This window comes from Phacochoerus africanus, chromosome 15 (genome assembly GCF_016906955.1).
Source record: "Phacochoerus africanus isolate WHEZ1 chromosome 15, ROS_Pafr_v1, whole genome shotgun sequence".
NCBI classification, from domain to species: domain Eukaryota; kingdom Metazoa; phylum Chordata; class Mammalia; order Artiodactyla; family Suidae; genus Phacochoerus; species Phacochoerus africanus.
Genome location: NC_062558.1, coordinates 103,068,236 through 103,189,632, shown reverse-complemented (window position 1 = coordinate 103,189,632; position 121,397 = coordinate 103,068,236). Strand labels below are relative to the sequence as shown.

The 121,397-nt window shown below is 39.4% G+C and overlaps 1 protein-coding gene across 1 annotated transcript; it reads left to right on the top strand.

Moving 5' to 3' along the window:
• The first annotated feature begins 11,731 nt into the window (after positions 1-11,731).
• Positions 11,732-109,696, top strand: HTR7 (5-hydroxytryptamine receptor 7). The gene is made up of 3 exons (XM_047760171.1): positions 11,732-12,568; positions 99,766-100,524; positions 107,968-109,696. Exons 1-3 carry the CDS (start codon positions 12,021-12,023, stop codon positions 108,008-108,010), a joined length of 1,350 nt encoding a protein of 449 aa, XP_047616127.1. The 5' UTR covers positions 11,732-12,020; the 3' UTR covers positions 108,011-109,696.
• Positions 109,697-121,397: the final 11,701 nt, after the last annotated feature.

Genomic DNA, 121,397 nt, shown 5'->3' with positions numbered 1-121,397 from the left:
GATTGTTTTTTTAAAGCATGTAAAATAATGATTGTATTAGAGTTAGTGTCCTCTGGAGAAACAGAACCAAGAGTATGCACACCCATCCACGCCCATACCCCCCCCCCCACCCCCCGCCACACTTAGAGTGAGACAGAGATAGAGAGAGACAGGATTTTTAAAAAGAAGTTGGTTCAGGAGTTCCTGTCGGGGCTCAGTGATTAATGAACCCGACCAGTATCCATGAGGACATGGGTTTGATCACTGGCCTTGCTCAGTGGGTTAAGGATCCAGCGTTGCCGTGTGAGCTGTGATATAGGTCGCAGACACAGCTTGGATCCCGAGTTGCTGTGGCTGTGGCTGTGACTGTGGCTGGTGGCTACAGCTCCGATTCAACCCCTAGCCTGGGACCTTCCATATGCAGAATGTGTGGGCCTAAAAAGACAAAAAAAAAAAAAAAGATGTTGGTTCATGTGATTTTGGAGGTGGACAAGTCCCCAGATCTGTACCTGGCGAGCTGTTCACCCAGGAGAGTTGATGGTGTAATTCTGGTGGGAAGACAAGCAGGCTCAAGATTCAGGAAGAGCTGATAATCCAGTTTGGATCCAATGACAGGGAAACACCTATGTGCCAGCAGGAAGGCAGAAGGGTCAGTACTTTAGTTCTATTCAGGTCTTCACCTGATGGGATGAAGCTCATCTACATTAGGGAGGTAAGTCTGCTTTACTCAATCTACTGATTCAAATGCTAATCTCATGCAGAAAAACCTTAATCAGCCAGAAGAATGTTTGACACTTATCTAGGCATCCCATGGCCTAGTCAAGTTGATGGAACTCTTGAACTATTGATGCTGCCTTGAAATTGTTGCCTATTGAGTGACAAAAAAAAAAAAAAAAAACTGCTCAGGCAAGTAAACTTTTTTTTTTTTTAACTGAAGACTAGTTTTCAAAGAATATTTACTGAAGACAAAAGAAAGAGCAGATCCTAAATAGAAACCAGCATTTGCAAATAACCATAAACTCTATTCTCAGAACATTGGAAAGTTAGCTCAGAACTTGCAGGGTAAATTGCATGAAAAAATTAGGTTATTCCTGGCATTTTCTGTTACCGCTGGTAAGCAAGTAGCTATACAAAAGTTCTTTGTATTGTTGAGAATATTGATATGACTAAATATCTTTTGGAAATACTGCCCAAATGGGGCACATCATTAGGAAGTGGCTTGTTTTTGTGTATGGAGAAGAATTTTGAGAATTTTAAAGTGGACTTGTCAGAATTGGTAACCATGACTACAGATGGAATTCTTGCAGGGTCAGTGTTAACATTACACTCATGAAGTATAAGCACAATGTGACAAGGTTTTGTTAAGACACAGAATTTTAGGCAATTTATTGTACATCGACTGGAACCACTTTGAGCTTTAAACTTAAAAACTAGAAATAACAGCCATGGTAATTAACCATGGCCCCAGCACAGTTCATGCTCCCAAAAGCTTTAATGGATGTAGTGGGATCCTGAGAAAATTTTGAACTGCTGAAAAAAAAAATGTACTTACTAATGTTGTCAAGGAAAAAATCTCCGCCTCGGCTCAGACAGCAAAGACTGGACCAGATTTGGTTCTTTTGGTTATATGACCCCTTTAAATACTCTGAATCTCTCGCCACCTTTTGAAAAAGCATATACTGATTTGTTCATATATAGCGTAATTGTGTCTTTGGGACACTCATCTGGTTGGGAATTATCTAGCTCATTTTGGGTGGCATAGAAACTTGTTTCTAGATATAATTATGGTCCAACCTTGTCACGAGACATGTTTCTACAATATTTTCTTAGCTTCTTTGCTTCTATTTTCTATGCTGAAAACTCCATCTTGTCCTGCTTTACTTTACCCCATCTTCCTGCTTGAAAAACAGTCACAATGCTGGTAAATGACTTAAGCTTAAGAACAAAGACCTAAAGGCATAAATTGGTCATAGGGACAGATGAATGAGGACATAATGCATTGGTCTAGGCATGCAGGACCTGTGCAGATAGGCACACCTTTGCACAGCATGATATGTCCTCTAAAGAATAAGAGGAAGAGGAGCCTCATGGCCTCAAGGGGTTTATGAGGAGTTGTTAGCAGGATATGCATTAGCAAGGAGAACAGAGGTGCAAACCTAGGCATGCCTGGTTGCTGCAGATAGGCATGCCCTCTGCAGAAGCACAATGGTGATTCTCTAGAATGCTATGCATAGATAGCTGATGCCAAGCTTCCTCAATGCTAATGATTGTTAAATGCCTAAAGGTCAGAATAAAATCTTAATCAGCAACCGGCTATGTGACTTTTAAAATAACTTAAAAAAACCTATATCCAGCATCTATAAACCCCCTCCTCACTTGATATAATCTTCAAGAACACAATAAAAGCAGTGTGGTTTCTTGAGGCGGCGCTCTTGGTCCCTGAGACCTTGAATCCCCCGGTTCCCACCTTTACTTAAGTTAAATGTCTCTGTGTCTTGTTTTATGTTCACTTTTGTCTTTAAGTTTCGCAGCACCCATTCTTCAGCCCTCACCCACTGAGCTGGTCTTGGTACAACCCCATATCAAGGACCAAATTGTGGAGTTGAAAACTATGATCCAAAAAAGTTCCTCTGATTTAAACCTTTAAACTTCACGATAATACTGCTTAATTTTCCCCTTTCAATTAATATCACTAATGTGAGTAAAAATTATAAGAGGAAGTTTCACTATGTAAACATCTACATAGTAGCCTCAATTTTGTGTCTTGGGCCACAAAACCTAAAATATTTAGTATCTGGTATAAGTTACAAAAAATGTTTGCTGAACCCTTATTTAAATCAATGTTCCACATCAGTGTTCAGACCTTCTATTATACCTCCCAGTTAACCCTGGGGGTGCGGGGGAGGGGGGATCAATATTTGAAAATTTGTGTGGGTATTTTTTTTTTGGCTTGTCGTAGTAATTTGTTGTTTTAAACTTATCATTGTAAGTATAATTGAGAAATGGTATGGTTGATACTAGCCTTTAGTAAGAAAATGCCAGGGATGTTAACTATGCTGGAAAATTCTATGCATATAAAAATTGTGAAAAAATATTATGCTTTTATATGTAAAACCTTCCTAGGTATTAGGCTCAGATAACAATAAACAACTTTACCCCATGTGAATATTTGGCAAGATATTCAAAAGTCATGCAAGATGAGCGACTATATATAAGAGAACTGTAAGAGTTGTCCCCCATTTCCAAAAATTATGTCATCACAGCAAAGCTACTTCCATTATTTAAGTTGACAATGCAGCACATCTATATCACTCTGCATTTATGTAGTCACATTCATGGTGATTCGTATGTACATATTACCAGACATACCCATATGGACAAACATACAGTTTTTTTTTACTGTGTTAAATAAGTAAATATATATATTTAGCCATTCAAAATATTGTATGCAAATTAGAATTACAGTATTTAGTTATCATAAATCTAAATTTAAACATTTTAAAATATGAACTAGGAGTTCCTGTTGTGGCTCAGTGGGTTAAGAACCCATCATAGTGTCTGTGAGGGTTAAGGATCTGGTGTTGCTGCAAGGTATCGTGTATGTAGCAGATGTAGCTTGGATCCATTGTTGCCATGGCTATGGCCTAGGCCTTAGCTGTAGCTTCAATTCAACCCTTAACCTGGGAACTTCCATATGGTGTAGGTGAGGGCATAAAAAGAAAAAAGTAAAAAATTAAATAAAATATAAACCATATTAAGATATAAACATATTTATAGGTATCTACTATATTTTTGATGCAGTGGTACCCAAGCATTCATATACTTAAATGCATATTTATTTATTCTCTCCTCTATCACTACAAAATAGTTTATTTAAAAAAACTATGGCTTGGAGTTCCTATCGTGACACAGTTGTTGGTGAATCTGACTAGGATCCATGGGGTTGTGGGTTTGATCCCTGGCCTTACTCAGTGGGTTGGGGATCTGGTGTTGCCGTGAGCTGTGGTGTAGGTGGCAAACGTGGCTCAGATCCCGTGTTGCCGTGGCTCTGGCTCCGGCATAGGCCAGCAGCTACAGTTCCTATTAGACCCATAACCTGGGAACCTCCATGTGCCACTGGAGTGGCCCTAGAAAAGGCAAAAAGAAAAAAATAATAAAATAAATAAGATAAAATAAAATAAAAAACTATGGCTTGAATGTTTTTGTACCCCCAAATTAATATGTCAAAATCCCAACCCCTAAATGTGAGAGTACTTAGATATGGGGTCTTTGAGAAATAGATCAAGAGGGTGGAGCCCTCATGATGAGATTAGTGCCCTTATAAGAAGAGACATGAGAAAGCTTGCTGCTTCTCTCCCTGATCTCTGCCATATGAGCACATAGCAAGATGACCATCTGCAAACTAGAGAGGATCCTCACAAGAGTCTGGTTTACTAGCCCCCAGAACTGTGAGAAATAAATCTCTATTGTTTAATGGAGTTCTCATTGTGGCTCAGCAGGTTACAAACCTGACTGGTGTCCATAATGATGTGGGTTTGATCCCTGACTTTGCTCAGTGGGTTAAGGATCCTATGTTGCTGTGGCTATGATGTAGGCTGGCAGCTGCAGCTCTGATTCCACCCCTAGCCTCAAGTGTAGCCCTAAAGAGAAAAAAAATTCTGTTTTTTAAGACACTCAGTCTTTGGTCATGTGCTATAGCAGTCTGAATTGATGAAAATAGAGAATTTTTTTTAATTTAAATTTTAATTTTTTAACTCAATGAATTTTATTACATTTATAATTGTACAACAATCATCACAACCAAATTTAGAAAATGGAGAATTTTGAATCTCATAAATTGAGTATTGCCTTGAATATAAAATCCATTATGCAAAGAATTTATCCATGTTCAGATGTGTTTTTATTTATGCACAATAGTCTTTTGTTATAAAAATGAATAAAACTAAATATTGCTTCCAGTTGGAGGAATTAAAGTTGGATTCTGTACTTCAGACAACAGTGCAAAATAATAATAATAATACCTAAAGTTGATTCTGTACTTTATCTTGGTTAAGAACAAAAAATTTCGTCAATTTTCCAGTCCGAATAAAAGGAATACTGATTTCTTTACAATTGTTGAATATTTTTATTTCTCAAGTTGTGCATTTTCAATTTAAAATGTGGTCTGTAACATAGCTTTTAACCTTATCACTGTTGACATTTGGGGCCAGATAATCCTCTACTGTTCGAGGTGGTCCTGTGCCTCCACCCACTGATGCCAGTAGCATCCCTCCAGTTGTAACAACCTAAAATGTCTTCAAACATTGCCAGATGTCCCCTGGAGCGCAAAATCCCAGGCTGGTAACATTTAAGTGTTCATGCCAGGTAACTGTAGGGGCATTGTATGATGTTTTTGAGGGGGGCAGTTAGTAAGCCAGAGCCAAAATGAAAGGAATATTTTTCCTGACTATATGGAAGATGTGGTTTGGTTTTCTTAATGTAGTAGGGACCCTCAGGGAAGTAGGCAAACCTATTGCCTACTCCATGCACCTAGAGAGAGAGGTGGAGCCTTAGACTCTTGGTGTGCAGCCTCAGCCACGGTTCCCATGCTCCTGAAGGACACAGGAGCTGCAGTGTTGCTTCGTGGGATTATATGAACTTGGACAACAGGGAGAAACAGAACAGCCTTCCGAATGTTCTGCTTTGGGTGCGAGACTCCCGGTCCATCATGAAACTTGGGGCCAGGGCAGGGGAAGAGAGAGCCACAATAATGACAAAAAAGTTGGATTTCCCATCAGATAAATAGGGTAGGGACTCAAAGTCATATGTAATTTTTGAAAAATCAGAAAGTTCATACCTACCTTACATGGTACACACAATTCTTTATGATCAGCCCCAACAAGTCTACCCTTAGCATTTCCAGTGCATTGTATGTGACACAGTTATGACAGGGATTCCACATATTTAGGGAACCCTGTTGGCATTGCACTCCCCTATTGATGAAACTTCTGCTTGAGTTGGAATGTTAGCTGTATGAATTCTTTGGTGTCCCCAGGAAGAGCCAGTGGTCCTTTCTTCTGGGCTTCCATGTCTTTATTTCATACATATATTACAAGGCTTTTCAAGTTGCACTGTGTCCAGTCTGTCTTTCACCAGGTGATGAACATCTGCAGAATAATGTTCTGCAGATAATGTGGAGAATTTGCCTATGTATTCATCCTTAGCACTTTGCACAGTGCCTATTAATATGTAGCTGGTACACGTTTATTGGATGACTGAAAGAATGGATTTGGGGTAGTTTTGCCTGGAAATGGGGAGATGAACAGGATGGCAATTTTCATTTCATATGTTATTTTGAAGACTATAGAAGGATTCATGCAATTCTATAGGAGATTAGAAAATGTAGTACAAGACGCATCCTATCAATTCTTCAATGAAAGACCTTCTTCTTTAAATACCACACGCCCCTCCAGTTTCTGCCAAATACCCTGCTATTCTTTGTATAAAAGGCTCTAAAAATTGCCCTCCCGGTGGCCATTTTCTTTCTCCTCACGATCTCTTGAACCCTCTCTAGTCATGTTATTCTTACCGCTCCACTGCAATAGTTCTTTCCTTATTTGGCATTTGACTCAGTTCATCTATTTCTTCTCCTTAAAACATCTTCTTCCCTTGACTTTGAGCTTCTAGTCTCTCTTTGTTCTCCTAACTCAATGGCCTCTCCTTGTCCATCTTCGTTGGTCTCTCTTCCTCTCCCTGACATTAGGATATTGGAGCATCTTAGGGTGAATTCTTCTCTATTTGCTCTTTTTGAGAGATTGTCTCCTGAACTTGTATCTGACTATCTGATATCTCCACTTGAATATCCAATAGGATCTCCAACTTAACGTGTTCTTTTTTTAAATTTTTTGTAGTCCAGAGGCACATGGAATTCACAGGCCAGGCATCAGATCCAAGACACATTTGCAACCTATGCTGCAGCTATGGCAATGGTGGATCCTTTAACCCATTGAGGATCTAACCTGAGTTCTGGTGCTGCAGAGATGCCACCAATACCATTGTGCCACAGCGGAAACTCCATAACATGTTCTTTAAAAAAAAAAAAAACTCCTAAAACAATACCTGGTATATATTAAACTCTCCATAAATGCTGACCCAGTCAATGAATGAATGCTGATATTATATTTTCTTTCGGTTGAAGAACTTAAATTTTTCTTTTAATTAGTCCTTCAAGTTTGGGCCGTGGAAGCTGACGTTGTCCAATTTGTCCCTTGAAAAAAGCTTTCAATGGATGTTCTCTCTTTGTGGAATTTGTATTGAGAAACAGATTCACCACTAGAGGGTGTACAGGTACCACTTATATTTCCAGATAATCCTGGTAGGAAACAAATTGAGTAATTAAATAAACTGTTCCTGGATCTCACCGCTTTTTGATTTTCTGCTCATCTTTTTTTGTCATTTTGAGGAGAAAATGTTAAAGGTTACATTTATTTTGTAAAGAGAATGAAAGTCTTCTAAATGAAAGGAACCAAGGGGGGGGGGGAGTACATTTTTGTAGTCAGCATTAAGGCAAAATGCAAATGAAAGTATCATAACTAAAGGACACATATATCTGAACTAAAACAAAACTCACAACTCTTTTTTTTTTTTTTTTTAGGGCCTCACCTTTGGCACATGGGAGTTCCCAAGGGCTTGGGGTCGAATCAGACTTACAGCTGCTGGCCTATGCCACAGCTACAGCAACCTGGGATCCAAGCCATGTCTTCGACCTACACCACGCTGGATCCCCAACCCACTGGACGAGGCCAGGGATTGAACCCACATCCTCATGGATCTTAGATTCTTTTCTGCCTTGCCACAATGGGAACTCCACAACTCACTTTTAAGCTGAGGAATTATTTTAAATCTTAAACTATTCTTGGTTATGGGCATTTTTCTACACTCAATTTATTTGACAAACATTTATTGAGCACCCAGTTGGTGGCAGGAATAAGAAAATATCCTTGCCTTTGGGGAGTTCACACTCTGAAGGAAAAGATAATCATGTAAACTCAAAGCATAATGCAACAGTAAGTGCTGTGATAAAGATAGAAAAAAAAATGCTTTAAAAGCCTTCAGAATCTAGAAAGGATTGAGGCTAGACATGGTGAGGGAGACTGCCCCAAAGAAGTGCTTTGATCCCAATGGGGCCTCCCACTGTCTGTATGGACAGTTGCTAGGATGCGTGTTTGGTCTCCGTGCTTCTGCTCTACAGCCCGAATGGTCCACAGGGTAAGATTTGGATATTCTATACACTAACCTTAGCACTATACCTGTCTAAGCATTGTTTTCCTGATCTCTTCTCATCCAATTCTGGGCTTGACACCCAGGCAATTAGTTTAATTGAGTAAACCAATGGGGTGTATACATAACAGCTGAAAAACTTTGCAGAAGTGCAAGAGTAGCCCTGTAAGAAGTCAGAAGCATTGGGCAATAGCAATTATTGGAACCCCAGTCAGCATGATGTTAGTATGGTTAACTGACCAGTGTGTTGCCTGTGAGTGCTATGGCATAGAAAGTTTTAGTTTATGTATGTTTCTTAAAGTAAATCTAGACCGTCAGAGTGTGCCAGTGTTTGGGAAAATCAACTCTTCTAAGCCTCTGTCCGATGGATGGATATTTGTGGGTCTGCAGAGATATGATTAGGCATATGCATTTAGATGAGCTAGATGAGTACCTACAGGGCAGAAGAGCTTATAAAAAGATGCTAATGCCTATTGTAGGATGTGGCGGCTCTTCTGTACTCCCCCAGAGCAGTTTTGAGAGCTCAAGATTGCCAGTTGGAAACCTCAGATAGCTCTCGTTTTCAGGTGCCCTAAATGACAATTTTAGGAGAATGCTATTATAGGAAATGAGAGGGTAGACAAGCTTTGGTACTTTTTAAAGAAGCAGAGCTATATTTTAAATGAAAGAAATAAAAGGGGAGTTCCCACTATGGTGCAGTGGATTAATGATCTGGCTTGTTTCTGTGGAGGCATGGGTTCAATCCCTGGTATGGCACAGTCGTTAAGGATATGGCATTTCTGCAGCTGTAGCTCAGATTTGATCCCTGGCCCAAGACTTTCCATATGCTGCAGGTGTGGCCAGGAAAAAGAAAGAAAGAAAGAAAGAAAAGGTGTAAAAACTAAAGACATGATTGATTTGGATGCCAACCCTTCTCTTATTATCTCCAGTATAACAGCCAGAGCAGGTTGGCAGGGGGAGGGTGAAGGCAGCAACACTTTGATATAAATATTAAAACCCCGGGAAACCAAGGGCAAAACACCAAATTCAGGAGACTGTCTTAGGTACTTTATGAATATTTTGTAAAGCTGTATCTTTAGCTTGTCTTGTGAGGAAATTATGGAAAAGCATAAATGAGATTTTGCCATTTTTATGAAGAGATGATTATTTTTTAGTCAAAGTTAGAGGGAAACTGAAAGAATTCCAAATTGTTCTGTCTGGATTCTGGAATGATACAATAATAGATGAAATTTAAACTCAGCATAAGAAAGGTAAGGCTGCAGAAGCTGAGATTTTCAGTAACTGTGTTTATGCATTGTGACAGCTTATAAATTAAAAACCTAGCAATTCTTAGGAAATATACCCAGTCATCACCAGGAACAATATAATAGAGGTGACTTCTCTATAAAAAGGGGAGTTTGGACCTGACACTATTGAAAATAGAAGAGGAAGTAAATTTGAAAGTAGTATTTTTCTGATTATTTGCTACGTTTATAATTAAAAAACAAAAGCAAAAACATCAGAAGCTGCTATGAAACTTAAGTGGGCTGGGTAAGGGCTGGCCGGAGTGTAGGTGGTAAATTATATGGACTGTAGATTCAAATAAAAAATATTGCTTTTCAAATTCTTTGTATAATTAACTAATGTGGAATATTATTTAAAAGAGCCAAGATAGAAGAAAGTAAGCTGACGCAGATTAGGTTATTCAAGGGGGAAAAATATGAGGAAAGTCAAAATGAGTTAAATTAAAAAGTTAAAACAAGAAAAGTCCAAAGTAACTTATGAAATTTCTTACCTTAACGAATTTTTAGGAGGCCTTGAGACAATTCTAAACCTTGAAACCAAAACCCTGAGACATTTCAGTGTAGCCTGGATGATTTTGGACAAGTCATTAAACTCGTTTGAGCCTCTATTTCCCTCTTTATATTGAAGGGTGAACAAATGGTTTATTTGATATCTTCCAGCCTCAAACTAGTTTTCTTTTGTCTAAAATGATGTTTAATACTAACTAAGGCTGAAGAATTTCCTCACTCATCCTCTCAACTATTAACAAGTATTGCTATTGGGTCTATGTGTTAAATTTCTCCTCCTTGGAGTCAGTATATTGATCTGCTTACCCCTGGCAGAGGAGAGCCCCTAACATGTTCATAGCAGTGAAAGCTGTGGACATTGGCCCATGATTTAGACATTTATTTTTTCTACTAAAAAAAATTTTTTTTTTAATGTGTAGAGGGAAAACTAAGGACATAGTGCCAGATAAACCTAGGGTTAAAACCTAACTATCAGTTCCCAGGTGATTGTAATAACAACTGTTTTCTTAACTGGAAAAATAGGGCTAATACCCATCTTGAAGAATGAGTGTTACTGAGCGAGCACTCGCATCAATACATTTTAAGGTTTCTGTTCCTTTTTCTTCTTATTTATGATCCACTAGGGCCTAACTAGAAAAGAAAACCGATTTGATTATTTTTAGAGTCTTTAAAGAAATCACTGCTGGCTTCCAATAAAAATCTTTTAACAAAACGGAGTGAAAGAAGTCTCACAAATAATAAACATCAGCCACTCTGATAGGGTTTGAATACTAAGGGGATTTTAGGCAATAGACATTAAATCAACATACACCTCCAGGATACTTCTGCAGAACATTATAACCGGTCATTTCTTCTCTTTTGTACAAGATTTCCAGAATGCCAAGGGAAAATTAACTCTCATTTCAATGTATTAGGTTTTGAAGACTGAATATAAAAGCAGCCAAGATCTTTCTCAGATCTGAGAGGCCTGTATCTAGATGCCTGGAGGGTCTGTCCTAAAGGTTTAAGCCCTCCAGAGGTCCCTTTTCCTGGAGCTCCCAGCTTCTCCCAGATGTGGGGACCTCTCTCCCCCTTTTTTACTTCTTCTGAGAGCCCACCCTCACCCCATTCAGCTGCTTCTCTTTTTACATCTTCGATTTCTCCCATCAGTGGTCAAAATAGGAAACGGAAGTATCTGCTGCTTGGTGTAGTGTTAAAGGTTTTTTTTTTTTTTTAAATTAAGATTAAAAATGCACATATATATAGACACATATATATATTCCTCCTGGGGTTCTTTATTTTGCAATGAGTCCCAACGTCCGCTCCCTAGTCTTTCCCTACCAAACTGTTATTCACTTGGGGGGGAGAGGGTTCGGGTCTGTAGGAGGGGGTCTGAGTCTCCTGCGGAAAGAAAGATCCCGGGGCGAAGCGGCTTGGGATCCCAGGAGGCGCGTGGAGTGCCGCCTTCCGCCCAGTGGGGAGACGCGGGAGAGGCGGCGGCCCCTGCCCAGCCCGGGAAGCCCGTCCGGTAGCCCGGCGGGCGCGGGCAGCGGCCGGAGGCGGCGGCGGCGGCGGCGGCGGCGGGGACGCGGCGCGGCTGCCGCAGGGGAGCGGCGGCGGCGGCCGGCGCGAGGGGCGGGGCGCACTCCGCAACTTCTGCTGCTGCCTCTGGGGCGCTTTCGGCCGAGCCGCGCGGCTGCTGCGGGCTGCGAGCTGCGGGCTGCGGGCTGCGGTGCGGCCAGCCGAGCTCGGCCCGCGCGTCCTGGGTGTCCGTCGAGTGCCGCAGGCGCCTTCCGCAGGGAGTCCCCGGGCGGCCGCGCTCCCGCCTTGTCCGCTGCGGCTGGGGGACCGGGACGTGCGGGGCCGCGAGGCCGGGCCGGGGCGCCCCCCAGTGGCCGGCGCGGGCCCCATGGCTAGGCCGAGTGGAGCGGAACCGGCGAGGTGAAGCCCCCGGGCCGGCAGCCGGAGCGCTTGGCGGGGGCGCCGGCTCCATGGGCAGCTGCGCACAGCGGCATGATGATGGACGTTAACAGCAGCGGCCGCCCGGACCTCTACGGGCATCTCCGTTCTATCCTCCTGCCGGAGGTGGGGCGCGGGCTTCCCGACTTGAGCTCCGACGGCGCCGGCCCTGTCGCGGGCTCCTGGGCGCCGCACCTGCTGCACGGGGTCCCTGAGGTGACGGCCAGCCCCGTGCCCACCTGGGACGCGCCCCGGGACAATGCCTCGGGCTGCGGGGAGCAGATCAACTACGGCAGAGCCGAGAAAGTTGTGATCGGCTCCATCCTGACGCTCATCACGCTGCTGACGATCGCCGGCAACTGCCTGGTGGTGATTTCGGTCTGCTTCGTCAAGAAGCTCCGTCAGCCCTCCAACTACCTGATTGTGTCCCTGGCGCTGGCCGACCTCTCGGTGGCCGTGGCGGTCATGCCCTTCGTCAGCGTCACTGACCTTATTGGGGGCAAGTGGATCTTTGGCCACTTCTTCTGCAACGTCTTTATCGCCATGGACGTCATGTGCTGCACGGCCTCGATCATGACCCTGTGCGTGATCAGTATCGACAGGTAAGAGCCGGGCCGCCCCGTCCCGGGGTCCGGTTGGGGATGTGCCGGCAGTTTAGCATCGCGCACTCGCCTTTCCTAGTCGGATAAACTAGACTTCACGGCTGGATGTAGGGCTGCGCTTAGTACATTAACCCCCACACATCAACCCTACACCAACCAAACAACTTCAGTTACAGCATAGCCTATATACACTTTTAAAAGAAGAGCTTGAAATGTTCTGGTTTACTGTAGTGAGAATTTTAAGACCAAAGTTAAGAGTATTTTAAGCATTAGCAGTTCCACCAGGGGGTCCCTTGGCTTGGTTTTCAGAAGGAAGGGATTTGATTCTCTCTGCACTTGACAAGCCCTTGCTGTGAGCCTGAAAGAATCAATTCTTACTTTAAGCAGTCAGCGGGAGAAAAGCCACCTTGCTTCCCAGATTGTAAGAGCTACTCCCCAAGCCAATAAAAAGACCTAGAATGGCCCCCAAATCTGGGGTCTACATGTCTGAACGTTGTGCCTTTGTGATTACTGATTTTGAATTACATTCTTTTGGAAGTCTGGTTTTAGTGTCTGGCAATGCTGTCTGTATCCTACAGGCTTACTGGAGCCCTACTTTCTGTCTGAATGGTTGGTCTAGCATTTCATCATATCTCTCAGGGATCTTCTCTTGAGAACTCCCCCACTGGAGTAATTGAAACAGAGGCTGACCATCTGTCAGGGATTCTGTGGAAAAAATTCCTGTCTTGGGTGTCAGATTGGAATAAGGAATTTACAGGGTTTCTTCAGACTCTAGGATTACAAGATGCTGCAATAGGTCTAATGTTTGGTCCTAGAAGCATCGTGTAGTTGACAATGTGAAATATAGTCCTGATGTTATGTAGCAACAAAACAACTCTGCTTCTCTTGAAGCTGAAGTATTGAGCCTTAATATTCACAGTCGGAATTCTGGTAGTGTTTTAACACCAGCACCGGACTGGTATCCTGTTGTGTTTAATGATACGGAGAAACAGTTGTTTATTTTCTTAGGGGACCTACAGAACCTTTGAATGTGTAGGCCTCATAGCATAGGAGAAGTAATTGATGCTTCCACACTTAAAATGACAGTGTCTCAAAGGATGGTCTAGCACAAAACTGAGATTTCCCTCTTTTTCCTCCTTGTAAACACTGCTATTTTGTGTGTGTATGTGTATTTTTTAAAAAAAATATTTAACATGTTATGCTCTTTTACTGCTTGGCTAGAATTTATAGTAACTGAAGGAGGGGGATATTTTCAGGAAAAAATACATTGTATTCACATTTAAAGGTCTAGATTATTTCAACAGTTGATCCTGTCATTTTGTGTATTATGTTAGGAGCTTCTGACAGCAAACAAGGAATTGACTTTTAAGAGTAAAGCATGAAGTACATATATGAGAATATTAGCTCCAAACTTGACAGCTGAAGTTCTGAATTACTGTAGTTAAGAATGACCAAAAATATGCATTTACAGTCTGGCTGCGGAAACAGGAACCAGGAGAGTGCACTCAAAATACGTAGTTAAGTATATACTTGAATTATAAGCGTAAAAATCCAACTGTTCATCCAACCAAAACGGTGCTTCTTGCATGAATGGAGTCCTTTTAAATGGAAGTTAGTGTAATAAAACAAAGAACAATTTATGCTGCAAGGAATGCATTTATAATTTTTTTCACTTCACAATTGATAAATAATAAATAGAAAGCACAAGGTGCTTATTTGTGCCAGTTTGTCTCCTAAGACAACCAGGGTTGGCTGGGACCATCCTGAGATTCCTGTACACGAGCTAAAGGCTTTCTTTACTCATTATGCACGTGCAACTTATCATTCACAGGAGCATCTCAAATACAGAAAAGAGGTTATTCCTTCTTGGCAAGAGCTTCTAATTTCATCATCAACTATATTCTTATGATTGTCACACACTTGTTAATATAAAGATAGAGATTCTATCTCTTAGGTTTTGTTGTTGTTGTTTTTTTTTAATGGGAACTGCCCCATTGGTGAATTTTGGTTAACAGTTATTTTAGAAGATGAACATGTCATTTCTTCAGATAAAATGAAGGATTTCTAGCATTGGAAGACACAGCTTGATTTTCTTCCAAGAACACAGAGAGCTAAAAATGAGAAAAAGGAAAATGCATTTGATATCAATTGATTGATAAGGTGCATGATTTCTGAAAAAAAAACAAAACTGCTTTTTCTTCAGCTCCAATGTAGAATATGGCCAATGTTATAAAAATAGGCTAAGAAAATGTGAAAAACTGTCATCTTCATTCATTCATTTATCCAGTCTCTCTTGAGTATCTAATATGCATTATGCTCTGCTTTGTGCCATAGACAAAGAGAAATAATAATACTCCAGCTTTTGAGCTCATGCCATATTGGAAGAATTTGGTTATCTGCTAGGCACTTAACCTGTCCAAAATGGAACCTTTGCTTTTTCTTAACCTCTTCTCACCATGCTGGGATGCTTTCCCAGACTTTTCCAACGTAACTTCATACCTTTCCTCTTCAAGGACTTCCACACAATCTCCACCCTTTATAGATAATGTCTCAGGATCACTGAAAAGTAGCAGCCATTGGATGGAAATCTCTTTTGTCTTTTCACCACCAAATCAACCCCCCCCTCCATGGGTTCCCTTTTTATTTCCTTCCAGTTAAGAACCAAGAAGGCATCATGTCCCAGCAAAGACCAAACCACCTGTCCTTCACATCCTTTCCCCACTCACCTTCTGAAGGACTTGGTTTCTCCCTTGGTCTCACATCTCTTCCTTGTCTTCCGTGTTTCCTCTCAACAGGGTCACGTTCAAACTTCCATTTTTAAGAATTCCTTCTTTAAAAAAAAAAATTCCTTCTTTGGCCTCATTCCTCTGCCCAGGGACTGCTCCACTTCACAGTTAAGCTGCTCAAAGAACTGTGACCACAACCTGTTATGTTTCCTTACTCCTCAGAGAGATGAGTTTGGCCCTCACCAGGTCTGCTGTGATAATTTACCTGGCCTTCTTGGTCTCACTTTTGTCTACTCCTGTGGAGAGGCTAGAATGATCTATTTTTTAAAAAATTGTTTTCAGTGAAATACCATTTATCAGTGAATGCACAGATATTAAACAAACATTTTGATATGTTTTGATAAGTGTATATACCCAGGTAACCAACATTCCAAATAAGATATAAAATATTTTCATGATCCTGGAAGGTTCCCTGGTACCCCTTTTAAAATGATCTTTTAAAAATAGAAATTAAATAATCTCTTATATACAGTTTAAAATATACAAAACAGTTCTATTTCTTGCTTAGGTGAATTGATACAAGGAGTAAAAGTATAAAATAGTGCAGAGAAATGCAGAGCACCAAATTCATGAGAGTAGTTATCTCTGGTGAGGAAGGTAGAGGTGTAATCAGCGAGTAACACATGACATATGTATTAATGGTATTGGTCATGCTTTGTTTCTTAATCTTGGTTCTTGAGAAGACTTACCCGTTTGCATAAATTTCTGTGTATCTGAAATATCTATCTATCTATCTATATTTTTTAGGGTTGCACCCACCACATATGGATGTTTCCCAGGCTAGGGATCTAATCAGAGCTGCAGCTGCCAGCCTATGCCACAGTCACAGCAACACAGCACCTGAGCTGCATCTGTGACCTACACCACAGCTCCTGGTAATGTCGGATCCTTAACCCACTGAGCAAGGCCGGGGATTGAACCCACATCATGAATACTGCTCGGGTTCGTTACCCCTGAGGCATGACAGGAACTCCTGAAATAGATCTTTAAAACTTTTTTGGGGGAACTATGTGCAGAAAAGTGAATAATCCTAAATGTAGAGCTTGATGCATTCCCACAAGCTGAACCTATGGATGTGATCTTCAGCTACCTCAAGAAATTGAACATTACCAGTCTCCCAGAGGTCCCTTCTTGCTCCTTCCCAGTTTCTTTTACTCCCGAAGATCGACATTGTACTGTTAGCATCATATATTCGTTTTTCTTGGTCAGAGCCTCATAAAATGGAATAATATGTACTCTTAAATCTGCTCTGTATAGTGTCTGTGTAACTCATCCATAGTTTTTAGCCTGTCAATATTTATTTATTTATTTTTGGCTGAGTAGTATTCTATTTAGTTTGGTTATCAAGTCACCTTATTTGGGCACTGGAATCGTTTCCAAGTTTCTGTATATCACTAGCAGTGCTTCTGTAAATATTTATTTATGTATAAGTCATTTTGTGTACATATTTTCATTTTTGGGGGTAAATATAATACTGGATAGTAGGGTACTATATTGCATTTTCATTCTTTATACCTCCCCATCTTTTGTGATACTGTCATGCATTGTAATCTACATATTTTAAAAAACCTATTTGATATTTTTATTGTTATTGTAAACAATCAGTATTCATTCTTATGTACCCACATGTTTACCTTTTCCATTGATCTTTATTTTTTCCTACATTACCATGCTCTCATCTGAGATTATTTTCTTGTGTCTACTAGACTTTCATTAGCATTTTTTAAAGTGAGACAGTTCTCTCAGTGTTTACTTATCTGAAATGTCTTAATTTTACTGTCATTTTGAATCATACGTTTCTCTAAGTATGGAATTCTATGTTTGAGGTTTTTTTCAGCACCGTAAAACTTTATTCCATTGTCTTCAGGCTTACATCATTTCTGTTGAAAAATCTGTCATTATCCAACATTATTATTACTTCTTCGAAGATAATCTATCTTTTTTCCTCAGGTTGCTTTCTGAATTTTTCTCTTTGTCATTTTTTTTTTTTGTCTTTTTGCTATTTCTTTGGGCCACTCCCTCGGCATATGGAGGTTCCCAGGCTAGGGGTTGAATCGGGGCTGTAGCTGCCAGCCTACGCCAGAGCCACAGCAATGCCAGATCCGAGCCACGTCTGCAACCCACATCACAGCTCATGGCAATGCCGGATCGTTAACTCACTGAGTAAGGGCAGGGACCGAACCCGCAACCTCATGGTTCCTAGTCGGATTCGTTCACCACTGCGCCACAACGGGAACTCCTGTCATTGGTTTTTATCCATTTTTCTATGATGTCCGTAGGTCTGGCATTTTAACTTGATTTTTGTTGTTTATTTATTGTCAATGCTGCTGAAGTTCTTAGTAACTTTTGCATTTGTACGTCGATGTCTTTAATCAGTTTGCTGTTACTTCTTTAAATATTTTTACTATCCCATTCTTTTTCTCTTCTTCCACATCTTCAAAGTTAACATAATTTAGACCTTTTTACTTTATCGCATTGGAAAGCTTAAAAGTGTTTAACCCTCTGAAATGGCAACAATTAAAATGTCTGAAAAATACCCAATATTGGCAAGGATGTAGAGCAGAGGGAACTTTCACACATTCCTAGTAGGACTATGAATTGGTGAACCGCTTTGAAAATATTTGGCATTATCAGTTCGTGCTGATGATGCAATATACCCTGTGGTTCTGGGATTCTGTTATTTTACCACCAGATGTATATCAGAAAGACTGGTAACATCAAAAGTCTCGTGCAAGAATGTTGATAATATTCACAAATTTGAAATCCCCAAACTTGAAATAATACATAAGTGTATCAATAGTAGGATGAATACATCATTTGTGGTCCATTCACATAATAGAATACAATTCAGTAGTGGTTATAAAACATGAGCATGCATCAGAATTATTTGGAGGGCTTATTAAAACGCAGATTACAGGGTCCCACTCCAAGAGTTTTTCATTCAGTAAGTCTTGGGTGGAGCCCAATGATTTGCATTTCCAACAAATTCTCAAATGATTCTGATACTCCAGGTTTTGGGACTTTACTTAGAAAATTATTACTATTCAGAAATGAAAATTGCTATAGTAAAATGAATCTCAGAAAATGATTTAAACAGTTTTTATTAGAAAAATTTTGAAATGTATTTAAGAGCTAAGAGTTTAGTATAAAGAGCCTTAATCTGTCCATCGTCTGGCTTCAATCCACTAGGACTGATTTATGGCCAAGATATTTAACGTATACTTTGCAACTCCTCCTTCCTCACAGTGTTTTAATTAAAATTTCAGCCATTGTGTCATTTCATCCATACATAATTTGTGACCACAAACGTAACGCTGAGCAGAAGAAGCAGTGTTGAAAAGAACACATGTAATATGATTCCATTCATGTAAAAATTGAAACAAGTAATGTTCTTCAGAGACATACATAAGTGGAAATATACAGAAAAGGAGGGAACATATATATATTCTCATATATATATCATGAGAACATATAGCATGAGAACAAGGATAGTGATTACTTTTATCCACATAAAAGGAGGGGAACTGTGATCAGAGACTTATGCTTCTGAGGTGGTGTAATGTTTTATCTCTTGCCTGTAGTAGTAGTTGTTACATGAGAGTTCACTTTAAAATTTACTATTAAAATATCCTTGTGTATTTTAGGTATTTTCCTATATATGTACTTTGTTTTATTTTAAAGTGGCAAAAGTATTTATTTGATGACATTTTGTGAAGTATAAATGGGTTTAAATCGGATGTGTGATTAATCTGAGCAGATGCAGTTATTGTGTTAATGCCAGCAGCAACCATTAGTTTTTAGCTTCCTGTGTGAGGGCAGGGGTCATCTTTGGTTTGTCTGTGGTTATAGGAACTCATCTGGCTTATTTGCAAGAGCTGTAATCTTTAGTTCCACTAGCATCTGGCTGAAGCTTTGCTTCCTCTCCAGGTACTATGACTCATTCTCTTCGATGATCTGAGTTTTGCTCTTGGCTTTAATTCTGCTGTGATCAGCAGTGCGGGGTGTATTCTGGCTTCTCTGGATCCCCCCCCCCCTTTTTTTTTGAAGGAAGTCATCCTTGCTTATTTCTAAAATTAATTTTCAGTTTGTGTGTACACTTTAAGAGTTGATAGTATCCTCTTCATTTTTGCCTTTTTCTCCATCTTGTCGCCTGGACTGTGAGTATAGTGGCTAGAGTCTGGCCTTTGTCTGGGTCAAGGCAGACATCCAGGGCCACACTTGGGAAGGAGGAGCAGTGCTGGGAGGGGAGCCTGCATCCTGGAAGTCTGTGGAGTCCACAGGATTGAGCAACCCTGACTTCTTACTAATGGGTGAATGAACAGATATCTTTGTGCTGTGCCAGTTTCCCATCCCACTTAATCCACATTCCCACTGATGCCTACATGCACTTCCTAAAACATGACTATGTCATTCTCCTTTAGGAATAACAACCACCAATTTTGAGGGCCTTTTGTGCTACATAAATTCCTAGAGACTTTATGCATAATGTCTCATTTAATCTTCATAACACCCTTGTAAAGGTATGTATGTATGTATGTGTGTATTTATGTATGTATGTACTTATTTATTTATTGGCCATGTTTATGGCATGTGGAATTTCCCAGGCCAGGGATTGAACCTGCACCACAGCAGCAACTCGAGCTGCTGCAGTGACAACAGCAGGTACTCCTATAAGGGTATTTATTGGGACCTGTGTTGTTATTTAGGTCTCTTGGCCAAGGGTATACAAGACAGAGTATGAACTTTTTTTTTTTTTTTTTGCTTTTTTAGGGCTGCACCTACAGTATATGAAATTCCCAGGCTCGGGGTCAAATCGAAGCTACAACTACCAGCCTATGCCACAGCCACAGCCATGCCAGATCCAAGCTGCATCTGAAACCTACACCACAGCTCACAGCAACTCCAGATCCTCAACCCAATGAGCGAGGCCAGGGATCGAACCCACATCCTCATGGATTCTAATCAGGTTTGTTACCACTGAGCCATGACGGGAACTTCTCCACTTTAGATTCTTTGATGGGTTAATGAGTTCCCCTCCTTTTGGGGTAAGATCCTAAATTTTTAATAGCATTTAAAAGCTTTTGTAATCTGACTTCTGCCTATTCCACTAGATCAGGGGTTGGCAAATGTGTTCTGTAAAGGGCTAGATAGTAAATATTTTAGGCTTGTGTGCCATATGGTCTCTGATACAACTACTCCGACATTGTAGTGTGAAGGCAGCTGTAGACAATATGTAAATGTATGGGCCTGGCTGTGTTCCAATAAAACTTTATTTATGGATGCTGCAGTTTGAATTTCATGTAATTTTCACATTCATTAAATATTATTCTTTTTGATTTTTTTCAACTTTTTTAAAATGTGAAAACAATTCCTAGCTTGCCTGGTGGGGATGGGACAATACAAAAACAGGCAGGAACCAGATTTAACCCTGCTGGAGTTTGCTACCGCTGCCCAAGTTTTGGTTTAATTCAATTAAATCCTCTATCTTGTAGATCATCCTGCTTCCTCCTGCTGCCCCACCCCCCATATTCTGGCAACTCCGAACTTCTTTCAGTTCCTTGACACTTGACATTTTGATATTCAGAGACTTCATGAGTCTTTTTATTGCCCCCCTCTGCCCCCCTGCCCCCCAATACACACACATACTCTTTTCTGCCTGTTGGACTGGTTAATTTGTCACTCTTCGGACCGGTCCTTGACTAGATGTTATTGTCTCATGGAAGCATTTCGAGAATCCTTAACCTTAGTCTTACAACTCCCTGAGTTTTTTCCTTCCCTGTGCTCACCTCAATTTGTAATTAACAGGTTGTGAAATTAACTATAATGTATTCATGGTTTGTGGGATCATCCGTACCATTTGCATGGTGAGACCAGGGTCTGACTTGTTGGAGCTTGCATCCCTGGCCAACCACCACCCCCAGTACTCAGCACATAATAAGTGTTCAGTTAATCTGTGTAGGTTGACCAAGGGAAGAAGGAAGGGAGAGAGGGAAGATGGGTGCCTCTGATTCCCAAAATGTCTGGCTTTGCCTTCTTATTATCCAGCTTCTTTTGAAATATTCCTCTTGGTGACTGCACAGAAGTGCCTTTGGGAAACCAAATTAGGGCCAGGAGACTGAGGAAACAGAATCAGCCTGGAGGCAGTGGGACAGGCCCAAGGGATTGCCCCATCAAGGCATAGGAGACTGTGAGTCACTTACTGCTCTCCACGTATATGCAGAACACTGACGTAAACAAACCCTAATGATGCCAAATATTTAGCAACTTAGAGGCAGGAATCAGCTCTTTAGTATCATCATTTCTGTGTCATGAAGCAGGGTGATAAGGCAGGCAAAATTAAATGACAATCCCAGAGATTTCTTTCAATGAATAAAACATATTTTGACCAAGCTTGTACATCCCAGAAGGAAAGCCATGAAGGTGATGCCCAAGAAAGGGAGCATGGGTAGCTCACAGTTGAAATACTGTTTATTGAGAGCATACTCTGTGCTGGGCCCCGTGCCAAAGGCCAAGCCCAAGAGCAAAAAGAAGAGAGCAGTGAATCCCATTTGGCTGGGGAAGGTCCGACTCCAGCTTTTTTGAGACTCAGAGGGGTCTTGGCTTTGTGAATACCAACCATGTAAAGTGATAGTGTTTTCTCCCACCTTTCAGAGAGGCCAATGATGATGATGATAGCATAATAATAACTTACTGTTATATTAGTGAAGTCCGTGGTCTCTTATCTGATATCCTTGGGGCCAGATGTATCTTAGGGCAGTTTTCTCTTGTGTTGATCCAAGGCATCCCCACTCTAGTCCATGCGTTAGCTTTTGGGTTGTGGTTAAGATGAGGTCACTGTGGAATATTAAGATCCTCTTCTTCATGGCTTTAAGTAGGAATCCGAGCAGAAGGCCTTATCAGAGAGGCCGGGGGTTATGTGTGTGTGTGGGTGCGCGCGCGCGCGTGTATGTGTGTATGCACACGTTTGTGTGTGTGTGTGTGAGAGAGAGAGAGAGAGGGGAGAGAGGGTTAGGAGGGGGGTATGGATGGAGAGAGAGGGGAGATGAGAAGGAGGGAGAGGATGCAGGGTGAGCAGGCTAGAGGAGATGGTGTGGGTGAGAGTTATTTACTAAGCAAACCCTTGTTGTTTGCCTCCTAGGTATTTAAGTCCTGTGAGGATACAAAGGTGAATAAAGACACAGCCTCATCCCTAAGAGGTTATCTAGTTGAGCATAAATTAAGACTACTTTATTCATGTCCCAAAAAATCCAGACCTTTAAGAAGTCAGGTTGTCCATATTGCTTTGCAGTCAATCCCTGTGTGATATGACCTTTATTGAAGGAGTTTATAAGTCACTTAGCTTCTGGTTGCAAACAATTGAGTTGTTTGAGTGCTTCCATCAATAACCACCACCTCACTCCCCTGCCTCCTGTACTCTGAAGTCTGTTTTTGAGCAGTCTTTCTGTGCCCAAAGGATTCCTGTTAAGCGCTGTTGCAAAATGAGGGCTGCTAGGTCAGACCCAAGTGCTCAGCTTCTGTTGTTGCACGTTGAAGCGCAGGACTCCAGCCTCTGGCGGCAGAGCAGCTGTGGGCCTTTGGGGGAGCAGCTCCACTGCATCTATTTGGGGAGCTTTATTTTTGCCCATTTAGCTGGTTTGTATTCTCACTTTCATCCTGGCCTCTGTTCTGATTCAAATTCTATATTTCTGGGCATTCTGCTACTATTTCCCACTCTTTCAAAGAGAGGCAGCTGGATAACTTTCTTCCTTCCAAACGGTTCTTTCATCTGGAACATCAGGCAGAACCATCCACCTAACGGGGGCTATCAATATTTATAGTCAAACACAGGGAGACTTAAGTGGCAGGCTTCAATCCATCTATAATCAATCTGGCCCAGCTGCCCGAGTATTTCAGAATTTTATTTTGGGGAATTGTATATGTTTGGTTTGAAAAAGTCTGATATTCTCAAGAGAAGTCCTTGCAAATTCTTCCATTTTGATAAATAGATTGCCTCATGGTTTCACTTGACAGTTTTCTGAATACTGCAGGCTCCTACCACTCTGCCTTCCTCTCTGAGTCACAAAGGTGATAGTCCTTTACTAGCAGTTTAACATCTAAAAATTGCCTTTTCATATAATGGGAGTCATCTTTTCATTTCCATACCTCTTGATTATTTAATCTTCATTGGTTATTATTTTATATCCTAAACAAAGCAAATGAGGCCTTTGCTCTCTTGATTCTTATGTTCTAGTAAGAATAAACAGGCAAGAAAGAGATAAATTAAAAAAAACCCACAGGGACACTGATTCATTAGTATTAAGTGCCACATGAGAATTAAAAGAGCGTGAAGTATTAGAATGGGTGGTAATGGAGGGCCTTCCTGAGGAGGTCACGGAAGTGATGTAAACCACGTGATGGAGCTGGCTATGTAGGAGGAACATTCAAGACAAAGGCAGCAGCAGGTACAAAGGCCCTGGGCCACTGTGATTGGAGTAGAGAGATCAAAGTGAAGCCTGGAAAGAGAGAAGAGTAGAGCAGTGGCCCCAAATCATGATGGGATTTGGGACAGATGCAGACTTTGGATTTTATTCTAAATGCAGTGGAGCATTGGAGAGTTTGGAGTCTCAGGTGTCACAATCTGATTTATAATTTTAATAGTTCCCTCTGGTTACTTTGTGGAGGATGAAATGGAGAGGAGTGAGAGTGAAAGCTTGGAGACCAGTGGAAGGCTTCTGCAGTCACTGAAGTAGAAGATGAGAGACTAGAAGATAGAGAAAATTGAAGAGAGTCAAGATAGGTCCGGGAGGCACCTTGGCGGGACTAACGGATGGGTTGGATGTGGGGAGTGAGGGATGTGGGGAGAGAAGAAGAGAGGATGACCTTGTGCTTTTGGCTCAAGCCAATCAATCAAGATGGTGATGCTGCTGACCACATAAGAGTGTAGCAGAACCAGTGGTAAAAATCAAGAGTTCTGTTTTGGATTGTAAGTTTGATAGCAATAGACATTCGGATATAAGAGACTAGGATTCCAAAGAGAAGTCAGGACCAGAGTACAAATTTAGTGTCATTGGAAATTACATAGATATATAAAATTTTATTTATTTTATGAATTTATTTATTTTAGGACTACACCTGCAGCACACGGAAGTTCCTGGGCCAGGAGTCTAATCGGAGCTGCAGAAAGGGCCAGAGTCACAGCTACAACAATGTGGAATCTGAGCTGCATCTGAGACCTATGCTACAGCTTGTGGCAATGCTGGATTCTTAACCCACTGAGCAGGGCCAGGGATTGAACACACATCCTCATAGAGACAACATTGTGTCCTTAGCCTGCTGAGCCACAATAGGAACTCCAGAATGATATTTAAAGTCATAGGATAGGAGAGAAGGGGTCTGGTTACCAATCCTTAGGGAGATTAAAAATATTCAGAGGCCAAGAGAAGAGGAGGAACCAGCAAAGTTTAGAAAGGGATGGTCAGTGAAATACTAGGAACTCCTAGAGACTGCTGTCACAGAAATTAAGGGAAACATGTTTTGAAAAAGATAGACTATCAGCTGTGTCTAATGCTGTTGTAAGATAAGACCAGTAAAATGGCCATTCAACTGGGTGACTTTGAAGTCACTGGTGATCTTAAGAAGAACAGTTTCAGTGAAAACAGTGGAGTGGAGCCTACGTGGTATAAGGTGGAGGCAGATTGAGAAGATAGAAACAGAGACAATGACTAGAAATGGCTCTTTCAAGAAGTTTAGCTACTTACCAGGGAATCAGGAAATCTACATTCCAGCCCTGTATCTACTGCATTTTACCCTAATGATAATTATTTATGTATGTGTCTTAAATTCCATTAGAATCGGCAAGAACTTTGATTTTGTTTTTCCTAGCACTTGATAAGGTTCTTGGCACACAGTAGGTGCTTAATCTTATTACTTAAATGAATAGATCAGTGGATTAATGGCTATCCTGCTAGAGCAGAAACATTTGAGGCTCAACACCATGTCTAATTCATTTTCTAAAGGCTCATGTACACTAATGGGAATGAATAAATGAGTCTACGAAGCTTGGGGGGTGAATACAGGAGGAGAACTTGGGTTAGGAAAGGTTAGAGGTGGAGGCTATTTAGGCCAAGATTCTCATAGGACTGGGGAAGGGCACAGAGAGCTCTGTTGAGACAGAAGCCCGGGAATAGGATACAGACTGTGATTGTGTTTCTGTGACTCTTAACGATGACCTTATGTAAGTCACTATATCTTACTTTACTCTTTTCTTCCCTTCCTTCCTTTCTTTTTATGTCCATATGTGCGACATATGGAGGTTCCCAGGGTAGGGGTCGAATCAAAGCTGTAGCTGCTATCCTATGCCCCAGACACAGCAATGCAGGACCTACACCACAGCTTATGGCAATGCTGGATCCTTAACCCACTGAGTGAGGTCAGGGATTGAACCTACATCCTCACAGATACTAGTCTGGTTTGTTACCACTGAGCCACAACAGGAACCCCATCTTTTTTTTTTTTTTAATTATACCTTATTTCTAAACCTCATTCTTCATATGTGGTAGAAATATCTCCATGAAGTTAATATGAGGAAGAAATGAGGTTATATAGATAAGGAGTTTAGCCAAGGGTCTGACTCATGTAAAACACCCACAGATTGAGAATATTATTATTATAATTATTAATCGCTGTGCCAGGGACTTGAGTTCTTTCAGCCAGTCATGGCAGCTCTCTGGGAAAGTTGTTGGAATAGGAAGGCTCACTGATGCTCTTTCTGACTCTCTTTTTCTTCTTTCATCTTAAAAGGAAAAAGCAAATCAAGTTTGCTTTTAGGGAATGTCTATATGGGGTCTTGATGAGGCTTCAGGGAAGGCCAGCCTGCTCCCCAACCACTCTACCTGTCCACTGATGCCAGAAAGTTTATTCCATGATTTAGTTCAGATGCTGCTTGAGGCGAGTCTGGAACAATCATTCATGCTGAGGCGTGCCCAGTGGGTCCGTCAGGATAGATAATCAGTAACTTATATCATGTTTTAGGTAATGGGGAGGGGAGGGTTTATGGTGCATCATCACCCCCCAGACACCATCCTAGCTGTCTCCTATTCTTGCCCTTTTCTAGGTACTTCCTGTGACACACAGGAGGTAAAGGGGCTGCTTCTGTTTCCCCGAATACACCATGTCCTCCTTTGCTTCTGTGTCCCTGTATGTTCTGTTTCTGCTGCCTGGAATGCACTCCTCTCCTGTCTAGTTCCCAGGCATTCTTCACGACACAGCTAACGTGTCATGGTCTCTAGAACGCTGTCCCTGACACCTTGGTCTGGGTAAGGTGTCAACACCAGCTCTCCCTTACAACTCCGAGCTTCTTTCTCTATTATCATCATGCCGAAATGTAATTGTTTATATTTCTCTGTCCCCTACACACCAAATGCTGAGGTTCATGGCGACAGAGACATCTTACTCATCTCTGTTTGCTCCCAGCTTCTGTTGGTATGTGGAAGGTCTCCATAAATATTTGCTGGATAAGTGAATGAATGAATGAACAAATGAATGAAGGAAGACAGTAGCATTAAACTTTTTTTGGGGGGAGGACTTTTTTAGGGCCACACCTGTGGCAGATAGAAGTTCTCAGGCTAGGTGTTGAATCAGAGCTGTAGCTGCTAGCCTATACCACAGCCTCAGCAACGTGGGATCCGGGCTGCATCTGTGACCTACACAGCAGCTCATGGCAACAACAGAGCCTTAACCCACTTAGCAAGGCCAGGGATCGAACCCATGTCCTCATGGATTCTAGTTGGTTTTGTTACCACTGAGCCACAGTGGGAACTTCCACCATTTGACTATTTAATTGTCTCGAGCATGAAACAAATAGGGAACATGAAAGAGGGACATAGAAACCACATCATTTATGACCCAGTTCTGCTTTGATGGGTCTTGTCTCTTTATTCTCTTGAGTAGGGAACCTCATCATAGCTGCCAGGAACATTTTTTCTATGTTTTTGAAGGCATAGTTATGCTTCTCATGATTTATGAAAATGCTGTGAATTTTTTTTTTTTGTCTTTTTTCCTTTTTTAGGGCCTCACCCACAGCATATGGAGTTTCCCAGGCTAGGGGTCTAATTGGAGCTGTTGCTGCCAGCCTACTCCAGAAGCACAGCAATGCCAGATCTGAGCCCCATCTGCAACCTACACCACACCTCATGGCAACCCCGGATCCTTAACCCACTGAGCAAGGCCAGGGATCGAACCTGCAACCTCATGGTTCCTGGTCAGATTCATTTCTGCTGCACCATGACAGGAACTCCAAAAATGCTGTGAATTTTGTTTCCAGGATGTTCTGTCATTAGGGGCTCTCTGTAAAGGGTGGTCAGTGTAATGGGGTTTTTACTTATGAAACATGTTATGTGAACCTCTTCAGCAGCTTTATTGTGTTAGCCTCCAAGTCTCAGGGGCAAGACTAGACAATGGAAACAGTATGATGAACTCCATTACAGCCACAAGTATTACAAATATAGTTGCACAAAATGGGAAGTCTTGTGATGAAATCTAACGTTGCCCCCAGAACCTCTCGTTTCTCCATCTTTGCTGAGTCAGAGGCATTTTCCCACTTCCACAATGGTTCTTGTTTTGATTGTTTTCCCAGGGTATAACTCTTACCCTGGTAAATTCCTTGGAGACTGTTATATTCCCCTCAAGTATCACTCGTGTGTCACCTTGTAATAAATTATAAAAATTCTTCCCATTCCTATATGCCTTTCAAGTATGACTTTACAGCTCTTTCCACATTGACACTCAGCTTGGCCTTATAACCCACTTTGGCTGCTGGGACTTTGGCAAACATGATGCAGGCAGAGACCTGGAATTTACCTTTTTTTGCTGCTTCAGGGAACCCTGTGATTGCTCCAATGGGAAGAAGCCCAGACTAAGACATATTGCTTAGTCCTCCAGTTTTCCTGGCTGCCAGTTACCAATAAGGTGAAAGAGGCCAAAACAAACGCCTCAGGCACCAGCAGATCTATTCCCTGACCCCCAACATGAGAAAACCCACTTGAGGTGAACTGAACTTGCCTAACCCAGGACACTGCCCTGCTGACCCACCAAATAGCAGGCTGAATAAATGGCTGTGTTTAAACAGCAAGGTTTTAGATTAGTTTGTTATACAGCAAAAGCTAACCAATGGCAAGCCTTTACTGCTTTGACTCTCCTCTCCCCTGAATTTACATTCCCATATTGATTTGTGTTGCAGCACAATGTCCATCATGTTCTCTGGATGGCCGTTTATGAACTTCCTCCCCAGTAGACTTGAATACTCCAAAAGCAGAAGCAGTCTCAGTAGGACTAACAGGATTTGCTTGCCTAAGCCATATCCCAATGCCAGGGACAAAGAACACACTCTGGAAGCTTGGATGGATCAGATAGGTGTGTGTGGCTCAATGGCAGTGCCTTTGAATCTTGGCTTCTGTGTCACCAATCACCTCTCTACTTATGTCTTCCCCACTCCCCAGCTGAGTATTCAAAACCTGATGTTTGCTATACTCTTAAAATTATGTATTTTCACACTCTCTCTTACAGTATGGGGATCTTTTGCCCATTCTTATATCTTTGTGTCTGTAGATAATAGCAAAGTCCCCCCCCCCAAGTTTTTTGAAAATAGGAGTGCATAGTCATGAAAGACATTGGCCAAAATAAAGCCTTTTGATGAAATCCAAGTTTCCTTTTTCTAAGTTATATTTTTCAAATAGATTTATGTGATGATTGATTTATATTTTCTTTGGATTTGGTTTTATTTTCAATGTGTAAGGTTTATATTTTCAAAGTCAACATTTTTTCCACTGAAAGCTATTAATTTCATTTTGCCTAAGGTGCTATCTCTTCAAACAAATTCATTTAACATGTAACTTCAATAAAAATCTGATTGTAATTGCCAATCTGTAATTGGCATTTTGGGAACCCTAGAAAGTTGTGTGAGGGAATCCTTCAGAGTAAGAATGAAGAAAAAGGAAGGTGACTCAGTTAACCATCATAAACAACTCCCCAATAATTTTTTTGTTTGATAAGTGCACAGTGAAGGATTAAATCTGATCTTGTATCAGTTAGACCTGCTGATCTTTTTATTGGATCTTCCCAACAGCCCCATGCGGTAGGTTCTTTTATTTCCCATTTTACATTTGAGGAGAAACTTAGAGAGTTTAATCAGGCTATCCAGAGTCAGAACCTGGAATCAGACTTGAGTGTATCTGATTTCAGAGCCAGTGTCTTAACTCTCATGCTTCACAGAGAAGTGAATGGAAAATATGGTCCATTCCTTGTAGATCATGTGTCTTCTTTTAAAGATGAAAATCAAATAACATATCTAGACCTGGAAGGCTCTACCTATGAGCTTGATCTCAGCACCTTGAAATACTCTGCACAGTGATAGGATAGGGGCTGACCTTGGTGTGCAAGTTGGTCCACATCCATTCCTAATTGCCAAGAAGTTCCATGTTTGGTGTGTCAGGGGTCACCTAAGGTCAAGTGGTTCCCCCCCAAGTACCAGACAAACAGAATCGGTGAGCATTAAAACTGGGAGGGGTTGTACTTGTTCCCATTTCCAGGTCTACTCTCTACCCTTCTCCAGTCTGTTCTCTTCCCTGGACACTGGTTGGGTTCAGACAATGGCAAGTCCAGGGAAAGACATCAAGGTGGGGAGATCCATCCTTTCCTGTTTTGTCACCTTGCGCTGACTGTGCCCCAAGACTGGAAGTCGCTGCTCCTCTCACAGTGACCCTTGCTATGTGACTCCTTCCTTCTGGGTCCTATAACTGCCTACTTCCCTCCTCCCTCAGGGCCTGGGGTGGTGATTATTCTCCTGTGGCTGCACCATCCTTTGTAGTTTCCCTACCTCCTGTCCCTACCTCTGCAAATAGTCTCCTTGAATTAACCTCAGTTGGGTGTGCCGTCTACTTCTTGCTGAGACCCTGATTGATACAGAATTCTAGAGAATTTGTCATTCCACCTTTACATTCTGTAAAGAGAAAGCTGAAGCAGAGCTAATGAACGTTACGTGCATAAACCTGAAACAAAACAACTAAAAGTGGCAGAACCAGGACTTGAAAGGCACATTGGATTGACTTCTTATTCAGAGATTCCACTGACAAAGACAGTGATTGACAAAATATTCGTTGAGGAAGTTGTTCATTTATTTCCTGTTTTTGTAGAGCAGATTTGCTGGGTCACATCTTCTGATGATGACTTTAGCCCAGATCATCACTCAGCTGTACCTCAGCTATTGACTTTTGCCTTATCTTGGGTCCTCTAGAGTAAAGCATTTCATGAATGGGCTTCAGTGCTTGTCTAGTTACAAATTTAAAAGCAGTGTGGGCAGATGGTTTGTGTGCAAGTATAATTAATGTCTTTCAGGATAAATACTTTTTGTTCTTTAGGAAAGGCAGGGTTTTCATCAGCTTAATTACCCCCTGAAATGGAAGTGAGTCAGGTTCTTACCATGAAGGGAAGATTATCGTTATACTGTTTAGTGATAACAATTATTGAATGGTATTCGAATTATTATCACTGAAACTTGGCTTTTGCCGATGCACTGGCATAAGATAAACAGTCAATAAATACTTGTTGAATTATTGAATGAGTGAATATTCATATTGTCGATTGGGAAAGGTTTCAAGTTGGCAGTAGCCCCTGATCTGCGTAGAGTGGTGCTTCATTCTTTGACTTCTGAGACATTCTTGTTGGCTATTGAAATCTGAGAAAGTTAATTAGAATTTTATTGAGATCTCTTTTTCTACCTTTATTTTCCATACCTGTGATGATATAGAAAGAGCACTGCTTTTGGAGCAGAAAGGCCCTGCTTTTAGTTCCCATTCTGTGACTTCCTTATTAACTGTAAGACATCATCATTTCACTCTCTTTGAGCCTCAGTTTCCCCATGGTAAAGTTGGATTGGTAATATGTTTTTCATAGGCTATTTTGGTGGTGAACATAAGCAAATATATGCAAGGATTCTTTTTTTGGACGTTCTGGAGACTGTCACTCTTACTGAGTGGTAGGGTGTTACAACTGTCCTTTGAAACGACAGACTTGCCAGGACCAGGGGTGGGGGGTGGTCTGGGCTGATATTTTGATCCTGTGTACTAGATTGGGTGAAAACTCCATTTTTAGTTCTTATGATTCTAAAGAAATAACTCAGGAAAATGATCAGAAACCATATTTCCTGTGACGAATAGCTCCCTTTTGTGGGCTGGGTTGTTCACAGAGCCTCCTGGTCCTTGCTCCAAGCAGTGGTCTGAATTCATGTTCAATTCCTCTTCTCACCAGCTCTTCCCCCCAGTGTCTCTTTCAGTGTGTTGAGATTCCCCCTGTCCCTCTTTGCCCACATCTGCCAACAACAAAAACAAAAATCTAAAGGCTATCACTCTCTTCAGCTGCCTGGGAACGACTTGAAAGATCTGTGTTATTTTATTATGTAGAATAATTTATTTCCCTTCATTCTCTCTCTCCCTCTCATCAGCGGAGCCTAGAACCTTTCTTTCCACAACCTAAAGGCAGCATCATCTTCAGCAAAAGAATGATGTTTCCCCCCAGAAGTGAATTCTTCACTTTCTCAGAGTGCAGAAGCAGTGGAGTGTTTCCCCCTTTTTAAAAATAGCAGATTTTTCCTTCCTCATAAATGTAGATGTAGTTATGATTAATCAAATGCAAATTTACTTAAGAGCATTTAAGCTATCAACTTTTTGTCATTCTGTATTTTTTTCAGTCAACTGATACTAAAAGTACAATTACTGCTAAGTGTATGTTTGAAAAATGTTTTGACATTTGAGAGGGGTCCTCATTTTTGATGCTGGATGGGACTCCCTAAGACATACCTTTTGGCTTGTAAGATACTACTTGAATTCTACTCCTCCCCAGAACTAGTGGAGTATGAGTCTAAATGAGATTCTTGGCTCAGGGGCTGGGGTGGGATTTAGGTGTTTTGTTTCAGGTTTATGTACTGAGGAATAAGCCTGAACCAAAGCCAGTGTCCAGGACAAAAGTGAGCTTCGGCACCAAGAAAACAGTTGGGAGTGGGTAGACCCCCTAAGTGAAACCAGATATTGGCTTAAGCTTCATGGGGCAGTTTTGGGTGGTGACTTTCAGTTATCCACAAATCGGAGTTTCCTGGTGGCACAGCAGGTGAAGGACCCGGCTTTGTCACTGCTGTTGCTCACATTCAATCCCTGGCCTGGGAACGGCGCAGCCAAATAAATTAATAATCCACAAATCAATGGCTATTTGGGAGCAGTTATGGCGGAATGAGATATGCTGTTCAAACACAAGATTCCAAACCCAACCAAGGGCACCCCATGCTGAACTCTAAAGTACATGACTTCATTTAATCCATCCATTATTGTCCCAGATAGACTTTGTTCCCTTTTGTGAGCAAACCGAGGCTCAGAATGATTACATGTGTGATTACTCATGATTACAGAGTTCCTAATGGGAAGGATTCCACCTTCTCAGAGGATGGTCATTCTTTGTATGACGTTTCTAGAAGCCTTTCATTTCATATTGCAAACATGTTCCCAACACCTGAAGGAGGGAAAAGGGGCCTCCACATCCCCAAAACATATGGCCCAAGAGGACAACACTAACAGGCGTACTTTGCATCTTGAGAATATTTTCTTCCATTTAGACTATGGTTATTTTTGGCACAGTTCTAACAAGGTGGCTTATCTGTTTTCCTAGTTGTCAGATTAGAGGCGGAAAATCAGAAAAGGGAGAGGAGTTGATCATGGCAGGAGCATTAAAATGGCACAAAATTGGAGGCAGAAACTTCAGAGTGAGGGGAGAAATAGTTTGCTCCTCTGTGAGATGAGTGGGTTGAACTGGTTAATCTCTGAGTTCCCTTCCAGCTCTAAAATTCAATGTGTTTAAGAGAAAAGCTATAAAAAGCTGCCAAAAACACATATAAGAATGAAAGAAAAAAAAAAAAAAGAAAACCCTCTAGAAGTCTGGACTTAGTATGGAGGAAATAATCCTAGAGAACCAGGTAGCTCCTGGGGGCATAATGGTGTCATAGGTGGCATAGTACTGGTTCTTTCGGTGATGACATTGAATCATTGGGAAAACATTAGATTTTGTTCTGCAGAGGCTGTTTCAGGATGCAAAAAAGCACACACATTATTTTTGAAAGATTTCATTCAAAAATGCTTATCAAAATGTTTGCTACCTAAACAGGCACTGTTTGGACAATTTGCTTAGTGGGACATCTTCCTTAATGCATTCTTCATGGTTTTATGGGGGTTTTGTTCCTCAGTAGAATGATTCAAAGAATTAGGACAGTAGCTTGCCTCTGTTGGCCATCCTGGAATCTATTTGGTACTTTGACAAACTTTCTAGTTCTTCCAGTGTGTCTTGAGGATACAACCATCTTCCAGTGCTTCTCACATGGCTTTAGAGTTAAGGGATCTTGAATCTGTTAGACAGACTACTTGAGGGCAAGGACTGGGTTGTTTTTCCTTTTTTTTTTTTTGCTTTTTAGGGCTGCACCTGTGGCATATGGAAGTTCCCATGTTAGGTGTTGAATCAGAGCTGTGTCTGAGACCTACACCAAAGCTTACAGCAACGCTGGATCCTTAACTCATTGAGCAAGGCCAGGAGTTGAACCAGCATCCTCATGGGTACTAGTCTGAGTTTGTTACCACTGAGCCACAATGGGAGCTTCCCCTTTCAATTTTCTTTGAGTCTAGATAAATGGGTGTTAGATCAGTGGATCAGCAAATTAATGGACTACAAAAGGATAAAGTTCCTTAGCGGCCATACTCCTAGATCCTATAGATTTATCTTTCACAAGGCAATGCCTCTTGTTTGCCTCTCTTTCATTCCCATCACTCCTCCCCATTTTTTTTTTTTAACTGCATTGCAGGACAACCACTGGAAAATATATTTCCACATGCTGGTTGTAGACAGTTTAGAAAATACGTAAATGAATACACATGAAAAGGAAAAAAATAATTCACCGGGAGTCCCACTATCCAGAAATAACCATCATTGACAGGGGATATCCTTCCAGTCTTTTTTCTTAGACATTTCTTATGTACCTAAAAGTCAGCTCTTCTCTGAGCTTCCCCATAAGAATCCACTTGCACAAAAGTATTTATAAACCATTTATAACATACTGTAAATTCGCTTTGGCAATGGAGCTTTGGGTTTTCTTTTAATCTTCCTCTCCCTTTTGTGTTCCTATCTTGCTAGTTCCTGTTTCTTCCTCCTACCTCTTTCCTAGACTTCTGTTACCTTATGGGAAATATTTTATTTATTATTCAGAGAAACGTTTAAGCTTTTGTGCTCATACCATCAGTTTCTTTAGAAAATAGTGGGAATGGAGGTGGTCGAGGGAGGTGATATGTTTTTTTCCTCTTTCATATAAAGTCTTTTAAAAGTAGGTGTGTGCTTAGTTTCCCCCCATTTAAAAAATGTGGAAAGATACATGTAATATACAATTTACAATCTTAACCTTTATTAACTGTAGAGTTCTCTTCATCTTGCAAAACTGAAATTGTGTATCCACTAAACAACTCCTCATTCTTCTCTCTCCTCCTCAACCCCTGGCAACCACCATCCTATTTTCTGTCTCTATGCATTTGACTACTCTTGGTATCACATATTAGTGGAAATCAGACAACATTTCTCTTTTTGTGACTGTCTTATCTCACTCAGCCTTATGTCCTCAAAGTTCATGCATGTTGTAGCATGTGTCAGAATAGCCTTCCTCTTCAAGGTTGAGTGGAATTTAATTGTATGGATCTTGCTTATCCAGTCCTCTGTCAATGGACACTTAAAAAGTGGGTTGCTTTCATCTTTTGGCTCTTGTGAATAACGCTGCTATGAACATGAGTGTACACATTTCTTCAAGACCCTGCTTTCTATTCTTTTGAGTGTATATCCAGATGTGGAATTGCTGGGCTATATGCTAATTCTATTTTTAACTTTTTTCCACAGGAGCCATACCATTTTACATTGTCACTGTAGATAGAATTTTATGTCTTGCTGTTTTCATTTAAAATTAATTTGGGTACATTTACCCCACATTTAAGTAATTTTTCAAAATTATGTCTTTTGGAGACCACATAATTGTATACCGTAATTTACTTAGTTATTTCCCTATATATTGATATTTAGGTTATTTCTAGCTTTTGACTGTTATTATTAAGAATATGATGAACATACTTGTTTGCTGCTCTGATTATTTTCTCAGGATAATTTACTATAAGTAGAAATTATAAGAGTTTGTATATTTTTAATATTTATGGCATGTATTGCCATGTCTTCAGAAAGATTATACCAGTTTAGTTTCTGCCACCAAGAGTATGTGAGAGCATCTGTCTCATTGTTTTCTTGCCAACACTGGGTAGTATCATTTAAAAAAAATTTTTTTTAAACTTTGGCAGTTTAAGAAACAAACATGGCATCCCATTTTGTTTTTTAGTTTTGATTAGAGAGGTCCAAATTTTATCATATATTAACTGGCCTTCTGTTTCTTCTTTTGTGAATTGTCTTTGCCTGTGTGTTACCGATTTTACTGATTTAGAAATGACTTTTATTTCTGATTATAAAAATACTATATTCATTGTAGAAAATTTCCGGTATACAGAAATATAAAGGAAATAAAATTCTTATTTTTATGACTTGTACCATTGAAATGGCGAATATTCACAGTCTTGTCTTTTTTTGTATCTCAGTGTCTATACTAATTAAAAATTGACTCATAGGTGCTCTATTTTAAAGATAATCCCTTTTTTGTTGTGTTATGTTGCAGATATATTTTTCTGATTTATCATTAGCTTTTTAATTTTGTGTAGTATTTTTAATACAGTCAAATCTTCCTCCTTTTATTTCTTAGATTGCATTTTTGCTTAAGATGTCTCTGTCCTTTGATAATTTAAATATTTGTAATTTATTTTAGATATTTCATGGAATTTTTAAAATACGCAGTTCTTTTATTATTTCCATTTTTGTAATAATGTTTATTACATATCAAAGTCTGTTTCTGGGCTGTTATTCTGTCTGATTAATTATCAATTCTTATACCAATATCTTGCTGTTGTAATTTTTTTATTATCTGATAAGACTATTCATTTCCTTTCCACAATTTTTTGGCTAATATCATCTAAATATTCTTCTAGATGAGCTTTAGAATTTTCTTGACTCTTTGAGAAAACAACTATCCTATATCTAAGATATAATTTGTATATAAGTTTTTACTTTTTAATGACAATATCTTGTCTGATCATTTGGGAGTATTAATTATAATTTAAAAAATTATACTTATTTTAAAGTCTCTCCCTGTTTATCCTCATAATCCTTCTTCCTCTGGTGTTAGACCTGGTTGTTGAGTTTGGTGCTCCACTTTGGTGGTTTTGGTTGTCCATGGATATTTTGTGGGTATTGATTATGGGCTTGGTTGAGGTTCTTGGTTGCCTGTCTGCTAATGGTCTCTTTCTCTCTGCATCAGCCCAGTAATAGTGGGGAGAGGATGCATTTCCAGGTGGAGTGTTCCACTTAGTGTTTGGGCCATAGGGATGAGTGGAGAGTAACAGATTTGTCTCTCTGTTCTTACTGTTATAACCATCCCTGATCAGATTACACTGTTAGTTGCCCTGGATCCCCCTCCTATATGCATCCCACTTCCTAGCTTAGAGCCTCCTCAGAAACTCTCCTACATTTTTTGGCAGTCATTTTCTCTGAGAATTTTGGACTATGATTCCTCTTTTAATCTGATCATGTCTACTTTATATCTTTAAAGGATTCCTCATGATTTTTAGTTCACTTCCTTTCCAACACTGTTATGGGTTTTTTTTTTTTAAAGAAATACAATTTGTTGTTGTTGTTGTTGTTGTGCCCATGACATGCAGAAGTTCCCTGGGCTGGGGATCAAACCCGAGCCACAGCAGTGACAATGCTGAATCCTTAACCGCTAGGCTACCAGGGAAGTCCAAAAAACGCTTTTTGTACATCAAGAAATTGGTGTATAAAGGTTGAGGCTACAGTGTGCTCTGGCCTGTAATTCTGAGCTGATTTTATTTTTTGTTTTTTAAGAGTTTAACAAAATTGATTTAGATATACTTATGTTTCTTTTCACTAGCTCTATATTAGCTCATATATGTATATACACATATCTAATATATTATATAAACAAATTTCTTAACATTAAACTATACTTGCATTCCTGGGATTAACCTCCTTTGTGGTTATTATGAATGATTCTTTTAGTTTAGTTAAAATGTTGCTATTTGGTTGTAATTTCACATACCACATATCTGCCCCATCACACTAATAATAACTTGTTTAATTGCTAGACTGTAAGTACCAGGAAGATAGAGACCATGTTTTTTTGTGTGTGTTTTACCATAGTGCCTGGTAGATAACAGACCTTATATAATACCTATTGTAATTAAAGACATGGAACTGGTCTATAGTTAATTTCAGCAATTTGTTCTTAATTGGAGATAGATTTTTTCAGATATTAGGATTGTATTAGATTTATAAGATAAATTGGATGGATTTACATCTTTTTGCCCATATTAGAACTTCTGGTTCTGGTTCCTTCATTACTAATTAGTCTATTTATATTGTCTACTTCTTTGGGGGTCAATCTGTAAAATTTATATTTTCCTATAAATATTTCAGAGCAACTGAGTTATATACCCCACTTCACTTGAAATTAATATGGCCATCTGCTTTTTAAAAATTAATATTTGCCCGGTGAATCTGTATATCCTTTAACTCTCCGAGGTTAATAGATGCATTTATTTTAAACTGTATCTTGTTGAATATTTTTAGAGGTGATCTGAAGGTCCTCGTTAATAGATTCTTCATTTAAGTGATTTTGTAAGTCTTATGTCTTTGTTTTTCCTGAGGGGGTGGGTCTTTTTGTGGGAAGTAGAGAGCAGCTGCTCCTGGAATGTTGCCAGGTGTCATTTTCCTTGACACTTACACAACCCTGAACTGAACTTTCTGACTTTGGTTTCCTTCCCTTCAGGCTCTTTTGCGTACATCCATCCTGTTGCTTTTCCCCAAACACTGCTTTGATCATTCATTTCCCCTTTGAAAGTCTCCCTGTTGTTTTCAGAATAAACTTAAGACTTCTTAGTGGCATTTAGAGCTCTCTGACCATAAGTGTATCCTCTATTGTTTCTCATTAAGCCCTTTCATAAATTACTATTCCAGCAGAATCAGTCTTTTCATCCCTCCTACTCGCTCCACAAACCTGCCTTGTAGTTTTGGGTGTTTGAACTTTGTACAAGATTTTATCCACATTTGGACGTCTTTCTCCGTCTATCTAAGTGCTACAGATCACCCTTGGCTCAAGTCTGATGCATTCCACTGTCTTTCCTTATTAACAGCAGGAAGGGGGCTTCCCCTCCTGTGTGAGCGAAGGCAGAGAAAGGGACAGGAAGGTGGCCATGCGTAGTTACGGTCATCTGCATCCTGGTTCTTAGGATGGATGGTATATCCATGATGTTTGTGTTTTTTAAAGATAAATACAATAAGTGAAAAAGAGGGTTATACACGGAGCAATGTTGATAATGTGTTGTAAACCAAGAATTATGATGATTTCCATCTGGTATGGCTGTAACCCAAGGAACTCTTCTAATTAGAGACGTTGTCTGTTATCTCCCCAATTAGACATCGAAGTCTTGGAACCAGGGACTTGGCATTGTCTTATTTTTAATCCCTTACTGTCCCCTGCATGAAGATAAGCTTGGATTGGAAGTCAAGAAACTTAAAACTTGGAATCATGCTATCGTGCTATTCCTAGCACTGAGCACTTGTGTGATGAACTTGTGTGACACTTAAAAAAAGTTTGGGTTTTTTTTTTTTTAGTGGTTTTTGAGTTAAAAAATAGTTTCACATTCTGTTTCATTTCATCCTTTCAACAGTCATCTAACCTTTATGGGTCACACATGTCTGAAAATGAGGAATTTAAGTTACACGATTTTATTGTTCCTTCTCTCTTCAGAATTCTTTAATTTCATGATGTATTTTTTGTAGACTATACCGAAAACAGACTTAGAGATTTCCCAGGTAAATACCAAAGAATTACAGGGAGCAGCTGTGACCAGATATTTCTAATTTTAAGAATTAAAACTTTTGTCAAATACTGGAATAATTTTCACATTTGTGAGAAATTGTTACGAAAGATCAAGAAACAGGAGGTTTGTCAAACTTGAACTCACTGGCAATTATGATATATCTTGACCAAACGAAAACACTAGAAGGGAATGTCAACAGAGTTCACTCTAAAGAATTTCTCTTTGGGCTCAGCAGATATAGGCTAATTTCTCATGTACATTTTGGACTTCCTGTGTGGCTTGCAACATAACTACTCAGCATTGCCTCCACAGGGCCCAAATGTACATTTTTATTCTAGGTACAGTTTTAGGGGCTATGATATATTTTAATTTGAACTAGCTTTGTCTCAGATTGTTCTCTCTCCTCCCCTCCCCCATCAGTGCACGTGAAGAAAAATGTATCCACACTTACTGGACCGCTCATCTTTCTTGAGCATTTCCTGAATCTTCTACTTTTGAATATTTCCATTTAATCTGCTTATTGAATTCTATTTTGTATTCAGTATGCAACTTAAATACTAATTATTTATATCACCTTTCTTTAACTTCTCAGTTGAAATTTTTCATCCCTCATCTACCTTCTTGCTCCTTTAGGTATTATATATAATCACACACACACACACTTTGATGGCACTTCCCACACACTGCCTTATTGTAAATGTGCACTTATTTATCTTTTCTAGACTTAAACCTTGTGGATAGGTACATGGTACTATTTATCTTTGTGTCCCACCCAGGGGCTATAATGGTTACTGCCATAGAGTAACTGCTCACTAAAGAGAATAGCTTGGGACAAAGTTTTCTAAACCTCCCTTTTAAATGAAATCTCATGTAGGATTCAAATATGGAGCATGATAATGTGAGAAAAAAGAACATATACATGTATGTGTGACTGGGTCACTTTGATGTGCAGTAGCAAATTGACAGAACACTGTAAATCAGTTATAATGGAAAAAATAAAAATCGTTATTAAAAAAACCCCAAATACGTACAAGAGATTAAGGGGATATTTTATTGGTATAAGTTGCAATTTTAAATTGGTGATATTTGAGGGTTATAAAATCATCCAAAAGATCAAGGAGGCTGATTTAATAAACTTCCAGTGAAATTTGTGTTTATGGAGAATAGTTCTAATTACATCAATGTAAGCATCCAATTTAATTTTTTTTTCTTTTCATTCTATATCTCTCTGTGTGTCTTTCTCTTTCTCATATACACACACTCTTTCTCTTTGCTTGGTATCAAGAAAATCTGGGCCCACACAGACAAGTAGCTGCAAATGGTATTTTTTTCAATAGCTTGCTGTTCAATTTAACTGTTACAGTAGCTCAAAAGAGTAGAAAATGATCATTTCAAATTAACATCACAGCAAGGAACAAGTGCGTGTAATTATTAATTGTTCAGTGTTCAGTTTAAAGAGTCAATTAGTGGGTTCCTTGGCCATTTTAACTTGTCACCATTTGGCAGAAAAATGCCACATGAATGCCTCTTGTCATTTAATTGCGTAGAGCACACATATGTTGTGCTGGATTGCTTGTATGGTTTTATGTGAGTAGACATGTGCAGGTCTGAATTTTAACAAAATAAAACAAAACAGGACCTGCAATCTTCTTAATCAGTGTCACATTCCCAAGAAGTACAAATATATCCACAAATTTCTTATCATGAAGGGTCCAGAAAAAAGCTGAGTTAACCAAGCAGCACAAATTAAGTCATTGGGGTCTGCTTTGTGTTAAAATTTGGTAGCAAACACAAGTGAGTGTGGGTGATGTTTTATATCACAGTTCCAAATAATGACTCTTATGTTTTAACAGTGAAATTTGAATGACATCTTTGTAGAATACAGGTGACCACGTTTGACTAATCACAAGCCTGGGATAAAAGAGGTTGACATGGGAAAGTTTCATTGTGTCTAACCCTTTCATCTTTCCAGACAGGAATTGCAGTCATGTGTGAAAGTCTCCAGCACAATATTTAGTGTCTGCACTAAATGTTTATTTTCTTGAACTAATGAACAAATAAATATGAGAAAGAATGATAACAATATTTATTGGATGTTTACCATATGCCAGACACTGCTAAGTGCTTACAACAGACCCGGGATTGTACTATTATTATTCCCATTATACAGATAAGAAAACTGAGGCTTAAAGAGATGAAGATCAATGTTCAGTGTTGCCCAGCTTATATATGCCAGAGTGTGGCTTTAAATTCTGATCTCCCTAAATCCAAGCATTTAACCATTGCACTGTACCAGCAAGATGCAAACAATGCTTTTCCAAGTGGCTTTTTTTTTGTTTAATTATAGCAGATTTTTATGCAGCCATGCAAGACTGATCTTTCTGTTTTATTTATCATTTTCATGGAACTACAGTAATTCTTAATTGTTAACCTTCAGCCATACATTTGCCAAGAGCATTTAAAGAAACAGATCATGTCTGGGCACTTGGCTTTATGAAGTGGCTTCGATGTTCCCCATGAGCCTTTCCACATTCTTTTCAGTGTTCGCAGATGTGCTCATGTGTGTGGGGTGTCCTTCCTGACACAGTTTTATCGTGGGCAGAAGAGACAAAAATAACACTGAAAACTGAAGTCCTTGGTTATTTCTTCTACTTTAGATTTCAGTGATTGTTGATTTTGTAGCTCAGCAGGACCAGTTTTGAAGACCATACAGGAAAAAAAAAATCACAAAAGGAGAGTCAAAGTAAAGGCCTTGAGAATTGCTGGGTCTTTATGCCATGTTTAAAAGCTTTTTGTTGTGTAATAATACAAAGTGTAGCTTAGGAAGAAGGAAATAATATTTATTTCATATGATCATTATTTACTTCTGGATGCAGTTGTTTTTTTTAGCTGGCGAATGTGCTGAGAAACTTCATTAAGGAAGGCTTCAGAGTCTCTGTGGGAGAAGGATGTCAGTGCAAAGTTACGATATGATACTTCATGATAATGTTACTTATCAGGTGCTGTAGGATCTCAGTAATGAGAGTGAGTGGTTGGAAGTGGGGCACAGATGGGAAGAACTTTACAGTGGAGGCGACACTTGAGCAAGGTCTTGAAGGATAAAGAGGAGCTTGCTAGGTTGGGAAGTGGGGATTAGGAGTGTACAGACTCTTCCTAACTTTTCCATTTTGACCTATTACTGAGTTCCCCTGCGTTTTTCATCAACTTATTCTTTCTCTTCCCTTTATGTCAAAGGGGGAAAGCCGCTGAAAATGACTCAGTGAAATACTCTTATTGTTCATGTTATTTTTGATAAGAGGTCTTAAAAGAGAAGTAAATTCAATTTGTTTGGTTTAGATAGAGCCTTTATTCTTAATCTCATTTCAATACATGGATAGCACTAATAGCAAATATTTAGTAAAAGAATGTGCAATGAGAGTTGAGTTCCTGCAGAAGTAGAGCTCAGGAACAGTCATTTTCCTTTGGGCTCGATATCTGAACCCAATTGAACTCTTGGCCTCTAAATAGTTGGTTTGATCTGCTTTTCCCAAAATTAGTATAATTTTTTTGAAGATACATATAGGTAGGTCTTTCCCGCAAGAATTTGAGATCTTCTCTATTATGTTGTATCTACAAATATGGATTTTTCAGAAGAGCTCTGTTTAAAATGTTCTACTTTGTTGATCCCTTAAGAATACCACAGCTTGGAGTCCTCTGGTGGCTCAACAGGTTAAGGATCCAGCATTGCCATTGCTGTGGCTCAGGTCACTGCTGTGGCATGGGTTCGATCCCTGGCCCTGGAACTTTTGCATGTCATGGGCGCAGCCAAAAAAAAAAAAAGACCACAGCTTGCTCTGTTTTGGGTTTGGGATGTTAATATACTAGGCAACTAGCATTTGTTATCAAATCAAATGTCAGAGGTGTCTATAGGATGATGGCAAGGCACCTCCACAATGATGACGTTTTCCAGTGTTATCTAGATATAGGTTTGCTATAAACTTTGGCTGCCAAACCACTTGGTAAGGGTAGTCTTTCCTGAGCCAGGCCTCTCTCCACTAGATGGTGCCCATATTTGCTGTTGTAGCTACAGCCCAGGGTCATTTAGTAGTAATAGAAGGGGAATGATTTATTCAATAAATATTTGTTGAGTACCCCTCTGTGGGGGTTGTGAGTGGTGGGTTCCCAAGATAACTAGGGTGTGGACTCCACCCTTGGGAGGATGTGCTCATTGTTATAACCAGATAGCAAGGTAGCAAGGGGAGGAAGCCATAGAGAGAGGCAATCTAATGGAATGGTTAAGCATAGCAATTCTGGGGCGAGGGTGCATTGGTTCATGTCCCAGCTCATCTGCTTACTAATTTGCTAGCTCTGTGCCTCAGTTTCCTCATCTGCAAAATGTGAATAATAACAGTACCTCCCTCATAGGGCTTCTGTGGGGATTAGGTGAGCTTATATGGAAAACACTTAGCTCTGCAGCTGCCAGAAGAGTTGACCCTTCATTCCCCCATCACCAGCTGCTTGCCAAGGGCAGTGAGCTTTGTCTGTATTTACTGATGGATCCTAAACAGGCCAGGCACATAGTAGGCACACTTTCTGTGTAAATATGTTGAATAATAAGAGAGAGTTTGAGGATGAGCTTTGTGAGTCTAGCTGAGTAAAGAGAGTGTGGAATTATGGAGTTGTAAGCTTTCTAGTTTACTCAGTTTCTAGACTTCTGTTCATTCTAAAGAGGGATCTTTATCACTAAAGAATGCCATTTTTATGAGAATGTCTTCCTGCAAAAATGAACCTATGCAGAAATGGTTTTTCCTGTGTATTCTGCTGGAGTGGGAGTGGGGCTTCTGAGAGTGACCTTTCACCCCCTGAGGGCATCTCATGGAGGGCTGGCCTCCTGGGCGTTGTTGTGGCCACTCCTCTGGTCTGCTTCTCCCTTGTTTCTCTCTACATTGAATAAACATCTCGAAGGCAAATGTCAAGACTAGGAATAAGAGCTTAATTTGTCACATCGCGTACAGCTGTGTGTGGAACTGCAATTTGCATTTTAATGTCCTGCTTATTCCAGAAAAGTGGCATTTTACAGATTTTCTGTATTATTCATGAATATCAGGCTTTGTGGTTTAAAAATGAAAGTTCAGGTAATAACCAAGAACAAGGGAAGTTAGGCTCTCTCAGGGTTTCTCACTCTTTCCTCATCTCATCACTTTTGCATCTTTTTAAGAATTTCGGGGAGCTCCCTTCATGGCTTAGTGGCTAATGAACCCAACTAGGAACCATGAGGATAAGGGTTCGATCCCTGGCCTCGCTCAGTAGGTTAAGGATCCACTGTTGCCATGAGCTGTGGTATAGGTCACAGACATGGCTCGGATCCCGTGTTGCTGTGGCTGTGGTGTAGGCCAGCAGCTGTGGCTCCGATTTGACCCCTAGCTTGGGAACTTCCCATGGGTGTGCCCCCCCGCCCCCCCCAAAAGAATTTCTTAGCTCATTCCTATGTCTGGTACCCCAATATTGGGAACGGACACACATGGGACTGTTAACCCAGGCACCACAGCTGGCCTCCTCGTTAGCTTCAAAGTTCCCAAGAGAACATGTGTACGAAGAAAAACATCGCTGACCTGCACAGAGAAGTAAGAACAGGTGTGTAGCAGCAGGCAGGTATCACTTACATTTTCTGTGGCTGAATGGGATGAACCTTCCTTAGCTGAGGCCTGTCCCTGCCCACTTGGCATTCACAGAATGTTACGGCCTCCCTGGTGGTTATCCTGCTTGTTGGATATGTGGTCAAATGCTGAGCAAAGATCAGGTAGTCACACAGCTGCTCTTCTAAATTATAGGTTTGTAATGAAAACGCAGGCTGCTTCAGGTCTGAGATAAACCTGGGCAGCATGACCCGGAATAAGCAGTATTTTAACTGGAAGCCAGGTGGTATTAAAAATCCTTACCGAGATCATGTGAATGCAAGTGGGGAAGCACAGGGGCAGATAATGTTCTAAAGTTAAGTTGCTTAGCAGGCCGCAGAGTGTTTCATAGCTCTCTCGAGAAGCAGTGCCGAGGGCTGGAGGACTTTGTGGATCTCTGCGTGCTGGTCTCAGTCCTTGTCATCAGGTGTTACTGTACAGTTTGAGGAGGTTGGGGAAAAAACCAACAGTTTTAAGACTAAGTAAAGAATAAGAATCAACTATAAAAAAGTCACGAACAATAAATGTTGAAGAGGATGTGGGAAAAAGGGAACCCTCCTTCACTGTTGGTGGGAATGTAAATTGGCCACTATGGAGAATGGCATGGGAGGTCCTTAAAAAACGAAAAATAGAGCTACTGTATGATCCAGCAATCCCATTTCTGGGTATATATCTGAAGAAAACAAGAAACTAATTTGAAAATATACATGCACCTCAGTGTTTATAGCAGTACTATTTGCAATAGGCAAGACCTGGAAATACTCTGTCCATAGGTAGATGAATGGATTAAACATGTGGTACACACACACACACACCCACCCGCCACCCATGAAATATTAGCCATAAAAACAATGAAATACCATTTTCAGCAACATAGATGGACCTAGCAATTGTCATCTAACTGAAGTCAAAGACAAATGTCATGTGATATCACTTATATATGGAATCTAAAATATTATACACATGAACTTATTTACAAAACAGAAACAGAGTCATAGACATAGAAAATAAACTTATGGTTATCAAAGGGGAAAGGGGTAGAGGGATAAATTAGGAGTTTGGATTAGCAGATACAAGCTGCTATATGTAAAATAAAGAATAAGTTCTGGAGTTCCCGTCGTGGCGCAGTGGTTAACAAATCCGACTAGGAACCATGAGGTTGCGGGTTCGGTCCCTGGCCTTGCTCAGTGGGTTAACGATCTGGCGTTGCCGTGAGCTGTGGTGTAGGTTGCAGACGCGGTTCGGATCTTGCATTGCTGTGGCTCTGGCGTAGGCTGGTGGCTACAGCTCTGATTCGACCCCTAGCCTGGGAACCTCCATATGCCGCGGGAGCGGCCCAAGAAATAGCAAAAAGACAAAAAAAAAAAAAAGAATAAGTTCTTACTGTATAGCAAATAGAACTATATCCATATCCTGTAATAAGCCATAATGGAGAAGAATAGATATATATTACTTCACTGCATACTAGAAACTAACACACCATTGTATGTAGATCAACTATACTTCAATAAAAGAATAAATTAAATCCCCCCCAAACCAAAATTAATGAAAGGAAAGACCACCTGGCCATATACTAGTAAAATATTAGTGATTACCTAATATAACATATATTATTTTTATTTATTTATTTATTTGTCTTTTTGCCTTTTCTTGAGCTGCTCCCGCAGCATATGGAGGTTCCCAGGCTACGGGTCTAATTGGAGCTGTAGCCAATATTATTTTTAAATGTTCTTGAATGATATTAATAAAATACAGTATATGTTCATTGAAAAAAAAATTGACTATAGTGTTATTTAAAATGCATAACAAAAATGGAGGCTGGAGGTGGATTGCTGGAAATTCAGTGCTGGTCCTTGGCAGAAGTGGCTGTTAACCACAGGCAAAGCGTTAGGACTGATGAGGGGAAATAAAGACGTGCTCTTCAGTTATTCAGATAATATTTATTTAGTGGCTGTGTACCAGGAACTGAGTCATGTAGTCATGTACCGTATGAAGATATATGTCTGTGTGTGTGTGTGTGTGTGTGAGAGAGAGAGAGACACTGAAAGGAACAGACAGATGGAGGACATTACATAGGTGAAAAGGAATTTGCATCTAGGATTTAAAAATCCCCTACACTCCACTTGGCTTTCACCAAGAAGACAGTATTCAAAGTGTATGTCTCTGCCACTTCTTCAGTTTGATTACCTCACTTAGATAATCGGGTCTGTCTGAGTGATCAAACACCTTTGATATTTATAATACCTCTGAGTGATGTCAATGGGACAAGTCTTTTGCTGCAGTTGTCTGTATCTTTAATTCATTCGTTCATCCATCCAATCAATTTTTACTTAATGTCTGTCAGCCATTGTACTAGGGTTTGGATTTGGCTCTGATCAAGGGAAAACATGGTCCCTGCCCTAATGCATCTTAAGTTACTGAGGGTCCAAACAGATAAGTGTGTGGTCATAGCGCAGGGTGGTCGACACTATGACAAGGAGATACTGTAGTAACTCAGAGCAGGATACTCAGTAACACTGGGCAATCTTTCTGGAGGAAGTGGCATCCAAGCTGGTATCTAAAGAATGATTAGGACTTAAGCCAAGGAAGACTGTCAGTGTTCCAGGCAGAGGAGTACCTTGCTCAATGGTTGGGCCACTCTGGAGTTTTCCCCAGTGTGGTCCAGGGCACTAATGGCTGATGCATGAACTAGGCAGTAGTATAAAACTACTGTACCTGTGCTAATGAGGCTGAATCACAAACCCCTCATTACAGGTTCTGAATCAAGGCAAGAGCTATTGATTTTATCCTGACTGACCATCTTGGAGAGTGGGTTGGCTCCACAGAGGGCCAAGTAGAAGAGGTGGTCAGGTCAGCACATCTGAATCCCCATTCCTTAAATAAACTTGACTTCCTTATACTTTACTGATATTGACCCAGTTGTATTCACTATTCCATTTATGAGAATGGTGGGTTTTTTTGTTCCTTTGTGTTTTGCTTGTTTGTTTGTTTGGTTGGTTTTTAATGGCCAGACCTGTGGCATATGGAAGTTCCTGAACCAGGGATTGAATCTGAGCCAGAGTTGTGACCTACACTACAGATGCAGATCTTAAACCCACTGTGTTGGGCCAGGGATTGAACCCGTGACTCTGCAGTGACCCGAGCCACTGCAGTTGGATTCTTAACCCACTGCACCATGGTGGGAAGATCCCTGGGTATTTTTTAAAAAATAGATATTAATATAATTTGTTCTTATAGCTGCCATTTACTGAAGACAAGCTAGGTGCCAGGAATGGTCCCAAGGATTTTACAAATGTTCTTATTTAAATGCTGACATGGTCCTGTAAGGAAAGAGCTATTATTTCCATTGTGCAGATTGGACCGAAGGCTCCAAGAGATGAAATGACCTGCTCTTGGCCTCTCACCTAGTAAGGATTAGAGCAGGGGTTCAAACCCAGGCTGTGTATCTCAGAGGCCGGGCATGGAATCCCCAAGCTTGAGTTTCAGAAAAAGAACAACATGGAGGTATTTAGTACGTTTCACAGGGGCTATTACTGGATAGCCTTTGTGGTTAATTTTAAGATAATGAAAGCATTATGGGATGTAGATGATTATATCTCCTGAAGTAGCTGGTAACATGAATTGTTTTATATGCAGTATATTTTATGACAGATAATGTATAAAATGCTTTACTGTTCCACATCATATCTTTAATAAGACTTGTCTTAGTGAGAATGTAATTAATCCCCATCTTCCTGTGTGTAATTTTATTGTACCTGTCAAGAATTAAATTTTCTGGAAATCTTGCCTGAAGTCACAGAATAAAAATAATAATTATACAGTATCCTTTCTCCTGTGGGCAGAAAAATTCATGGTGAAGAGTCACAGCTTAATGGAAAATGAGAGAAGAAAATAAGAGACAACTCAAGCAGAGGTGTGATCATGGGGGCTCTAAAGTATAGCAGGAACATCATAATTATTGAAGCAGATGACAAGGAGATGCAAACCATTCAAATGATGGGGTAAGAAAATACTGAGTAAATTTTAACATCAGATTAAAATCTGGGCTATTTCTGGTAGTATTATGGATGGACTGGTTATTCTGCAAAACTTGTGTAATGCAAACCCCTGGAAATTCTGGGTAAAAAAAATGTCATTTAAATTGCATGGCTGATCTGGCAGGAAAGTGAGAGGAAACCTTATAGGCCTGAAATGGAGAGAAAGCAAGCAGTCAGGAAAACCATCATGGAAGCTGGTGGCCTCCCTTGGGGTAGCTGCTGATTTCTGTTAACCTAAAATCTTGAATGTAAAGACTGTCATTCTGGAAGCAAGAAATAAGCCCAGTGGTTTTACGAAATGGGGAGTGATACTGAAGCTGACACCCGAATTCCGGGTCCTTGAAAGGATGACCCATGGGGGTGGAGACTTGCAAGGGAGTTATCAGGGAAATGTGCCTTTATTAACTATGGCACTGTGCAGTGCAAAATCTCTATTATGAATTTGTAGCCATAAATAGGCACTCATGGGGTTTAGGTTCAAGTTCATACCACTCCTGAGGCATAAGGAAAATAAACAAAAATTTCCAAACTAGAATTTGGTGTAAAAGGATCCTGGACTGACAATACTGACCAGCCTAGCAGAAATGGATGAAAATGATCTCTGGAGATACACACCTTCATTACAAGTCTCAGAGACTCCCCACAGTTAAAGTCCCAGAAAGCCCAGTCTCCCAGTCACAACATCATAAAACTCAGGAAACCAGGCCCCATTAGCAGAAACTACACATAGCCCAATTGGGTCTGAAGATTTTAGATGTATTTATCAAATGCTAATCCTCAGATACCCATTATGACTGTGTTTAAAAAGTAAAAGATGGAATCAAAAGTATGATCAAGGAACAAAAATATTAAAAAATGACCAGGTATATATTAAAACCAAAATACAAAGACACTACCAAAAGGGAAAATTACAGGCCAATATCTTTGATGAACATAGATGCAAAAATTCTCAATAAAATGTTAGCAAACTGAATCCAACAACACATACAAAAGATCTTAAACCAAAACCAAGCTGAATTCATCCCAGGGTCACAGGGATAGTTCCACATATGCAAATCAGTCAATGAGATACACTACATCAACAAAAGACAAAAATCACATGATCTTTTCAGTAGATACAGAAGAAGCATTTGATAAAATTCAGTATCCACTCATGATAAAAACTCTTATTAAAGTAAATACTCTAGGGTTCATATCTCAACATAATAAAAGCTATTTATGACAAACCAATGGCCATATGTAATAGTCAGCAGTGAAAAGCTAAAAGCTTTCCTGCTAAAGTCTAGAACAAGATAGGATGCCACTTTTATTCAACATAACCACTTTTATTCAACATAGTATTGGAAGTCCTGGCAACAACAATCAGACAAGAAAAAGAAAAGGTATCCAGATTGGAAGGGAAGAGGTAAAATTGTTATTCTATGAAAATTACATGACACTCTATAGAAAACACTAAAGATGCCACACAAAAACTACTAGAACTGATAAATGAATTCAGCAGGGTAGCAGGATACAAGATTAACATACAGAAATTGATTGTATGACACTAACAATGAAATATAAGAAAAGGAATTTTTTAAAAAAAGTCCCTTCACAATCACCTAAAAAAGTACTTAGGAATAAACCTGACCAAAGAGGTAAAGGACTTATATGCTGAGAACTATAAAATGTGACTAAAGGAAATTGATTCAAAGAAATGGAAAGATATCCCATGCTCTTGAATTGAAAGAATTAATATTGTTCAAATGGCCACACTACCCAAAGCAATCTACAGATTTAATGTGATCCCTATCAAATTACCTATGACAGCTTTCACAGAACCATAATAAATAATCCTAAAATTTATATGGAATTGTAAAAGACCCATAATTGCCAAAGCAGTCCTGAAGAAAAAGAACAAAGCAGGAAGCAAACCTGTTTCAGACTTCAGACAATAATGCAAAGCTAAAGTAATCAAAACAGTGTGGTACTGGCACAAAAGTATATGGATCAATGTAACAGAACAGAAAGCCCAGAAATAAACTCACATACTTATGGTCAATTCATCTTTCAAAAAGGAGCCAAGAATATACCATGGAGAAAAGGCAGTCTCTTTAGCAAGTGGTGTCAGGAAAGTTGGACAGCCACATGTAAATCAATTAAATTAAAACACTCCCTTACACCATACTCAAAAATTAACTCAAAATGGCTTAAAGAATTAAACACAAGACATGATATTATAGAACTCTTAGAATATAAGCAAAACATTCTCTGACATAAATCATACCAATGTTTTCTTAGGTCAGTCTCACAAGGCAATAAGAAATAAAAGCAAAAACAAACAAATGGGATCTAATAAAACTCACAAGCTTTTTCCAGCAAAGGAAACCGTAAACAAAATGAAAAGGCAGCCTACAGACTGACAATAAATATTTGCAAATGATGATGAGCGCTTAATTTCCAAAATATACAGATAGTTCATACAATTCAATAACAAAAAACCTAACTGAAAAATGGATAGAAGATAAAAATAGACATTTCTCCAAAGAAGACATACGGATGGCCAAAAAGTACATGAAAAGGTATTCAACATCACTAATTATTAGAGAAATGCAAATCTAAACTACAATGAGGTACCACCCCACACTGGTCAGAATGACCATCTTTAATTTTTCTTTTGGTCTTTTTGGGGCTACACCTGGATCATATGGAAATTCCCAGGCTAGGGGTAGAATTGGCGCTACAGCTGCTGGCCTATGCCATAGCCACAGCAATGTGGGATCTGAGCCATGTCTGTGACCTACACCACAGCTTATGGCGATGCCAGATCCTAACCCACTGAATGAAGCCAGAGAGCAAACCCATGTCCTCATGGATAACAGTTGGGTTCGTTAACTGCTGAGCCATGACAGGAATGCTCAGAATGACCACCTTAATAAATGTGGAGAAAAAGAAACCCCTTTACTCTTAATGGGAATGTAAATTGGTGCAGCCACTATGGAAAACAGTATGGAGGTTTCTCAAAAAACTAAAAACAGATTTGCCATATAATTCTGCAATCCCATTCCTGGACATATACCCAGAGAAATCTCTTTTTTGAAAAGATACATGAATCGCAGTGTTCATTGAGACGTTGTTCACAATAGTCAAGACTTTTAAACAATCTAAATGTCAATAGACAGATTAATGGGCAAAGAAAGTGGTCCATATATACAGCAGAATACTATTCAGCCATAAAAATAATGAAATAATGACATTTGCAGCAATATGAATGGACCTAGAAATCATCATACTAAGTAAAGTAAGTCATAAAGAGAAAGACAAAGACCATATGATATTACCTATAAGTGGAATATAAAATATGACATAAATGAGCTTATTTATGAAAAAGAAACAGATTCGTAGATGTAGAAGACAGACTTGTGGTTGCTCAGGGAGTGTGAGGGGAAGAAGGGATGGATTGGGAGCTTTGTGTTAGCAGATGCAAACTATTATATATACAATGTATAAACAACAAGGTGCTACTATATATATAGCACAGGGAACTATATTCAATTATCTATGATAAACCACAATGGAAAAGAATATGAAAAAGAATGTATACATGTGGATAACTGAGTCATTTTCCTATACAGTAGAAATTAACACAGCATTATACATCAGCTATATTTCAATAAAATAATTTTTTAAAAAAATGACCAGGCAGATTTGTGGGAAGAAGGATTAAAACCTTCCAGGATGGGTGTTAGAAAATTGTATGAGCCACAGATGAACACTAGGAGCCTCAATAACATGGAAAGGGCAAGGGTTTGCCTTGTTTTAGAGGATCCTGGTTGAGTCTAATTGCCCATTTCAGGGCACTGTCATAGCTTTGTCAGAGTGCCTTTCCTCTGGAAGAATCCACACATCTCATTCCTTGATATCTAGGAAAGGTAATGGGACATAATTCTAGGGAGTTAATTACTTAAGGAAGTCTGCAATTGCAAAGCCTTTTGGAGAAGTCTAGCATCATCATCATCACCATAATCCCTGCCACCATCATCTCCAGTAACACTGATTAAGCACGTACCAAAGCTTCACGCATTGTGCTGAGTGTAGTAATACTATTATTACTTCACTGAACTTGAACTGAGCACAATAAATAATACGGATTATCTAATCTTATTAAATAAGATGTTACTTTACTTAACCATATTATGTAAGTGCTGTCATTAACCCAATGTTATAAATGAGGTAACGAAGTCTTAGGTTAAATGGCTCACTTAAGCTTACAAATTAATTGAGTGTGACCCCAGTCAGCCTGTCTTCTGAGCTCACTGATTTTTCTGTCTCTGGAAGCTGCTCAGTGTTCTTGGAAAAGTAGAGCAGCCAGTGTCATATCCTGAGGAGGCTGGGGCATTAGGTACACTGTCTCTTTCCCATAGCTAGGAATCGGAGATTCCACGGACCAGCAAACATCCAGGAGCCTCTCCAGGATGTGTGATGAAACACTCCTTGCTGCATTTATAGAATGTCCTGTGAATGACAGGAATCAGCCTTCCAAAGGGGAGCTCAAGCAGAACCAGAGGTCCGTGCTTGATCCTGGAGTGGCTGATCCAACTCAGGAAGAGGAGTGAGTGAGCCAAGGTCTGGAGCCAAAGGAGAGAGTGCCCAGTGCAAGGACCTGGGCTCAGGGAGCAATTCTTGAGTAAGATGCATATTCCAGCTTGACTGCTGCCTGCACTCACTGTGGCTCTAGGCAGGGTTGTTCTAGGAACTTTACAGTGGCCAAAGAACAGCACAGTGGGATTTTTCCCAGTGAAATGCTGATTTTGATGCAGACAATTTGACTCATGAATACTGATTTTAAGTTGCTGGGGAGGGACTTTGATTCTCTGCTTAAGAGAAATAAGATGCTCTTTTATATAACAAGACAGGATGTTTGAAATAAGGACATTTGAAATCAGAGTCTTTTTTTTTCTGGTGGAATCACAAACACTTTCTAGGGAAAGTAAAATACTTTCTCATATTCTTATTTTCAGTTAAAGTGTGACTAGGTGCATTGTATTGACCAAATATTACCCTTCTGATGTCTTCTGGATTTCCTCTGGAACATGAGCTCAGTTTTCTCACTGTTTTCATAGGAGAATGTCCTAAAGTCTTTTTCTCTTTGAAAGAAATATTTAAAAGAAAAAATCCAAAAAGTCATGGCTCATTTGTTAGTTTAGCTTCAATTCCTTATCTTCACTATTTAGCTTTTAAATGAAGGAGATGTGCTTGTATGTATTGATGCATATGTCTGATAAATATGGTGAAGAGGAAAAAGCAGGTTGTAAAATATGTAGAGTATTACCTGATTTATATGAAAAGATCACATATTGACATGTATAAGTACAATATGTGTAAAGAATTTCTTGAAGAATACTCTAAACGGTGATTATGTCTGAGAGTGGTATTGGAAATCTAAGATAGAAATGGGGAAAGGGACTTTCACTTTTAAATTCATACCATTTGATACTATTCAACATTTTTTTCTATGAGTCTCATATTACCATCTAATATAAACAATGAAAAAAGTTTATTAAAACTACAGTGAGATAGCACCTCACACTGGTCAGAATGTCCATCATCAAAAACTCTACAAATATAAAGGCTGGAGAGGGTATGGAGAAAGGGGAACCCTCCTACACTGTTGGTAGAATGTAAATTGGTGTAGATACTATAGAAAACAGTACAGAGGTTCCTAAAAAAACCAAAAATATATCTACCATATGATCCAGCAATCCCATTTCTGGGCATAAATCTGGAGGAAACCATAATTCAAAAAAATACAAGCACCCCAACTTTCATTGCAGCAGTATTTACAATAGCCAAAACATGGAAGCAACCCAAATGTCGATCAACAGATGAATAACTAAAGAAGGTGTGGTATATTTTTATGATGGAATATTAGCCATAAAAAAGAATGAAATAATGCCATTTGCAGCAACATGGATGGACCTAGAGATTATCATAAAGTGAAGTAAGCCAAAGAAAGACAAATGTCATATGATATTGCTTATATTGTATCACCTAAAAAAAAAGACACAAATTAATTTATTTACAAAACAGAAATAGACCCATAGATGTAGAAAACAAACTTGTAGTTACCAAAGGGGAAAGTGAAGGCAGTTTGGGATAAATTAGGAGTTTGGGATTAACATAAAACACTGCCATATATAAAATAGATAACCAGTAAGGATCTACTGTATAGCACAGGAAACTATACTCAATATTTTGTAATAATCTATAAGAGAAAATGTGAATTCTTTTTCAGAATATATATATAACTGAATTGGTGTGCTATACACCAGGAATCAATACAAGTCAACTATACATCAATAAAAATAGAAAATTTTCCAAAATTTTGAATTTCAAGACACATATATCATAAATGTAAGTATTTATTCCTTGCAAAGGAGTTTTGATTGTCTGTGCTTCTTCAAGCCATTGGTACTCTTAGGAGAGAAGAAACTAAGACTTTTGGAATCCTACAGTGTTCTAGGCACTGGGCTATGTCTGTCTCTTCCTGGGATGAATACCACCACCACCTAAAAACCAAAAAAACAAACATCACTTCCTATAATCCCATTAGATTTTACTTCCTAGCAGATTTATAAAAGAGCTTGATTTGTCATTCTTGATGATGACGGACTGTCATACTGAATGTAGGTCTGTTCCGTTTCCCTGAGGGATTGTGCCTCCCAATATTCCTTGGCACTCTTGCCCTGCTATGTATTTATTCATTTAATCACTTATGAATTATGAATGCCTTTCCACATGGCACTTCTGTACTGAACTCCATACTTTTTTTTTAATTCAAAGAATTTCATTTATAGTTGTATAACCATCATCACGACATGATTTTAGAACTATTCCATCCCAAACCTACAATCCATTCCTCCCCCCCAAACCTGTCCCCTTTGGTATCCATAAGTTTTTCAAAGTCTGTGTGTCTGTTTCTGTTCTGCAAATAAATTCACTGTATCCTTTTTTAAGGTTACACATATAAGCAATAGCCTATGATGTTTGTATCTCACTGTCTAACCACTTAGCATGATAATTTCTAGGTCCATCCATGTTACTGCAAATGCCATTATTTCATTCTTTTTATGACTGAGTAATATTCCATTGTATATATGTACCATTTCTTCTTTATTCACTTCTATGTTGATGGACATTTAAGTTGCTTCCATATCTTGGCCATTGTATATAGTGCTACAATGAACACTGGGGTACATGTATCTTTTTGAGCCATGATTTTCTTCAAATAGATGCCCAGGAGTGGGATTGCTGGGTCATATGGTAATTCCATTTTTAATTTTTTGAGGAACCTCCATACTGTTTTTCCATAGTGATTGCACCAGTTTACATTCCCACCAGTAGTATAAGAGGGTTCCCGTTTCTCCACATCCTTGCCAGCATTTACTGTTTGTAGACTTTTTGATGATGGCCATTCTGGCTGGTGTGCAATGGTACTTAATAGTGGTTTTCATTTGCATTTCTCTAATAATTAGTGATGTTGAACATCTTGTCATGTGTTTTTTGGCCATCTGTATATCTTCTTTGGAGAATGGTCTGTTTAGATATTCTGCCAATTTTTGATAGGGCTGTTTGTTTGTTTGTTTTGATATTGAGCTGCAGGAGGTGTTTATGTATTTTGGAGATTAATCCCTTGTCAGTCCTTTCATTTGCAAATATATTCTTCCATTCTATGGGTTGTCTTTTCAGTTCATTTAGGACTTCCTTTGCTGTGCAGAAACTTTTAAGCTTAATTAGGTCCCATTTGTTTATTTTAATTTTTTTTGTCATTACTCTAGGAGGTGGTTCTGAGGGGATTGGTGAGGTTTATGTTGGAGAGTGTTCAGCCTATGTTTTCCTCTAAGAGTTTTATGGTATCTGGTCTTATATCTAGGTCTTTAATCCATTTTGAGTTTATTTTTGTGTATGGTATTAGAGAGTGTTCTAATTTCATTCTTTTGCATGTAGCTGTCCAGTTTTCCCAGCATCACTTATTGAAGGGGCTGTCTTTTCTCCACTGTATATTCTTGCCTCCTTTGTCATAGATTAGTTGACTATAGTGCATGGATTTAATTCTGGGCTTTCTATCCTATTCCATTGATCTATATTTCTATTTTTGTGCCAGTACCATACTGTTTTGATGATTGTTGCTTTGTAGTATAGTCTGAAGTCAGGGAGCCTGATTCCTCAAGCTTCATTTTTCTTTCTCAGAGTGGCTTTGGCTATTCTGTTTTTTTTTTTTTTTGTGCTTCCAAACAAACTTTAAAACATTTTGTTCTACTTCTGTGAAAAATGCGATTAGTAATTTGATAGGGATTGTGTTGAATCTGTAGATTGCCTTGAGTAGTATAGTCATTTTGACAATATTGATTCTTCCAATCCAAGAGCATGGAATATCTTTCCATCTGTTTGTGTCATCTTTGATTTCTTTCATCAGTATCTTATAGTTTACAGAGTACGGTCTTTTGTCTCTATAGTAGGTTTATTCCTAGTTTTGTTTTGTTTTGTTTTGTTTTACTTTTTAGGGCCGCACCCATGGCATATGGAGGTTCCTAGACTAGGGGGTCAAATCAGAGCTACAGCTGCCAGCCTACACCACAGCCACATCAGTGCAGGATCCAAGCCACAACTGCAACCTACACCACAGCTCATGGCAATGCCAGATCTTTAACTCACTGAGCGAGGCCAGGGATTGAACCCACAACCTCATGGTTCCTAGTTGGATTTGTTTCTACTATGCCACGATGGGAACTCCTCCAGTTTTGGTTTTTTGTTTTGTTTTGATCTGATGGTAAATGCGATTGTTTCCCTAATTTTGCTTTCTGATCTTTCATTGTTAATATATAGAAATGCAGTTGATTTCTGTGTATTAATTATGAATCCTGCAACTTTACCAAATTCATTGACTCACTTGATTTCTGTGATTAATTTTGTATCCTGCAACATACCAAATTCATTGATGCAGTTGATTTCTGTATATTGATTTTGTATCCTGTAACTTTACCAAATTCATTGATGAGCTCTCACAGTTTTCTGGTAGCATCTTTGGGATTTTCTATGTATAGTATTATGTCATCTGCAAATAGTGGTAATTTTACTTGTTCCTTTCCAATTTGGATTCCTTTTAATTTTTTTTCTTCTCTGATTGCCATGGCTAGGACTTCCAAAACTATGTTGAATAGAAATGGTGGGAGGAGACATCCTTGTCTTGTTACTGATCTTAGCAGGAATTCTTTTGGCTTTTCACCATTGAGAATCATGTTAGCTGTGGTTTTGTCATATATGGCCTTTATTATGTTGAGGTAGAGTCACTCTATGCCCACTATCTGGAGTGTTTTTATCATAAATGTGTATTAGATTTTGTCCAAACCTTTTTTTGCCTCTATTGAGAAGATCATATGGCTTTTATTCTTCAGTTTGTTAATGTGTATGTATCACACTGATTTATTTGCAGACATTGAAAAACCCTTGCATCCCTGGGAAAACTGATTTGATCATGGTGTATGATCCTTTTAATGTATTACTAGATTCACATTCTTTTACTAGATTCACATTCACATTCTTTTAATGTATTACTAGTTTGCTCATATTTTGTTGAGGATTTTTACAACTATGTTCATCAGTGATATTGGCCTGTAATTGTCTTTTTTGTGATAAATTTGTCTGGTTTTGGTATTGGGGTAATGGTGGCCTCATAAGAATAAATTTGGGAGTGTTCCTTCCTCTGCAATTTTTTGAAAAAGTTTTAGAAGGATAGGTGTTAACTCTTCTGTAAATTTTCAGTAGAACTCGCTTGTGAAGCCATCTGATCTTGGACTTTTGTTTGTTGGAAGTTTTTAAATCACAGTTTCAATTTCAGTACTTGTTATTGGTCCATTCATCTTTTCTATTTCTTACTTGTTTAGTCTTAGAAAATTGTACCTTTCTAAGAATTTGTCCATTTCTTCTAGGTTGTCCATTTAATTGGTGTATAGTTGCTTGTCTTTTATGTTCCTTTCTATTTCTGTGATGTCCATTGTAACTTCTTCATTTCTTATTTTATTGATTTAAGTCATCTCTCTTTTTTTCTTGAAGAGTCTGGCTAAGGGTTTATCAATTTTGTTGATCTTTTCAAATAAAGTGCTTTTTGCTTCATTGATCTTTTCTTTTCTAGGGTTTTCTTCATTTCTATTTCATTTATTTCTGCTCCAATATTTTGATTTCTTTCCTTCTGCTCACTTTGGGTTTTGTCTGTTCCTCCTTCTCTAGGTGCTTTAGGTGTAAAGTTAGGTTTTTTATTTGAGATTTATCTTGTTTCCTGAGGTAAGCTTGTAGTGCTATAAACTTTCCTCTTAGAACTGCTTTTTCTGCATCCCATAGGTTTTAGATTGTTGTGTCTTTGTCATTTGCTTCTAGGTGTTTTTTAATTTCCTCTTTGATTTCTTCAGTGATCCTTTGGTTGTCTGGTAGCATGTTGTTTAGTCTACATGTGTTTCTGTTTTTTGCAGGTTTTTTTCTTTTGGATATCTAGTCTTACAGCTTTGTGGTCAGAAAAGATGCTTGATATGATTTCAATTTTCTTAAATTTACCATAGCTTGATTTGTGGCCCAGAATGGGGATCTGTCCTACAGAATTTTCTGTGTGTGCTTGAGAAGAATGTGTATTCTGCTGCTTTGGGGTGGAATATTCTATAAATATCTATTAATTACATTTGTTCTAATGCACTTTTTAAGGTTTCCTTGTTGATTTTCTGTCTGCATGATCTGTCTGTCCATTGCTGTAAGTGGGGTGTTAAAGTCTCCCACTATTATCGTCTTATTGCTGATTTCTCCTTTTAAGGCTGTTAGCAGTTGCCTTATATATTGAGGTGTCCTATGTTGGGTGAATATATATTTACAATTGTTATGTCTTCATCTTGGATTGATCCTTTATCATTATGTAAAGTTCTTATGTGTGTCTTATGGTCTACTATAAGGTCTATTTTGTCTCATATGAGGATTGCTACTTCAGCTTTCTATTGATTTCAGTTTGCATGGAATTTTCTTCCATACTCTCACTTTCAGTTTATATGTGTCCCTAAGAACTGATGTGGGTCTCTTGAAGACAGCCTATATATTATATAAGTCTTGTATTTGTATCCATTCAGGCAGTCTATGTCTTTGGTTGGGGCATTTAGCCCATTTACATATGGTAATCATAGATATGTATGCTGTTTTTGCCATTTTGTTAATTGTTTTGGATTTATTTTTGTTAGTCTTTTTTCTTCCTTTCTTTTCTTGTTCTCTTGTGGTTTTATGACTATCTTTAATGTTGCATTTGGATTGATTTTTCTTATTTGCATCTGTATCTAATGTAGATTTTTGGTTGGCAGTTACCATGATTTTTTTTTTTGTCTTTTTGCTATTTCTTGGGCCGCTCCCGCGGTATATGGAGGTTCCCAGGCTAGGGGTCCAATTGGAGCTGTAGCCACCGGCCTACACCAGAGCCACAGCAACGCGGGATCTGAGCTGCATCTGCAACCTACACCACAGTTCACAGCAACGCCGGATCGTTAACCCACTGAGCAAGGGCAGGGACCAAACCCACAACCTCATGGTTCCTAGTCAGATTCGTTAACCACTGCGCCACAACGGGAACTCCAACCATGATATTTTAATATAGGAGTATATATATATATATACAAGATATACATATATATGTGTATATATATACAAGATTGTTTTAAGTTGGTGGTATTTTTTTTGTCTTTTTGTCTTTTTTAGGGCCACACCCGTGGCATATGGAAGTTCCCAGGCTAGGGGTGTAATCAGAGCTGTAGCCACTGGCCTATGCCAGAGCCACAGCAATGTCAGATCTGAGCCGTGTCTGTGAATTACACCACAGCTCTCAGCAATGCCAGATCCTTAACCCAGTGAGTAAGGTGAGGGATCAAACCCACAACCTCATGGTTCCTAGTCAATTCATTTCCACTGTGCCAGGACAGGAACTCCAGTTGCTGGTAACTTAATTTCAAATGCATCTCCAGTATCCTGCATTTCTACCCTCCTCTTCTCATGATTTCTGATTTTAGTAGCATATTTGTGTGTGGATGATTTCCTATCTTTATGATATATATGCAATTACTGGTGAATCTTGTCATTTGTAATTTTTTTTTTGTTTCTCATTGTAGCCTTTTTTTCCCACCTAGAGAAATTCCTTTAGTATTTGTTGTAAAGCTGATTTAGTGGTGCCAAATTCTCTTAGCTTTTGCATATCGTAAAGCTTTTGATTTCTCCTTCAAATCTGAATGAGAGCCTGGCTGGGTTTAGTAATCTTGGTTGGAGGTTTTTTCCTTTCATCACTCTAAGAATATCATGATACTCCCTTCTGGCCTGCAAAGTTTCTGCTGAAAAATCAGCCAATGACTTTATTGGGAGTCCCTCATATGTTATTTGTTTCTTTTCCCTAGATGCTTTCGATATTTTTTCTTTGTCTTTAATTTTGGTCAGTTTGATTAGTATGTGTCTTGGGTGTTCCTCCTTGGGTTTATCTTACATGGTATTCATCATGCTTCCTGGATTTGAGTGATTGATTCCTTTCTCATGTTAGGGAAGTTTTCTGCTATTATCTCTTCAGATATTTTCTCTGGACCTTTCTTTCTTTTTGCTACCCCTGTAATGAGGATGTTGCTGTGTTTAAAGTTGTCCCAGAGTTCTATATTGTCTTCATTTATTTTCAGTCTTTTCTGTTCCACCAGCCTGTCTTCCACCTTGCTTATTCATTCTTTGCCTCCTGTGTTCTGCTATTGGTTCCTCCCAGTGAATTTTCTATTTCTCTTATTTTCATCTCTGCTTGCTTAATATTTATATCTTCTATTTCTTTGTTCAATGTTTCTTTTAATTTATCAATCTTTGTCTCCAGTTTATTTCTAAGATCTCGAATCATTTTTATTATCATTAGTCTAAAGTCTTTTTCATGGACATTGATAATCTCCAGATCACTTAGCTAGTTTTCTGGGGCTTTTTCTTGTTCCTTTGTCTGGGTCATAATTATCTGCCTTTTCAATTTATATAGATTTTTTTTCTGTGATCTCCTTATTGCAGGCGATATGTTGTAGCCTCTCTTGCTTCTCATGTCTGTCTCCTTGTGGATGAATTTGGTACAGGGGCTTGTTGCAGGCTTCCTGATGGTAGGGACTGGTGTCTGCCCCTGGCAGGTGGACATGATTCTTATCCCTCTGGTGGGTGGGGCTTTATCTCTGAGTGTGATTAGAGGCAGCTGTGTGCCTAGGAGGTCTTTAGGCAGTGTGTTTGTTGATGGTGGGGCCTTTTTCACACTTGTTTTTTTGTTTGGCCTGGGGCTTCTCAGCCTTGATGGGTGAGGCCAGATTTTTCCAAAATGGCCACCTCCAGGGGAGTTCACGCTAATGAATATTCCCGACACCTTTGCCTCCAATGTCCTTCCCTCACAATGAGCCACAATACCCTTGTTTTCCCAGGAGATCCTCCAATATCTGCAGGTAAGTCTGGCCCAAATTCTTATGGATTCTCTGCTTTGCCCTGGGATCCAGTGCACATGAAACCCTGTGTGCACCCTTCAAGAGTGGAGTTCCTATTTCCTCTATTCCTGTGGAGCTCTTGTGCATAAACCCTGCTAGCCTTCAGTGTCAAATGTTCCATGTGATCCTCCTCCTAATGCCAGACCCCCAGGCATGGGAATCTGACATGGGGCTTGGAACTATCACTTTTGTGGGTAAATCTTTCCAGTCTGTAGGTTGCCCACCTTGCAGGTATAGGATTGTTTATATGAAGTAGACACCACTCCTACTGTCTGGATGTGGCTTTTTCTTTGTCTTTGGTGTAGGATATCTTTTTTGGTAGTTACCAGTATATTTTATTAATGGTTATCCAGCAGTTGGTTGTAATTTTGTCATTTTCATGAGAGAAGGTGAGCTCCAGTTCTTCTACTCTGCCATCTTAATTCCTTCTATTCTGAACTCCATACTTGAATTTTTAAAAGACAGGTAATACATCTTTTGAAGCATGCAATTTTTTGAGTAAGATAGAAAAATATGATGTGACAAGTATAATGATGTTAATTATAATGATCTGTTTCTGATGTAGCCTGTGTGTATAGCTGGAGGGTGAGGAATGAGTGATGGGCACAGAAATGAACCAAGGTAAGGGTTAGGGGGTGGAGCATCCTAAGGAGAGAGGTCACTCTGAGTACTAGAGGGGAGAAAAGAACATGGATTTTATGGCAGGGATTAGTCTTGCTCACTAATATTTCCGTCTGTCCTCCTTTTGGACATGTGGCAGTTTGACTTTCTGTCCCACCGTGGCTAGCTAAAGCTGTTAGACAATGCTATGTAATATGCTATAGCCAGGGCAATGTGAATGGAAGTGACAAGCATTCTTTCTGGGTGGGAACATTTGTCTCTGAGTGTGGGGGCTCTAAAACACCTTCCCCCTGCCTTGGGGATGGTGGAGGCATGCTTTGACATAGAGATGGACTGCTTAGCCATCCCTAAGGAGGAGAGCTGGCCTACTGCATTACCTGACCTCATAAGCCAGCTTCTTTGAACCAGTACTGTATGTGAGAAACAAAAAGCAAATAGAGAAGAGTAGCCTGCAGTGAGGTTGGAGCAAAAAGGTCAGATCATAGAGGAACCTTTCTGTTTCTTACCATTTCCTAGCTGGGATATAACACTGACCACTTTCAGAAGTCACATCAGATTTTATTTCTTAGCTGACTTAGAAAGATAGAAAGTTTTGTTTTGTCATTCCTATGGTATTGGCACCTCTCCTCTGTTGGAAACCACTTCTCTTCCAGCGTTCTCAGATCCAAAGGAGAAGAAGGAGGAAGAGAGCTTCTCTGTACTGGAATTCTTTTAACAAATCTTCAGGGGTACACACATTTTTTCAGTACCCTGCATAGAGGCTGTGCAAAAAAGCAATGCCATGAAGTGGCATGTGTAAAACCCTCCCTCCCATTGGCACCTCACCAGGGCTCCCAGCCAGGATCAGAGAGTAGGGGAGCCTGACGGCCTCTCTGACAGGTGGGATAATACCTGATGGGGGGGCACCCAGGACCAAGGTGAAGGTTGGGGTGCCTGGGGCTGGAGGGAGAGGGGTTTTGATGTCTAGTGGGATGTTGCCATCAAAGCTGAAAAATTAATTTCAGAACTGAGTTGATTGAGTTGGGTGAGGCAAGTAGAAATGGAGCATGTGGACAGTGGCTACTCAGATATGCACCCACATTTAGATGGTAAAAAACAGGAAAGCGCAATGTGAGAGGCAGTGGGTGTGGGCCAGTGGGAGGCAGCCTGGATTAATTGCAGAGGTAGAAGGTCAATATATAGTGTGTGTTTCTGTGGGGAACCCAGTTCATTTAAAACCATGTTTGAGCAGCCAGAGCTGTGAGACTTTTCTTTCTTTCATTTTAGTCTCTGTTTTAAGAGAGTCAAGAGCCTCAGCATGTCCATGGGCTACCCTGCTGGCTGAAATGGCTGGCATAGAGAGAGTCATGGCTTCATCCTCATCCTTTGGGATTCATGGTTCAACTAGTTAGAATCATCTTTGGGGAACAGAAGGAGAAAAGTATAGTAGGAATGGTACTCTTGGAAGTGTCTGTCCATGGTGCATTTTCCAATATTAAGTGAGGAGGAATTGATGAAGAGGCATGACTGGAGTGGTGGATGGAAGGTGGCATTGTTACTTGTCAATAAAAACTATGTCCTCTCAAACTGGTCCTATCTGCTTCTCACTCCCATCCAGCTGCCATGAGATGTAAGGATTTTAGGAGCCAATTCCATGTCTCCTTGTGTGTGAATTCCTTGTGTGTGACTGCTGGTTTCCTTTTCCAAATCTACTCTTTCATTTTGCTTTACTAACCAGACTCTGGTTTGGTTTAGGATGGCAGTGTTCCAGTTGAAATATCCTCCTCACAGCCTCTCTTGATGCTAGAGTGGACACAGTCCTGGCCAAGGAGACTGAGATGGAAGTTCTTAGTGGAAGCTCCTGAAAAAGTCCTTAAAAATGAACAGACTTGGCTGGCTTTATCTTTTGCCTTTTTGCCTTTCCTGTCTTCTTTCCTAGAACATGGAAGGCGTGCCTCTCTTTCTAGAAGCCATCTGAAGGCCACAAAATAAATCTGTTAAAAATAGGAATTTTTTTGTACAGCAGATTAAATATCTGGGTCTTGGGTCACTGGGTTACTGGCTGGGTCACTGCTCTTGCATGGGTTTGATCACTGGCATGGGAATTTCCACATGCCACAGTCATAGCCAAAAATATGGGGTGGGGGGGAATTGTGGAATTTAGAAGGATAGGTCCCTAATGGCTTTATAGAGTCACTGTGCCTGATGGGGACTCCTGACCTACATGGAAAAGTAAACCCCACTTCGGAGAGGTTGTTATGTTCAGCCAAAAGCATTCCTAACTGGTACACCCTCACTTGCTCTATAAAATAATAATTATTCTCATTTGCCATGTTATAGGGAATTCTGGCCAGACCTCAACTGAACTAAGACTTCAAATAATTGGATTTTCTTTTCTTTGTATCTCTATACAAGAGAGGCTATTATTCAGAATAATAACACTGAGGCTGTACAATTTCTGGAATCATCAAACAAAATTCCGTTATAGTGAGTAGACTATAGTTATTTAAGTGGAAATCTGCCCAATGTATTTTAGAAAGATTTTTCACAGAATGAACAAACATTAACTTTAGGATTCACTTAGCAAAACCATCTTATTCTCTTAAGTATCCTGGTTAATAAACATTTTTATACTTGATAATTTTATTTTACTCTGATTAAATGTTGATTTTAAAGTTTAAAAAAAGATGTTATGCTCTTTCAATCTATAAGGAGTGTGAGACGTGAAGTTTATGAAATTACTTATTTGACTAAATCAAATTTAGGTCATAAATTTAAATGAAAGGAAAAATAATTAAGCGTCACATCTTCTCTCAGGTTAATATAATTTATCCAGTTAATTAAAGGATATAAAGATTGCCAATGTTCTGCTTTTTCTGGTAACTATCCTGAACCATAGCTGTCCAGCATATGTATGTATGAGTGTGTTTCTGAATTAAAGTATTTGAAAATAAAAGGTTAATCTAAAAAGACAGTAGAGTAAGACAGTGTCCACCCAAGAGATCTGAGTGGTACTGGATATTAAAGTTAGAACTTTCAAAATTAAAATATTTATGAAATTAAGTCTTCAATGATTAAAGCATAAAGGACATTGTATAAGGAATACAGAACAAGTGAAAACTGTTGTCCCAAACTACCAGGTCCAATGGTAGCCCCATAATGACCTGTGGTTAGTGAGAACTGTGATATGCTATATGTGTAAAATACACATTATATTTCAAAGGTTTTATACAAGGAAAAGACTATAAAATATATCATTAAGTCTTTTATATTGGTTACATATGGAAAATATAATATTTAGGAAATAAGGTTTAAATAAAATATTAAATTCAAGCTCAACTGTTTATTTTTACTTTTTTTAATGCAAACTTTGATCTGTGGCTCTCACATGTTTCTTTTACCCAATGTGAGTCTATGTGCCTGATGTACAATGAGGCCAAACAATTCTAAAACATCTGAGTTTGGAGCCGAGAAAGGTTTATTACAGGGCCATTCAGGGAGACAGGTAGCTCATGCCTTAAAAACCCTAAATAATCAAAGGCTTTCAGCAAAGCCCTTTTATAGGAAAGATGAGGGAGGAACATGGTTAGTTGCAAACTTTGTGGTGTTGAATCCTTTATTATTATAGCTATTCATGTGGGTCAAAACAGTCAGGTCACAATGTTCCTGTAAACCTCCATCAAAACAAATGTTATTCTCTGTTCTACAACTTTTTATCTAAAGGTATAATATACAAGGAAAGGGGAGGCATTAAATACTGTCTCCATGCCTCCTTGTGGCTTTTAACACTTAACAAATCCCATAAACAAAGTGACATCATTACCCCTCATCCTCCTTGTTCAAAGCTGGTCCCAAGCATTGGCTTTTTCCCTCTAGGGTCTAGGTCCTGGCTAAGATGGGGTGGAAGGGTGCAGACTGGTTATCCTGCCCAGCACTGTTCATCCAGCACCTAGTCTCAGTCCTTCCACTAGTGCCCAGGCCCAGCTGAAAAGGCAGATCTCAGCTAGAAGCACCTTGTGGGCCAGGTCCCCAGACCCTGCCCAGCTGTCACTGAGTGAGCAAGGTACCTGGGACCCAGCCAGCCCTCACCTCACCATCTCACCAGCCCAAGGCCGGAGGGCCTGGAGGACACCCAGGGTGAAGACCAAGATCTGCTCCTCACCACACTCAGCTGAGAGGAGCATTGCTGGCTGAACGGGACCTCTAATGGTCCTTCCTTAACAGTCATGTGCTAATAGTGCACTAACTGTGCATGCTAAGGGCTACATGCCTGCCCTGCCCTGCCTCTGTTACACTTCTCTTGGACAGCGCTGGTCTACAAAAAGGAATTGAAATAGACTCTCAGGGCTATGAATAAATAACATTATTCTTCTAAATGAGGGGGAAATGCCATTAAAATGCTGTCAGAAGTTCTTGAAAAAAATCTGCTTCCTAAAATTTTTCGTCCACAGAATCTTTCCTCCACAGAACAGCCCTAGTGATAATCACAAAATATGTCAGGCCCTGACTCACCTGCTCATCCCCTCAAGGGCTTCTCATCTCTCCAAAATAGAACCAAAGGCCTCATAAAGGCTGTCCAGGCCCTATAAGTTCTGGCTTCTCACCAAATGTATCACTTACATCTCTCCTTCTTGCTCACATAATGCTAGCCACTCTGGCCTCCAGCTGGCTTTTGGATGTAGCCATGTGCTGCTCTCAGGGCCTTTGCATGTAGAATTCACTTTCTCTGGATCCTCATATGATGTGCTCTCACCTCTCTCAGGACTCTGCCCAGATAGGCCTGCCTCACCTCACCATCTCACCTTGCCCACTGCACCCTCTTTGCTGTCAATCCCCTTTAAACTCATCTATCTGGCACCTAACATGTGCTGAAAAAGCCATATCCAATTGTTTCCTTGCCTCTATTACCACCATATCTCCATTGCCTAGAATAGTGTAGGAAGTAGTAGGTTATCAAAAATTATTTGTCAAGCAAATAAATGAATGAAAACAGTTTAAGAGAAGCAACTAAAAAGTGTAGGGGGGTGAGTTTGGAAGAAAATACACAAACATGTTAATAAGATCTATTTTGGAGCTGATGAGGGTATGAATGATTTTATTTATTTTTCCTGCTGCCTCCCCAGGCAATTCCCTCTTCTTCCTTGTTAAAAGAATCTTATTTTGTTCAGGCATCTCTTCTTCTACCTGTGGTCATGTTTCACTAAACCACTACTGGTTGTCTTGTATTTCTGTCTATGATTGGCTTAGGAATAAATATATGATATAGTTTACAGCTGGTGAGCTGTGAGCAGAAGGCCACCAAGAAGGCCATCTGGGAAGTGCTTTAAAGAGAGATGCTCATAAAGAAATGTTTTGTCAAGTTCTACTGGTTTTGGTTTGTGTGATGCTTGGAATGGCATTTGCCGTGTTGTGTCCATAAGGCTGCAGAGTCCAAACGCTGAAGATGGCTGAGTCAAAAGTGGAAGGAAACCTAGTCCCTGATGATGTTGTTAGGCTGGCAAATTAAATGTCTCAGAGATGGCCAATTTTGTGACCTCTTTTTTGGGGGGAGATAATAAATCATTCTCATTGTTTCGGCCATTTTGAGCTGGTTTTTCAAAAAATTTTTCCCAGACAAATGTTTCTAACCAATACTATGTTACAACAAAATTCAAATAAAACAGCCTAAAAATTATAAGCCTGCCAGACAAAAATGCAGAAGTCATAATAAGAGATATTATTGTAGAATCCCCCTAAGGAATAGGCTGTGGATACAGAACAAAAATGAGTGCTCAGTACTTGAGGGAAGAACAACTCCAAAAAAGAAGAAACACCTTGAATTGTCAATATAATTATATAAGCTTGGATTATGAATATAACACAGAAATGTGAAAAAATGATTACCCTTTTCACATAATCTATGCTGATTCAGGAACATTTGGAGTCCTGAGTTCAGTTCTATAGTCATGTTATCAGACACCTGACAAGTTCTTCTAAAAGCAAGGACAATGTAGAGAGAGACAAGCTGGCAGAGTAGAAGGACTCAAGCTCACCTCCTCTCATGAAAACACCAAAATTACAACCAACTACTAAAATAGACTGGAAGCTACCAAAAAAAAAAAAAAAAAGATATCCTGTATCCAAAGACAAAGAAGCGACATCGAGATGGTAGGGGGGAACTTTCACAATATAAGTAATCCCATACTCACTGAGTGAGTGGCCCACAGACTGGAAAATAACTATATAACAGAGACTCTCTCTCCCACAGGGGTGAGAGTTCCAAAATCCACATCAGGATTCCCAGCCTGTGAGTCTGGCATTGGGAGGAGGAGGCGCTGGAGCATTTGGCATTGAAGGCCAGCAGGGCTTGAGTGCAGGAGCTCTACAGGACTGGGGGAAACAGAGACTCCACTCTTAGAGAGTGCACACAGGGTTTCAGGTATACTGGGTCCCAGGGCAAAGCATAGACTCCATAAGAACTTGAGTGAGAACTACCTGCAGGTCTTGGGGGGTCTTCTGGGAAAGAAGCGGGTGGCTGTGTCTTCCCATGGGGGCAGGACATTGCAGGTGGAGGTCCCAGGAGATATTCATCAGAGTGAGCTCTCCCGGAGGCTGCCATTTCAGAAAAATCTGGCCCTACCAATTAGGGCTGAGAAGCCCTAGGCTAAATAACAAATAGAGTGGGAACACAGCCCCACCCATCAGCAAACAGGCTGCCTAAAGCCTTCAAAGGCACATAGCTGCCTGTAACCACACTCGGAGACAAAGTCCCACCTACCAGAAGGACAAGATCCAGCTACACCTACCAGTGGGCAAGCACCAGTCTCTCCCATCAGGAAGCCAGGCACAAGCTCCTATGTCAACTTCACCCAAAAGGGAGCAGACATCAGAAGCAGGAGAGGCTACAAACCTGTAGCTGACAAAAAGGAGACCAAACAAAAAGCTATACAAAAATGAAGACGCAAAGAAATATGAGCTAGATGAAAGAACAAGACAAAATCCTAGAAAAACAGCCAAATGAATTGGAGATAAGCAAGCTACATGAAAAAGTCTTTAGAATAATGATAGTAAAGATGTTCCAAAATCTCAGAAAAAAAGTAGAGGCAAAGATTGATAAAAGAAACATTGAACAAAGAATAGAATATTTTAAGATTAAACAAGAAGAAGTGTAAATACAATAACCAAAATTAAAAAAAAAAAAACTTACTAGAAGGAACCAACAGGAGAATATAGGAGGAAGAAGAATGAATAAGAGAGGTGGAAGACAGACTGGTGGAAATCACTGATGCAGAACACAATAAAGAAAAATGAGTTAAAAGAAATGAGGACATTCCAAGAGAGCTCTGAAACATCTTCATTATAGGGGTAACAGAAGGAGAAGAGAGAGAAAGGTCCAGAGAAAATATTTGAATAGATGGTAGCTGAAAACTTCCCTAACATAGGAAAGGAATCACTCACTCAAATCCAGGAAGACAATGAATACCATATAAAATAAACCTAAAGAGGAACACCCTGATTAGTCAAACTGACCAAAATTAAAGACAAAGAGAAAATACTGAAAGCAGCTAGGGTAAAGCAACAAATAACATACAAAAAAACCCTGTTAAGGTTATGAGTTGATGTTTGAGCAGAAACTCCACAGGCTAGAGGGAGTGTCATGGTATATTTAAGGTGATGAAAGGGAAAAAAAACCTCCAATCAAGAATACTCTACCCAGCAAAGCCCTCATTCAGACATTTTTTTTTAAATAACTCAATGAATTTTATTACATTTATATTGTACAATGATCATCATAACACAATTTTATAGCATTTCCATCCCAAACCCTCAGTGTAACCCCCCTGCAACCTGTCTCCTTTGGAAACCATAAGTTTTTCAAAGTATGTGAGTCAGTATCTGTTCTGCAAAGAAGTTCATTGTGTCCTTTTTTAATTTTTTAGTTTTTGTTGTTGTTGTTGTTGTTGTTGCTATTTTTTGGGCCGCTCCCACGGCATATGGAGGTTCCCAGGCTTGGGGTCTAATCGGAGCTGCAGCCACCAGCCTACACCAGAGCCACAGCAACGCGGGATCCGAGCCGCGTCTGCAACCTACACCACAGCTCATGGCAATGCCGGATCATTTTAACCCACTGAGCAAGGGCAGGGACCAAACCCGCAACCTCATGGTTCCTAGTCGGATTCATTAACCACTGCGCCACGACGGGAACTCCAGCATTGTGTCCTTTTTTTAGATTCCACATGTAAGTGATAGCATATGATGTTGGTGTCTCACTCTCTGACTGATTTCACTTAGCATGATAATTTCTGGGTCCATCCATGCTGCAAATGCTGTAATTTCATTTCTTTTAATGGCTGAGTAATAGTCCATTGTGTATATGTACCACCTCTTCTTTATCAACTTCTCTGTCAATGGACATTTAGGTTGTTTCCATGTCTTGGCTATTGCAAAGAGTGCTGCAATGAACATCGGAGTACATGTGTCTTTTCCAGTCATGGTTTTCTCTGGATAGATGCCCATGAATGGGATTGCTAGATCAAATGGTAATTCTATTTTTAGTGTTCTGATGAATCTCCATACTGTTTTACACAGTGGTTGCACCAATTTACAATCCCACCAACAGTGTAACAGGGTTCCCTTTTCTCCACACCCTCTCCAGCAATTATTGTTTGTAGACATTTTGATGATGGCCATTCTGGCTGGTGTAAGGTTTTACCTCATAGTGGTTTTGATTTGCATTTCTCTAATAATGAGTGATTTTGAACATCTTTCCATGTGCTTTTTGGCCATCCATATGTCTTCTTTGGAGAGTTGTTTGTTTAGACCTTCTGCCCATTTTTTGATAGTTTTTTTTTTTTTTTTTTTTTTTTTTGGTATTGAGCTGCAGAAGGTGTTTATAAACTTTGGAGATTAATCCCTTGTCAGTAATATCATTTGCAAAGATTTTCTCCCATTCTGTGGGTTGCCTTTTGTTTGTTTAGGGTTTCCTTTGCTGTGCAGAAACTTTTAAGTTTAATTAAGTCCCATTTGTTTATTTTTGTTTTTATTGTCATTACTCTAGGAGGTGGATCTGAGAAGATCTTGCTCTGGTTTATGTTGGAGAGTGTTTGCCCTATGTTTTTCCTGTAAGAGTTTTATAGTATACGGTCTTATATTTAGTTCTTTAATCTATTCTGAGCTTATTTTTGTGTATGGTGTTAGGGAGTGTTCTAATTTCATTCTTTTACATGTAGCTGTCCAGTTTTCCCAGCACCACTTATTGAAGGGGCTGTTTTTTCTCCCTTCTATATTCTTGCCTCCTTTGTTATAGGTTAGTTGACTGTAGGTGTGTGGGTTTAATTCTGGGCTTTCTATCCTGTTCCACTGATTTATGTTTCTGTCTTTGTGCCAGTACCATATGCTTTTGATGATTGTTGCTTTGTAGTATTGTCTGAAGTCCAGGAGCCTGATTCCACCAGCTCCATTTTTCTTTTTCAGGATGTCTTTGGCTATTCTTGGTCTTTTGTGCTTCCAAACAAACTTTAAAAGTTTTTTTCCAGTTTTATAAAAAATGTCCTTGGTAATTTGATAGGAATTGCATTGAATCTTTAGATTACCTTGGGTAGTATTGTCATTTTGACAGTATTGATTCTTCAAATTCAAGAGCACAGTATGTCTTTCCATCTGTGTCATCTTTGATTTCTTTCATCAGAGTCTTATAGTTTTCAGAGTACAGGTCTTTTGTCTCTTTAGGTAGGTAGGTATTTTGTCTCTATGTAAGAACAAAATTCCTAAGTATTTTATTCTTTTTGATGCAATGGTAAATGGGATTGTTTCCCTAATTTCTCTTTCTGATCTTTCATTGTCAGTATATAGAAATACAGTTGATTTTTGTGTATTAATTTTGTATCCTGTGAATTTGCCAAATTCATTGATGAGCTCTAACAGTTTTCTGGTAGTGTCTTTAGGATTTTTGTGATTTCCAGTCATATAACATTGTGGTCAGAAAAGATGCTTGATATGATTTCAATTTTCTTAAAGTTACCAAGGCTTTATTTGTGGCCCAGAACGTGATTAATCCTAGAGAATGTTCCATGTTCACTTGAGAAGAATGTGTATTCTGCTGCTTTTGAATGGAATGTCCTATAAATATCTATTAAGTACATCTGGTTCAATGCTTCATTTAGGATTCATGTTTCTCTATTGATTTTCTGTCTGGATGATCTGCCCATTGCTGTAAATGGGGTGTTAAAGTCCCCTGCTATTATTGTGTTATTGTAGATTTCTCCTTTTAAGGTTGTTAGCAGTTGCCTTATATATTGAGGTGATCCTATGTTGGGCGCATATATATTTACAATTGTTATATCTTCTTCTTGGATTGATCCTTTGATCACTAGGTAATTTCCTTTCTTTGTCTCTTATAATATTCTTTATTTTAAAGTCTATCTTGGAGTTCCCGTCGTGGCGCAGTGGTTAATGAATCTGACTAGGAACCATGAGGTGGCGGGTTCGGTCCCTGCCCTTGCTCAGTGGGTTAACGATCCGGCGTTGCCGTGAGCTGTGGTGTAGGTTGCAGACACAGCTCGGATCCCGCGTTGCTGTGGCTCTGGCGTAGGCCGGTGGCTACAGCTCCAATTCAACCCCTAGCCTGGGAACCTCCATATGCCGCGGGAGCGGCCCAAGAAATAGCAACAACAACAACAACAACAACAAAAAGACAAAAAATAAAAAAAAAAATAAAGTCTATTTTGTCTGATATGATTATTGCTATTCCAGCTTTATTTTGATTCCTGTTTGCATGGAATGTTCTCATCCATACTCTCACTTTCAATTTGTATGTGTCCCTAGAAGTGAAGTGGTTTTCTTGAAGACAGCATATATATGGATCTTGTTTTTGTATCCATTCAGCCAGCCTATGTCTTTTGGTTGGGACATTTAGTCCATTTACATTTTAGATAATTATGATATTATGTTCTTTTTGCCATTTTATTAATGCTTTTGAATTTGTTTTTGTTGCTCTTTTTTCTTCCCTTCTTCTCTTGTTCTCTCCTCTTGTGCTTTGATGACTCTCTTTAGTGTTGTATTTAAGTTGATTTTTCTTATTTGTGTGTCAGTTGTAGATTTTTGGTTTTCAGTTACCCTGAAGTTTTGATATAGGAGTCTGTATATATATGAGATTGTTTTAAATTGTTGGTCTCTTAATTGCAATTGCATGTCCAGTGTCCTGCATTTATACCCTCCTCTTCTCATGATTTCTGATTTTGGTAGCATAATTATGAATGGATGATTTCCTGCCTTTATGGTAATGTGCCTTTACTGGTGAGCCTTGTCATTTGTGGTGTTTTTGTTTTTAGTTGTGGCCTTTTCTTTTATGCCCAGAGAACTTCCTTTAGTATTTGCTGTAAAGCTGGTTTTGTGTTGCTGAATTCCCTTAGCTTTTTCTTGTCTGTAAAGTTTTTGATTTCTCCTTCAAATCTGAATGAGAGCCTTGATGGTTAAAGTAATCTTGCTTGGAGGTTTTTTCCCTTTCATCATGTTAAGTATATCATTCCACTCCCTCTGGCCTGCAGAGTTTCTGCTGAGAAATCTGCTGATAACCTGATTGGGGTCCCCTTGTATGTTATTTGCTTCTTTTCCCTAGCTGCTTTCAGTATTTTCTCTTTGTCTTTAATTTTGGTCAGTTTGATTAATAATGTGTCTTGGGGTGTACCTCCTTGGGTTTATTTTGTATGGTACTCATTGTGCTTCCTGGATTTGAGTGAGTGGTTCCTTTCCTATGTTAGAGAAGTTTTTGGCTATTATCTCTGCAAATATTTTTTCTGTCCCCTTCTCTCTCTCTTCTCCTTCTGGCACCCCTGTAATACAGATGTTGGTGTGTTTAACATTGCCCCAGGGTTCTCTTAGACTGTCTTCATTTCTTTTGAATCTTTTTTCTCTTTTCTGTTCCGCATCAGTGATTTCCACTAGTCTGTCCTCCACCTTGCTTATTCATTCTTCTGCCTCCTGTATTTTGCTGTTGTTTGCGTCTAATCAATTTTTTATTTCAGCTATTTTGTTTTGCATCTCTGCTTGATTAAGTTTTAAATCTTGTTTTTTGGTCAATATTTGTTGTAAATTATCAATCTTTACCTCCAGTTTATTTCCAATGTCTTGCATCATCTTCAGCATCATCAATCTAAAGTATTTTTCCTGGAGGCTGGTAATCTCCAGATCACTTAGATGTTTTTCTGGGAGTTTTTTCTGGCTCCCTAATCAGAGTTATAGTTCTCTGCCCTTTCATTTTCATAGGTTTTTGGTGTGGTCTTCTTTTTTCAGACAATAGAACTGTAGCTTCTCTTACTTCTGATGTCTGCCCCCCTTGTGGCCGAAGTTGGTATGGGGGCTTGCTCTAGGCTTCCTGATGGGAGGGACTGGTGCCTGATTACTGGTAGGTAGGGCTGATTCCTATCCCTCTGATGGGTGGGGCTTTGTCTTTGGGTGAGATTAGAGGCAGCTGTGTGCCTGGGATATTGTTAGGCAGACTGTTTACTGTTGGGGGGGGGGCTGTGATCTCACCTGGATTATTGTTTGGCCTGGGGCTTCTCAGTGCTGATGGGTGGGCCAGATTCTCCCAAAGTGGCCATCTCTAGAGGATCACATGCTGATGACTACTCCCAAGACCCTTGCCTCCAACATCCTTCCCCCACAATGAGCCACAGTCACCCTCTGTTTTCCCAGGAGACCCTCCAAGAACTGCAGTCACATCCGACCCATTCTCCCACAAAGCCTCTGCCTGCCCTGGGTGTACATAAAGGCCCGTATGCACCCTTCAAGAGTGGGGTCTCCATTTCCCCCAGTCCTGTGGAGCTCCTGTGCACAAGCCCCACTGGCCTTCAGTGCCAGATACTCTGGGGGCTCTTTTTTCCAATCCCAAATCCCCAGGCATGGGGTCCTGATGTGAGGCTGAGAACTCTCACTCCTATAGTTGAGTCTCTGAGATACAGTTACTTCCAGTTTGTGGGCTTCCTACCCAGTGTGTATGGGTTGCTTATATTGCATAATCACCCCTCCTACCATCTTGATGTGGCCTCTTCTTTGTCTTCTGCAGTATGATATCTTTTTGAAAGTTTCCAATCCATTTGGTTGAAGGTTGTTAAGCCCCTCATTCAGACTTGAAGGAGAAATCAAAAGCTTTTCAGATAAGCAAAAGCTAAGAGAATTCAGCCCCACCAAACCAGCTTTACAAGAAATAGTAAAGAAACTTCTCTAGGTAGAAGATACTAAGAAAACCACAAATGAGAAGTCTCGCCAGTAAAGGCATACATATAATTTTCCTTGTTTTTTTTTTTTTTTTCTGGCTTCCTTATAGAGTTAGGGAGGAAGGTTGTAAATCATCCACACAAAAATATGATATCAAAACCAGCAATCATGGAGTTCCTGTCATGGCTTAGTGGTCAACGAACCCAACTAGTATCTCTGAGGATGTGGGTTTGATCCCTGGCCTTGCTTAGTGGGTTAAAGATCTGGCATTACTGTGACATGTGGTGTAGATCACAGCTGCAGCTTGGATTCTAAGTTGCTGTGGCTGTGGTGTAGGCCAGCAGCTACAGCTCCGATTGGACCCCTAGCCTGGGAACCTCCATATGCTGTAGATGTGGCCCTAAAAAGACAAAAGACAAAAAAAAAGACAAACAGCACTCATGAGAAGAGTAGGGTACAAATGCAGGATATTGGTGATGCACGTGCAATTAAGAGACCAGCAACTTAAGACAATCTTGTGTGTATGTGCGTGTGCATGTGTCTGTGTGTATTCCTATATCAAAACCTCATGGTAACTTCAAATCAAAAATCTGCAATAAATACACACACAAATAAGAAAAAGCAATAATAACAAAACACAAAAGATAGTCATGAAACCATAAGAGAATTGAACAAAAGAAGAAGAGAAGAGACCAACAAAAACAAATACAAAACAGTAAACAAAATGGCAGTAAGAACATATGTATCAATAATTATCTCACATGTAAATGGACTAAATACTCCAATCAAAAGACATAGACTGGATGAATGGACACCAAAACAAGACCCATACATATGCTGTCTACAAGAGACCCAGTTCTCCAGGATAGATCACATTCTGGGTCACAAATCAAGCCTTGGTATATTCGAGAAAATTTTAAACATATCAAACATCTTTTCCAAACACAAAGCTATAAAACTAGAAATCAGTGACAAGAAAAAAAGTGCAAAAACCACAAAGACGTGGAAACTAAACACTATGCTACTAAATAACCAATGGATAACTGAAGAAATCAAGGAGGAAATTAAAAAATACCTAGAGACAAATGACAACAAAGACACAGAGATTCAATTCCATGGGATACAGAAAAAGCACTCCTAAGAGCAAAGTTTAGAAATACAAGCTTACCTTAGGAAACAAGATAAATCTCAAGTAAACAACCTAACCTTAAACCTAAAGCCACTAGGTAAAGAAGAACAAACAAAACCCAAAGTGAGCAGTAGAAAAGAAATCTTAATATCAGAGCAGAAATAAATGAAATAGAAATGGAGAAAACCCTAGGAAAGATCAATGAAATGAAAATATTTTTCTTTGAAAAGATCAACAAATTTGAGAAACCCTTAGCCAGACTCACCAAGGGGAAAAAAAAAAAAAAAAAAAAGGAGCAGGCTCAAATCAATAAAATTAGAAAAGAAAAAGGAGAAGTTACAATGGACCTCAGAAATGCATAGAATCATAAAAGACTATTATAATCAACTAACTGTATGACAATGAAATTGACAAGCTTTTTGAGAATGGCAAATTCTCAAAAAGACTAAACCAGGAAGAAATAGAAAAGATGAACAGACCAATCATAAGTACTGAAATTGAAACTGTGATTTAAAAACTTCCAACAGGAGTTCCCATTGTGGCTCAGCAGATTAAGAACCCAAGTAGTATCCATGAGGATGAGGATTCGATCCCTGGCCCTTCTCAGTGGGTTAAAGATCTGGCATTGCCCTGAACTGTGGTATTGGTTGCAGACATGGCTTGGATCTGGCATTGCTGTGGCTGTGGCATAGGCTGGCAGCTGTAGCTCTGATTCAACCTGTAGCCTGGGGGATTCTCTATGCCACAGGTGTGGCCCTAAAAAGCAAAAAACAAAACAAAACAAAACTGCCAATAAACAAAACTCCAGGGCCAGACGGCTTCACAGGTGAATTCTAATGAAAATTTAAAGAAGAGTTAACATCTATCCTTCTGAAACTCTTCCAAAAAATTGCAGAGGAAGGAACATTCCAAAAACTCATTCTATGAGGCCACCATCACCCTGATACCATAACCAAAGATACCACAAAAAAAGAAAATTAGAGGTCAATATCACTGATGAATATAGATGCAAAAATCCTCAATCCTGTAATCCAGTAATACATTAAAAGGATCATACACCATGATCAAGTGTGATTTATACCAGGGATGCAAGTTTTTTACTATCCACAAATAAATCAGTGTGATACATCACATTACCAAAGTGAAGAATAAAAACCATATGATCTTCTCAATACAGGCAAAAAAAGCTTTTGACAAAATCCAACACTTATTTATGACAAAAACCCTCCAGAAATAGGGCAGAGAGTGAACCTACCTCAACATAATAAGGCCATAAATGACAAACCCACAGCTAACATTCTCAATGGTGAAAAGCTGAAAGAATTCCCACTAAGATTAGGAACAAGACAAGTCTGTTTGTTCAGTATAGTTTTGAATGTAGCGGCCATAACAATAATAGTAGAAAAAGAAAAGGAAGCCAAATTGGAAAGGAATAGTAAAACTGTCACTGTGTGCAGATGATGTGATACAATACATAGAAAATCCTAAAGATGCTACCAGAAGACATTTAGAGCTCATTGATGAATTTGGTAGAGTTTCAGGATACAAAATTAGTACACAGAAATTTGCTGCATTTCTCAGTACCAACAATGAAATACCAGAAAGAGAAATTAGGGAAACATTCCCATTTATTGTCACATCAAAAAGAATAAAATACCTAGGAATAAACCCACCTAAAAATACAAAAACTTGTATCTTTTAAAACTATAAAATGCTGATTAAAGAAATCAAAGATGACACAAACAGATGGAAAGATATACCATGCTCTTGGATAAGAAGAATCAATATTGTCAAAATGGCTATACTACCCAAGGCAATCTACAGATTCAACACAATCTCTATCAAATTACCAGTTGCATTTTTCACAGAACTGAACAAAAAAATTAAATTTGTATGGAAACACAAAAGACCCCGAATAGCCAAAGCAATCCTGAGAAAGAAATGGAGCTGGAGGCCTCAGGCTCCCTGTCTTAAGACTGTACCCCAAAGCTGCTGTCATTAAAATGGTATGGTACTGGTACAAAAATAGAAATATAGATCAATGTAACAGGATAGAAAGCCCAGAAATATACCCACATTCCTATAGTTAACTAATCTATGACAAAGGAGGGAAGAATATACAATGGAGAAAAGAAAGTCTCTTCAGTGAGTGGTGCTGGGAAAATTTGGACAGCTACATATAAAAGAAAGAAATTATAACATTCTCCAACACCATACCCAAAAAGAAACTTAAAATGGATTCAAGACTTAAATGTAAAACCAGATACTATAAAACTTTTAGAGGAAAATATAGGCAGAACACTCTCTGACATAAACCATAGCAATGTCTTCTCAGATCCATCTCCTAGTATAATGAAAATAAAAACAAAAATAAACAAATGGGACCTAATTAAAATTTTCTGCACAGCAAAGTAAACCCTAAACGAACTGAAAAGACAACCCACAGAATGGGGGAAAATATTCGCAAATGAAGCAACTGACAATAAATTAATCTCCACAATATACAAAAAACTCATACAGCTCAATAGCATAAAAAACAGTCCAATCAAAAAATGGGCAGAACACCTATATAGACATTTCTCCAAGATATACAGATGGCCAAAAAACATATGAAAAGATTCTTAACATTGCTAATTATTTGAGAAATGCAAATAAAATATACTAGGAGGTGTCACATTACCCCAGCCAGAATGGCCATCATCAAAAAGTTTACAAACAATAAATAATGGAGAGGATGCTGAGAAAAGGGAACTTTCTTACATTGTTGATGGGAATGTAAATTTGTGTAAGCACTGTGGAGCAACAGTATGGAGGTTGCTGAAAATCTAAAAATAGAACTACCATATGATCCAGCAACCCCACTCCTGGGGATCTATCTGGAGAAAACCATAATTCTAAAAGATACATGCACCCCAATGTTCATAGCAGCAGTATTTACAGTAGCTAAGACATGGAATCAACCTAGATATCCATCATGGAGGAATGGATAAAGAAGATGTGGTACATATATACAACAGAATACTACTTAGCCACAAAAAACAATGGAATAATGCCATTTACAGCAACATGGGTGGACTTAGAGATTATCATACCAAGTGAAGTTAGGTCAGACAGTGGAAATACTGTTGAATCTTAAAAAAGGATATGGATGAACTTATTTGCAGAACAGGAATAGTCTCACAGACTTTGAAAACAAACTTGTGGTTATCAAAGGGGATAGGTGGACTGGGAATGGACTGGAGATCTGGGATCGGCATATCCACCTATGATATATGGAATGACTGACTAATAGCGACCTGCTGTATAGCACAGGGAATTCTGCCCAATATGCTGTGATGATCTATATGGAAAAATAATTTGAAAAAGAATGGATGTGTGTACATGCATAACTGAATCACTTTGTTATACAGCAGAAATGATTGCAACATTGTAAATCAATTGTATTTCAATAAAAATTTAAAAAATTAAAGGAAAAAAAACAAGGACAATGCCTGGAACAACTACTATTTTTGACTGGAAAATAAGCACTATCAATATTCTTACTCCATGTGTTTTGGCTTGAGTGGATGCCAGTCTTGTGTGTTGGGTGTTTTTCCTGACCTGCGTGATTTGCTCAGGGATGAATGTGTGAATCGATCAGATCCCTCAAAACACAATAAGGCTTTTTCTGGGTGTTCTGGGACAAAGCACACACTTTTGAATCAGATTAAACCTTGTAAAATATATCTCTGGAGCTGCTGGATGCCATATTGCTATACATGGAGCTTGAGAATTAAGCCACAACAATCAGAGTTGGATAGAACCCAGATTCTAGTGACATCATTTGAACTCCTGGATTAAGACATGCCAGAAGTATAACCTTAACTTATTTTATTTGTGAGCCATTACATTTGCCTTCTTGCTTAATCTCGTTTGAGCTTGGGGTTCTGTCATTTCTAGTGGAAAGGACTTCACCAAACGGAAGATGTAAAAAAGATCATAAATGGCTACAGTCATTTGAATATTTGTCATATGGAAAATATTAAGAATTAGTGTCAGTTGCTCTAAAAGAAGGACACTCATGGAGGAGATTTATTATAAGGATTTGTCCAGGACTCAACATAGAACTTGTTAAAAACTTGTGACCATCCAACAGTGTAGCTGTTTGCTTCAAGCAGCTGTGACTTCTCTGTCTGTATATGAGTTTAACCAAAAGCTAGGGATGCTCTGAGTGGAAATTTCCATCTTGAGTTAGGGTCAGTTCTTCTAAGCTCTTTCCAACTAGACTTTAAATGGTTCTCCAACATAAATGGGAAACAGGGATTATACTAGACCAGGTATATTGTTGTGCTTTGTAAATGATTTAGTAGAAAAGTGGGCATTATTAAGAGGAGGCTCCAGAGACAGAAAAGCCTGCGTTTGAGACTCAGTTTGGGGCTTTATTAGCTATGTGACATTGGGAGAGTAAGTTAAGTTCTCTGGGCCTCAATATCTTCCTTTGTAAAATGGGAATAATACCTACCATTTAGGTTTGCAAGGACTGAATCTGATGCTATATATAAGCATTTATCACAGATCCTAGAATGCTGTATGCTCAGTAAATATCAGGTAGTATTATTCAAATGCCATGAAAACATGAGGCAGAATTATTTTTGTTCTTCTTGTTCTTTTAGCATAATCATTCTGGGGGAAAAAATGAAAAATATGCCATATTTCATTAAATTTACACAATACAGGGTAGGGTTCTGGGTAGACAAATATATAAAAAGCACGTATTTTGTTTTTCTTCATAAAGTAGAAAGTAAGTATATCAGCTACAGTTTTTAATTCTGAGGGATTTTTGTTTTAGTCTAAAAATATGTCATATAAAAAGGGACCAAGGGGAAGAAGAGAGATTAGAAATAGCCTCTGGACTATAGCTGTGGGTTTTTAGTGGTTAAAGTGCTAAAGGGGGAAGGAAGAGGGGGGAAAAAAGTCTCCATCTCTTATTGATGTATTTTTTCTATCCTAGAAGAAGAGGAAGACAGCTAAGCTTTAGACTCTGCAATGGCTTGTATAGACTACTAGTACTGAATTTATTTCAAATATAATTTTGAACTATTAAATAATGCCATTTTAAGGGAAAATATTAAAAGACTGTGAGAATAAAGGATTACAATGAAAGAAGAGAATAAATAACCAAATGCCCCTTTGTTGTTTGAAAGTGTTACATAGATAAGAATAAAATTATACTGCTATGATGCAGGGGTTTCTTTTCATGAATTTGTTTTAATATTATCTGAATTCAGGAGGTTATTGAATTATTTCATGGTCTTTTTTTTTGAGATGCCTTCCTAAATACTGTTTTTTAAAAATATAATGATTTATAGTTCTTACCAAAGGTTTTTCTTAATTCTTTGTTTTATGTTTTAATTTATCTTGAAATTTTTTGCCCTTTCTATATGATATTTTCCTTCTCTTTTCATTTCTTTTTCATTTCACAAAGGGGTTTTTAAATTTTATTCATTTTGTTCAAAGCACTAACTTTTGGCATTTTGCCAACTGGTTCTGCTGTTACTGTTTTATTTTTGCTTTGATTTTCAGAAACTAATTTTTAAAATTCCTTTTCTAGGTTGAAATATATTATATCATTGCTTTTCTAGTTCTAAAACTTCTTTCATTCATTGTTCTCATAATTATTTTAAAGTGTATATTTCGTTATAGTTAGTTGTGAGATTTAAAGCATATTATGTTTAAAACTTCAAATCAGAAAATGCATTTTGGTGAGTATATGCTGATTTATATTCTGTTCTATTTCAGTGGAACTATATGAACATTTGTGATAGGCCTAGATCAGATAACCAGTTTGGTTCAGAAAGAAAACACGTTGAAATTATGCATACATTTGCATATATAATATGCTTTTAAAGATTAAATATATTTGCTAGTTGATTGCTTTGGGGGAAGATTAATGGAAATGGGCAAATTAATTAACAATTATCAACAATAATGAATAGAAAAGAAAGTATAGGGTAAATTTAATTTGTAACTTTCCATACAATTCACTTAAGGGGAAATAATGTTTTCAGAGTATTAAACAGAGAGACATATGTCTTACCCAAAGCTATGGGTGCCATCTTTTTATATGCTTTTTAAAAAATTGAATATTGATCGATTTAAACTGCTATGATATTCTTAAAGTAGGAAAATTATGTTTATATTCAAATAGTGCAGCAACTTGGGTAAATTAGGGAAATTTATCTTCTTGTCTTTTCTGCAAGGATAGCTTAAGAACACACACCCTCATCACTTGCAGATTTTTGTGAACAACGCTCTGGGCTCCAGATAATGGCCGTGTTCTTGGCTAATGAGAAGAAACATCAGTTGTGCTCTGTATCAGTGGGACCCTGAATAATTGAACAGGAGCCTTGGCCAACAGCATCCTTCCTTTTCTTCAAAGGCCAACTGAAGGATAGGTGGCCATTAAGTTTTAGTGGCCATAAGACCAAGAAAATGTTGGAATTGTTTCATCCTTTATGTAATTGGGTGTTCACATCTGATGTGTGACTGTCCTTGATTGGTGGACAGAGTGGGTAAGAATGTTGTGTATACTATTTGAATTTATTATCTATTGTCTATTTATTACTGGATACATAAATGATGGCAGAGCTCTACAGTGGGATGCTCTGCAGCTCTTAAGAAGCATGAGGGAGCTCTCGATGTACCAGTGCGAAAGTATCTCAAGGATACATTGTTTTTTGTTTTTTTTTTTTTTCTTTTTTGGCCACCCTGCTACATATGGAGTTCATGGGATCAGATCTGAGCTACACTTGCAACCTACCCTGCAGCCATGGCAATCCTAGATCCTTTCACCCTAGGTCAGGGATTGAACCTGGATCCTAGCACTGCAGAGGCGCCTCCAGTCCTGTTGTGCCACAGCAGGAATTCCTCAAGGATATATTCTTAAGTGAAAAATACAAAATAGTGTATCCATAATTCTATCTTACATGTAAGAAAGTGGAGGATAAGAGCATATATTTCTATTTGCTTCCACTGTACAAAGAAAAGGTGGAAGAGTGCACACTATCCTAACAAAAGTGATACGTGTATGAGGTGGGGGTGAGAAGGATAGAAATAGGATTTGAGGTAATGTTTCTCAATATACACCTTATTATATTTAATATCTTGTATATTTGAGATATTACTTATTCAGTGAAATAAAGTAATGCTAAAAAAGAAAAAAAGAAGATCACCCTGGATGCCTGAAGCGAATGGATTAGTAAGGAGAAGAATAGGTGTGGGGGGACCAATTTAGAGGCTGCTACCAGAATCCACAGAGAGAGAATGATTCTAAAGTGGTAGCAAAGGAGACAGCCAGAGTGGGTAGGTAGGTTTTAGAGATATTGAGGAAGTAAAATAGACAGGGCTGTGTTAATAACTGGGAGGGGAATGATGAAAGAGAAGGGGTCAAGGATGACTCCCAGGTTTCTGGACCACACTCTTAGATGGATTCATGAGGTTAGAGAAATAGAAGGAGGTTCTGTTTGTAGAGATGATGATTTGTTTCGACATGTTGGGACGGTGCCAGAGCCATAGACCATTTAATGAAAGTCTGTTGAACAAAGGAGTGAGTGATTGAGATGTTTTAGAGATAGCAACATAGAGATGTGAAGGGGGCAGTTGGATTTGTGCATCTCTGCTGCAGGTTCAGATTTTGGAATCATCAGCCCGTAGAGGTTTCTGAAGGACTGGTGATAGGTGAGGACAACTAGGAAATGTAGAATTAGAAGAAAAGTGGGTAGGGACACAACCTTGAGGAATTCCAAAATGTAAAGGATGGCTAGTGGGGGACAAAGCAGCAAAGAAGACTGGGCAAGAGGGTGCAGAGGGGTGGAGAGACTGAGGGAGTGTGTAAAGAGTTTCAAGGAGGCAGTGAGTGTACACTGAGGGGTGCAGAGCTATCAGGCCTGCTGAGGATGGAGAGACGTCTGCTGGATCTATTAAGGTTATCAGTGATCCCAGCAAGACCTATCTCAGAGGCCTCCTAGAATGAAAGGTAGATTGCAGTGGATTGAGAACTTCTCATTTCAGATAATGGTCCACCATCTTTCCTGTCACTCTGGCTTGAAAACACATGTGATTCTCTGACTCCTCCTTTGTCTTTATCCCTTGCCCTCATCTTTGCTAATCCATTTCCAAATTTTCCTTACTCTGTTTCATAGTTATCTCTTGCTTCTGTCTTCTTTTCACCATTCATCCTGCCACTTAACCAATTCAGATCCAGCCAGCAATCATGCCAGTAAAGTCCACAAACACCTACTGAGCACTGCTATGCTCTGTTGTATGTAAAGATGACAACCCTCTATTCTTATTTCCTTTCTCAGTTGCTTTGCTTTACAGCCGTCTTACTGTTTTATTGGATCAACTCAGATTATAACCTCATTTGTCCGTTCTTTTCCTTAAAATGGGGTTCTGAGGGAAGGAAGTCAGCTATGTATTTTGAGTGTCTGTTAGGTAGAGAGTGGGGTGAAAGCCTTAATTACTTGCATGTTCCCATGTAATCATCACAGTGACCCGTGAGGTAGATACTCTTTTCCCCTTTCTTATGTGTGAGGCAGAGAAAGCTCAGGGAAGGCGAGTATCTTTTTCAGAGTACTTTAGCTGGTATAAAGGACAGAGCCAGAATTCACACCAGATCTGCCTGATGCGAGGTTTAGATTGTTTCAATTTTCTCTTGATGTTGAATATCTTCTAGCCATTATGTAGAGGTGGTACTTCTCCATGTAGCCTAAGATAAAGAAGTAGGAGGAGGGAATGCCACCGAAGTTGAGAGTGGAGAGCATTTCAAGAAAGACTGGGCCATCTACGGTCGCACTTCAGGGAGGAGGGAAATCAACTGTTATCAGAAATGGAAAAAAAAAAAAAAACAGTAAGAATTGGCTAAGAAGGAGGTGACCTTACAAAGTTAACTACTTTTGAGTGATGGGTGTAGAAAGCAGATTATTGGGAGAATCAGAAGGAAGCGGGTAGGTAGGAAGTAAAAGCAGCTGAGATAGCCAAGCTGCTCCATAAAATTGGAGTGAAGAGGAATGAGAGCTGTGGAAGGCTGAGTGGAATATAATATAGACACCCAGTAGACACCCACCCAGTAGAAAATGTGTGGGTGGATACATATATTTTATTATATATTACATTTCTACTTGTAGGTGGAATAGAATAAACCTGTAAACTTGAAAAATTAGAGAGAGTTGGAGAGAAATAATTTAGAAGCCAGGCCTTAGAGGAGGAAAGAAAGCATAGGCCCACAGTGATCTTTAAGTATGTCCTTGCAAAGAGTGGGTTTGAATTCTGTTGAATACAACTTGTACAAGTAACTCCTGCTTGAAATAATGGGGATCTGCAGCTAAAGAGACACGCCAATCTCAAGTGTCAAGGAAAAGCTGAGGTCCAGACATCTAGCCTGGGAGATAGGGGTGAAAGGGCTCCATTGCACTTATAATTTCCTGACCAATATACATTTTTATATGTTTATATTTAGGAGTTATCTCTCTACCCCATCGTATGTTGTCAACTTCATAGATTTTTGTCTGCCTCGCTCACTGTTGTATTCTCTGTCCTTAAAACAGTACCTGGTATATTGTAGTTACTTAGGATATAGTCTTTGAATGAATAAATGGATCAGTCAAGATGGAGTCAAAGTGCAAGTAAGCATGGAATGAATCTTGGATTTGCTTCAAACACTAGTGAATGTTTGTGGCTCACTTTTAGGGGCTGCAGCTATCAAGTTAAAGCAGTGGGGGCTGGACAGACTCATTCCTAGTCATGAGGTGAAGTGCTTGCCAGCAAATCTAGTTTCCAAGATCATGTGCTAGTTGGGAGAATAAAGCATTGTTATGCTGTCTTAACTCTCTGTTGCTGTGTAGTCAGCCACTCTATAACTTTATTTTTATTTGTTATTTTTATTTGTTGTTGTTCCTCATTTCCTGGGTCAGGAGTTTGGGCAGAGTTCATGTGAGTTGTTCGTTGACTCCAAATGGCATCCCCATAGGATTATTCACTTGGCTGCACTCAGCTAGTGTTTAGGCTGGAGTGAAAGGTCCCAGGAGGCTTCATCTACATGTCTGATTCCCCTGTGCTCTTCCACATGGCTTGGGCTTCCTTGCAGCCTGGTGGATTCCATGAGGGAGTTTTCCACGCAATGAAAGTGGAAGCTGTAGGTCTCTTAAGATTGAAGGCAGACTTTACACAGTACCACTTGCCCAACTCTCTAGTGGTGAAGAAAAGTTACAAGCCTAGCTTAAAATAAAGGAGAGGGGAAGAGTTTACTTCTCAATAGAGAGGGGGCAAAGAATACATAGGCATCTTTTTCCGCCACAGCTCACTAGGAGATTATATTGACGCATAGAACTGGCTTCCTCCCCAATTAGTTTCATAATCCAAGAAGTTAGTGAGAATTTAGAGTGCACAAATAATTTGCAAAAATTTATGTGAAATTGAATATGGTTAAATAGGCAGTTAATTCCAGACTTGCCACGTTCATGGAGAGATGTGTATAGAACCAGTGGGCAGTTGAATGAAATGACTGGCTGAAATCATTATTTTTAAAATGGCCCTGTAATATTTTAGAGAAGTAATTTAATTTTTCTGGAAATTACACGTGCTTTTTATGCAAATTTCAAGCAATTTAAAAAAAACATAAATGAAAAATACAAATAAAGCAGGAGATCATCTAAACTCTCCCTATGCAGGGGAAAATATCCCATATTAACATTTGCTGTGCCTCATTTTAGATGTCCCTTTATGCTTATGTCCACTGAGAAAGATGGCTGGCTATCTGGTTGGCTGACTCAATAGACTGGTGGATAACAAGTTAATGGATAAAAACTTATAAGAATGAGGAGTTCCCATCATGGCTCAGTGGTTAACAAATCTGACTAGGAGCCATGAGGTTGCAGGTTCGATCCCTGGCCTTGCTCAGTGGGTTAAGGATCCGGTGTTGCCGTGAGCTGTGGTGTAGGTCGAAGACACGGCTCGGATCCGGCGTTACTGTGGCTGTGGTATAGGCCGGTGGCTACAGCTCTGATTCGACCCCTAGCCTGAGAACCTCCATATGCTGTGGGAACAGCCCAAGAAATGACAAAAAACAAAAACAAAAAAACTTATGAGACTGCACTATATATGTTATTTTCACAAAATATTAAAATTGAGTTTATTTGAATTGAAAAGAAGAAAAATGAAAAAAGAGGAAGAACTTTAAGTAAGAGCTACTAATTTTAGAGCTTAGAAGTTCCTCAAAAATTGTATGAAGATTATGGGTAAAATATGAAAACCATCAAGAAGTTGGATTTATGTAAATAATATGTTAAAATTTTAGACAGTATCAATTGTTCCCTGTGAAAGTTGATGTGATTAAAACCCTAACACTCTATCCCACGCCATTTCTCTCGACTCTTGATTTTTGTGGTTTGTATTATTTTTATTCTGTAAAATTTACATTTTGTTTTTGTAATGTGATTCCCACAGATGTTAGTTTCTACTTTGAAATAGGTTCTGTGGTAATCATGATTTAGAATTATGGTTCTAAATTCTTTAATTTGATTTGTCCTTTGGTTGGGATGGGTTTTGGTTTCCCCCCAAAAGGGTTTATGCATACTATGTCCCCCAAATTCTTTCATGTTTGAGAATGTCTGCTTGTTGACTTCATAACCTTAAATAGCAGGTTTAACGTTATTGTACATGCACATCTTTCTAGACACTTTTGTAGTATGTTCTCTTATGGAATGATGCTGTTAAGAATTAGTGTGATCCCCCCTTGCATATTTCTTGATTTCTTTCTTCATTTGAGATGCCTGCATATATCTTTCCATGTTTTGAAGTTCAATAACTTTACCTGGATAGTTTTTGTTGATAATAATGCTATCATTTTTTCCCAACTATGTTATACGTCCCTTGGGTCATAACATTCATCCCTTTCATTGATTTAAGGAAAATATCCTGTATTCTATTTCTGTGTACATTTTACAGATTGTACCTCTGTTTACATTTTGTTATTTCCGTTCATTCTTTTCTTTGGGAGCACCAGTAATCCTTGTATTATCTTGATATGTTTGTTATCTTCTCTTTAATTGCCTGAATACATTTTTACCTCTGTGTTTTATTTATTATTATTAACACAAGCCTTTACTTCATGCCATTGATTTCTGAAGAGGTGTGTCTATTCTATTCCTAGCTGCTTCTGATTTATCTATTAGATCTGCACTGCTGGTGTTTGACCTCAATGTATTTGCTTAACTCTGCAGTCTCTTTTTGCATCTTGTTCTGCTGTTTTTTTTTTGTTTTTTGTTTTTTGTCTTTTTGCTATTTCTTTGGGCCGCTTCCGAGGCATATGGAGGTTCCCAGGCTAGGGGTCTAATCGGAGCTGTAGCCGCCGGCCTACGCCAGAGCCACAGCAACACGGGATCCGAGCCGCGTCTGCAACCTACACCACAGCTCATGGCAACGCCGGATCGTTAACCCACTGAGCAAGGGCAGGGACCGAACCCACAACCTCCTGGTTCCTAGTCGGATTCGTTAACCACCGCGCCACGATGGGAACTCCTGTTCTGCTGTTTTAACATCTCATCTTTGAGCCTCTGCTTTATGATAACATATACTTGTTAAGGTCCTTCACAGTAGAAAGTATTTGTAAGAAAACCGCTTCTATTCTGAGGGTTGTGGTTCCTTCTTGAACTTGGTTTTTCAACAGTCTAATGCATATTCTGTTGCTTTCTTTTTTCACTGTGGTTATTTTTATAGCATGTTTGTATAGTTGAAATAATATTATTTTTTCATTTTGCTCATTCATGGGTTATTTAAAGCTTAATGCATGTTCTGTCATGGTGTAGTTGAATTCTCCTTGATATTCAGCCCTACTTGAGATCAGTTAATTTTATCCTTTAGGCTACTATTTAATGTATCCGATTCTCTGTAGCCTGAAAGTGTAGGTTTGGGGGAAAGGATGGGAGGACCTGTCCCTGTAGCTGAGTGTAGCCTTTAATGGAGGACTGCTCTTTTTTATTGTTTATTTTTATTAAAATATAGTTGAGGAGTTCCCGTCGTGGCACAGTGGTTAACGAATCCGACTAGGAACCATGAGGTTGTGGGTTCCATCTCTGGCCTTGCTCAGCAGGTTAAGGATCTGGCGTTGCCGTGAGCTGTGGTGTAGGTTGCAGATGCGGCTCGGATCCCGCGTTGCTGTGGCTGTGGTGTAGGCTGTTGGCTACAGCCCCAATTCGACCCCTAGCCTGGGAACCTCCATATGCCACAGGAGCGGCCCAAGAAATGGCAAAAAGACAAAAAATAAAATAAAATAAAATATAGTTGATTTACAGTATTGTGTCAATTTCTGCTGTACAGCATAGTGACCCAGTCATACAAATATATACATTCTTTTTCCCATACTATGGAGGACTGTTCTTTATTCTGAATTCTCATTCAGTGTCCTGTATCAGAGCACATTCCACCAAGCTAAGGGTTACCCCTCTGGCCCTTGGTATATCCCAGTTTAGCCTGTGTCCTAAAAGATAGCAAATTACTGTGGCCCTTATTACCTTTGCTGAGAGGGTATGTTGGGGCTTCTGTTCTTGATGGTTTTTCATTACATTTCCTTAGGCTAGCTTCTAACCACCTTGGTTTGCTTCTCTTTGAATAGGAGGATACTAGTCAGAATTTTAAGGATTTTATTCACTTACCCTCTTTCTTCAGTACTACTTCTCAAGGTGAAGTGGGATTAGAAGCCACAGAATTCTCTTCCTGAAATCTTTGAACTTTTTATTTAACCAAAGTTTTATGTCATTCCTTTATTTTGTTGTTATTGGTAAATTCTGGGATTACTCTTTGCCTTTCCATTTCTCTTTCTCTGAGTGAGAAAATTCTTTGGTAGGAAAATTCAGAGTCTACTGAAGTTCAGATAAAATTGAAATAATTAACACCAGGTAAAATGTAGGGGTCACTACTGTTCTCCTACCTTGTTCCTTTTCATGACTTTATGTATTTAATCTGAAAAAAAAGATAGTTTTTAATAAGCATTAAGAGTTTTATATAGTAGGTGGATAAAAAAACCCTCAAGTTAGCAATAAGAGAACCCTTATGGTTTTGCGTTAATGACAGAAAAATTCAACAGAAAACCATTGCCTTATGATCTCACTGAATGCTTGTCTCAACTTGAGTAGTAGCAAATAGGTCTTTGTTGAGCTTCCTGCGGGGGGGGGGGAGATTTTCTGTATCCTTAGCTTCTGTTACGACCAAATATCTGTGGTAGGTAGGCAGAGTTCAAGGATGGCCCCATGTGCATGCCTGGTATATTTCCTTCCCCTAGAATGTCAGTGGGCCTGGTCTGATCAGGTGATTCTTTTTCAAAGAGGGTCTAAAGAGCAGAGAGGTTGAGAGCTGCAGCAGATGCTCTCCTGCTGTACCTGAAGATGCAGCCTCTGTGATTTCTACAGCTATATGGAAAATGAATTCTGCCAACAAACGTGAGTGCACTTGGAAGAGTACTCTGAACCTCATAGGACATTGCAGCCCTGGCCAACACCTTGGTTTCAGGCTGGTTGAGTTGTGTCCAGACTCTGCGCCTACAGAACTGTGAGAATACTTGTAGAATTGGGGTTAAGTCATTAAATTGTAATTAGGCAGCAACAGTTAATGAATATTTTTAAAGTATTTTTAGGTTTAAGTGATAGGCTTTATTTTAATTAAGTCTGAATCGCTCCCGAAAGGGAAACTCTCATTTCTTATTTTCTAATTTACTTTTTCAAAGAGGAAGGCTTTGTTATGTGCTTTCCAAATTTTGTCAACTTTTGTTGCTTTTTCCCCTCCCCCTCTCTTCTGCCCACTTCTCTTCCTCAATTCTGAAGTCAGAATGGGCAATTTAGATTGTTTACAGATTCTCCAGCTAAGTACAGCTTGGACACAGTGATGAGAATGGTTTAAAAGTATAGTGGAATCCTATTTTAAACATAGTCTTAGAGGACAGGTCAACATCTAACTTAATGGCAAATGGTACAAGTCCATTGTGTTTCTAAAAATGTAATCTAAAAAATTAATCTTATTAATGTAGATTCCAAACACTGCAGAGATAATAACTGCACGTATCACTTAATTCCTTCAAAATGAATGTATGTACACACCCAGATAAAGTAGGACATTTACAGAACATGCCCTCTCCCTGCAAGGTAAGGACTCTTCTGGTTTCCATCCCCTTAGGTTAGTTTTGCCTGTTTTTGGACATTGTGTTCTCTTTTGGTTTTGGACTACTTCAGCTCATTGTTATTTTCTGAGACTCATTCATGTTGATGTATTGAACAGTAGTTGGTTCATTCTTGTTATTTTATAGAATTCATTGTGTAAATATAACACAATTTAGAATTGTACTTATGGAATTTTACTTATTTTATTCTTGTAGACTGGGTTAGTTTTATATGGGGTTATTACCACTAGTGCTGCTTTGAACATCATTATATGTGTATTTTGAAGAATGTTTACTGTATACTTAGAAGAATTACTAGGTCATAGAAAAAAATGCATACATATATGGGATTTTCCCCAGCTTTAGAAGATGTTAAGAAATGGTTTCCCAAAGTTACCTCATCAACTTACACTCCCCTCATCAAGGCATGACAATTACCATTGTTCCATATCTTTACAAGACACTTGGCATTATAATTTATTATTCTTATTATCATTAGCATCATCATTATTTGTAATTGTAACTATTCTAATGCTTGTTGGTATATCTCAGTGTGCTTTTAAGTTGCATTTCCCTCATGACTCATGATGTTTAACACCTTTTCATGTGTTTATTGAAGACCAGTAATTTTCACACTTTGGGTCATGATCCATTATTGGATCATGAAATCAAGTTAGTGCATTAAGATCAGAATTTTAAAAATCTAAAGTAGAATAACATATTGTAGAAGACAGTGAATTACAAGCTATAACAGTAAGTATGGTATTGTAAAGCTTGTTTCAGTTTCATATATATAAATATATGCATCTATATCTATGTCTCTTCATAGATGTACACACATATGTACGCATCCATTTCTTATTTGTATGCATAAATATTTATGAGTGACTTGAAAATATATTTCTTTTTCTGAAAAATATTTATTCTTATCTCTTATTGTCAGAAAGGTTTACAAACCCTGTTGTGTATTATGCATTTTAAAAAAATCCACAGCTTGATTAAGATATAAAAACTATGCTTACCTCATTTGCATTTAGTGCAGTCCTGACAGAACTAATAGCTAAAGCAATGAAAATATGATTCATGATGATTTTGTTAGGCCAAACTGGAAGTACACCATTAAGATGAACTATATAAAGTAAAAGTAAAGTCCTCCATACCATAAGTTTAAAGTCTTTGTAACTAAATGAGGGAAAGTTACTCTAAAAGAACATGGGATAAAGAACCAGAACCATTGGTCCTAAATAGAGCCCTGAGTCTCCAGATCCTGTGAGAGAATCTGTGGATATTGGCTCAGGAGTCTGTATATTTCTAAAGCTTCTTGGTGATCCTAGCAATCTGATAATTTGGGGAACCACTGATGCAGGCTGGAGATGGCAGTGAATTTCACCTAGTATAAGAGAGGAGGTCTCATGAAAGAGGCATTCTAAGAGTGCAAACCTTTTTTAAACCCAACATTCCAAAAAACACTGTATTTCAAAGTAATTCTACCCAGTTTCCTTTACCCTGTAAATTATTATTCTATAGCAACAAAACTCAGGAGAACCCATTTAATTAAAGAGCCATTATCTATAAATTTTATATAGTTAGAATGGAAGACAGGCAGCAGAGTTAATTTGCTTTCTAATCCCTCTCAATGTAGATTATAACTCCCTAATCTGCTTTTTCTCTAACCCCCTACATTAATGGAACCCCTAATGTGAGCTGCATACATTTCTCAATTATATAATACTTTGGTGCCTTTGTCTCTGAGATTTACTGTACTTTCACATTTGTTTGCATTGTAAAGTTAAATTCTAAAGGCTTTATAAGCACCCTGCTTTCTAATTAACAGTGAGCATAATATGTTAGTGTAACAAATGTTAACTATACATATTAGGGAATATTCAGAATCAGTCTAGGTTGCACCCCCTCCACCCCACCCCCTGCTTCCTCAAAGGTAAGATTTATTCTATATAAGATTGAGGAGAATGAATTTATAATTTGGACAAACACTTCCCTGAATACCAATATTTCTTTATATAGTAATTCTGGGATTTTGAATGCCAATGAGTTCTCTTTTTTCTTTGTGTGAACTTATGAATGTAATAAAACACTTCAGAAAAGCCAATCAAATAAAACTATCTAAGATTTAATTACCAGCTTTTTAAAGATTTTATGAACCAGAGCATCTCTATTGCCAAAATCACTTATGTGACTTAGGAATCACAGAATGCTCTTAAATCTTTTGTTTTGGCTTTTAAAAAATTATATACAGTTAAAAAATTAAGCATAAATAAGAGGAAAATTTAAAACTAATAAAATCTCCTATATATATATATATGGCTATTTTGTTAGTATTTTGGTAGATATTCTTCTAGACTTCTCAGTATCTACACATGCACATGCACACACACTCATACAAACACCTACTTTTATATAAATAGATTAATACAATATATAATATTCTTTTACTTATTCTTTAGGGCTAGTCATTGTTTTCTATCCACTTTGTGGTTGGGTTGTTTTCATATCAATAAGTAGATATATGTACATCACAATTTTTAATGGTTACATGATACATACACTAAGCTTTAATCTATTGATAGATATTTATATTGCATATTTTCCTCTATTATATGTCTAGTTAACAGCCATGCACATTAATCATTTAATACCTGTACAATTATATTCTTAAGACAAATTCCTAGAAGTCTTATTGCTGAACCAAAAGGCAAATGATGTATACTCACTACCGAGCTGCTCTCCAAAACTGTTGTCTCGGTTGAAACTCCAGCTAGCAAAATGATAGAGCAATTGTTTTTTTTTTCATTTTCCCAGTATTGGATTTTGTCTTTTTTTTTTTGTCTTTTTGCCTTTTCTAGGGCCGCTCCCGAAGCATATGGAGGTTCCCAGGCTAGGGGTCTAATCGGAGCCGAGCCGTAGCCACCGGCCTACTCCAGAGCCACAGCAACGCAGGATCCAAACTGCATCTGCAACCTACACCACAGCTCACTGCAACGCTGGGTCCTTAACCCACTGAGCAAGGCCAGGGACCGAACCCACAACCTCATGGTTCCTAGTTGGATTCATTAACCACTGCGCCACAACGGGAACTCCAGGATTTTGTCTTCTTAAAAATTGATAAATGACCCCAAATTCTGTCATTATTTTAAAATTTGCATATATGCAATTATTAATGAGGTCATACATATTTCCAAGTGCTTATTGGATATTCTTATTCCATCTTTGCTTAATTGCTTCACCATTTCTAATGAGTTGGTTGTCTTTTTTCAATGAACCTGTAAGAGCTCTGTGAATATTGAGGTATTCTTATTTGGACTGCAGGTTTATCATTTGACTTCTTATTCTGTACATAATGATTTTGAAATTAAATGTCCTTTATTTATTTACTTTTTTGTGTATAAAATTTTTGTCAAAAATTTATTAATATATCATTTTATAATTTCAAGATTTTGTATCATGGCTAATAATGACCTTTGGCAGAATTGTAGAAATACCTGTATTTCCTCATAGTAGTCTTAGGGTTTAATTTTTTCACATGATCATCTTTGATCCACCTGGGATTTATTTTTGAATAAGGAGAAAGGTAAGTCAGATCTACTCTTACCTCAATTGCTAGCCAGTTGTCAGACTTCATGAATATCTAATTTTTCAATCTGATTTAAAAATGACTTACTTTCTGATATTAACTTCTCTTATATATTTGAATCTACTTTCTATCTATTTTGTTCTATTGATTGGGCCATGTCTGAATAATTGTTATTGAATTTTTATTTCCGTGACTTTATACTATTTTTGGGTTTTTGCTTTACCCATATGATGAACTTAATCACATGCGTAATTCAATGCTAGGGTTTTCAATTAGAGTTATATAATATCTTTAGATTAATTGAGGGGAAATTAGCATTTTTATAATACTGGGTTTTCTTATTAAATTTTTTATCATGGATTCAGCCCTTCTCTCAGATCTCTCTGTAGCATTTTATCTTTTCTTCATATGGGCCCTGGCCATTTTAAAAGATATTTCTAGATATTTTAATTTTTTGATTGTTGCAATGAATGAAATTATCTCCTTCCACGACATTTTCTGAGTGTTGTTTTCTAAAAAGCTGTTGACTTTATTTAATTTCCAGACACTTTAATGAGCACTCATTTTTTTTTAAAATCACCTTTTGGTTGATCTTAGCCCTCAAAAGTCTCACCAAGTGGTAACCAGGAGACTAAAGAAGAAAATATAACTCCTTTACTGTAGGACATTACTTGAGACCTTAGAGAATTGAGCCTAAAATAGGAAAATTTATGGAATGCAGTTTGTACATCCAGGAAGGGCTGAGTAGGGGCCAGCCCTCATCACTGAAATGTGATATAAGTCAGACTAAATATATTAGAATGAATAAGTATGCTGTTCTTATGAGATTATTTCATATTCTGAGATGTCCTTTGGTACTCAATTAATTAATCTTTCAGGATTAATCTTTGTGGATTCAATATTACTTATGTGAGCAAGAGAGAGGCTAGATTTAATCAAGCCTAAATATATAAGTCCCTGTTTAAGTAATGAAAATATGAAGGATGGAAGGGAAAACTGAACTGACGTTCTAAAGAACTGGAGTTTACCAGATTGTGAGTTCCAGGCTTGCTAATTTTTTGCATAACCCCACAAATACAATATGATTTCTTTTCTTGTCATGAGTAATCCTCCTTCCTGCTCCTTCCAAACATCTATTGCTTTAACTACCCACCATCCCAACCCCCCAATAAGTAGGTATAAGATGGTCTGATAATGCCATCTGGTGGCCACCTAGGAAACTATATGAACTGATCTCTTGTTGGGCCTCCAGCCTGGGTTGGTACAACATCCTGGAAGCCAGATCCAGGCTTGGGGACAAGCAGTTTATGCCTGTGGCTGCAGGCAAAGGGAGAAGATGATCAAAGTCCAAGTCCTGGCAGAGGCTGCCTGGGGAAGCTGGGAAGGCACCACAAGTCTACATCCACAGGAGCTGATAGACAGCAAAGACTAGGTCCAAAAAGGGAGGTCTGAAAAGGAGTTCCAGCGGGAAAAATTTGGAGAGCTCTTGAACCAAAGCAAAGAAAGGGAGCCTTCCCTGCCTTCCCCTGCTTCCCGCCCCCCCACCTCAAGTATAATATCTACATTCAGCCTCAGGGCAGGGATCAGCTTGGTTGTGAACTTTCAGTCAAGTCTAACATTTTTCTTCAGGGGGTTCCTTATCCACCTTTTTATTTTCCCCCTAAAAATATTCTTCCCTAAAAATAATTTCAGACAATTCCACACAAGGCCAAGTCTATTTCACACTTCCCTTCTCTCATTCTTTCCCCTCTTCCTCCCTTGCTCCCTTCTTCCCACCTCCTTTTCAGCTCTTATTCTTGAGTTCTCAGGAAAACCTCCCTGTTTCTCATTCTTCATTTATTTGGGAGCCAAAGCATAGCCCTAATTACAGCTGAAAAACCTAGAGATGGTACTTGTGGGTCAGCTTTCTCAAAGACAAGGGAAGGCAGAGGAGAAATGAAGAGCTGGTACCATAGAGACCTGCATCCATGGGAGGGATCAGGAGTTCCTTCCACATCATTGTGAGGCTGAGTCTTCCCATCCACCTCCTGCGTGATTTCCCCAGATGCTGCATTCAAGATTTTTGGGTCTTTTATTCACTGCCATTTCCCTAACATTTAAAACAGCATCTGGCATATAGAAGGAGCTCTATTGATATTTGTTGAAGGAGTGAATGAATATTCTTGATGAATAAGCAAATCTGGCTTATTCTTTTTTTTAAACTATATTTCAATTTTGCCTTGTTGTAAGTGTTGCCTTGATGCTAATTTTCATTGTGAAAGCATGATTTGCAACTTTTGTGGAATAATTTAAGCCTAATGTCTGAGGGTATTTAAAGCACAAAATAATAATTACTTTTTAAAATTCCGACCTACCAAGTGACTGACTTTCAGAAAATAAGGTGTCTTGGTAAGGTGGGCATTCTCTACCTTTCTTCTCACGTTTCAAGAGTGTCTTTTATGTACATAAATGGAGTAAATAATCAGCAAAATGGCCAGCCTTTACATAGCTTGGCTTCTCAAATGCTCTTTAAATCTTCCCCCAAAATAAAAGCTAAGACCATTAAACACAGAGAAAAAAAAAATTTGGAAAGCTGTGAACTACTAAGCATTTGGCAGACCATCTTGCTGAATACGTTTTCTCTGTTTGCTGAGTCTTTTTGCATTATAAACCCTTGATAACAGAGACAGAGAAATATTTATTCTCTATATAGAACTAAGCTCAGAGGAAATGCTGGGTTTGCCTAATCTTTTTCAGAATTGTGCCCTTCCTTGTGATCCTCCTTAGAACTAGAGAAAGGAGGCAGGCTGTTTTTATTTTATAGCTCGTTCCTTGGAAATTACCCTTGGGTAAGAACTTTCTGGGAATAAAAAAAGAATCACTTGCTACTTTCCATTCAAAACGCTAGGATTTCTTATCTCACAGATCTCTGTGATCTTGAAGAAGTGCCTTCACTTTGGTGTAAAGGGGAAGTTGAAATGAATTAGGAGCTGGCCAGACAACAGAGGAGATCCGTGTGTGTGTCATATCCGAGTGTGGCAGGCCTTGGTACAACTCCTGAGGATGTGTCACAGCATCCCACATCAGGCCTGACATCTTGTTCCTGGCTGATTTCGGTGATAGTGGTGGTAGTGGGGGATGGGTATATATGAACTCTTCAGCTCCCTGACTGCGGTGGACGGTGAGAAGCTACAAGCTATGAAGAGAGCAGGGACTGGCATTACAGGCAGAGGGCTCTCAGGCTGAACGCTGGCAGTGCCTTTGGCTGACTGTGTGACCCGGAATAAAATAGGTAACCTCTCCGAGCCTTAGTCCGCCGTTTTGCGAAACGGGAAGATGATGCCTAGCTAGAACGGCTGGAGAGGAAGGGAGCTACTAGGTATATAGCCCAGCCCCCGGCTGGTGGGACTTCTCAGCTGATCGGGTGTGCTTATGGCGGTCACGTGTTCTCTGTCCCTTTCTCTCCCAGGTACCTTGGGATCACGAGGCCGCTGACGTACCCCGTCAGGCAGAATGGCAAGTGCATGGCTAAGATGATCCTCTCTGTCTGGCTTCTCTCCGCCTCCATCACTTTGCCGCCGCTCTTCGGCTGGGCGCAGAACGTAAATGACGACAAGGTGTGCTTGATCAGCCAGGATTTTGGCTACACGATCTACTCCACTGCAGTGGCGTTCTACATCCCCATGTCCGTCATGCTTTTCATGTACTACCAGATTTACAAGGCCGCCAGGAAGAGCGCCGCCAAACACAAGTTCCCAGGCTTCCCTCGCCCGGAGGAGCCCGACAGCGTCATTTCACTGAATGGCATGGTGAAGCTCCAGAAGGAGGTGGAGGAGTGTGCGAACCTTTCGAGACTCCTCAAACACGAGAGGAAAAACATCTCCATCTTTAAGAGGGAACAGAAAGCAGCCACCACCTTGGGGATCATTGTCGGGGCCTTCACCGTGTGCTGGCTGCCGTTTTTCCTCCTCTCGACGGCCAGACCCTTCATCTGTGGCACTGCGTGCAGCTGCATCCCGCTGTGGGTGGAGAGGACATTTCTGTGGCTGGGCTATGCAAACTCTCTCATTAACCCCTTTATATATGCCTTCTTCAACCGGGACCTGAGGACCACCTACCGCAGCCTGCTCCAGTGCCAGTACCGGAATATCAACCGGAAGCTCTCGGCTGCAGGCATGCACGAGGCCCTGAAGCTTGCTGAGAGGCCCGAGAGACCTGAGCTTGTGCTGTAAGGTCATTTATCACTATTTTCCTTCTATCCCCCTCAACCCTTTCATGGAACTTCTTTTTGAAGCTGCTCACAGAAAGCTTCCTGAATCAGTAGCAAGCTTATTTTCTACTAACCATGTCTACAGATTTGAATTCAGAATACTGTAGACTCTAGTCTTCCACCCAGTAGAATTCTGAAAGCCAAAGATGGGTATTTAGCTGGATTGGAAGAGAAGACATTTACTTATGCATTGTGATCGATATCACTGGTGACAAGGAAGGTCAGGATTTTGCATCCTTTCTCCATAAATAACACCCAAATTAAGTCCTTATAGCTCCAATTCTTGTAACATTTTCATTTTAGTTGCCATTACTCTTATATCCAGTAAAACTTTTTTTTTTTTTTTGGATAGCCTCATCCTTCACCAATTAATTCTTCTTTTGAGAAAGGAAGCAGATTCACATGGGCAGGAAGCAGCCTGGGGCAAAGGGCAGTGTTTTAGTCTAGGAAGATGCCAGGATGGCACAAAATTTTGAAAGCTGTAGAGTTTTCAGAAAGTGCTAGCCATCGTCTTTAGGAGTTATGAGTTTTTAGAGTTGTTGAGTGTGTCTAGGAAGCATTAGTAACTTTCTGGGAAGCAGTTGCAGTAAGATGTTGGGATATGAAAAAGGATCACAAACGGCCAGTGTTGGAAGAAGTCCCTGTGTCGGTCAGCAGGTTAAATAATCAGGGAGGAAACTATGTCTTTGTCAAATTTCTGTCTTCAGAATCGAGTACTGACACACAATAGATAACAAAAGTAATCACTTCTAGCAATTATTAAATACCTACTACATACTATCATGGTGTATATCATTCTGCCTATAGAGTAGGTGCTTCTGGCATCCTCAGTTTTCATAAGAATAACTGAGGCTTGGGGACCTAGAGTAACTTACCTAAGATCACTAGCCCCTAAATGCTAAATATGGTTTGAATCACCCCAGTGTATATGCTCTTAACCATCATGCAACACTGATGGCAGATGATTTCAGTCTGCAGCAGTAAAGAGCCATTGAATGTTTTAAGCTGGGGATTTGAGCCATCAGCTGTCTAAGAAGACATTTAGAAAAACCTACTAATAGAAGTAAGTTAATTAGACTTACTGCAGCTTTGGAGGACACTTCCTTGACAGACTCTTGGTAGTTTCTCAGATGGAGGAAAAAAGCAAAGGATATTGATGGAGTTTTAGGGCTTGAGCTGGGTCATATTAAGGTAGGTAACTGGGCAGAGTTCATGACATAATAGCTTTGGATTGGTGAGTACAGCTAAATGAGGACTTGGAAGCCGGTATTAATGAGCAAGCTATCAGTCTTGATAAGTAAGCTAGATTAATTGGTGTGCAGTCTTATCTTTTGGAAGCAAAGTACTTCCTAGAACAAGTACTGGGTTATTTTGCTTAGCCCCAGAGTTGTTTAGCACGGAACGCATGTTGATCTCAGTTCCTAGGAGTAACCTGCTGAGAGATTTTTTTTTAATTGTTATTTCCCCCAACACACTTTTTTTTTTCCCCACTGTACAGCATGGGGACCCAGTTACACATAGATGTATACATAATTTTTTCTCCCATTGTCGTGCTCCGTTGTAGGTATCTGGGCATAGTTCTTGGTGAGATATGTGTTTGAAGAAAGTTTCTCTGGCAACAGTGAAAAAGGCAGATAACATAGAAAGACAGGTGGCAGTGGTCCAGTTAAGCAGTCAGTGTAGAAACTAGGAAAGAACCATTGAGGCCCTGAACTAGAAATAGAAAATACCACTGTGATTTTTTTTTGCCTCCTACCCAAAGAACTTGAGAATAATCTTATTAATTATTTTAGCTAATAATTCACACATGATTCAGGTAGTTCATAAAGTGCTAATTTTTCAGATGTCACACAATAGGTTTTCCAGTTTAACATGATTGTCACCCACGTTTATTGATGATTCACTCTCAGGTCCTATGCTGAGTACTCTAGTGAGTTATGTCACTTCATCCTTAATACTGTATGAGAGGTTGGTTTCCTTCATCTCCATTCTGTTGGGGAGGTCAGATAATTTTTTCAAAGTCATATATATAGGGAGCTAAATTTGAGCCCAGGAAATCTATGTTCAGATACTTTTAACTACCATGCACTCTGCCTTTAATAAAAGTAAATCAACTAGCATAACATCCAAGGATACTTGCCTCTGTGTCTTTAGCTAGTGTGGAGTCTTGGGTGTTATTTTCCTGTTAATATAACACAGGGGTCAGCAAACTTCCACTATGAAGGACCAGATAGTAAATATTTTAGGCTTTGCTAGCTATACAGTCTCCACTGAAACTATTTATGTTTGCCTTTGTTGTGAGAAAGCGGTCCTAGACACTAGGAACCAAATAAGTATGGTGGTGTACCAATAAAACTTTATTTGCAAAAACAGGTGGCTGTCTGAATTTGGCCCGCAGGTCATAGTTTGCTGTTCCCTGGCCTCAGAAAATGACTATCTCATCATTGCATCTCTGTTTGAACTTATGATTATTGATTTTTATTTATACTTACAGAATGTTATCATTTGGGATGATTGGCCTAAATATTCATTAAATTTAAGAAATTTATAATTAAAAAGTTAGAATAGCTGCTAGTTAAAAATTCTAGGAGTTGCCATTGTGGCTCAGCTGGTTAAGAACCCAACTAGTATATGTGAGGATATGGGTTCAATCCTTGGCTCGGCTTAGTGAGTTAAGGATCCAGCATTGCTACAAGCTGCAGTGTAGGTGGCAGATGCAGCTCAGATCTGACATTGCTGTGGCTGTGGCATAGGCCATCAGCTGCAATTCAGATTTGATCCCTAGCCTGGGAACGTCCATATGTCTCAGGTGTGGCCCTAAAAAAAAAAAAAAAAAAATCTATACAGGCAGCTTTCTTCTCAGTTCCAATGTGGGAAGAGTTCCTTTTAAATTATTGTTTATAACTATGTTGTGCATTGAGAAGGATCCAGAAAACACATGCTGTCTCTCCTGCCTTAGTGCACGTATTTCTATTGAAGACTGTACGCAAACACACACACATGCTCATTCATTCTTTTCATGTTGAGAGCAAAGGAAAAGTGGAGACAGGGAAAGCTATAGGATTCCAAGGAGAGGAAAGTGACAGCATTTTCTCTAACCATATCAGGGAAGACTCCCTGAAGGATATGGGCTTGAGTATGTCTATGAAGTTCAAAGCATTTATGACTAAAGGAGAGTAGGATTGGCATTCCACATGAAGGAGAGATTTTATACAGAGGCACCATTGTGGGACCTCATGCAAAGGCCAGGCTGTCTGGAGATATGCATTGTTTTAAGGCAGATTCAGAGATCAAAATGGAAAGGTTGAATGGGATTAAATTATGAAAGATCTTCCATTTCAGCTCCCGGAATTGGGGATTTTAGCGTAGACGGGTAATTCTCAACCAGGGTTTATTTTGCCCCTAGGAGCCATTGGACAATGTCTGAAGACATTTTTGGTTGTCACAGCTGGGGAAAGGGAAGATCTTGGCGTCTAGTGGGTAGGGGGTGAGGATGCTACTAAACATCCTGCAGGACATAGGCAGCTCCCACAGCAAAGAATTACCCACCCCCAAATAGTGCTGAGGTTGAGAAAACCTAACGTGGGCAGAAGTACACAGTAGGAGAATGAAATCACCAAAGCCACAAAGACTCATTTAGTGGCATCATGTGGAATGAATTAGAAGGTAGAGGCTGGAAGCAAGGCGTCTCTTCATTGGCTTGTGTTCTCCAGAAACACTGGAGAGCCTTTTGTGTACAAGCCATGGTGTTAGGCATGGCAGGGAGGGAAAGACAAAGAAGTGACCGTCCTTCCCTCTGGAAGCTCACAGTGGGTTGGGGTAGCTGTAGACATACTCGTGGTGTCTAGTAAAAGACTGATAAATCTTTACTAAGTGGTCCATACCCTGCAAATTGCATTCAAGTAAACACTAGTTGGATAGCCCCAAAGCAATCATAACTCTGCGAGAGACACTGGAAAAAGTATGTGGCATCCAGTCCATAGCTCACAGCAAACCTTCTTAGAACCCTTTGCGTCGCCTCTGCCCAATCTTTCTAACACCTAGCTTCTTTGTCCAATGTAAAGACTTGGAGCTGCTCCCTCTAATCTCTCTAGCCCTTTTCTACCCCTCTGGCAGCTTGGGCCCTAGTCTCTTTTACTTTTGCCCCTAATTCCACTTTCTTGGTTCTTTTTTTTTTCCCCCCTCATATGCAGTAGTTTTCCTCCTTCCCTGTACAAACAGTCTATTAGATTATGTATTGCTCCTTCCCAATATTTCCCCATTTTCTTGATCAGCATAACAAGAGGCTCAGGAGTCTGGCAGACACTCAGGAGTCTTCCTTGGGTGGGGAGTGAAGAGAGGGAAAAGACTCTATGAAGCCTTCACTGGTATTATAATTTACTACTCTAAATTATAATCTTTTTTTTTTTTTTTGTCTTTCTTTGCCATTTCTTGGGCCACTCTCGTGGCATATGGAGGTTCCCAGGCTAGGGGTCAAATCAGAGCTGTAGCTACCAGCCTACGCCAGAGCCACAGCAACTCAGGATCCAAGCTGCATCTGTGACCTACACCACAGTGCACGGCAACGCCGGATCGTTAACCCACTGAGCAAGGGCAGGGATCGAACCCACAACCTCATGGTTCCTAGTCGGATTCGTTAACCACTGCGCCACGACGGGAACTCCTCTAAATTATAATCTTTGGCACCTCTTCAAGAGCATTCAAATACTGGTAATAGAAAACTAAATATGAAAATATTATAGGAGCAGGCTTTTTTTTTTAATTTGATGACATTATTTATGGATTTGCTTTGAATCATCATAAGTGGCTTTTAAGTGTCATGTTTGTTCTTCAACACCACTATTGTGAACAGAATTGAACAGCAGTTTATAAAATACTCCCATAGAAAAGAATTTCCTGAATTTTTTTTTTTTTTTTTTACAGTTTGGGGTTGGGTTTTATTTACAGTCCCCCCCAGAGCCCTCTCAGCACTGGCCTATGGCCCTAGACCTCAAATAAATATTAATTCAGAACTTGAAAAATGCATTAGTGGCAAACTGCAATTACTGAAATTGTTTTGAAGTAGCTCTGCCTTCCCCTCTCCCTTCTCCTCAGAGAACTTCTTCTAATCCCTGTCAGTTACAATGGTGACTTTTAATGGAGCAACCTTGGGCTCCTGCCATGAATTCTGTCAGTGTGCCACTCCTTGGTTTGTACTGAAGCTTTGGGGTTCAGGATGATTCTACCTTTTTCTTTGTGGAAACCAGTGATTAAAAAGATAAGATAAAATGGGTCCCAGTGGAAATTTGGAAGAAGCATTATGGCCGCTGAAATCGTTGGTATTTGTGGTGGGATTTTGTCTTAAAGAAAACAGCCTCAAAGTTGGCTATTTCATGGATTTTCTTTCCCCAGAGTAGTATTTTCCTCATCATTAATAAGCTGAAATTCAGCACTTTTTTTTTAATCAAATCACCAACTAGTACTAATAATAGCTCATTTGCTTCATGCTTTGTAGTTGCCTACATTTTTTAAACTTTTTTTTTCAGGGCCGCACCTGCAGCATATGGAAGTTCCCAGGTTAAGGGTTGAATTGCAGCAGCAGCAGCCAGCTTACACCACAGCCATAGCAATTCAGGATCCTAGCTGCATCTACAACCAACACCACAGCTCATGGCAATGCCAGATCCTTAACCCATTGAACAAAGCCAGAGATCGAACCTGCATCCTCATGGATACTAATCAGGTTTATAGCCCACTGAGTCACAATGGGAACTCCATTAATTGCCTATATATTAACTTTGCAGTGTCTCTTTAAAGTAGGAAAGGCAGGTGATTAAACTAATCTTGGTTTTTCTCATATTTTTGTGTTTTCTTGGTAGAAAATAAATATACATAGCACGCAAGAAAATCAGGTAGTACAGACATATCTACAAGGAAAATAAGCCTCAGATAGATGTCTTAGGAAGAAAATACCGCAGCTGGAAATCATGAAGGAGGTGATGTTTGGGTTGGTTCTTGAATAAAGAGTAGGATTAAGGGATGGAAGGGTTAGAGGTGGGTTTGGGGCTACTCAAGGCAGAGGGCGCAGTGTGGACAGAGGTTCACAGACATGGCTGGAGGTAGATAAAGAACCTGGGGCATGTCTTCAGTAGGACCTGGAAGCTGTGTAGATTGGGATGAGCTTGGAGGGCAGATGGGCAAAGTGGGTGGGGCAGAGAGATGAAGCCTTTGGGTCAGAGTGAGACAAGGTCTTTGGTAGAAATAGAGGTTCACAATAGGAGAAGGGAAATGGGTAGGAGACTGATGTCAAAGTGTGGTCTCCTGTCAGGAGGGCCCGCCCCAGAAGGGTGTTGAGACTAAGAAAGAGGCCAAGGATATATGGATGTTTGGAGGTTGCCTAGCAGGTGGGGAAAGGGTGACTTCAGAGATGGTGCCTGAGCCTGGAGGGATTCAGTAAAGTTCATGAGCTGATGTGAGTGACAGAGGAAGTGCAGTCTTTCCCCTGTGGGGAGATGAGGCAGAGGCCCAGGCTAAGAATAAGTGTGGAGCCCCACCCGAGGGGACACAGCTTATTTCTAGTGCCTGCTCCTGGGTACCCAGCAGCCTGGAGGCACCGGTCTGAGCCTGAGCACCATGCTTCTCAGGCACCATTGTGTGAGGTGAGGAATAAAGTGAGAGATGATGTCATGGAGAAAGGGATCCTGTCACCAGGAAAATCCATCCTCGAGTCTTGACAGCCAAGGGAAAGGGGCGTTTTCACTGGGATGCAGCGGTTGAGGCCCTGGAACCTCTTGGACCTGGCTCTCAGGCACACAGGTGTCCTGGGGAGGTCCAGAGTTAGGGGAGTGTGTGTGGAGAGGGCCTGTGGCTCCCCACCATGGAGGAGGGGACTTTTCCTCAGCTGGTGGCCAAGACTTGTCCGTGATTCATGCCCGTGCTGTGAATCTGGGAGGAAGGGAATGAGGAAGATGGGTCTCAGGGTTCTGCACACATGGCTACTGCAAAGGCATCCTCCTAGGTCTCAAGGGGAGACTCCTCATTGCAGTCATCCTTATGCTTTTCAAGTACCGCGAGTGCAGTAGTATTTTACAAGGATTATTGAGAGTAGAGCCATTTGGGGCCACAGCTGTGTTATAAAAGTGAATTTCTAAATGGGTTATTTGGAGCTGATTTGCAAATATATTAAGGCTTTGGCAACTTGTAGAAGTTATGAAATTTATGAAAAGAGCCATAGCACTTTTTCTTTCCCTTAGATGCTCATAACCCCTTAGAAACCACAAATAATTGCAGTTACCGAATGTTGTAAAAATTAAATCCACCCACAACAAAATGAAAACTCAAATTTACGGTTCTGCTAAATCATTTTCTTGCCTCCTCTCTCTCTCTCTCTCTTTCTCTGTTTCTGTCTTTCTCTCTTTATAGACAAAAGTCTGACTACTGTAGGAAAAAAAGTCATGATTCATGATCAAAAGTGGAATAATGGAGATGAAATAAACAAGGCAAGACCGAGGTGGAAACAGAATGAAACCATTTGCTGAGACTGCAGAATGGACTGCGGCTTCTGTCCTTTCTTGGGATAGCTGAAACGTGACCAGCAAAGTCTATCTGCTGTACAGTCTGTTGTGAGGGAGATGGTGACCTCTCCTTTATTTCCCCATGGATCAATGCTATTGGGCACACATGAAAATAGTTCTCAGTCTAAAACGTAGCCCTATCAGCTGGGCGGTAAGCAGACACGCAGAACTGGGTTCCAGAGAGGAAACAGTTTCTGGTGCTTTGCTTCTGTCCAAGTCTGTGCAAGTGAAGAAAGTCCCCATGCACACGCCCCATGCTTCCGAGTCCAGGCCTTGTGGGGAATAATCAGGAACCACTCCTGAGACAGGTGAATTTTGTTGCTGGACGGAAGGGTGTTTTCCCCAGCAAACTGCAGTGAGCATCGTGATGAATACATTGCATGTCCACGTTAGAAAACAGAACCACATCATCTGCTAACACCAATGATCTCCCAGAGCAGTGTCTGTTCAAAGCTTCTGTCCGACAGTTTGGCTCTTTGGCAGGGTCCCTGAGACACGCCCACCAACGTACTTTCTGTTACCTCCCTTCTTGTTACGATATTAACTCAGGAATGGATCTCAGGATGGAGAGAGTCATAGAAACCTGAATGAAAGCTTTTCCTCGCACTCCCTCTTCTTCTGGGGGATCCTGGGAGGGGAGGGCAATTCCTCCTGTGAGGCATTCTCCCTGGATGAAGAACGAGGGCTACCTCAGCGCACTGTACATGCACGTGATTGTTGGCGCAGGACATTTGACTGTTGTTTACAGCCCATTGTAGTGGGGTCATGGGCTGGTCCCTCACTGCGAGTTTTGGGGGAGGAAGTATGGAAATGACGGGGATTCCATGAAAGGCTGTGATGCTCCTAGAGATGGGACGTTCACACGTTGATTCTTGTTGAGCAGCACTGCATTAACCTGAGTTGTGTGCATCAGAGGTCCCTGGGCCAGTGTTGGGAATGCTCCAGAACACCATCCTATTCCTTCAAGAGGGTTTGTTTTTGTGTACTCTGTATCTTCAGTCAAATGTGTGCCTGGACACTTCTGTTCTTCTCCCTCCTCCCTCCCCAAAGTGGTAAACATTAAGGGCTGGTAAGGACACAGAAAAAGGTCCCTTTGTAGATAGTATTTTTTTTTTTTTTTTAAAGGATGCTATGTGATATGTTTGAGCTAAGGAGACAGAAAGAGAGTAGCTCAGAGAAGAGGACCTCTAAGGGGAGAGAATGAATGCAAACCTTCGTTTGATACAAGAGGACTGAAAGAGAATATTATTTTCCTACAAAATATGTAACTGTTCTCTCACAGGATAATGTGGAATTCCAACACGGATTATGGATTTCCTCCACCTTTCACTGACATTGCTTCCACAGGGAAGGGTCTGCCTTTCTGAGCGGAGGGGTGGGCCCTGTCCTTTCCGACAAAGCTTGTACAAATTCCCGAACCGCAGATTTGCTAAAGTGACTGTATATACTTATATTCATAATTTAAACGATTAATTCTGGTCAGATAAATGTTGTTAAATTGGAAAATGTTTTATTACATTACATCAAATAAAGTTTATTTATAGCTGTAATAAAGCAACTTAAGTAATGATTTTTAATTGAATGTCTCATGTTATGAATGTCACTCTGCGTAGAAGAGCAAACTTTACATATTTGCTGTGAGAATTCATTCATTTTGTAACTGTTTAAAAAAAATAATGACCATGCCTCCTTTGATTTGATTAATGAGAATTTATTTGGCTCCTGCTACATTTAGTACTATGGACTTCGAGGGAACCAGGATGGAGAAAGCAAGTCCTTACTTTTAAGGAATTTGCCATCAAATAGAGAAGGCAGACACTGCTCAGCTTGTCACCATACAGTAAGGTAAGGGCTATAGTGCTTTTTAGGGAGTGATATATTTCTTTCCTGTAATATGAGATGGGGTGGGAGTTCCTGTTGTGGTGCAGTGGAAACGAATCCAACTAGGAACCACGAGGTTGCAGGTTCCATCCCTGGCTTCGCTCAGTGGGTTAAGGATCTGGCATTGCCGTGAGCTTTGGTGTAGTTTGCAGATGCAGCTTGGATCCCATGTTGCTGTGTCTGTGGTATAGGCCAGCAGCTGTAGCTCCGATTCGACCCCTAGCCTGGGAACCTCCATATGCCACGGGTGTGGCCCTAAAAAGCAAAATAATAATAATAATAAAATAAGATGGGGCATTATGATTAATTGGATTGTTTTGGGTTTTCATATGTGTTTAATTTTTTTCATCAGGAACTTAGTTATTCAAGTTGGCTCTTTATCCCACTGACTTGAACACCCGATCATTGAACTCTGCTTCATTCTGACTCCAGGGGCTGGACGCTGGACGCTGTGCTTCCCATGTATGGCAGCCAAAGGCAAGGAAAAGGTAGAAATTGAGAGAAAATGAGAAAAAATATCAAACAAATTATACTGTTTCACCTATGATATAACTCATGCCAAAGGTACAGCTTTGGTTGAAACTAAGAACTGGGAAAATCACTGAAATAAATGTCTTACCTGTATTTTATGACTATTCAGCAAGAATGGCTATTATAATTAACCTCTCTTCTCACTCTAGGGTATCAGCTATCTCCTGGTAAGGCTGAATATTGGGAAATAATCTTGGGAAGTAACTTGTAAGAGATACCTTAAGGATGGTTGCCTTAGTGTTTAGTTTTATTCTGTAAATATTCAACAGGATCAACAGGAGGCACTCATAGAGTTCCTAGGTTTTCTGGAAACTGTTTCATAATTTTCTTTTATTTATTTATTTTTACAGCCACACCTGTGGCATATGGGAGTTCCTGGGCTAGAGGTTGAATTGGAGCTGTAGCTGCCAGCCTATGCCACAGCCATAGCAGTACCAGATCTGAGCCGCATCTGTGACGTACACAGCAGCTTGCAGCAACGCTGAATCCTTAACCCACTGAGCAAGGCCAGGGATCAAACCTGTATCCTCATGGGCACTATGTTGGGTTCTCAACCTACTGAGCCACAGCAGAACCTCCATAAATTCTTAAAGCAGGAGTTCCCATCTTAGCCCAGTGGAAACGAATCCGACTAAGAACCATGAGGTTGGGGTTCGATCTCTGGCCTCACTCAGTGGGTTAAGGATCTGGTGTTGCTGTGAGCTGTGATGTAGGTCGCAGATGCAGCTCGGATCTGGCATAGGCTGGCAGCAACAGCTCTGATTAGACCCCTAGCCTGGGAACTTCCATATGCTACAGGTGCAGCCCTAACAACAACAAAAAAAAAGACAAAAAGAAAATTTCTTAAAGCATTTTACTATGGTGTCATGTGCTTGATATGCCTGTATATGTTTTTGATGATCATATTTTCATGCAGTTTTATTAGATTCACTGATTACAGGCATAAGCTAAATAAATAAATAGAAAATTCAGGAAAATTTTCAAATAGTTTATACAAATATAATAATGTCTTAATTGCATCTGTAGATGATGGAAATTTTACTTTCAGAATTTTGATTGTCATTTTATGGATATAAACATTTACAAATCCTTCATTTCTTTGTAAACAGTTCATTCCCCTTCCCTCTGAGAACCTTCACATATGCTTTCTCCCTCTGTCTGGAATTTTCTTCCTGTTGTCATTTATTTACTGTGTGTCTTCATCATTGTTTAGTAATTCTTCAAAGGCGTGAGCCATGTCTGTTTTTTCCACCAATATGTTCATCACATAGCACCATGCTTGGAACACATATAGTAGGCAAATAATATATATTTCTTTTTTAATTGAAGTATAGTTGATTTACAATATCTTGTTAGTTTTGGATGTGCAGTGAAGTGATTCAGTTATTTATATATATATATATATATATATATATATATATATATATATATATTTTCCAGATTATTTTCCATTGTAGGTTTTTATAAGATATTGACTATTATTCTGTTTCATAAAGTAAATCCTTGTTCTTTATCTATTTTATATATGGTAATTTTTATCTGTTAATCCATATTCCAATTTATCCCTTTTCCTCCTCCCTTCCCCTTTGGTAATCATAAGTTTGTTTTCTATGCTTGTGAGTTTGTTTATGTTTTACAAATAGTTTCATTTGTATTATTTTTTAGATTCCATGTATAAGTGATGTCTTTCTTTATCTGCCTTACTTCACTTGGTATGATAATCTCTAGGTTCATCTGTGTTTATTTCTGGGCTCTCTATTCTGTTCCATTGATCTATGTGTGTGTGTGTGTGTGTGTGTGTGTGTGCGCCAGTACCACACTGTTTTGATTACTGTAGCTTTGTAGTATTGTCTGAAGTCTAGGAGGGTTATGCCTCCTGCCTTGTTTTTTCCCCCTCAGGATTGCTTTGGAAAATCTGGGTCTTTTGTGGTTCCAAATAAATTTTAGGATTAGTTATTCTAGTTCTGTGAAAAATGTCATGGTTAATTTGATAGGGATCACGTTAAATCCATAGATTGCTTTGGTGAGAATGGGCATTTTAACATATGGATTCTTCAAGAGAATGGGATATCTTTACATTTCATTGAATCATCTTTAATTTCCTTTATCAAGATTTCTCTTTTCTTTTTTTTTTTTTGTCTTTTGTCTTTTGTCCTTTTAGGGCTGCACCCGCGGCATATGGAGATTCCCAGGCTAGGGGTCTAATCAGAACTGTTGCTGCTGGCCTATGGCAGAGCCACAGCAATGCCAGATCTGAGCCACATCTGCAACCTACACCACAGCTCACAGCAATGCCGGATCCTTAACCCACTGAGCAAGGCCCGGGATTGAACACGCAACCTCATGATTCCTATGGGAACGCCAAGATTTCTCTTTTCAATGAAAAAGCTCATACTCATCCTTCTCAAACCATTCCCAAAGATTAAAGTGGGGGGAACACTTCCAAAGTCATTCTATGAAGCCACCATCACCCTGATACCAAATCCAGACAGACATTACAAAAAAGGAAAATTGCAGGCCAATATCTTTGATGAAAACAGATGTAAAAATCCTCAACAAAATTTTGGCAAACTGAATCCAGCAACACATAAAAAGGATCATACACCATGATCAAGTTGGATTCATTCCAGGGTCACAAGGATGGTTCAACATATGTAAATCAATACACTATATTAACAAAAGAAAAGACAAAATCTACATGATCATCTCAATAGATGCAGAAAAATCATTTGACAAAATTCAAACTACATTCCTGAAAAAAACTCTCACCAAAGTTGGTAAAGAGGGAATTGCTCTCAACAGAATAAAAACTATTTATGTCAAACTCACAGTCAACATAATATTTAATGATGAAAAGCTGAAACCCTTTCCCTCTCACTACTTCTTTACAATGTTGTCCTGGAAGAACTAGTGGCAGCAATCAAACAAGAAAAATAAATAAAAGGTATCTAAATTAGAAAGGAAATTAAAGGTATCCAGATTGGAAGAGAAGAGGTAAAATTGTCATTCTGTGCAGATGACATGATACAGAAAACCCTAAACATTCTACACAAAAACTATTAGAAATGTTAGAATTCAGCAAGGTAGCAGGGTACAGGATTAATATACAGAAATCTGTTGCATTTCTTTGCACTAACAATGAAATATCAAACAGAAAGTAATAAAAAATCCCATTACAAAACACTTCAAAAACAATATAATACCTAGAAATAAACTTGATGAAGAAGGTGAAAGATCTATATGCTGAGAACTATGAAGCATTGATAAATATTTATTAATAGGAAGGAAGGAAAAAAAAAAAAAAGGAAAGCCAGAGTCGACTTGGCACAGTTTTTAATTTTCAGGTGTGGAAATCCAGGAGACTTGGTGTGATCAAATGACAAGGGCAGTGAGTGAGTGGGAAGGAGCTGGAATAAGCTCTCCTGTGTGCAGTTTGGGGCAGGGCCTCTGCTACATGGTGCTGCTTCTTTTTAGGGGTTGAATTGGAGCTACAGCTGCTGGTCTACTCCACAGTGACAGCAAAGGCAGATCCAAGCAGCATCTGCTATCTATGCTGCCGCTTGTGGCAACACTGGATTCTTAACCCACTGAACGAGGCCAGGGATCAAACCCACATCCTCTCAGACACTATGTTGGGTTCTTAACTTGCTGAGCCACAACAGAAACTCCGGTGACGCTTCCATTGCATGAGTTTCTCATATCAAGAGAGCGACTTTTTCTTAATTTTCTGCACTAGTGAAGCAGAGCTATGTATGTGTTATGGCCCATATGTTGAAACTTGTTTTATCGACAGCTAGCCAGATGGTCCCTAACAGCAGACAAAGAAGCCATTTGGAAACTTTCAGCAGGTCAGTGCATTTTGAAAGCACAGGACAGTAAGGCATATTGTGATGTCATTCCTTACTTACTCTAAGCAGCATGCATCAAAAAAAGGAAGGCCTTGTTAGCATTACATGTGAAACATGTGGCCCTTGAGAACTAACTCAGGGGACCTCCTGTGCAGAGACAGAAGTTTATTTAATTGGCTCTCTCCTTCGGCTTGCTTTGTCTACACCTTCTCTGGAGAAGAAAAGTAATTTCTTAACTTTAAACACTTTGGTTTTTAAGCTCCTGCTGGCTATTTTTTTTTTTTAAACTCCAAACCCTGCTTATGCAGTGCTAGCAACAGAGATGTGATATGATCATCAATAAAAAGGTAAAGGCACAATTTATAATAGCTAGTCCAAAACAGAAAGTGAAAGAGGTTGATAATTGTGAGAAGTAGTTTCACAGAAAATGGTTATGTTGGGCATTTGACACTTAAACAAAAGCTGAATTAAGGAATGAAGACATCTTGTAACTGTGGCTCTCTGGACAGACACATGAAATCTTAGCTTCTATTCAGGCTATATAATTCATGCTCAGAGATTATGGAACAAATGGAAAGTAATGGATTAGAAATATTCAAGAGACTCTAAAGAAATGAAAGACTAATCCATGTTTCTTCCTCTAAGAAATTCATTCTTTCATCCATTTCCTCATTCAATCAAACACATATTTATTAATATGTCAGAACCTATCTAAACATTAGAACCCAGTGGTGAGTAAGACAGAAATGAATTCCATTCTTGTGAAGCTCAAAGTCGAGCCAAGGAGCTGAACGTACACAAATGATCATAACAAAATGTGATGTCTATTATGATAAGGCACATACCAGGAAGTTTAGAAAGATATGCATACTTCAATATACTTATATAAATATTTAAAACTCAGTGGAAGATAGAAGTGGTAATTCAAAATAGCAGATGGCAAGAACTATCTAGAGTTTATCTTTGATGTGCATTATGTAATATTTTTGTTGCCAAATTACCTTTCTTAATTACATTTTGATTGGGCTATTATTAAAATGCTCTTTATTCCTGAAACACAGACAGTCTCACAGTGGGAGAGATGGTGCAGAGTTTTGCAAGGCAGCAGAAAGTCAGCTGTAAATATAAACATTTGTCATGGCTAATTCACAAAGCAAATAATCCACCTGTACAAAAATGAGATATAACTGTATACACAGAGAATTACAGACCTAAAGAATCTCATGGATGAGATAGTAGAACTCTCTACTGGTTAGCAAGTGAGAACATGCTAAGTGAGAACTGTGTTTTGTCTGAATTTGTTTACAAGATGCAGTATAGAGCAGCTCTTTGCAGACTGACTCTGGCGAAGGAATGTTCTTTAATCTGTGACACAGCCATGCACTTGAAAAATATACAAATGAACTATAGGAAAAGTGAAATGGAAAAAAACATACACAATGTAAGTCAATTTTTTATTATTATGTGCAGTAGACATAAAATTCCATTTTAGTTAATATGGTCAGAACAAAGAAAGCATGGAGAAAAAAGAAAAGTAACACAAGAACTGACCATTGTCCACTGAAAGTGTGCAGTTACTCCATCAGGGAAAACCCCGTGATTTCTCAGTTACGAACTGACTGTGGCATAACCAGGACATGGCAGGACACTTGAGTGTGCAAGGCTCTTCCATGGCATGTGTGATGAGTGTGATATATGGAGGGTGAGGAACAGCTCACCTCTGTGGACTACACCTGGGGTAGCAGAAGTGCGAAGTTACCTGCTGTCATGAATCAGAGAGTGTTTGTCAGAGTTCCCATCATGGCTCAGTTGAAATGAATCTCACTAGTAACCATGAGAACACAGGTTCCATCCCTGTCCTCACTCAGTGGGTTAAGGATCTGGCATTGCCATGAGCTGTGGTGTAGTTTGCAGATGCGGCTCGGATCTGACATTGCTGTGGCTGTGGCATAGGCTTTTGACTTTGATTTGACCCCTAGCCTGGAAAGATCCATATTCCACAGGTGCAGTCCTAGTATCCACAAAACAAAACAAAAAGACAAAAAAATGTTTGTCAACAAAAGAAAGAAGTGATCTTTGTTGAATATGTGTTGAATATTAGCTATTGAGAATGAGATGCTGACCTTGGCCAAGGTCTGCACTTTCGCTGCTGTGCATGTGTGTATGTGTGTGTGTGTTGGCAGTAATTAATACAACTCACATTCATTGAGTGTTTATTACTCACCAGTTATTCTGCTAATCCTCAAAACAGCCCTAAAAGGCTGTTATCTCCATTTTTGGGGTGAGGGACTAAGGTTTATGGAGCCCAAGAACATTAACTTGTGAGTAGTAAATCTGAACTCTCTAGCTGGTGTATATTTTTCTTTACATCACAAAATGCAACTCAATGGTTACTGACTTTTAGTGGGTCTGGAAATATGCATCTGAGCCCAGAGTGAACCCGCTCTTGGTTCTCCAAAGACTTCTTCTTACACTGAATACCCTAAGGGAATTGTTGAAGGTTAAATCCCAGATAATTGTGAAGGAAACAAAGGTTGTTATTCCTGCTTCCTAACCCTATTCTTGGATTTCTGAATTTCCAGATACCAAGTATCTCAGTGCTTTCTCTTGGTTATGCATTTCTATTGCAGCCCACCTGTGATGGTTCATTTTATGTATCAGCTTGACTGGATTATGAGGTGTCTATATATTTGGCTAAACATTATTTCTGCGTGTGTCTGTGAAGGTGCTTCTGGATGAGATTTGAAGCCATAGGTTGAGTAAAACAGATTGCCCTCCCCAGGGTGGGTGGGCTTCATCCAAATGATTGAGGGTCTAAATAGAATGACAAGATGGAGAGTGGGAGAATTCACTTTCTGCCCTTCTGATTGAGCTGAGACATCATTCTTTTCCTGCCCTTGGACTGAGACCATCAACCCAAGGTTTTCAGGCCTTTGGACTTGGACTGAACTGCATCACTGGCTCTTCTGGGTCTCCAGCTTGCAGATCGTAGGACTTTTTAATCTCCATAATCACATGAGCAATTCCTTATAATAAATCTCTTTATATACATGTGTGAGTTTGTGTGTGTTTATAAAACCTTCCATCTCTATGTATGTATGTATAGATACAGATATCTATATATGCACACATATATGTATCAGTAGGATATTGGTTTGTATGTATGTAAAGATATATATGTATATAATGTATGTATATTAATAACCTATGTATAATATATATAAAAGAACATTGGTTCTTTTTCTCTGAAGAACCCTAATACAGGGTAACGAACCTGACTAGTATCCGTGAGAATGCGGGTTTAATCCTTGGCCTCTCTCAGTGGGTTAAGGATTAAGCATTGCCATTAAGCTGTGGTTTAGCTCGCAGATACAGCTTGGATATGGCATTGCCATTGCTGTGGCATAGGCTGGCCACCATAGCTCTGAGTCGACCCCTAGCCTGGGAACTTCCATACTGCACCTGTGGCCCTAAAAAGACAAAAAAGAACCCTAATACATTGTCCTAACTGCTGTTGCTCTACAACGTGTACTTTTCTATAGTCTCCTCATTAAAAACTATCTGTCCTGTGTCCTATTCTCTCATCTTTGCATCTTTTGATGGTCAGCCTATAAATCAAATACACTAATCCATTATTCAGAACCCATGTCTCCTTCTTACAAGGTACATTCTTTCACTGGGGCAAAGAATTCCTTGGATCAAAGGCATTCCTTGGATATCTGAACCTGAGAGAGCGTTGATAGAAATTTCAGACAGTATGACAAGTTGGTGTCGGTGATGGTGGCTCCAACCAGACCTTGTTACTTACAGACTGTGCCTCCACTCCCCTCCTGCCCAGGGACCCCTGCAGCTGAAAGCCTGCTGAGAACCAAACCCATCTCCACAAACCCATCTCCAGATATCTCCCACCATGTTGGAGCTGAGCCCTAAGGGAATTGCCCACCTTTTTAAAGCACAGAGGGATGAGGGTAGTTAGGTTTCAGCTGACGTTTGTCAGGACATTCAGCCAGTTGCCCCCAGTCCTGGTCTTTGTGGGCAGCAGCTTCTCCTGGTTTTATGGCTCCAGAGAGACATTCTATCAGGAATGTTGACTGTCAACCCCACCACTCCGTCAGCTTCCTCATCTGGCTCCATAGGAAAGGCTTGAATATATTTTACATGTGGAGATAAAATTAACACCCGAAAATATTTTTGGGTGCACAAAGATTACTCTTTATATTGCTTATTTGGTTGGCTCTTAGAAATTTAATTGTATAAAGCTTTTAAATATTGGCTTTTATCAGCAAAAATAAAAGATTTAGTAAATTAAATCAATTAAGGGAAAATTTGGCTTAATTCCCAATCATCCATTTGGATCATGCAAAGCACAGATTTTTTTTTTTTTGGATATAAACCATCTCTTCAATATTCTAACATGAATTGTAGCAGGGCATGCAGTTTTACAGCGACGCTACCTAGCATAGGCTGAGGTAAAATGTTTTCATTTCCATTTCTCCAGGGCAAATATAAAAAGGACCCTAATTTATTTGTCTACTATTGGTGATGACAACTGAGGAAAAGACATGTTTTCTGGAAAAGAAATTCATAGCCAGAGTTTTAGAATGATCTTATTAGACAAGCTTGAGCTTCTGAAAAGAATGAAGCAGAGCTTTTAAATTTTGTATTTCTTTCTTTTCCTTTTTTTTTTTTGTCTTTTTCCAGGGCCTCACCCACAGCATATGGAGTTTCCCAGGCTAGGGGTCTAATAGGAGCTGTAGCCACCGGCCTATGCCACAGCCACAGCAACGCCAGATCAGAGCCGTGTCTGCAACCTACACCACAGCTCATGGCAATGCTGGATCCTTAACCCACTGAGTAAGGGATCGAACCCGCAACCTCATGGTTCTTTGTCAGTTCTTTGTTAACCACTGAGCCACGATGGGAACTCCCTAAATTTGGTGTTTCAAAAAAGTGGAAAAAGTTGATGACATGTGATAAACTCCATTTATGTTTTATGTTGTTTTGTCATAGTTTAAGTTATTATTAATAAAAAATTAAATATACAATTAAGGAACCCTTTGTACCCTTTACTAGAGCTGTGTAACCTTGGGCAGGTTCCCTAATTTTTGTGTTTCTGTGTGTCAGTTACTTCATCTGTAAAATGGGGATAATGCTGTCCAATACATCTTGGGATTGTTGACAGGATTAAATGAATGACAGTTGTGAAGAACTGAGTACTCAGCCTGATGCACTGATACCCCACTGGTGTCCTCTGTTACTGCTCTTACTCCTCCTCTATCCCATTCTTCCCCAGAGGCAGGCACTTTTCTGAAGTTACTGTACATCCTTCTGATCAAAGCTTTTATGCATTTAATACACAATCATTGTGTCTGTAAGGAATTTACCTTTGTAAATTGTACCTGTATTGCCATCCTGTGTGTGCCATCCTTCTGCAACCTGCCTTTGCCCCAGGGCTGCATTTGTGAGATCTCTTTGTATTGAGAGATATAGATTAAATTCATCCATTTTAATTCCACCACAATATCCAGTTAGCTGAATATCCTGTGACTCACTCACTCATCTGTCCTCTCAAGGGCACTTAGTTTATGTCTAGTTTTTTGGGTAACTACAAGAATGCTGCTGTGAGCATATATGGACCTGTCACACTACCTATATTAGTGAAAGTTTCACCTATAGGGGGTGTCCCAGCCCTTTTCACTTGGGTTTCCCTGTCAGATGCCACTGTGCCTCTAAACCAAGGCTACCCTGAGGGCACAACCACAACCCATGTACCTGTTTAATGCAGACCTGTTAGGAAGCTCCATCCCAGAGGATGCTATTCAAATTGGGGTGTATGCATGGCACCAGTATCACCCCGACGTGTAAACATGCACACATGCACACACAGAACGTCTACTCACACATGTGCACACATTCACGTGCATGCATGCACACACAGGGACTTTCTCAGCATGAAGAGTTGTTAAAGCAATCTATTTCCAAGATCCTAACCTTGACCTGCCCGAGGACCACATGTGAGTTTCCACTTCCTCCTTCACCACCTCCTCTCATTTTACAAAAGAAATGTCTCTTATCCACCCAGGATCTTCATATGTGCCCCCAAAGGGACAATTCAAAATATTGGGGTCCACATAGTTGCCTTTAATTGAGGGCTTGTAAATTCGCAGTAGAGCTTCCTGTACATATTTGTGTTAAAAGCAAAAACTCGGGTAGAATTTAAAATCCAGATAAAATATAGGATGTCCAGTTATATTTGAATTTCAGGAAACAAGAAATTTTGTACTATTTTAGTGTATGTATGTCCTGAAATAGTATTACTAATGTGTGTCATGTGAACATATTTATATTAAAACATTGTTTGTTGTTTCCTAAAATTCAGATTTAACTGGGCATCTCCTATATGAATACATGTGTGTGTGATAGAGAGAGAGAGGAAGAGAATGAGAGAGAGCTTGCTAAATTTACATCCCTAGTGAAGTTAGAAAGTATTCTGACCCCCATGGGATGATCTGGATTCAGGTAAATGGTAGGGTGGGATGATAGGACATTTTTTGTTTAATGATCTCTCCCATTCCTTCTCCTGAATGACAAAAAAACACATAACTTCTGAGGGAGAGTTGATGTGAAAGCAAAACTGGTCAGAAATACAGACAGCATTGTGTCTTATTTCATAGGGACCATGAACTCATGGCAACTCCTTGATCTTTAAACATCTGTGTTAGACTCAGAATATTCAAGCGCTGTGAAAAGCACACCACAGTCTGCATTTGGCTCAGTCTTGGCTCACCTGCATTATTTGCATGCTTGACAGGGGGAGCCATGTTTATTTCCTAGAGCTCAACAGTGCACCTTTGAGTAAAAGCAACTTATATTGGAAATAAGTTAGTGTTTTATATTTTCTTGACCATGGATTGACTTGTAGAAGAAACGTCTTTTTGCAAAAAGATTCTTAGATGTTATAAATCCATATACATTCCTCATTTGCACTCAAGTTTCTGCCCAGCCATCACCCATCAGC

Coding starts and splice junctions, on each gene's coding strand:
- HTR7 (XM_047760171.1), top strand. CDS start 12,021: ATGATGATGGACGTTAACAGCAGCGGCCGCCCGGACCTCTACGGGCAT. Junction 12,569..99,765: donor TGCGTGATCAGTATCGACAG/GTAAGAGCCGGG, acceptor TTTCTCTCCCAG/GTACCTTGGGATCACGAGGC. Junction 100,525..107,967: donor GAGAGACCTGAGCTTGTGCT/GTAAGGTCATTT, acceptor CTCTCTTTATAG/ACAAAAGTCTGACTACTGTA.